Source organism: Papilio machaon, chromosome 10, assembly GCF_912999745.1.
Source record: "Papilio machaon chromosome 10, ilPapMach1.1, whole genome shotgun sequence".
Classification (NCBI taxonomy): Eukaryota; Metazoa; Arthropoda; class Insecta; order Lepidoptera; family Papilionidae; genus Papilio; species Papilio machaon.
In genome coordinates this window covers 5447450-5589350 of record NC_059995.1, presented here as the reverse complement: position 1 = coordinate 5589350, position 141901 = coordinate 5447450, and the positions used below count along the sequence as shown (strand labels likewise).

The 141901-nt window shown below is 33.1% G+C and overlaps 8 protein-coding genes across 9 annotated transcripts; 3 read left to right on the top strand and 5 right to left on the bottom strand.

Annotated features, from left to right (window-relative positions):
• Positions 1-2600: 2600 nt before the first annotated feature.
• On the top strand, positions 2601-11708 carry LOC106718211 (putative inorganic phosphate cotransporter). The gene is made up of 10 exons (XM_014512236.2): positions 2601-2824; positions 4205-4337; positions 5445-5641; positions 6742-6978; positions 7257-7466; positions 8137-8304; positions 9740-9956; positions 10173-10294; positions 10781-10897; positions 11203-11708. Exons 2-10 carry the CDS (start codon positions 4235-4237, stop codon positions 11419-11421), a joined length of 1590 nt encoding a protein of 529 aa, XP_014367722.2. The 5' UTR covers positions 2601-2824; positions 4205-4234; the 3' UTR covers positions 11422-11708.
• A 1175-nt stretch (positions 11709-12883) lies between these two features.
• On the bottom strand, positions 12884-16783 carry LOC106717989 (coiled-coil domain-containing protein 96). The gene is made up of 9 exons (XM_014511979.2): positions 16665-16783; positions 16251-16332; positions 15696-15873; positions 15225-15348; positions 14669-14815; positions 14182-14383; positions 13597-13772; positions 13255-13359; positions 12884-13024 (listed from the first exon to the last, which is right to left on the bottom strand). Exons 1-9 carry the CDS (start codon positions 16677-16679, stop codon positions 12884-12886), a joined length of 1170 nt encoding a protein of 389 aa, XP_014367465.2. The 5' UTR covers positions 16680-16783.
• A 3775-nt stretch (positions 16784-20558) lies between these two features.
• On the bottom strand, positions 20559-42695 carry LOC106718119. Its single transcript, XM_014512125.2, has 7 exons — positions 42342-42695; positions 29817-30017; positions 28718-28894; positions 22644-22721; positions 22019-22156; positions 21669-21765; positions 20559-20936 (listed from the first exon to the last, which is right to left on the bottom strand). Exons 2-7 carry the CDS (start codon positions 29995-29997, stop codon positions 20783-20785), a joined length of 825 nt encoding a protein of 274 aa, XP_014367611.2. The 5' UTR covers positions 29998-30017; positions 42342-42695; the 3' UTR covers positions 20559-20782.
• Positions 42696-43966: 1271 nt separating this feature from the next.
• On the top strand, positions 43967-48727 carry LOC106717988 (protein I'm not dead yet-like). The gene is made up of 12 exons (XM_045679802.1): positions 43967-43988; positions 44045-44277; positions 44572-44724; positions 45244-45359; positions 45559-45673; positions 45871-45973; positions 46408-46468; positions 47016-47141; positions 47209-47323; positions 47836-47948; positions 48026-48117; positions 48603-48727. Exons 1-12 carry the CDS (start codon positions 43967-43969, stop codon positions 48725-48727), a joined length of 1374 nt encoding a protein of 457 aa, XP_045535758.1.
• Positions 48728-52475: 3748 nt separating this feature from the next.
• LOC106717986 (protein I'm not dead yet-like) lies at positions 52476-60587 on the bottom strand. The gene is made up of 15 exons (XM_014511978.2): positions 60520-60587; positions 59925-60051; positions 59407-59559; positions 59201-59316; positions 58397-58511; positions 58004-58106; positions 55515-55575; positions 55306-55431; positions 55111-55225; positions 54899-55014; positions 54529-54620; positions 54198-54290; positions 53921-54120; positions 53600-53737; positions 52476-52589 (listed from the first exon to the last, which is right to left on the bottom strand). The coding sequence occupies exons 1-15, from the start codon at positions 60585-60587 to the stop codon at positions 52476-52478; spliced, it is 1737 nt and encodes a 578-aa protein (XP_014367464.2).
• Positions 60588-61709: 1122 nt separating this feature from the next.
• LOC123721323 (uncharacterized protein K02A2.6-like) lies at positions 61710-65807 on the top strand. Its single transcript, XM_045679801.1, has one exon. It carries the CDS (start codon positions 61710-61712, stop codon positions 65805-65807), a length of 4098 nt encoding a protein of 1365 aa, XP_045535757.1.
• A 621-nt stretch (positions 65808-66428) lies between these two features.
• Positions 66429-73704, bottom strand: LOC106717985 (protein I'm not dead yet). The gene is made up of 16 exons (XM_045679800.1): positions 73697-73704; positions 73585-73599; positions 73009-73141; positions 72485-72637; positions 72285-72409; positions 71682-71793; positions 71259-71337; positions 70749-70809; positions 70298-70423; positions 69977-70079; positions 69374-69489; positions 68468-68559; positions 68027-68119; positions 67366-67562; positions 67046-67201; positions 66429-66881 (listed from the first exon to the last, which is right to left on the bottom strand). Exons 1-16 carry the CDS (start codon positions 73702-73704, stop codon positions 66732-66734), a joined length of 1719 nt encoding a protein of 572 aa, XP_045535756.1. The 3' UTR covers positions 66429-66731.
• Positions 73705-73972: 268 nt separating this feature from the next.
• Positions 73973-125579, bottom strand: LOC106718110 (voltage-dependent calcium channel gamma-2 subunit). 2 transcript variants are annotated; one of them, XM_014512115.2, is made up of 7 exons: positions 125327-125579; positions 121927-121992; positions 77728-77848; positions 76704-76942; positions 75552-75644; positions 75106-75246; positions 73973-74956 (listed from the first exon to the last, which is right to left on the bottom strand). In XM_014512115.2, exons 1-7 carry the CDS (start codon positions 125403-125405, stop codon positions 74175-74177), a joined length of 1521 nt encoding a protein of 506 aa, XP_014367601.2. In that variant the 5' UTR covers positions 125406-125579; the 3' UTR covers positions 73973-74174. The 2 variants fall into 2 exon arrangements, with proteins under 2 accessions (XP_014367601.2, XP_014367602.1); XM_014512116.2 differs by lacking the exons at positions 121927-121992; positions 125327-125579 and adding an exon at positions 119356-119530.
• Positions 125580-141901: the final 16322 nt, after the last annotated feature.

Below are 141901 nucleotides of genomic sequence, written 5' to 3'. Positions count from 1 at the left end.
ATGAAATTTGGCATAGATGTAGAGCATTATCTGGAAGAACTCATAGACTACTAATAAAGTTTTTTTTAATTCTGCGTGGACGGTGTCGCGAGCGACAGCTAGTTTAATCATACAACTAAGTGTAGATAAATGTTAACAAAAAATCGGTAATGACTTGACAAACTGGCAACTTGTTAAATAGTACCTTTAACCTTGAGGAGGAACGTTTGAAACAAATGAAAAAAAAAAAACTAAAATCAGTACTGCGTATTTATCTAAACACCAGTTTGGTTTATCGTCTATGTTATTTTGTAAGCCGTATTTTACAAATGTTTTATACAATATACAAAGTTATTTCTAGTTACATTGAAGAATGAATATGCTTGACTTTAAAACAAGTTGATTGGACATTTCTATGAAAAATATATATCACGCGTTGGAGTTATAATTTAAAATCACTAGATTGAGTCCGAACGTCGTATCCACTGAGTTCTCTTGACGTTTGACCTTTAAAATAAATTGTTGAACAATTAAAATTCTAACGATACACAGTATCAGTGGCTTGTATTTACAGGCAGATCAAGTTTGTCCGCTGTTGCTGAGGTCATAGACCCCGTATATTAATCGAGATTCGCAACGTTTTGCAACAGAACAAATCATATTTAAACAATTGGATTCGGTACTTTTTTATTCCCTAGAAATCTCAAACAAGATACTTAATTACTTATTGGTCATTTAGCATAAAGTTTGCTCGAGTATCTAACTCATTCTCTCGTAAAAAGAAATATTTATAGTACATGATATCGAATAATTCCTACTATGGACCTCCATTTGGCGTGATTTTGGCACACCTTTTCCACATTCATACATACATAATATTAAAGTAGTTGAATTAATAATGCTTCATTATAAACAATACTAAAATCAGTCTGTAACTAATCTCAGTTCATGCCTGAGTGCGCATTGAGCTATCAAACTACAATAATAATGTGGTCAAACATTCGCTCATTGTTAATAATTAAATATTGACTAAAGCCAGCTACACACCTTCAGTTTAATGTAGGCAACTTTGTTACTGACTAAGCAGTTTTCAGTTTTACCTACACATGTACGTTTTAACTGACCAGTTTGACTGTGCAGTCAAAACTGAAGGTGTGTTGCTGGCTTAAAAGACTATCAATCTCAATTGCAATTGCCAAGCATTCGCGTACACGAACAATCTTTTTTGTTAACATTCCTAATTAAACGGTATGTTGAGACATACAGACAATATCAGCAATTTTGATAGTAATTATTACTTTTAAACGAATGAAAAACATATTTACTATAACATTTATGATGATGATAGATCGAAAACTAAGATATTTAGTTAATAATACAGATGTCAAAGTTACGTAAAAATAATTTTACCCTTCGAAATTACGCGGTCGCAACGACATGGAATTAGGTTTGGTTTTATGTATTACGTACCTTGTGCGTAGAAAAGAGTCGCATGGACTTCAATTTAGTAAATGGTAAATTGTATGTAATAAAACTGAATTTGTTTTTCAATATAATGTAATAAATTGATTTGCGAAATTCATAAAATGAAATGGATTAATTAATTAAGAAACGGCTTAACTCACGTTTGATCGTCCGGTGACGGCACCGACTAGTTTCGGACCCATCGGGGGTCCATCTTCAGGGCGAGTGTTTAATCCGAAGACACTAGTCGGTGCCGTCACCGGACGATCAAACGCGAGTTAAGCCGTTTCTTAATTAATTAATTATGATGTCTCACGAAAGTTTAAACAATTTAATGAAATGGATTTTCATTCAAATATAGTATTTCATATTCAGTCTCAAACCTGGCATAGATAGAGACGCTGCATGTGCCTTGTTAAGGCTTACCTCGGTAATGAAAACTTTACTTTCTATTAGTACTTTATTATGTAAATTGCAAATATAAGCTATGTGTACCTTAAATAATTCAAATTCTTAATGCAAACGTTAATCAGGACAGTGCAATACAAAAATGTGCCAGATATCGATAACAGACTTATTAATGCTTAGATCGTTTAACAGAATTCTTATTTACACATTAAAAGTTAAAATATGTTTTACTCTATGAAGCTCCATTTGTACTATGTACTATTTCTATATATTTACTGTTAAAGAACACACTGATAAATACATAATTAAATTTCCCATTTAATTGTATTGCTCAAGTAATTAAACAATGCTCACGTTTTTTATTATTTGTAAGTGACATAAGTTGACGATAATATTGTAGCGGAGAACGTTTTTTTAAATGAAAATGAAAACAATTTTTCAACTAAGATAATTAAAGACAACATTCCTTCTTTAGTTGGTAGGGGCGTATAAGGACGGGCTATACTTTAGCAACGGATTAGCGGTTGGTAGAGCAACGCAATATTTGAAAAACAGATACAATCATACATAAGTCAGTATAATTTTCCATTGATATCACAAAACCAACAACCTATACCCCCATATAGATTTCACACGAATGATTTCGCCGACTGCATAACAGGTATCACCAGTTCACACACGCCGGCTCTAAAGCCAATCCATTCAAGGCCGACAACCTCATGTTGGGCTTTGGCGCCTAACGTTACGGTCTATGACAATATTCGCCATGTGGCCAACGGCGACGCTCGTATAATGCGTACGAGCAAACATATGAATTAACGATAAAATTTATACCGTGTATTGGCTGTCGTTTGCGAATAGTGCCGCGCAATTGACGCGTGTGATTTAGTGATTTTTTTTTGTTTTTATTGCTATTTACAATATAACGAATAAAATAAAAATATAGTGTTTATTGACGGTTTTTTCGAATAAGGTAATTATGAAGATATTCTTATCGATTATCGGATACACTTGAAGTTGAGTGTCAAAATAGTGGAAGCGCATTTGCGCCTTTCATGTATGGTGACAGAAAATTGATATTATATTTAATGTTATTTCATTTATCATTCTACGTATGATAAGTATTTCAAACACTTTTAATTTTTATGTTTCAACTTCATCTGTCAAAACACAATTATATTTATTAAAAGAAAATTAGTACCTTGAAAAATTCTAGTATTTTAAAGAAACCTTTAATATTAGTAAAATATAGCAACCAAAAGCTTGGAACGCTATAGACTAAGCATTATAGGTATCGTAGGCGGTTCAATTCTCAGGCACCAAACAATTCGTTTAAATTAGTAAATAATTTTTTTGCATAAATAACAAAATTTAAAGCCGGCTGCGAACCAATTTGTACTTTACAAAATATTGTGCTGAAAAAACAACTAAAATAAATCACATTCTTATTTTAAATTTTAAATTATATATGTCTTATACTTATATAAAAAAAGAGTTCAACAATTTTGCAAAATGCTGTCATACCTACTTTAACACCATCAACATCAGCGTTCTTAAAGACGGGTATTACTTGTGATAATCCTTCAAATAATTCAATTGTTTATTCAAAAATTAACAAAGCTTTAGAATTTACATTTATACTGAGATTACGTCACGCAAAACGATGGCATCACTGACATAGATGGGTTCAACAAATGGTTTCATGGTTCGCATTAACATTTTATTGCTTTTGGGTATTGCTGCTTCATAAATTAGCAACTCTGTAATTAAGATCGTTGGTAGGGAGTTTATATAACTGTTTCATACATTTATTGGGTAAATTATAATTTATTTAAAGTTAAGTTAGATAGACCTTTACTTATTACTCGAATTTCACTATTCGAATCTTAACACTTTCAGTGACTATAATTTTCACTTATTAGTCGTTGGCACAGAAAGTGTTGAATAAACTCAACCTATTAATCAAACGTTAACCTATTAATATCATCCAACTAAATAGATGATTGTTTTAATCCTAAAACAACAATTTATTTCAGCAATTTACTTTGATGACTTGAACAGATACATTCAACATGATCAACTTCTGAATATGATAAGATAAATTGTTTATCATTTTATTTATATTGAGAAATAGTCACGAACATTCTAGAAATAGACTAGAGCTATAGATATCGTGTATTGTAAAGATGAACCATAAATAATGAACATAGCAACTACTCTATCTACAAAATTACTACCAAATTGTTTATGAAATCATTTTAAATGATCTTCCAACAGTGGCTAAATAAAACTAAATTTAAATATAATAATAAAATAAACTACAGAAAATGTTGTTTGTTATCTTTACTTTCAGGTACTAAATACAAAATAGTTTGAGTCAGAAATGGAAGATATGAATGTTGTGCAAGCGCACAACTTACTTGGACAGAAAACACAAATCCCAACGAAAACAAAAGACAACGCGTTAACGAAGACACTTCGATCATGTAAGTGTAATATTGGGATTACACACATCTACCTAATCCTCTATTAAAAATTGATTTTTGTAACGATTGTAAAAGCAGTATTATTAACTACTGGTAATGACTAATATATTATGATAAATATAATTATTCCAGTAAATAAATTTTAATAAACATGAATAACACAAATGTACAAAGCTGTACTAAAACGTGTTATTATAAATCATGAGCATGGTATAAAAAACAACATCAAAAAATAAATGTATGCTTGTTGTTGATGTAATAATTTTGGGTACATAAATCACAGAAAAGGATTTATTAATATCGGCATATGTATAAACTAAAAACAAAATCTCTAGTTAAAATTAAAAACATTTCATTGGATAATAATTATATTTATAATAATATATAACGAGGCAGACTCTTAAATTTTCTTAAGAACACTTCATTTGATATATCTGAAGATTTTGTTAAGGTACCTGTCTATCTATATATAAAAGAAAGTCGTGTTAGTTACACTATTTATAACTCAAGATCGCTTAGAACAAGGACTTAGAACAAGCTTAGAACAAGGAGACGGACATAAGAATTTTTTATCTTGTGTGCATTTTTTTTTATTCCGCGCGGACGGAGTCGCGGGTAAAAGCTAGTTTAAAATAGATGCCAGTGCACAGTTTTCAAACGAGACCATTATGTTATCTAACAAAATCTATGATAAGATAGCCTAATATTTTCATTCCCTTCAAGGCCCTTCAACCTTAATGATTACGTTATAAGGATGAAATTCGAATGGACAATAATATTAACACCAAAAATCACCTGGTACTTTCAAGTTCTTGATATTTGCATATTGCGTTGTAAAGGTGTCTGTCTCGTTATTATTCTACATTGGTTGCGTACACACAGATAAATGAGCGGCTTATTTTAAATCAATAGGAATGTAAGAATTTATAATCTGTTAGCGTTTACTTCCATGTTAACCATAGACATACTAATGACACAGATTATTTCTGGTGCGAATAATAGCACTATTGAAACTATTTATTAAACTTATCTTACAATTATAAATGCGAAAATTTGAAAAAATTCTATACGAGATATGTTCAAAGCGCAATCATTCTTTTTTTTCAGGTTGTGTGATACCACAAAGGTATATATTAGGTGTAATGGGACTCCTTGGTGTGTGCAATGCATACACGATGCGAGTTTGTCTAAATTTAGCAATAACACAGATGGTCAATCACACCAAAAGTGCTGGATCCCATTTCGATCCTGACGCATGTCCTGACGACGTAGTTGTTGGTAACGCGACAGCGGTTTTGCGACCGGTAAGATTTTTTATAGTTTTACTAGTTCATTAAATCAAAAGCTTTTAATAAATCCTATAAAATTAACTATGAATATTAAGCAAAAAATGGTAAATGCATAAATATTATAAATGTGTTATCTGAGGATACCTATTTTACTAACTTTTTCTTTTGCTCCATGTGGCGATATATTTGTCTAAACATTATTTTATCTGTAAAAATTTAACTTATTTTCTACACATTAGTGAATTTAATGGAATATAATACGGTTTACTAATTTTCCACATAATTTATAAACTTTTTGGATGACCACTATTAGCTTTTGGAAGAATGAAGTGTGTAGGCGGAGTTGTCACGTATCGTTCACACTTAATATGTATAACTGGAAATAGCTGTGAAGAAATAAATACGTTAACGTTTTGGTAAAATACAGTTTCTAGTTATTGTGTTAACTTACGTCTTAACCTTGCTAAATAACGTTGATGCGATGATAACCTTTATTCTCTCAATATGATGACCTTAAATTGAGAAGTCTTTGATTTTACTTTTTTTTTAATATTACTTGCTTACAGTTTCGTTTTATAAATTATCATGTATTGTAATAATTACCTAAGGAAAACAATTTAAATAAAAAAAACTAAAGAGGTTTAGTATATTGTACACGTTATTTCTATAGTTTCTAAGGCTCACTTTCAAATAACTCGGCATCTGTCACTACCTAATTAAGATGTTTTAAAGTAACTTCGAAGTAAATGGCTATTTGAATCAATTTTTATATATACTTGACATAATTTCTAAAACAGAAACAAGACCAACAAAACCTTTGGAAGTAAACTAAAAGCGCTGATGGCAAGTAAGAAATTTCTCAATTTAAATCTAAAATTACTGTATGTTTGGTGCCAGAAACTAACCTAATTTTATAACGGTGCTCAAATTAATCTTTGTCAATAGGATATTAGAAGAGGTACTTAGAAGAGATAACTATCTAAATGTATAAAACAATTTTACAATGCAATAACTTATTCATCTTAAACAAATTTCTATGCTTTCGCCATAAATGGATTACGATCGCTGAATACAAAGAAATTGCATAGCCATAAATTTTCTCTATTGCCTTTCAGTATGCCACATTCGAATGGGACGAGAAAACTCAAGGGCTTATTCTGAGTGGTTTCTACTACGGGTACGCGGCTACTCAGGTCCCCGGAGGTTACTTGGCTGAACGATTCGGTGGGAAATGGACCCTCGGCGTTGGTCTGTTGAGCACAGCCTTATTCACGTTCCTGACCCCAATAGTTATCAGAGCTGGTGGAGCAACGTGGCTCTTCATACTTCGTGTTCTACAAGGAATGGGAGAGGTATTTTACAAATATACGTGAATGAAAACATTTACATTAGGATTGACAAAAATATTTTGTTGCATTCAATGCAAATGTCGTACAAAACCAACATAACACCAATAGTGTTCATAGATACGACATAATAATGTAACTAAGTCACGAGTTTGCAGCGAGATACTTAAAAACCATCTAAAATGCTTGCGATCAGATATTTAGTACCAGAAAAAGGATTTATCTCATTAAAAAGATCGTAGACGTAATATTTTATATAACAATATTAAACATTTAATTCGCAGGGCCCGACGATGCCGGCTCTAATGATAATGTTAGCGCGATGGGTGCCTCCCCATGAGCGCTCGTTCCAAGGTGCATTGGTATTCGGTGGTGCGCAGATAGGCAATATATTCGGCTCTTTCATGTCCGGCATATTGCTTGCTGATGGCAAAGATTGGGCTTATGTCTTCTACTTCTTCGGTGGATTCGGTATATTTTGGTTCACGTTATGGGTAATTATTTCTCTTTATAAATAACTAGCTGTCGCCCGTGACTCCGTCCACGCGTAATTAAAAAAAAAACTTAATAAGGATCATATGTGTTTTTCCAGACTATGTTCTACATCTGTGCCAAATTTCTTAAAGATCCGTCGAGCCATTCCGGAGATACCTTCTAACAAAAATCCATCCATCCATCCATCTAAACATTCGCATTTATAATATTAGTAAGACTAATCAAGCTGCTTATTAGTAATCTAGTCATAACTAATTCAATTACATAATAAAATAATTGAACCAAAATTTTCGTAACAGGGAGAGTCCTTGATCTCATGTTAAAGTGGCTACTATATTACGTACTTCAATCAAATAATGTTTTATGGTGGTGTTTTAATAAAGCAAATGACTAATTCAAGAGTATGGACTAAGATATAATTATCTTAGTAATGTACTTTGATAAACAGTATTGCACGGTAACAATTAAGATACAACCTACGTCAATTCTCAAGTACATTTAAAGAAAATAAGATTACTTCAATCAATTCTTGTGTAACAGAATTTCTCAAGATAAACGAATAATATAGTATAGATAAACACCAACGAGCTCGCTAAGGTATTACCATCTTTAGAAATTGATCTTATTTGAGTACCATAAAATGTAAAAACGACGCTTTTACAATTTCAGAGTCTATTATGCTACAGCACGCCGAACACCCATCCGTACATATCTAAGAAGGAGTTAAATTACCTGAACAAGAACGTTACGACGGCTGAGAATAAGACCGCAAAGGATCCGGTTCCGTGGAAGGCGATATTGAGATCCGCGCCAGTCTGGGCGTTAGTGTGGGCGGCTGTGAGTTGTTCACTTTTATTGCTGCATACCATTTGCTTTTTAAGTTGCCGTTTAGTTTTATTATTATGCTCAGTTGTTAGAGTATCTTGTTATAACGCTAGACTTAGATTCGGATCCCAAAGACAGAAAGCAAACTTGTAAAAATGCAATGGATGATTTAAGGTGAAAGTTGAGTGGATTTTATACGCCTAGCTAACATTCTATTTTCACAACGATGTATTAATAGAATAATATTTAAGGATAGACTGAAGTACCAAGGCAAGTAGACAAGAAACTCTTTATAGTATTATTTTCTCTTCCTACCCACGTTCTTAACAAAATAATCGAAAACATGTTTACTTTACGCATACAATTAATATTACGACAAATTCAAGGCCTTCTGCTTCGTTGTACATTATCTAATCACCGTGAAGGAACTCTATGTAAATATTTATATGCAAATGCATAGTTAACAGTCCATTTAAATTTATTGTTTCGTATTACGACCTGATGATTTAAAAACACGTTTAGTTTCGTTTTAATATCAGTTCATCATTTTTAATTGTAAATGAAAGAGACACCAATTTGGCCGTGGAGGCGACGCATAGGGAGGGGAAAATCTTCTTTGTCGATCAAAATTAAGCAAAGTATCTGCAATTGCGGATGTCTATGGCCAGCGGTTGCTTCCCTATTTTGGTGAATTCAAGTGGCTGGTTACTCGCCTGCTACTTTATTATACAAAAAAAAAAACTGACAGACACGATAGAAATAATTCCGTAAATGAAATTAGTTTAATTAGTATGTTTAAAAGGCTTAAAATGTTTGTATATGTAGGTATATAACCGTCTAATCAATGTTACGTAAACAACATCCGACTCTGAGGCTCTGAGTCCTTGAGCAACACGTTGTATTCAACAAGATGGACGGCCCGACGGCAGACGCTGCGTAATGCGCTGTGGGCGTAGTTATTCAATTTCGCATACTTTTGTTAGAACGAATAATTTGTTACTGTTGAAACAAAAACAAAATCTGTTATTGAAATATTAATAATTTTTGCTAATTGATTTGCAGTTCTGATTAATAAAACAAATAAAAATTTAGTTTAATAAATCGTGTAATCAAAGAAAAAAAAAACAATCGCGTAACTCAAATGAACTCAGTCAAAAATCGAGGCCTTAAATAGGAGAATACACGAAAGACGTTCATTCTCACGCAGTTCTGTATATGTTTTTACTAGCTGTCGCCCGTGACTCCGTCCGCTCGGAATAAGTAACCTATGTGTTCTCCAGACTATGTTCTACATCTGTGCCAAATTTCATCAAGATCCATTGAACCGTTCCGGAGATATCTTCAAACAAACATCCATCTAAACATTCGCATTTATAATATTACTAAGATTTTACTTCTTTCTTTACGAATTATGATCAAGTACTTAACATATTGGATATGATTGCAGGTTGGTCATGACTGGGGTTATTATACAATGGTGACAGATTTGCCAAAATACTCTCACGACGTGCTGAAATTCAACATAGCGACTACTGGCACCTTGACAGCTCTACCGTACATTGCCATGTGGATCAGCTCCTTCTTATTCGGATTTATATGTGATTTATTCATCAAGAAGGGATGGCACACAATTAAAACTGGCAGAATTATTCATACGACCGTAGGTGAGTTAATACTACAGTTAGCTCTAAAACTCTTAACCGTATGCTATGACTCAAAAGTTCCCATTTTTGGTATTAAAGTCATAAAAACTGGCCAACGATGTCTAGGTGTAAGATCCACAATATCATATTTGTGCGTTTCAACGTATTTATAAAAATCATTTTTAGACTACGAATTTTCGTTACGTAGACCAATAATAACTTATATTTATTTTGTAGCCGCCACTGGTCCTGCGATTTGCATAATCTTAGCTTCGTACTCGGGATGCGATCGCACTGCTGCCATGGTTTACTTTATCTTATCAATGGCACTGATGGGTGGTTTCTACAGCGGTATGAAGGTAATAATATTTATCAATAAAATTTAACGTTCAATAATAGTTATTATCCGATAAAGAAATCTACCATAAAAGATTAGTACTGTTATACAAACTTGAGGTTCAAGGCGAAGAAATTTTTTTGGTTACTTTTTGGTTGACAAGTCAACTGATATGACTAAGGCAACAGCTAATGGAATTTGTATAATTCGTGTTGAACCTCATTTATCAATAGAAACAAGCAATAAATCTATATATATAAAAGAAAGTTGTGTTAGTTACACCACTTATAACTCAAGAACGGCTGAATCGATTTGACTGAAAATTGGTGAGCAGGTAGCTTAGAACCAGGAATAGGACATAGGATAATTTTTACCCCGTTTTCTTTTTTTTTTTTTTTTTTATTCCGCGCGGACGGAGTCGCGGGTAAAAGCTAGTAAATGATATAAAAACACCAAACTGTAAATATCTTCAGATTAAGTTAACATGTGAACATTTTGTTTTTATAAGGTAAATGCATTGGATTTGGCGCCAAATTATGCTGGAACTCTGACATCACTGGTAAACACGACGTCTACCTTTGCGGGTATTGTGACTCCGTATCTAATTGGATTGTTGACACCTGACGTGAGTATTGGTATTCATTAAAACATAAATGTATATAAGGAAGTAAAGATTCATAAATGGCTTTAGCTACTTATACGTTTTTATATTTATGGCTATTACATAAGGGAGATAAATACAAAAAAAAAAATGGATTATCAGACTTTGGCTATGTATACCATACACGTATATTACTTTTTAGAATGGAGTCTACGATGTATACAAAATGGTACTTGTTTGCTACCGACCTTTGCACTACTAACGATTATTAAAGCCATTTAAGGGATTTTTTTGAATGTGCTCTATAATATTAATCTTTTTGTTCACAGTCAACACTGGTGCAGTGGCGTACAGCATTTTGGGTATGTTTCGTGGTACTGGTGGGCACAAACGTCGTGTACTGCATCTGGGCAGACGGTCAACAGCAGTGGTGGGACGACGTGCGACAATACGGTTACCCTGAGGGTTGGAAACACGGCCCATTGATACGAGAAGAGAATCCTGAACAACCGGAATCCGTCAAATTAACCAGCAGAAATGATGGATGACAACGTTGCGATGTTTTGCCGAATCTGATCAACAAATACTTAATCGAATATTATTCCCGACGTTTGATTTGGCACGTTGAGAACAAGAGTACTCTTCTGTCCGAAGTGCCTACTCAGGCGCTGCTAATATACTCAAAAATTAATCACTTGAATCTTCCTTAACCCTCCGAATACACACCCAATACGAAAGCTTCTATATGAATTTAGAATACGCATATTGTGAATGTGATTCTGTAGAATGTAAGTAAAGTACATTTTTAAACAATGATTCTTAATTAAAGAATTACAGTGGCAAATATTTCTTTTATATATATTATTCGTTTAGAAATATAATTTTTTATATATTTGTAATGTTACAATTTATGTATATTTAAATGTTACATTCCATTTTATAAAATAGCCAGGGGCAATAATGTAACTCTGTAGCACTGAAACTTGCAGACTCAAATACGTAGCATTGTTGGTACGGCCCAAACTTTTAATTGAAAAAATTTTTGTTCGTATTTTGCCCCGCTATACAAAATTTGATATTCTTAAGAGTGTATGCATTTTAACACATACATACAGATTATATTAAATAACATAATATATGGAACTACATAGCAGAACTATATATCTAGGTTTACATCAGTATACCAGTGTAGCTAGTCAGTGTTTAAAATGCATAATACCTAAACGGTACAAAAGTTTACTTAAATATTCGTATATCATTGTTATTGTGTAAATAAGTTGTAAAATGTTTATAAACAATTTTATTTTAGTACAATAATAAATATATTTTTACTGAAAGATTTATTTTATTAAACTTTATCAGTCGTAGATATTACGAAGAATTGATAAAAAAACAAATGAATGATTACTTTTTTATTTATCTGCGAAGAAAGTTTATTCGAACTCAAACCTGTTTATTATAGTACTTCATTTATTCCTAAATGTCAACTAAAGATTGTAGATAATATAAAACGGGTCAGATTAATAATGTATGTAGTTCAAGATTGCTATTAAGTTATAATAACGGAGTAGACTAATCATTAGTACGATAAGCAAATCATGTTAAAGTTGTCGCAACTACAGAAATATCTGGAGCAAATAGATTTCGTAATGACTATAAAATATGTTCGATGCGCGAAGATACGTTATAGGCATTTATTTTTCAATTTAAACGAAAGAATTAGCTTTTATATTGTTGAGATTTTATATGGAGAAACCTCCTCTACCGTCCCCAGAACATGTTACAAACATATATTTATATAATATATTACAGCGTGATCAATTTTTACATGCGCTTTTTTTATAAAAACAGTTATAAATTCCAAACTATTTAATAATCATAAAGAAAACAATTACTGAATTAAAAAAAAGATTCAACTATAATATTGTTAACATTTAATAGAAATGTATAGAAATTTATATAAAATAACATGTAATATACAACGTTAATATATCTTTGTATAAATAGTTGTTAAGACAGATTGTCTAATTCCTCATCCTTCTCAGCCGCTATTGGCTGGAACTGATACTGACGACGAGATTCTCGTAATTTATGTCTTATTTTTGTTATTTGATTCATGAGATGGCATTTTCTCTCCTTTAAATTTACAACCTGGTATTATAATAAAAAAAATAAGTAACTGAGTGATGATAAAAATAACGGAAGATAGATCGATCGGAAGCACTAAAATCTGGTGCTCCAACACTACATGAGCGGGTCAAGGACAGGCAGATGACGAAAATTATTTGTGTGTGTTACTTTCCAATGTTTTAAATACTACATTAATAACTCTCTATTCTGTATTTTTACATTGAATTATAATTTATTTAGGTATACATTACCTCGTCAGTGGCGTCTTGGAAGTCACGCAACAAATCCCTTCTGGTAAGCAAACCTGCCTTCATTCGTTCCGATTCAAGCGACCAACGTAGTTTGTCTCGTTCTCCCTGTATTCAAAGTGAGTCTTAGTTTCAAATGTTATGACCAATTAGTAGTCATTTTCTTCGTCAATTATTATTTAATAATATTATGGAAGTGAGATAAGTATGTTAAGACATTTGTTGCGACACCAATAAGTTTAGAACTTTCTTTTTATTTTAACATCTAAGTGTTTAAAAGTGATAATTAAAATGCGGATACCAAAAACAATACACGTAGTAAGTATATTAATGATCTGTACTTACTTTTGCATGGCCTAGTCTTTCTCTGGCTTTCAAAAATTCTAAATCTGCATCGCCTAGATCACCTTCTGTAAAGTCAATAACTTCGTCGGTGTGATGCATTTTCTCGCGTATGTGCGCCAAAATCTGATTATGTTCAGTACATTTCGTACGGTTTTTTATCAGCTCGTCCTCACGTTCTGTTGACAATGATATCTTTGTCAAGCTAATAAAATTTCTCTTAATTTTTAAAATTATAAGTCAAAGAATTATTACACTAAGTATCAATGACGCGGATTCGATGTGTTTGAAAAAAAAATTTCTAACTACTTCCATCAAAATATAAATTTTACACAGACAGTAAATATCGGCAAATGGCATATGATAAAATATAAATAAAAAAGAACAAAAATGAAAATAAAAATAAAATCATTTTTTAAACTAAAAAAAAATAATACCAGTATTCTTAACACTGTCAGACTGACTGCATAATTTTCGTAATGAACATAACTAGGATTTTTTACTAATAGTAAGATACTAGTTATAAAATTGTGAAAATAATAAAAAAATACATAATTCTGGTTGTAATATCAATGTTAACTGTTTTACCTTCAATTTTATTCATATAGTTTTGTTTGTCGATGTACATTTGTTCGAAGTGTGCAACATGTAATCCCGGGCCTAGTGTTTCCAATTTGCGTATCACAACTTCAAGTTCAGCCACGGCATTCCTCACTCTGATGTATCGTAAACATAATTGTGCAGCTTGTTCTGCTTTGTGTCTTTGCAACGTCAGAAATCTTTCTATAGTCTGGAATATTACCTTGTTTAATTAATATTTGACCATTCGTTGCTGGACGCTCTCGCGAAATGGTTTATTCAGTAGGAGACTCTATATTTCCATTATGATTTATTATTTTTGGATATTAGCAAAATAGCAAATCGTGGTAACTTTTATCATTACAAATGTAATTTTTGAAGTAATAATTTTACAATCAATAATTCTAGATATTATAAATACACGACATAACTATAGTGTGTATAATTTAATATAAATGACATCGACATGATTGTAGAAAGTACGTAAAATTTATACCTTTTCACCCATGGGTTTTCCCGTTTTTGAGTATATCAATCCTGTGCCAGTGCTCCTTTCTAATTGTATAAGTTCGTCGCATTTCTGTTCAGCATTTTCCAAATTATGCTTGAATTGGTTTTCTACAGCTTGAATTTTGGTTTTTATCTTCCATATTCAAAAATTATAATTTATTAAATTAAAGATTAAAATCATTTAAGGAAAAAAAAAAGAAATTGTCGAGATAAATATTTCCCTATTTAAAAATTGTTAAAAAATTATTTTTGTAAACATAACACAATTTTAACAAGTGAGTAGTAAAAAATTGATCAATGCCTTAGTGATGAGAAATGCAGAAATAGGCAAATGTTTATTAGAACAGTGAGCATAGCAATTTGTGACAATCGCTTTCGTATCGTCATCGTCAACTGTTAAAGTCAATGTAAGAATTGTTATGAGATTTTTGGTCTACTTTACGCCCGATAGGGTACAAATTTTGTCGATCACGATATGATTGCGATTGTCACAAATATTCGTTCTAGGCGCACAGAAAAATAAATGTGTCATGTTCCCTTACATCGTGTATTTCTTTTTCTTCCTTATCTTTTAGTTCCGCGTATGTGAACAATTTTTGTTGATATTTTTCTTCTAAATCAGCAGAATTTTCCAATGGTTTTAATACATGTTCAAGTTTCCTTTTTCTAGAAAAGAAATACAGATATTTTTATATGGATTTGATAAATACAACGGTAAAATACAGTGCCACTGATTAACAATGTATTATTATTATTTTTTATATATCATAAGGTGGCCAACGAGCAAACGGCCACTTGAATACACCTAAAAAGTGAAGCGATCGCTGCCCATAGACATCCACAGTTGCAAATGCGTTGCCAACCTTGAATCGACAGAGGTGGGTATGCATAGGAAGAGGATATATGCTCTTTCTGTGCTTTCATCTCCTCCCGTCAAATTCACTTTCCATTCCCATCTTTTCCTGAAAAGGATGGGAAGAAAATCTGGTATATCTAGTTAATATGGTGTATACTTATAGTAATCAGCAAATCTCCGATGTAGCAGGTTGTTTTTCATTTTAAGCTGTTGGTAGTCGTGAGTTAGTTCTCTGTGTGCGTGTAAATACTCATCCCTGTTTATCGTCACCGAACCCTTTGAGATATGTTTTCCTATTTGCCCAACGTCACCTTCTGTCTCTTCTAAAACACTGCCTGCGGAATAAGGGGGAGGTTAAAAGTTTATTTGGAAACAAATAATTTTGTAACTAAAAATAAAAGTATGGATGCATAGATCAATAAGCAAAGATATTTTATATTGTACATTATTTTGGAGCAATATTATTTTCTTAAAAATCAGATTTTGTTACGTAAGCTAAGGTAAAAGGCATCAATATTCTTTCACCGTTCGTCAATATTGCACAAAGTTCTAAGGATAGTAGTAAATTAGTGGTTCTTCGTCTCCCTGGACTTACTTCACCCACGCGGAGTCGGCGCGCCAGGTTTTATAATCATAATGCTTGGGCTTAATTTTTCTAAGTTGAACGTAGTAACTAAGAGGTTCGTTCGAGGTATATATATATCATACTCACTATTAGATCCGGTAGATTGTCCATGCTCGGTACTAGATCGTAATGAACTTAATAAATTCGATTTAGTTTTCTTTGGAATAACCTGTTCCCATCAAAATATATTGTGAAAAATTTGTTATTGTTTTACGTTACTCAAGTAGCGACTCGTTTCTCAAGATGTCTGATCGATCAGAAAACTTATTTTTTACAAATATGGGTGTATAATAAAAACTTTCATATAATAAACAAAGACGAAATCGAGTAATCTAAATAACTAAAGTATGATTCACTGATATTTTGTCAAAGTCGAGTATTCCCTCGATGTTGAAACAACATAAAAAAGCACGCAACAAAGTTTGACATCCCAACCCTCGCTTGCATGTCCCTAAGCCACATTAATTAGATGGAAAGGAAGGTACGTAGGTCGGGTTTTACCTTTGTCTCGGACATATCGCGTGATCAGCTTGAATTACCCCGGCTTTATTGATCTGTTTAACGTTTCGTAGAAAATTATTTTATTCCATTATCTTTGGTAACGAAACATGCAAAGACGTTAGTACGGTTGCCATGGTGATTTGTCATCTTTCAAAGAACGATTTTAATTTTTCCCGTTTCTAATGGTTACCAGGGCTTTGTTACCAGTATAAAAAATGTAGTTTTATTTATTTTGATTTATCGATTTAAGTTTACTGATCGACCTGATGTTACGATTATCCCATGCATTACGTAATAATATAATTACTTTGTAAGGTATTGTCGGCTTTAAAATAGAAAAATAAGTCTTTCGGTCACGGATCTATAACGGACGGACGGACCTATAAATGGAATGGCTCTTAGACGCAGTATTTTTTCCTATTTGATTTTCGCCATCGTGGTAACGGTTGGTAGCGGTGCACGGTGGTGTGAATTCGAACTAATAATATCGATAGAATTAACTGTCGCGTAACATCAACAGGCGCGTTTAAATCGTAAGAAGCAAAAGCTGTCATTTCCAAGCAATCGCCTATCCATTTATAGAGATCAGTGCTTATGGTAGACACTGAAAGGTAAGTACCTCTTCTCGATGCTACTTTTATGTGACTGGATCATACTCAGTGCAGAGACAATTAGAGTGTCTTTCTTTCTTAAAACTTTTTAATTGTATACTTAATATTTATACAACATCGTATATAGACCACAAAAGTACACCGGTAACGACTTACCCGGTAGTTCGTTAGGATGATTGGCCTTTGCAACAGTTTTTTTAGGACACTAACCTCTGTTGATTTTGGCAGTGTCACAGTCCGGCTCTGGGCGACTGCCAGATTTTCGACAATACATGTCTTGAAATAGCTACCCGAAAAGTGTGTAAGACATTTTTCACCTACAGTATTTCTCCTAATTCAATTATTTCCGGTGTTTTTTTTTTTCATATTCTTTACAAAAAATTTGTGAACACTTTGATGTTTATTTTGATAATATTAAAGGCATTAAGAAATGATTTATACATCTTTTTATCAAAATATTTAACATACCATTATACTATTACTAAAATAAAATCTACAAAGGGGTTTCTGAATAATGTTTGATGGGTTAAATAAATAAATTAAACTATAAATTCAAATTATAAGAATTTTAATATACTTTTAAAATTGTATATTACAACATTACACACGACATTGCAAATAGCTTGGAATAAACAATGACACACACAATGTTTCATACAATTGAAACCAAGTAAACAAGAAAATATTTCTGTGACAACAACATAATAAAATTCAAAAGCACCAGGTACGTATTATTGGATCGAATAAACGAAAAAAATTTTTGCATACATTTTTTATTTAATTATTAACAAACATTTAAACAGAAGAAATCTCATAACTGGTTTTTTAACAATATTATTAACGAACAAATAAAAACAAGATGACAAACACAAATAAAAAGTAAAGGACCCAATTTTTACCCTCATTATTTTTGAAAAAAAAAACTGACGCACATTTTTTGTAATGAAATAGAACAGAGATCGCTTCAAGCTTTTTATTGTGCTTAATAAATGTCATAGAATATTCTTAATTGGTAGAAGCGAAGATAAAACTTTAATTAATTTAAAAAATGTATGGAGAAAGTATGGATTAAGTTTGATATAATTATAAAAAGCTTAGAAGATTACAGATCAAACAATGAGACCATAAGTCAAGTAATCAACGTTGCCCGACTCAACTGTGACTTGATATTTTCAAAATTGTTGTATGAAAAAAAGGAAAAGGTAAAAGTTATCCCTAGCATACTCTTTTAAAAAAAAAGAGACGAAAATATGTTTCAATATAATTGATTCGGCAGTGAAATTTCACGGCTACGTTGGATAGAAAAATATCGAATGTTGTTGAAGAATGACTGAATGAAAATATAATAGGAGGCTGAAATGAATAATAACTTGTCACTATACATTTGACTAGAATTAAGTTTTATAATACTAATAAATAGTCTTACGACAGCAAAGTGTAAACAAAAGTATACTCTATTCATTTTAATATTAGATTATTTGTAAACAAAACAGTGTTCTCAAACTTCTGTGAGAATTATGTAATAATTAAACGTAAACATATTTTCTACAACCGGCCCTTATATTAACAACGAATACCATAAGCACATTATAGTGCTTTTACGATACATATAATTTTGTTTTGACTAAGCTAAAAGACATACAAGACATTGATCGCATGGTATTTTATATACTTATTATAATATTATACAACTCTAGGAATATCAAATACAAACATTTATTACATGATTTACGCTCGATAAAAATATGGATAATAACAGGTTGTCCGATAAGTTCGTTCCGATTTTCGATAGGTAGCTTAAAAGAGACCTGAATCTTACTAATAATATAAATGCGAATGTTTGGATGGATGGTTGGATGATTGTTTGAAGGTATCTCTGGAACGGCATAACGGATATAGATCATAGTTTGGAAGAACACATAGGCTACTTATAATGGTTTTTTAATTCCGGGCGACGGAGTCGCGGGCAACAGCTAGTATAGTATAATTATTGAAAACACATATGTTTACATATTTTAAAAGATAATAAATCTTGCCGTATTTAGAATAAATGTTTGGTTAATATTTGTTCATTTTATCACTTTTATACGCCTTAGAGTATACAAATAAAGTATTAGGCATTTTTGCTATTCTTTTTCTAAAAGGGCAAAAATGCCACACCACGCTATGACGACAATGGTCTAAGCAAAATAAATGTGCTGAAATGAATTCACTTTCGGATTTCCACTATTTACATTCATTACAAAAATTCCCATCCTGGGAATAATTTCAATTCTTTGGTTGAGATAATTCCTGATTTAGACAAATTTTTTGCCGATAAACATAAGACCAGAGATTGGTGCGTTACAATTGTCCTTAAAATTCGGCACGAATTTATCGGACAACCCAATATTACTTTTAATGTATACTCTATAGGTCGATCCAACTGCATGTTAAGTGGTAATGTGGTCGAAAGATGGTACGCGTTAGTTAATAATCAATTATCAAACCTTTTAAAGAACGAAATGCTTGAACACAATCGTATAGTAGAAGACACAGGCACTGCGATGGTCCCTACTTGAACAATGCAACCTTGTAAGGTTAAACTTCATCATTAAGAAATAGTACAAAGTTATAGAAACAAAAACAATGTTAGAAAAATAACAAATACAGGTCCTAACCATAAAAACTTGAGAGTGTTTCAATTACATTTTAGCTTAAATATAAATCAAATATTAACCCTTTTATCGCACGCTGGTATTGACATTACCAGAAATCATGATTATGCGTAACTTTCCGAAATGCGACCTTGACAAATAAATAACCTAAATCGGATAAGTTATATCGGATGTAGTTTTGGTGATGCATACTTAAGGGTGGAATATACTCTTTTATGACCAAGTTGACGTCCATTGTATCAATCACCGGCGGCGGTCAGAGGGTTAAAACACGTGTTTACCTAAATAGCGTCTAATTATATTTTTTGTTTGCATGAAATTTGGCTATATCTGGATAAGTATACACATCAATAAGACCAAAAAAGTATATGTACTAAATAGCAACATTTTTTAAATATTGATTACAATAATCTTCAAGCTAAAATGAACAAAATATACTAACGCAAATACACCATATATTAAAGAATAAAGATACACAACAATAACACATTCTAACTTCGTTAATCTCATAAGTCCAAGGATAATATATCTTATTGCGGATTTTATATTATTTAAATAATATTTGAAGCGAATACTGAATACTTTTATACAAATATTTCAAATACTCATAAGATTAACAAGGCGAAGATAATAAACAATGCAAATTATTATTATTGTTATTTTTTATGGGATTTTTTACAAGATGCATTCGATGTAACTATAGATATATCTATGTTTCTATAAGTACAAACACATGGAAGACTTTTGAAATATTGATATAGCTATTGGTCATTTGAGCACTGTTCAGTAGAAGTTTGACGAAGATTCCAGGCGGTTTTAGAGAACGCTTGGATGTGGAACGCCCGTGGCGTCATCGGCCGATGATTGTCGGCTCATCGGCCATGGCGAGTTCATCTGTAGCCGCTTTATCACCTTTCCTTTTCCTTGAATACCAAAGAAACGACGCCGCAGCAAAGAGATTTACGAGAACCACGAACCAGGCGAGGAAGAAACTAATGTGATAGCTGTGGAAAACTACTTAGTTAGAACACTATTTGATAATTAAAAATCAAAAAACCCGACTGTATGGCACTTAGGGGAAGAATAGAAATCAAATGACTTTATCATACTAATCATAGTAATACTATAAATGCGAATGTTTACATGGATGGATGGATGGATTGATGTTTGTTTGAAGATATCTCCAGAACGGCTCAAAGGAGCTCGATGAAATTTGGCATAGATGTAGAACATAGTCTGGATGAACGCATAGGCGACTTAGTAAGTTCCTTTTTTAATTTCACGCGAACGGAGTCGCAGCCGAAAGCTTTATTGTATATTTGGAAAAAAAGGAATTTATTATTGTGCTAAACGAACAACTTTAAAAAAGAAGTTCATACTGAATCATAAAATTGATTACTTCGTTACACATTGGCAGACGTACTGTCGATACAATCACTTGAAGTCTGCCAATCTGTAATCGGGTCGCGTTGGCAGTCCATGGCCTAATCTTCTTTGCAAATATCAATGCCCATGTGTCTATTTTTCAATCAGCTTGTTGGGATGAAATGTGGTCGAAGGAGACCAACAAGTGATTACTCATCTAATTATTATATGGAAAATGTTTAATGCTAACTAAAGACTAAAAAAATATTTCCTTCGGCCTCTATGAGGTTTTTTATCGTGCTGATTGCAACGATCATTACTGTTTGTTTTTCTATCATTAACTTTAGACGTAGAGAGCAAGTGTAACTTACTAATGGTAGGCGCGCTCGGGATATACAACTCTGATGTTTTTCTTCATATGGTCTATGCAAGACATTGTAATTTGCACCACCACGAATGTGCAAGAAGCTGGAAATACATAACATTTGAAATAAAACACAGTTTAATAACATTTTGTTTGCGACACTCCACTAAATTAACTCTTTTACTAACTACTATTAAAACGATTTTGAGACGATTCTGAGAGTAGCAAGAAGACTAATATTACTTTGTGTTCCAAAATTTCAAAAGTCATCAAACTTAAATCTCATATATGTCACGTATATACATGTAGTATTTGAATTTAGAAAAATTATGGTATACTTGTCAACAAAAGACTTACTACTGATGAAGTGTATTCCCGCTGCAAGCCGCTTGAACATATAACGAGGATTGCGGAAGGTGTAGGTGGAGAAACCGCAACCCATGGCCATAACGAAAAGACTGATGATACCGAAAGACACCATTGTTCGTACATAATCTGTAAAAAATTAACGACATCAAAAAATGGTTCTGATACCTTGTCCATATTATTCTATACATCTTTTCGTAAATCTAATTATTGCAGTTTCAGCCAAGATAATTTATGATAATTGTTATTGTAATACAAATAACCGTTGTCAATCTAATTTACCTTTAAATAGAATCAAATTCATTTAGTGTGACCACAACTAAATCCAGGCAGGATAAGACTAGGTTAGTGTGTAAATTCATACATTATTATCTCAATTCACTGAACTTAATATTCTTTTAGACTATCTCAAGATTTTCTATTATTACTCTTGTCGATGGCCTCATGACGTCACGCGTTAACTGACGATACTGAGCAGACGAGCACGGTATTAGTGGATGAGGGAGTTATCGACTAACCTTCTGCGTGCGGCTAATAACAACAACAATGACAGTATTCATTCCTACATTATACAGACACACAAATTCTGCACATTTCTATAATATGAAAAACTTACTGGCAACATCTATATCATAGGCAGGGTCCTCAGGCTTTCCATTCTTCATGACTGGTTGCGCGAGATAATTGGTACAATCTGTAACAAATGAATCGTTGCATACAATTGACTATTTTTTATTTTTAGTAGCAATGAAATAACAATGAAGAATGAAATTAAAATCGAAACTGATGACAAATATTTGCTCTCTTGTTGTTTTATTGTTCGTCCTATAAATGAATTTTAGTGAACTGAACCAGACTGAAAACAATACATGAATGAATAAGAGACGCTCTAAATTTGTGAAGTGGTGAAATGAAATCTGTTCATGTTTTTATTACATTTGGCAATTACTTGGATATTCAGTTCTTCGGTTGTTTATGAAATTTTTAGTTTTACTTTTATTTTATTTGATACAAAGCCCGTTCTTGAGTTTACAAAAATCATGCTATGTATTGTTCAAAGAAATCGACGAATATACGATTTCTACTTCATCATCTTCCTGGTCTTTTCCCACTCACGTGGGGTCGGCACACAAGGTTTTATAAACCTTAAAGATTTGGCTTAAGTTTTTACGGCTGGCCATCTGCCTGTCGCCAACCCTAGTTGGAACGAATTTCTTAAAATTAGATGTAATATAAAATAAATCATTCAAAATACGCCAAAAATAAAAATGAGTAAGAAAACATTATATTTAGAATAACTTTAAGCTCTTGTCGTTAGTAGTTAGTGGTCACCATATATTTTAGTGTTACTATTATTCTTTACCACCTCTATATTCTTGATAATCGGTCTTGCATTGGTCTGTCAAAACTTTATTCACTGAGATATCAAACTTCTTCTTCATACAATTTCTAATTAACTTCAAAAAAGTCTTGTTACTAGTATTTTTCATCCTTTTTACATAACGATCGTTTAAAGTTATCGCGCATTGTTCCTCGTCCACCCAGCTTTTTCCTCGCCTTGCGATCACTGTAGCGGCGTTCATTCGCTGCCGTCTTGCCGTCGAGGGTACCGGGTGAGCGAGAAGTTGACGAGTCGGCGTTAACCCTTAATCCTTAAATTGTAATTACGATAAATTTTTGTTTAATTAGCTGTTGAACTTTTATAAAGTGTTACTATACTAAATATTTATTAGCAAATAATGTAGCAAACTGTTGCCAAGACGTTAAAAGTCTCTGCCAACGAGTAGCAATAATTTAATATCGTAATAGCGGTAAATATTCATGTACGTCGTGTGAAAATGCTAATTGACCACACAAATCTAGCCAATACCAGTCTTTCGGTATTGAAAGGGTTTGCTTAATCCAGTATCTTATATTAAAAGTTTAGAGCATACAAATTATTTGTTTGAAGGACTTTATAATACAAAAAGAAAATTTAGTTTTATTTTTGAGTGAAAAACTCCACATTTTATTATAGGACTTCACGTCACTACACGAACAGTAAATCATGTTATGATAAATCTTACCAATATTATCAATGCGGATGGATGGATGTTTTTTGAGAATTATTTTTTTTTAATTTCTCGCGTACGGAGTTGCGGGCGACAGGTAGAAGATAAATATAACATCGTACTCTCGCATATGTTTATCCACCTAATATCACAAATAGATGTAACTCAAGCATTTTTGTATTCCGACGCTGACGTTGACACGGTGTTGTAATTCTCTGACGAAAAGCATTTTTACAGCGACATAACAACTCAGCCGTGTCTGTCCTATCTTTTAACTCTTTAAACATTCTATTTAGGTTAATGGAACTGAAAACTAATACCAAATTGTATTTTTAACACAGCAATAGTCAAAAGTCAAAAACTATTGGATTAAATTCAAAATTCTTTGATACTATCTATTGATTGATCTATTTCGGCGAGTGCTCGTTTGCCACGTTATAATATAAAAAATAATGTCGCCTAAATTGTTTACGTCAGTAATTTTCCGAAAAATTTGTATAAGTTAATGTAATACCTACATAAAATCATAATTTACCAACAATGATAAAAAACTACATAATATGGGTATGTGTTGTCCTACATGTCCTCTTTCTGTGCGTCCCCTTCTCCGTTGATGTTGATAAAGGTAGGCAACGCATCAGCATTTGCAGATGTCTATGGGCAACGATCGCCTCGCTTTTTCGGCGAATCCAGATGGCCGTTTGCTCGTTTGCCTCCTTTTGATATATATAAAAAAAACACAAACCAAAGTTATCTGGTTATGAACAAAAGATGACGTAGCAATTTAATTTTGACACTCATTTTTATCTTGAAGATACCCTCGTCAAAATTGTATGGAAACACTGATGCTGAAAATTTGTTTGAAGATTCAAATCTCTTTGTTCAAAAGTGAGGTTCTTCTTTCACAAAAGAACGAAGCCAACAAGACTATTTCAAATATGAATAAATCTTATATATCAATAGGAATTCATTTATAGTCTACACTTTTTCTTAAAGCTTGCTAAAATTATTTAATTCAAAGAGAATCTAACAATCTTTAATGATTTCTTAATCAGTATTAACCCTTTGAAATCTTCTCCAGAATCTAAGTACATCGTCAGTTTTATTGTTCTCGCAATGGGAATTGGGTTAGTTGAGATAGCGTTCGTCACGAACACAAACGCTTTGTACTCTACGACACACTTTTTCGTTCTGTTTAATTGTTATTTGTAATCCACATTAATAATGACTCACTCCGGCTTTGTAGATATGTTTATCTTTAAAATTGAGTTTATTTGTAATTTATAAATAAACTAATAATTATTATAAATAAATAATTCAAAATCTTTTTAAAATTTGATAATCCTTTTTTTACTATTGCAATATTCCCATGATCGACGACGATATGATCGTATAGTAATATAGTTATTATATGTAAAGTGAAAGTTAAAGAGTTTAAACTAAAACATGAGTTTTAACTTAAAACTCATGTTATTTAAAATGCCATAATTTTAAAGAGAACTTCTTTGTTAAAACATAAAACCAAATAAACAATGATGTTATTTCTTATTTGGCTCATTTGGAAGTCAAACAGACGATCGTCTCGCAGTAATACCGTCCAGATGTTTCCCGAATGTCTTTGTTACATTTATTTCACATATTTTTTTATTGCGTGTCAAAAGAATCGAGCGAATTAATTGGATTAAAATGAACAGTAACAACTTTTTAATTCAATTTATACGATCCATTTACCCATTGTAATTTAACAGTTCAAATTTGTTTTACAATATTGATATGTAACTCGATCACAATCGCATCTGATATAAAACAAAAATGGATGATATGAACTAGGTTAGAATTAAATTATTCACGCTTTTACTTAAAAGTACATTTCAGAATTAAACGGAATTTGTTCCTGATTTTTGCTATCCCAAAGGTTTCAAAATCGCTACATTTAACAGCAAAAGTAACGATAATAATCAGCCGATAAGGTATCGATAAAAGTATCTATTATAGTTTAAATTCTACATTCAATTTTTATATTTATTTAACCACAAACCATAGCATTGGCGCCTAAACACATTCATAATATGTTAGCAGACTAAAGTGTCATTTCTTGGAAGTGCCCGTAATCACCCTGTGCCAAGTGAATTGGCTAGAGCAGTAGTTTCTGGTTTATGACAATGAATCATCTTAGCTAAATCTCTAATGATGTGTTTTATTTAGACTGTATGCATTAGTAAAGTGTAAACCTTTGACCTTTAAAATGTGAATGCCACCTTTTATGTGGTATGCATAACTGGACTGATTGCTTGCTTTCAGATCCCGAGGTAACAAAAGAAGTATTATAACAAAGGAACGTATAGAAAAGCAGTCGAATATCGTATTATCAAGCAATTAAGATTCGTTTGGCAAGCGTTATGAGATGAATAATTGGGTGATGAAGACTTTACGATGAAAAATAACAGAATGCAAATTGTCTTCAAGTAATGCATCAATTAATCGGTCTTAAACTAAAACTATCTTCCACGGTCTTTCTTTCCTGTATAAAATTTCAATGATTCAAACATTTTCTAAGTTTTTACGCCTAACTTCATTTAAAATATTTACCCTTGTTGAAAAAGCATTACAAAATTGTTAATCAATACTTTTTTGATTAAATTTCCTCGGATGCTTAATAAGGCAAAGCATCGTATAATTATTATTGTTACTGTGTTACATTATCTGACGACGCTCTGGGCAAAATCTGCCGATAGTTTTAAAAAGCGATGTTATTTCTGTAGTCATTTCTGTTTCCGCAACATTAACTATGCAATGTGTTCCTTTTGTTTATTTATTTGTCGAGTTACGTAACGTCGGGTTAGCGATATGGATATAGGCCAGTGGCGACTTGAAAAAACCACGTGGTATTTTTATCGGTGACTATAAATCTTATTGTGTGGGTCGAGCTGTATGAACTTTTTATTTCTCCGTGAAAATATTGCGGGCATCCCTGCACGTCGTTCTTAAATGACCTTGGTATCTAAAAATGATGGAATTTGGAAGATATGAATAATTAGTGAAATAAAATACTGCAATGTTGGCACACTGACTGAATTATAGAGAGAATTTTTTGGTCAGACTTAACTATCCAAAAGTAGTAAAACTGTTTCTATTTCTGTCGTTGGGTTGTAAAATTGCGGATTGCTTTTAAATCCCAGTTTTAAATATATACATTTTGCTGCAGATTGCAATAGGTACCTACATTGCAGTCGCTATCATCCTACGTTTAAACGAGCTCATTTTTTCAAATATAACGCAGCTTTTAATGTCCACTAATTTGTCACTAAAGTCGTTGGAAGAAACTTTATCTATAACGGTGGAAATATAAATATCACGAGATATTAAAACGTAGATTAAAAACTCGGAGAAGGTTTATCTTTTATTTTATATTTATAGCATCTAAAATTAAACTACTAAAGTCAGCGAATTAAAATTATATTTTAAAATTCAAGTCAATAAAAATTATTTGTTTTGCTTATATGTAGTTATATGCTTTTGGTTGGTTGATCTTACATATATCATTGAATTTCTTTTCAGATATATGCAGGTTGCAACACGATGTTTTCCTTCAGAGTAAGAACGTCGGTAAAATGTATATATGTGAATCGAAAATCGAAAAACACATTGGTACATTGCGGGAGTCGAACCCAGGACCTGCTGATTGCAAGTCAAGTGCTTTACCCCTGAACCATCGACGCTCGACTTTTAGCTATTGCTAATTAATTACCGCAGCAGTAACAAACTCAAACGGTATCCAATTATAAGTTCATAACAATGTCTTAGAAAATGCTTTAACGAACTGCCGAAGCTTTTCACCAAACGCACCACGCAAAGGGATAAAAATAAAGTAGCTACAAATACTCAATTTTCGGAAAAGTAAACAACTCTCTTCCAATCTTAAAAATGTTAGGGTAATCTATTTAACTCAATCACATACGCAAACGGACGTACTTATGATTAAAAAAAAGTTCAATTCAAATAAAGATACACTCTTGTTAATAGTGTGATATATGTATGAGTCCATTAGTGAGAATGTTGCGCAAAGGTTGGAGAATTTCATTTTATTTTTTCACAGCATTCTGCTTTATCTCACTCGGTTACTCCATTAACTCCCGCTGGTTTACTTTACCATCGAAGTTGTTTTCTCTGTTTCTTAGTAAAAATACCTTTTTCAAACAAACAAAGTCTACCGATCGGTTTGTTTATTTCTCAAGTCAGCTATCTTTTTTATGTAATCAGAAGCACGTCGTAGCTAAGATTGTAAGACATAAACTATTCAGCTATAAAGACTAGTTATGTTCAACAAGAATTACGATATTTAGGTAACAATTTACAAGCAATTTGTACACAGGCTGCCAGATAAATCAATTTCTTTGTAATGCTTTGGAGCTGAGATGTAATCATTGTCTATTTTTGAACGAAATTTTACAGACGGTTTCTATTTTACAACGGAGAAACTAAAATAACTAACCATTAGGCTAAGAGATTATCTCAATAGAAAAAATCCTCGTTTGTAAGCACGAAAAACTGATATAACCAAGATGTTATGAGAACCTTTAATAAAAGATTAAAACTGATTTAAATAATATAAAAATGCGTTAGTAATAAATATACTTACTTGTGAAGTATTCACCAACCATATCTTCAATATCGTACGGCCGAGGTGTTGTAGTGCCAACGGTGCCGTTGTATTTTACAGGCGAAGTAGGCGCGGGATGGAATAAATATCGGCAAATCTCCCACATGCCCGAGTTGCTCCACATCAAATAAACACCCATCGAAGGAAGATATACACCTGAAACAAATAATAAAAAACAATAGTGAAACTTTGTCGTATAGCATTTACTAAAGCTTCTAGCACACAGTCGCCAAAACTAACCACAATAGCAAATCATATTGCAGTTAAATCGTATTTGACGAGAAGCAAAATCTTCCTTTCATTTACGTTTCTATTTCGCTTTCGCGACATTGTGTACGAACCTAATTATAATTTTACCTACTACGTTTTCCGAAAATAAAATATCATATCATTATATCTATGTGCTGCAATCACTTACTCGATCTGCGTACGGTCTACAGAAATAGACCGACGGTCATCGACCCCACTGCCACACACCCGTAATTAATAATACGTTCCCGACTACGCCTTGGATCTCGCACACAACAGTTGACAACTTCCTCACACGATTATTATGTTCAACATGCGCACGTCCCGATGCGCACAATCCAAGTCATCGTCCATACATTCGCACGTGGAAAGATTTAATAATATTTACAAAAATTTTGTGCCAGAAAAGATTAATTTTATTTATACATCATTTAAACATTTTGTGTGGCAGATTGGTCGAGATGAAATGATCCCGCTTTTATGCGTGATTTTCTGAGTAAAGTAAACATTCGAGTTTGATTTACTTTACATGATTATGTTTTTGAAGATAATAATATTAATTCTGTTAGTTTAGTATTTTTTTTTATTGAGGAGTGACGATAAGATGATCTGATATCAAATAGTAGGAGAGTTATTTTATGAACTTTCCTTCCCTTCTCTGCCATTAACCTCGATGGACTTGGCATGGTTCATCATCATGAATCAGTGAACTACTTAAATAGACGTCACCAAATCTTCCGAATAGTTGACAATTGCCTTTGCAATTTGCACAATCTCAAAATTAGTAAAGAATATAGAAGTATTTAGAAATGTATATCTATAAGTATACCTTTGCCTCCTTCAATATGCACCCATTTCTCTGTACAGACAGCTGCTATCCAGACGAACGTGCAGAGGCCGACGAGTACGGTGCAGGCGAAGAGGATGCGGCGCTCGATGACCAAAGCCTGAAGTAGCGGTCGTCGTTCGGCGCCTGTCGACGACGCTGTTGACATTTTGTCAGTCTCCATTGTTGATATCTTTTAGGAACCTGTGACAAAACATCGACATTTTAATTCAGTACTATTATTTATAACGTGTATCAAGCGGCATTCGAATTCGTTTTTCACTAATTTAGAATTTTATTTCTTACATCTACTGTATATGATTTTTGACAGGAAAGAAAATAAATCGAATGATATCTCATACATCAAAATCAGCTCAATCGTTTAAGCTCCAGGCCGTCACTAAGGCTTTTTACGCACATACAAACTCACTAACATAAAAAGAAAAACATTGTGGTGTAAATAAGGGTATATAAATGTTACCCTGATGCAAAGTCATCTAATAAAAGGCAACGAACATAACGTTATCATTCTGTGGTATAACAAAACAAAAGAGTTAGGCAAATTTGACCTCTCAGCGCATGTGTTTACGCTTAGTGAATCGTTCGACCGTTGTCATATCGGTTGAAAAGGGTTATCACAAACCATAATCCCTAGCAATCAAGGAATTCCCTCTCCGGTCCGATTTAATAGAGTATAATCCCGCACAACCGTTTACCCTAGAATACAGGGTATTTTAGTAGACAGACAGACATGAGCGTCGGTGGCTCATGGGTTAAGCACTTGACTTGCAATCTGCAGGACCTGGGTTCGAATCCCGCCATGTAATAATGTGTTTTTCGACTTTCGATTTACATATGTACATTTATCCGACGTTCTTACGGTGAAGGAAAACATCGTGATGCAACCTGCACATATCTGAAAAGACATTCAATGACAAATGTATCAACCAATCCGCATTTGGCCAGCGTGGTTGACTATGACCTAGTCACCCCTAAGTTAGGGTAGGCTCCAAGCCCCACAATGGGGACGTATAGTGAGCTGATGATGATGAGACATACAAAAAGATTGTACACGTATATTATATACCTAACCTTTGTGTTATGAACTATACCTTTGTGTTATGCCTCGTTAGTTTAGTAATTTTATTAACCTTTAAATGGCGCCTTTTACGTTGGAGCGCAGTAAATTTTCTACTACTTAGCTATTAAAATAAGTGGCGTGTATTTCAATGTGATCTGGTAAATTCCTGACGCCTCGCAATCTTATTAAAATTTCGCTCGGTTTAGACAGACAAAGAATAGCGTAAAATTAAAAATAAAAGTTGAATAATGTATACTGAGTTTATCCAAAACACATTAACAATTTATTTCCCTTTACATTAGTGAGAGTTAAAAAATGTAAAATTTAAATGTAAAATATAATTCAAAAGTGTAAAATATTAAAAAAAATACAAACAAAATGGATTTATATTTATTTGTGTTGACTTGCCTTTTGTTGTTACAAACAACGTTCCAATCAACGATTGTTCACCTCTTCATATACAATTAATTCGTGAGTATTCGACGGACATCAGTAAAGTATACGAAATTAATTATTGTCGGTACCATGAAAAAGATTTACATAGCTTTTCTCTGTTCTTGTTTGTCGTGTCATGCGCCGTCAGAAGTTTGATGTAACATACAAAGCAAGCTTCTCGAACCATCGATGTACTCATTAACTAAAATATCGAATTTATGTACCGTCGCCGCGCCGACACTACATGAGTGGGATAAGGAAAGGGAATCGATGAAGATTAGTATGAGTTAAATAAATAAAATTTTGGTTACTTTGTAATAGCATTTGGCAAGTAGTAGAAATGTGTCATAGCATGTCGCCGCTCACCAGAAGCATATCAGTTCACATGTAGCAAAATAACAATTTTACATTAACGTTCCTTCCACATTTATCACAGTAATAAATGTCCCCAAGATATTATTGTCTGCGAAGTGATAAAACGTAAAAAAAAACAATCATTATAATTAAATTAACCACAACGTCACTCAGAAAAACTATTAATTCATTGTATTATTATTAAACGCCGGATAATTTATAGCAGAACGCTTTCAATTTTGTTGTCTTTGGCGCGAATTTGAGGCGGTTTTAATGCGTTCGAATGATTGAAGGTCATGTAAACGAAACAAGAAATGAGAAGATACAAGTAAACGATAATGAAATTAACTCGAATCTGATTTGTACTGTCTAAATAATAAAAATAACACATTTTTATTAAAATAATGTAACGCTTAGTTTAATATGTTATTTTAACTTGAACGTAAATAAATCATCACCATTAAGAACGACGTTATTTTTTTTAAAGCGGCACAACTTTTTGATTGAACAATTGACTATCGGATACATGTGTACTAATCAAAAATGTATACACATAACTACTTTAGTAATATTCAAGAAACATAAATACTGATTTAACTTAAAAAATGCAAATAAAACGTTCGTAAATTTTCTTACGTAGTCTCAAGCTTCAAACATTTAGGTACTCGGTGTCTCTAACAGGGGTATCCTTGAGATCGGAGCCATTGTGCCTGTTTGGTGACTGACGCAAGTGCTTGCATTGTTTCAAGCGAATGAAATACGCTACAGGACATTATATAAATATAGAACATTTGTTTTATTAACGTCTAAATACAGCTACAATAATGTATATGAAACATTAAAAGCTCGTATACCTGAAATTAAATTCGAATGAATTTGAACGGATTAATTGTTTTAAAATTGATCGATAAATACTTATAGGGAGACAGCAAACCATAACATCTTAAAAGAAAAAAAATAGTAAGAGATTGCAGTAGCTCAAAGAGTTTTATCTTTTTAATTGCCTACTTAAAGTTTTTATGTTGTTTTATTGTTTACCACTGAGATTCTCTTTAAGACGGATCAGATAAGATAAAGGCACTGGTTTATTGCCAGTGTAGTGGTTCTTAAACTGAGATCTCAGACGTCCTCCTTATGAAATGACGTCATTGAGCGTTTACGACCTGACAATAATAGGTACTAGAATGTCTCCCGTCTTAACAACCAAACATCTGTCGACGAATAAAGTTTGAGTTTATACAAAAAAGGAAACAACTTAATCTCAGAAGGCAAAACAAACTGTGTTTGGACTATTAAATGCAAGATTTATTATGTCCATTAAAGTCCTATTGACTTATTAGGACTTCTTAGTAACACTATTAACTGAAATTATTGTGCTGATTTACAAAATCATATATTTAAAAATATCCAGTTGAAATTTAACTCTCCAAAGACATTATTATAAATTAAAAAAAAAAAAACAAATTCAATGAATTTAAATAGATGTAATATAGATATTATTCCTTTCCTTATAGACAGACATGTGAATGGAATCTGGGTTTAGTATTCTAACTGAACTATTTCGTTATTCCTGGAATAAACTAAAAGGGAGCTCACTGGTAAATCCAGGAAGCGGCAGACAAATGAATGACGGTTGTCACTGTTGTTGAGTGAGTTTTCACTGAAAATATATATGTATAAAATATATATTATCACAACTCTCATTGAATAAATTGTAATAAAAATGGTTTCGTAAACATGCTTCGAAACTGATGCGGCATCATCAGTCTTAATCATGTCACTTTTCAAACAACATTAAAAATATCGTTTATTATATCAATTTTAAAGGTAGCTTAGAACCAGGAAAAGGACATAGGATAATTTTTACCCCGTTTTCTATTTTTTTATTCCGCGCGGACGGAGTCGCGGGTAAAAGCTAGTATATATATGAAAGAAAGTCGTGTTAGTTACACTATTTATAACTCAATATCGGTCAAATTGATTTAGCTGAAAATTGATTGGGAGATAGCTTAGAACTAGGAGACGGACATAGGAACTTTTTTATCTTGTGTGCATTTTTTTATTTCGCGCGGACAGAGTCGCGGGTAAAAGCTAGTTTATAATATTAGTAAGATTAATTAGTAAGTATTAAAATAATTCCAGGTATTGTGTCTAACGGATAAAATCCCACGTGTGTGCAGTAGACCGCTACGTCTATACGCACAGGAAATTGTTGAATGACGAAAGCTACGTTAGTATGGAACAGGGTTCATCTAATTATAAAACAGTTTTCGTAGACAAATCGCTGTACGTTGCACCAAATTAAAACTTAAACTGTAAAATTAACTCCATAATATGTAGAGCAACGAGCTTAATTAGGAAAGGGTAATTAACTGACGAAGCTAAAAGTCGATGCAAGGAGTAAATGAAACAGACTAGAAAAAATCGGGCAAAGTTTTGCAACGGGTGGTTAAATTTTAAATATCTTTTCAATTTAAACTATCTCCATAAGTCACCAAAAGTAAATAATTAAAAAGACGTATGTATTATTTAAGCTTAAGCTGATTACCGATGGCTTGATTTCTAAACTTGAAATTATTTTATCGTGCACCTTCATTTAGTTATTTTGAAAGATTATCATAATGTGGATTATATCTGTAAGAGATTGTGGAATCTTATTATAGTTGCAGCTTTATACAAACGAATTCTTGGCACCAAAATCTATCCATACTTTTAGTATTATTTAGTATAATATTTATGATTTGTTTTGACATAAAGAAAAAGAAGACATAATCCCTCTTGAGATTATAACAGAAAAAAATTCAAATTGTGTGAATTTAAAAATCTATTTTTCTTTTATGAATGTAATTTTTGTAGATGTTAAATGTTTATATTTTATGTAGTAAAATTTAAATTAAATCGTCCACAATACCGAATAAAAGGTATAAAAAATATAAATTAATTAAGTTCTTTTCTATCTCCTTCATTTTAATGTGTTCTTAATTCTTTCTCAAAGCTGACAAATAATAATGAAACTTAAGACTACAGATATTATATAATTTTCTACAACAATGTTTAAATTCATCTATCCGGGCGTATTTCATAAGTACAACTTTATATTTAACGGTTGCATCTCAGAAGATAATGTAAAATTCTTTTGGTAGAGCTCTGACAGGCGTTGGCGTGCAGTAATAGACATTGTGTTTTACATTCGATCAGATTGAATCTAACTCCAAGGTCTTGGTAAAGAAATTTCATTTAATTCACATTTCTTAAACTAAACCATGCTGTTGAAAAATTGCGAGGAAACCTTCAGTTTACTTGTTTAAATTCCACTTTAAGTTTTCAAAACCGTCGAATAAATTATAATCAATTAATAACAATATTTTACACACTTCTCTGCATTTTTATAAAATTTTACGATTTAATAAAGTAGACTAATGGGAATCGTTTAATTCTATTTAAAATTAATTCTGATATCTGTGATAAGTTTTGGACGACGGCCAAAAATATTTATTTTCTATAATTCTATAGCCTTAATTTAATAATGTTTTAATTAAATCATTAGTGAATTAAATAATATTTTAACAGTGAAACTAGAGACTAATTGATGAAGTTAAATATGTAGTTTGTTAGTTAGAAACATATTTATATTACTTAAATCTCAACAAGTTTTTGATTAATTTTTCAAATACATTTATTTTCTATCACATAGATATAGAGATTTAATAATAAAACGTAATCATAAGATTATTTGAACTAAAAACGCGTAATATCAAAGAGCAAGTAGTGGGCAGATATTACGTAATGAATATTAAGTTTCTCATTTTCATTTCATAAATGGAGAGACATTTTTGTCGATGAAGTCAACTCGCATTAGTGGAATGCATGACAGGCACTAACGCAAGGCGACAAGGGGCCGGCGTCTGAGACGACGAAGTGACGCCCGTCGCTGTTTACACACCACTTACTACGTTATCAACTCGTCCATATGAATACTTATTTGATATTAGCTTTTAAATACCCATTTTATTCAGTTATGAATTTCCTAGTATGTCTGAATAAAATTTTATTAAAAAAATAAGTTATAACTTTAAAAACAACAACAGCATAAGTCACGTCCAAAACCCAGAGAGATAGGCTGAGACCACGGACCTCCTTTGGCGCGGTAGAAAATAGATTTAATTAATAAGCAGCAATTATCTGCAGTTCCTTTGGTGTTGCGGATGTCCATGGGCGTCGATAATCACATCGGTGTTCCCGCCGCGCCGCTCGTTTGCCCCCTTCTCTTATAAAAAACTTGAGAGGTGTCAAGGGACACCCGGATGGAACGAAGTTCCTTTCAATTAATTAGTGAAGGAACCAATGTTTATTCTATGCATAAAAAACTTAAGTCTTCACAAGAAGTACATTTTATTTCTATGAATTTTCGTTTTATATTGTCACGTCGTTACCATGTTGATATAGCAAAAAGTGTCGTGACAACTTTTCGTAAGAATTTTTTCCGTCTAGCCCCCTTTCACAACGCGCGATAAGGAACTTCGTTCCAAAAACATGATCCAATACTGATCAAGTAACCATTAAGATTCCAGGACAAGACGTGTTGTCTGTTATATATATTATTCGTGTAATGCATGAGCGTGATATCGTATGGATTATATTCTATTAATAATTATTAATAGAATTTTTATTATATTAGAAATTATTATTAGAATTTTAATGTTCGCTTTGTTTTTCATGACAAGGTCGATGGTTCAATGCTACTGTACAGGGTTGGAATAATAGTTTTTACGTCATCTATATAGTTTTTATTAAAAGTCTAGCTGATGCTCGCGTCTTCGTCCGCATGGAGAATATGTCACAAATCCAAATCCAAAAAGTATTCAGTAAAATTTTAATTAAGAACTTGAAAAATTACTGCAACAAAAATAGCGAGAATCGTAGGAGTCACAAGTCAAATCATGATTACTGAAGAAGCTCTGGCTATTCAATAGAAATGAAACTTGTTAAATAACTGACAATATTGTATTCGTCGTAAAGTGTGTCGCTCCCGGTCTCGTCTGTTAAATTTGGCTCTTCTTTTTTTGTCTCATCTGTCAACGGGTAGTGTCGAACGTGAGAGGCCGTAACGTAAATAAGTGTAAGCCTGTACTCATTGCGAAGCTGACAATCACAATGGAGACAAGTGATCGATTTAACCCTTTTCACTCAGAAATATATACAGTATTTGTGGCTTTGAGTGTACGACAAACATTGCAGTTTGATGTCTGTTAAAATTTTTATTTTTTCGCAAAATGCTATATGTAAAAGACTCTGTATTTTGTTTTATTAAGAGGTAAATGATATCTGCAATAAATGTCTATTAATCTATAGATATAATTGACTAATAAAAGTAATTATTAATGTGAGTCTAGAAATTCTACATAAAAACCAAATCAAATGTCATTTAATGACGGTATTAATTCGATAACCAGCTCAATAACTTCATCAACCTAAATGTGGATTACAAAAATAAACTGTTCACTATTGTTTACCGATAAAAATAGATAGAGCTGTGTACGTGACGAATCTAAACTGGTCGGGATATTGCCGGGATAATCCATTTTACAATTAAATCCAATATATATTTTGCTACAGATCGGATAATCTGATAAATTTTTTAAATAAAATAGAGTTACGCAAAGTAAAATGAAGTAAAGTTTAATTTTTAATGTATGATATGATGGATGGATGGATGTTTGTTAGTAATACCTACATCGTATTAGGGAAATAGTCTAATGTCTAAAGGAGCTGATTCGTTAAATCAGGTGAAGTCTTGTTTCGCATCGCACTGTACTGGAGTACTTCTGCAAAGTTTGAGGCTAATCTTCAGTATTGAAGAAACGTTTAAAAAAACATACGACAATAAACCAGATGCGGTAGGTAAGTAGTTTAGTCTGGTGTTATTTAATGATCTATATGTTAATATAATAAGTACAATATGTTATGTCTGTTTTTCTGTCGAAAACAGTTGTGTTAAAATTAATCACCCGAGAAGATATATTGGTTAACATTAATAAAAGATAGTAATAACAAATATCTTGATCTGGCGCGCATATTGGCTGATATGTGGGCAGTGCTGCACACGCTTCAGCTTGTTTTGCTACCAAATTGTTTGTCTGCCAATCAATACCATTGTCCTGTCAGTGTGATTGATTCCGTTATTAGTGCAGTGTAGAATCTCGGAGCAGGTAAAGATATGTTATGCATCGCTAATATAGAAATTCAAAGATTGAATGCATCTCCTCTCCCGCCAAATCCACTTCCCCTTACTATCCTAATTGTAGGCCGTGAAAGAGGACTAGAATTGGCCTCCTATACACATACATCCGAAAACGTAATTCCATACTTCCATTTCACGCCTGTTTTCTGTGTGGCCGTGGTGTTGCAACGGTAGAGCGATTCATTCGTGAACAAGCTATTGCTTCTGTAGACTCTCCTATTACTTAACTTAACAGTTAACAGTTAACAGAGTAACTGAACTCTACAGATAAATAAACGCAAGCACAATATTAAAGTAAAAAATAAATATAAACAAAAGGTGTTCTAAAATCTAGCATGCAATCAGTGTCGCAGTGATATCGACAAGGTATTGCCTAATCAGACGCTTCCATCAGGTGATACGGTGCTGATATTGTTACAAGCTTTCAATATCTAGCCCTCCGAACATTGATATACACGCATCAATGATTTTAAGCTGTGTTGTTTGTTTCCACTAGCGAAACATGCTTATAACACATTCTTACAACACTCATGATTTTTGAAAAAATGAAGATAACAATATTTATACATATTAATAAAATTGGTGTGTCTGTATGTAACATCAAAAAATATATATTTCGTACACTTGATGTATTTGCGTTGTATATAATGATAAATAATTTTTAAAATGTTTGTCTGTCTATCTGTCAGCAAAGTTCTTGAACCGGACTTTGAGGGGAATTATTGGCTATTTTATTTTAATTCTGCCCGACGAAGTCGTGGATGAGCGCTAGTTTTTAATTACAATTACAAGTTTACGGCAGTCTTATCAGTCAGTTAGTATATGTTGTATATACTAATTAAATTAGATTGGCAATTCATCACTTTTATTTATTTATTTTAATATTGATTTTTAATTTGTATTGTTTTTGTCATTTGTTATATGTGTATTGAGTGATCGCCTCTAAATTAATTAAAATTACTTTTATATTTTGAAATTTATAGATGTCTGTCGCCCGCGAATTCGTTCGCGAGGAATTACAAAATTAGTAGCCTATGTGTTCATCGAGACTATGTTCTCATATATGCCAAATTTCAACAAGTTGCGTTTAGCTGTTCTGGAAATACGTAATAACAAACATCCATCCATCTAAACTTTCTTCTTTATAATATTAGGCTGGTTTTACAGTCACGCGTTTCGGCAGCGCCGTCGGAGCGCGCGCGCTCGGATATGTATTGGGGTATTAGTAGCGTTTCAAATTCGCGCGCTTGAGCAGCGCCGTTCGTTGAACGCGTCCTATTCGCGCGGCGCGGTCGAAGCGCGCGCCGCTCGTGCGCTTCTACGGCCATTGTGCGTTTTAGTCTCACGCCGTTGAGACGTGCCGTTAGGTACTGTTGTGTACAAAATGAATCACATCGATACGGGTCGAGTAATTGACGAAGTGCGAATTAGAAGATGTTTATGGGACCCGGCCGCACAACTCTAACTTGCACAGTAATTCGTCGAAACTGCTGGTTGATAGGCGAAAATATTTATAAAATTTATAACTATTTTCTCGTAAATCAGAGAAAGATGTTACGTGTTCGCCTCTCAGTAACCTTGTAGCGTTATAAGGATCAACACCTACTGTTCTTCGACGTTTTTGTTGCCTTTTTTTCCATAAAAAGTAAATAGCCAGTACTCTAACCGCATTGCCGTTCATTTTGTATCTGTTTGTACACGACTGTCTCACAGCAGCGAAACGCGCCGTACTAATGTCGTTTTTGGTGCACCGCTGTTCAAACGCGCGCTGTCCAACAGCGCGCTGTCCAACGGCGCGTCTAGCGGCGTGACTGTAAAACCAGCCTTAGTAAGCTAAGTAAGTTTTGTATACAATATGTAATAATGTTTTTACTTTCTTTCGAACATCATTGGTTATAAAAGACGTTAGAAAATTGGCAACAATATTAATTTCAATATCTGTATTACTAATGATCTCATAGTAAGACTTTTATGTAGGAAACAGACACATTAATTGAGTAATAACATTACCCGTAGCCCGTTGGTCATACGTTAATATTATTAGAAACATTCATAGGAAATTGAATGACGGATGTTATAAAAAATATAATAAACAACGTGTTTCTTAAAGTTACCGCATCTTTTTACAGAAGTTTTGTAACCAAAAAGATGTGGTTTAAAAACATTGCTAATTAAGATCATTGGACGTTGTTTTTGATTGATAATGTTTCAAAAGTTCATGAAATAGGCGTTTCAAATAAACTATCCATATGAAAGTACTACCGTATTTCGTTTTTGTTTTGTTCTGTTATAAAATTATTATTTAGATGTTGATAATGTTCATTTACTTGAACTTATATTTTTCTTCATTAAAATTACAATTGAATATTTTTAGTTTAATTAATGCCATTACAAAAAACACATTTTTCTAAATAGTACAAAACGTCGCAAGAAATCTTAGTAATATTATAAACGTGAAAGTTTAGATGGGTGAATGGATGGATGTTTTTTTGAAGGTATCTCTGAAACGGCTCAACGGATCTTGATGATATTTGTTGTCGAACTTAGTGCAAGAACACATAGACTACTTATTAAGTTTTTTTTTATGCCGCAGTATGATAAGTAGTTAAGTTATGTATTACCGTGGATTCTCACTACCGGAACATCTATATATATATATATATATATATATACATTGTCATCTCTCTTACTCTTCAATATAAAACAGACAACAAAATGTGTTACTACACGTGTTTCGCATATGAAAACTCACAGTACGAACAACCACGCTGAAATTTTAGGAACGTGTTGACGTAAATACTATTGATTATGTGGATACTTACTGTCAGCTCGTGTTGTAAAATACGAAATTAACTGTTTCTTCGAAAATTGGTAGAACCGCTGTATGTACTGTTTTAAAACTTAACTTTCCTAGATTCTTTTTACACACGCTAGAGTTAGATTTGCTCACGTAGATAGACTACAAAGTAAACGAATAAAAAAACACACCGATTTGAACAGTAAAACCAAAAGAAATTATAAAAAAGGGAAACAGATTTGAAAGTCACATTTAGAAAAGTAAATATAAAAAAGCTATCAAATGTGATAGTTGCACCAACAAACAGTTAATACCAAATTCATTTTGTTCAGCAAGATTACCCTTATAGCGAAATAAAACTTTTCATGAAGGTTGCTAGTCCATTAAGGTGACAAAATTGCTTGTCTAATACCATGTGTCACCCCGGAACTCCACTGCACTCACACTCGTATAAATACGGGTAGTCCATTATACCTGTATAGGCTATAAACCGTGGTGTTTGGTTACTATTTGATTTTCGCCATTTAAGCGCTGTCAGTTGCGGTAGACAGCGGTGGTGAGGGTTCGAACTATTTTTAGAGATAGAATTAAGTTGGAACGAACCAAAGCTGTCACTTCTAAGCAATTACTGATCCATTTATAGAGATCAGTGAGTCTATCCCTTACATTTTCTTAGAAATAACAGATACTAAAATATGTATAAACACAAGTGTCACTGCAGTCCGAACTCAGTCACAAAAACCCTTTAAGTTATTCAACGTATCGACTAGTAGATTACGTACACGACAGCTATTTTACAGCGAACACGAACATAACTTAAAACGTATAAAAAGTATTTTATTCTTTTTAAGTTATGACATATTATTATTTTTTTAAATAGAATATGGATAAAGCATAATATCCTTAAAAGTAATACAAGGTTTTTCTTTACTTCCTTTACTTTAAAATTGTGAGAAAACGTAATTTACTAAAACCCGCTTTACTTTTAACTAACCAGTCGAATTGTAAAGTTGAAACAAACATTAGCTGTCAGTTCTAATGCACAGTTCTCAGTTGAATATCTATACTCGTACAATTTAATTGTACATTTCAACTGTTCAGTTAAAACTGATGGTGTGTAGCGGGTAAGGCTACAAAAACTATGACTTACAATAAAAATATGTTTTACAAAAGAATATTATGAAATTTAACTTACTAGCTTTTGCTCGCGACATGGAACACGCACATACTTAAATAAATATTATTTTGTTGTAATGTTACTTTTTTTACATGATTTGACCATAAAATAAAATTAGAGAAACTATCTCACACTAGTTTTTTCTAATTTTCTTTGGTAGTTCTAATTTATTTACATGAAAACCATAGACTATATTCAAAAGTGTTTTCTTGATTGTTATCACAACATTAAGATTTTATATTGATTTGGATGGTTTCAAAGTTATATTGAATCGGTTGATACACGGTTATATGAGTACTTCTATCAAGTATTATAATTTTACCGGATATACTGTAGGTACTTAAACTTTTTCCATGACTTTTTTGTATTGTTTTATATAAATGAAAGTACACGAAAAAAACCAGGTGGTAGCCCTGTTTAAATATTAATGAATGACTTCTAACCTGTTGATCAAACCGTAGTGTTTCAGGTTCTCGGGAACTGTTGAGATGCTATCATGAATTTTTAATAACTTCATGCATTTTTCACGGCGATCTTATTAATAAACACATTATAACACAAACTATAACTACATTAACACATTCAATTTCGTGTATTTAATTTTAAAAACTTATAAAACTGCTGGGACATAGAATTTAGGAAGGAAATTTTTCCCGATTTTTGCGGTATTCACGCCGAAGGAACAATAGAGACGCGCGCTCGGGACGAATGAGCCGCCCAACTGACGGGCGGGCGGGAACAAAGTCTCACGTGGCCCGGCTCGCCAGGGCTGCGCAAACCCGCCTGTTGCCGGGCCTTAGCTGCGTCTGGTATGCTATCACTGAATCCAATTCACGCGTTTTTATTTTATGATAGTGTTGTAAAAACAATTCAATAGCGCTACAATTTTTGTTATTCAATAAAACAAAATTTTATTATTGTATTGTATCAATTTACATTAATTACACTTAAATAATTACATACTTAAAAACTGGGTGTGCTCAACAGAGCGAAGCAGTATTTCTAGCCGGGCCACCGACTTCAGCAGTATAAGGCGCAAGTTCGGCCCCCCCATGAAATACTGCTCGCATCTCTGGGCAGGAGCACCCCAATACTAGCTTCTTCCGTTTGAACGCATACAACGGAGAGCGTAAAGTAAGAGTTGTAAAGCTTAATGATGTAATACTCAACCTGAAGAAGGACTTTCGACGTGTCTGAATCAATTCTTATCTATCGCTAGTCGGTGCGTTACTGAAATAACTATACGTGAGTGCGGCCATTTTAAATTAGTTTATAATAATTTCTACCGAAAGTTTTATCTCTTCCTTGGAACAAAGCATTATATTTAAATTGTTTAAACTTTCCTGAACAAAGTATCATTGATTAAATTGTTAGTGATATTCAAATATGGTGATATTGGATAAAATCGGAATCGCAAATTCATTATCGATTCATGAAACTCGGAAAGAAATATAGTTGGTCGAAAAGGTTTTCGAACATTTTCAAATTTGAACTAATGAAATTTTCTTTCTATTCTTAAATCTGTCAGATAGAGATACATTTTAAAATAAGTAACAAAGATTTATTCTTATAATATCTTATTTAAAACATAGATAATTGATTAATTCATATTTTAGGCATATCTATTATTTTATAATTAATAAAGTAAGAGGACTGTCAGGATTATGTAAGTACATTTTTGAAAAAATAAGATATTCGGCACTTTAGCGACTTTTTGGAATTTGTTGAGACTTTTTTTTCAATTATCCGAAGCAAAAGTGGAAAGTCAAAATGACTTCTCGGTAGTCCAGTGAACTTTGGTATGTTAGCTATTAATAGAAAGTAAGAGTGCATTTCGCCGATCACGATTATCCAATCACAATGCTCGGAATCTTCAATTCGCCTTAGTTCTTGTTCATAGTTATCCATCCATCCATCCATCATGTAAGTAAGATATGAGAGAGTTCACATCTAACTAGCGGCGAAGCCGTACATTACTCGCGACGTCAAGTAAGTTTAAACGGCCGGATCAACCGGTCGATCGTTTAAACGCCTTGGGCATATTGTGAACACGTGCCCACGCCTAAATATGCCCAAGCACAAAGAAAGAGGTATTTTTCAATAAAACCGTTTAAATGAAGTAGAGCGGAGTTGAGGATATTTATAGAAAATAGAAGGACAATCCGATTCAATGGAAACGCGGCGTTCTGCTCTTCTCCTCTCATCTCAGCCCAGCTCAGTGATATAATGAATTTATCCATTAGGTTTGGATCAGCGGAAGAACCGCGTCTGACGGGGAAGGAGAAACTGAAATTTTTCTTGGCTGTTCATTGGAGAGGAATATGCTGCGTGGCAATCCCTGTCCTTGCACTTCCTATTTTATTACCACCGCCAACAGAGGTATATGAAAAAAAAATTGAAAAAGTATTTTAATGCTAAAAATCAAAACACGAACACTTTAACGTACAATGTAGTTCAAACTTGCTGTTATAACCCATATCGAGGAGTTGATAATTCCTTGCAATAACTGTTAAGTTATTACTCAAATAAAAATGTTTTTACTTATGCCAACGGTTTCTACTCTGAGCAGTATTTAAGTACTCGTATAATTGTAGAATAATTTTAATTTTATATAAACATGCTTTGGTCGGTCACACTTAAGGTTTACAAATTTGTTTTATTTGTTTTTTGTAGGCTTACCATTGGTGCGCATTCACCCTAGTCATTATGGCTTGCTTCTGGGTGACTGAGTGTATTCCATTGGCGGTGACGTCATTCTTACCAATCATCATATTTCCTTTAACAGGAATCACTAGCACAACTGCAACTTGTTCAGCATATATCAGTGTAAGTAAAATATACGAGTATATGCTCTCTATCAATGCATAGCTGTCGTCTGAAATTAGAAGCCTGTTCTTCCAGACTATGTTCTACATCTATGCCAAACAGCAAGATCTGTTTAGCAGTTCTCGAGATTCATCCATGAATCCATATAAACATTCGCATTTATATTATTTGTAAGACGTAATAAAAAATAAATAGAAGTTTTCCATCAAAATTGACGGGATTGATAGTCAATAATCATAACTATTAGTCTATTAGCACTTAGAAATTTAATAAACGCCTAAATACATAGTTTATCGCTTGTCGTTAATTCAATCTGGTGGTTTTCGTCATCCAGGTCTATTCCATTCTAGTCGTCGCTCCCTTAATCATGTCACCTTTCACGCAATCCAATCATGTCTTCCTTGGCCTGAACTCTAAACGGTGTACTCTAAATTTGTAATTTTATATGTATTCTTTCCACACCTTGACAAGCCAATGACTAAAATAAAATGTTTTTTTTTTCAAATTTCATGACTATAGGACAGTTTAATGATGTTCTTGGGGAGTCTTATATTAGCCGCTTGTGTTGAGCAGTCGGGACTTCACGTGCGTCTCGCTTACTTTGCGATTCGGACCATTGGCTTTACCCATATCAGGTAAAATCTCATATTTTCTAAAAAAGAAAAAAAAATCTGATGGCAACTTGAAGAATTAACATTAATCTTAATTTAGGGACAAACTCATGGACTTAGGAAAAGTATTTTGTGGTTACATTAGTAAAGGTCATATAATTTGTGGTATTATTTACTTTATGTAGAAAACATTTCCGTAATGTTATTAAAAATATCGTTTCAGGCTTCTTCTTTCAATGTCCCTCGTTACCATGTTTGTTTCGATGTGGTTAACGAACACTGCAGCAGTAACGATGATGGTACCCATTAATTTTGCCGTTTTAAAGGTTTTTGAAGAAGTAAGTTCTTCATTTTTTCTAGCAACCTAAGTGAAATATTTACTACTAAATGCTTTCGATTCTTTACATTTATGCTTAAAGGTGCAATTGTACAATTGTATTTTGTAATGTACAATTTGTACTAGCCATGTTTAAGTTATTATTAAATACTCAAATTATTAATTACTCAAATTTCTAGCCATTTATTTTGTTTGCAGCAAAAATTGATGACAATCTTTGAATATACTGCGGACGGTGAAAGAGTCGCATCTGACATAACTACTTGCTATTTTTGTGCCGCTACTTACTCAGCCACAATAGGTTAGCATTCGTTCAAATTTATGTTTGTTAGAATACCTTACATTTTCCGATAAACTTCAACACACAGATGGCAACGTTCAGTCCACAGGGTAGAAACTTTACAAATTGATTGCGTGACTTGCCCTAACAAAATCCTAGTAGGGTAGGTAATATGTATATTAGGTAACGTACCATGTTTCGACCAAAGCCAACTTAATATCAGGCGCGATAATTGGCAAGTGCTGGGTTATTCTATACACATATTGAAAATCAACAATTCACTATAAACAGATATCCTTGACCAGATATCCAGACCTTGTAGGATTTGGTTGCAAATAATTTTTACTATATTTTTCAAATAAGTTGTTTTTAGTATGAAGTATATGTTGTTTTTGGCATGACATCGTGCCTCTTTAATAAGCAAAAATTAGTTTGAATATTTTTATATTCCACAGGTGGTCTTGGCACGATAATTGGTACCGCAACTAATTTAGTCATGAAAGGACTTCTGGTGAAGTAAGAGATTTTCTGTTTAGTTTACTTTTAACATATTGTTTAAGAAGTATTTATCAGATATCAGTTATGTTGTAATACTTTGACATCAAATATCAAATCTATTGAAGTTAAACGTCACCCCGCATTACTTCACAAGCAAATGAAACTTCTTCATAGTCAATCATGAAAATAGCATACTCCATCCCTAAATGGTGGTAACTCACCAGCGACTACTTAAGAAAAAAGAATTCTCCAATAAGTGAAAAACTGCCTTTTGATCATTATAGATGACAGCTGAATCGAAAGTGACAGTAGCGCTAAATATCAGATAAATGAAAAACACTATGTTGTTTACAAAGTACAAGGTATTCTGTGGACTGTAGTTATATCAACTACGTTCGTCAAATTTCGCGGAAAAATTCAAAAAAATTATGATTTATACAAAAAGTAAAAAAGGAATACTTTTAAAAAAACTTTGATAGATGACAGGCCACTCAGCTCTAGCGCCGCCTACTTAGAACTAACAGATTTTATCCCCATTTAAAAATATATATATATTATTTTACAGATCGTTTCCATTGGTCCCGGAATATTTGTCTTTTCCGCAGTTCTCGGCATTTAGCATTCCAATGATGATTTGTTTGGAAGCTACCATGTTATTATCCTTGTGTGTAGTATTTCTCGGTTGGCTTAGGTAAGTAATACTTCAACGGAGGATTCTTTAAATAAGAATTCACTCAACAAATGTATTTTAATTATAGACCTAAAAGCACTGCCGCGAAACGATCATATGTAACCCCTCAGGGCCAAGCGGCTGCGAAGGCGGTTGTTGACGCTAGTTGGAAAGAATTGGGATCCATAACATTTTGGGAATATGTAAGCTAAATTCTGAAGTTTTTTTAGAAATTAGGTATTAGTTTAAAAGTTCAGCAGACTTAAGCAAACTTAAGATAAAACGACTGTATCGTGTGTCAATGTAACTAAAGATCACTATCTTAACAAGCTATAACGTGTCCTTCATAAGTTTGTGGGGGTGTTTTTTATGGTTTTAGGAGTAGCTGTTATCATTAGTTACATATAATATATGATATAGTACAGACTCAGTGTCAGTGAACATTTTTCATTGTATAATATATACAATAGCAGTGGTAAATGCAGTAGCTTCTGACGTTGTCACAGAACCATACGCGACTTAATAAATTGTAGAAGTAAAAAGCCACGATTATTTAGTTATTACTTTGTACATTATTCCGCAAAGATTTGTCCTGCGCTAGATCTAAAAGTTTTTTAGTAACTATTTATTTTTTCAAGTCAATCATTAAAATTCAACGCCATAACATTAGATAATAAACAAAATAGTGTATGGATTTATTTGCCTTAATTTTCAGATGGTTATTCTTTTATTTGGTGGCTCAATGGTTTTATTCTTTTGTCGTTCTCCTCAAATGTTTCCCGGATGGGGTGATATTTTAGAAGATATATTTGATAGACCGCACAAGTTGTAAGTTTTATTCGAATAAGTCAAATCTTATGCCCATTTACTATATTTGTGTCAAATAAATATATTATGTATTTCAGTATAAAAGATTCGGCTTTAGCATGTTTGGTGGGATTTTTAATGTTTGTTTCACCGTCAAACTTGTCGTTTTTCAAAAATTTTACAGTTAAATGTAAGTATTATGTAAATGCATGCAATAGAAATGATATCTCACTTTTTAATTGCATCAATTAATTACACAAGAACAATGACACGTCTTATATGTGAGAGAATTTAAAAAATAATAGGCAAACTTCATATTTTAATTACTATTAGTGAATTCTTTCAAATTTATAATCTTACTAATATTATAATTGCGAAAGTTGGACGGATTTCTGTTAGAAGGTATTTCCAGAACGGTTCAACGGATCTTAATGAGTTTTGGCACTGATGTAGAACATAGGCTAGAAGAACGCAACGCAGACGGATTCGCGGGTGACTGCTAGTTTTTGAATAAAAAATAGCTTTGTTTACTTCTTCTTATTAACCTTAAATGTGCCAAAACCGTTCATTCGTTTCAACAATACAATGTTTCGCTTCATTTAGAATAGAATAGAAAAGATTAAACGTTTTCGTACGGTTACGTTAACGTTTTATTAATATAATTGTTATTTTTAGATTACGAACAACTACCAAAAAAACCAGTTACTTCTGTACTTGACTGGAAAAAAATGGATGCTTCTTTACCATACAGCTTTATGTTTCTTCTAGGCAAGTTGGTTAATAATATCTGTCAAGTTTAATCCGTGGCGGGTCGCTAGTATTGTTTAATATAGTCTCTTTTTGTGCCACACACACACAACTCACGCATGTAACCCAGAGGGGTAGGCAGAGATCACAGACCTCTTTTTGCCGTGGTCAAACGAACCTCCGTAATCCACTTTTCGCGATTTCGGGATAGAGAAGGTGAGGGGTGGCGAGCCGCGTCGCTGCCTTTTTTCTCCCGGGAATTCGTACATGTCTTTGAAATGTATGATTGCTGATATGTCCAGTTTGCGTCACTGTTTCCTTCTCAGTAAGAATGGCGGATAAATGTACATATGTAAATCGAAGAACACATTGGTACGTGGCGGGATTCAAACCCAGGACCTGCAGATTACAAGTTAAGTGCCCTGAGCTACTGACTCCCTCTGTGATGGCAATATGTTTTGTAAAACAGGTGACAATGCTGAAGATCTTGTTTACATGACAATTCTTAATTCTATCTTTAGGAGGTGGCTTCGCACTCTCGGATGCAGCTAAAAAAAGTGGTTTGAATAACAAAATTGGAGAGTCACTGTCCCTTGTGAAAGAGTGGCCCAACGCTCTTATTCTTTTTTTTGTTATTCTTGTAGTAACATTTGTTACGAATTTTGCTTCAAACGTTGCTGTTTGCAATGTTTTTGTACCCCTTGTAATGGAGTTAGTGAGTATAAAAAATACTATTTAAACTATCTAGAAGTTCTTTACAGCAAAATAGTCCATATCATTTTTATAACCCTAAAAGTGACTACAGTCAAAATCTGTTATAACGACATCGAAGGGACTACTCATATTGAGTCGTAAAAACCGATAGTTGTAACAACCGGTGACAGGTATTAATAGGAAAGATATGTATATTCATGTAGGAAATTAAACCGCATTTTGTTTACTTCAATACAAACGTATAATATGAAAGAACAATATCATTTTTCCATCATTTTTGTATGCATAAAATCTGTAATTTTAGTTTGTTTGAAACACTTCTGTCGTGCATACACATTTTGTAATTCACGTTGGATTTTAATCAGCGTATCGTCACAATTTCCCTGCATGTGGAACTCTTCATTAAAAAGAACAATCTTTCGTAATACACTAACAGCATTAAGACCGTCAATCAAAGTTGGCACTGTAAATTGTTCTTCCGAGTCTTCCTGTTCATTTTCATTTTCCTCTTGAACTTCACGTACAATATCATCCTCCGTAGTTGGTGCAATTACAAAAGACCCTAAACTTTGTTTACTTTTACGATAATAGCCATTGACTATTATACTGTGCCAGATGTGGATACTGTTACCTATTCAAATTGTTTAAAATACAGCTGAGCCGGTCGTTCTACAGATATAATTCTCCGAAAAAATTAACCAAATGTGGTGGCTTAATGCGGTATGTCGTAGTAAACAATGTCGTAATAACCAATGTTTTCGATAAAGCGGTCATATAACATTCAGCCAGGACCTTTGATTTTGGTCTGTTTAACCGGTATGTTGTTCTAAACGATGTCGCCATAAACGGTTTTGACTGTAGTTATATATACTTGTTGTTTGGTGGATTATGGTAGGTGAGGTTACATCTATACATCATTTATAAATTGTCATCTAGTCTAAGAGTCGACGGGCGGTCGACTTTCACTCATCTGTTAACCAGTGGGTCGAGCAAACAATCGCCTTCGTATCGTCACCGTCCGATTTTCTATGTACTTAAGTCCTGATAGGGGCACAAATTTTAACACAATTTTAATTATTGATTAAAAACATGCCTTTTACAACTTTCTTATTGAGAAGTGTTCATGATATTTTTTAAATTAATTGATTTTAATCATTTTTCTTTTTTAATGGCGAGCCTTTACAACTGGTTTTGTCATTAAATTAACTTTTTAATAATTTGTATTGGTTATCGGATCGATGTGTAGTAACCTGCATTGACTTACCTGTTGGCATGTGCTTGCCTGGTAGCCATGAACAGAAATAAGTAGGATAGCATACCTAGGCATATTCTATCTGTGAGATGATTATCAGTTGAGATGAAATTCATTCAGTTATCAAAAGAGTGAAACTGATGAACAATGATAAGAATTCAAATAGGAATAACCACGAACACTTTTTGATGGGTAAGCTTTCATAGACATGTTAGTTAATCAATAATATTAAAAAAATATGTCTTATAAGATGAGTGAAAGTCTACAACCAACGGTCACATCTACTAACACATTCATGTTCTACCCGTAATGTGTTGACTCATATGTATGACATCCATACAAATCAAGAGACATACTATAATTGAAAATACTATCATCGAAATATGAGAGCTTTTCATAGCATTGTTACTTTTGTCTGTGTTTATTGCGGGCTCTGACCGTTTTTGTTTAATTACAGGCTAAACAAATAAAACTAAACCCTCTGTGGTATAATCTTGCGGGAGGTCTTTCTGCTTCGTACTGCTTTATGATGCCCGTGGGTACGCCTGGTAATCTAGTCGTGCAAAGTGCTGCAAGTATAGCCACTACGAAAATGGTATTGTTTTTTTTTACATGCATTTTTAAAATACATCGACACACATACAAATAGATTATAATGAATCTATGAATGTACATGTGGTCCTATATAAATGTTCTTCATGACCTTAAATATAGCCTGCCCCACCTTTACTTATTGAAGAAAGACTCATTTAATTTGTATAATAATAGGTAATATTTCTTTGCTTCCCAGATGATTGCTGGCGCGGGGCCTACAGTCTTTACTATTTTTCTGACATGGTTTTTCCTTTATTTTTGGGCACCAGTCATATGGCCGGACTTAACAACAATGCCGTCTTGGGCTAATTAAACAATGTGGATGAGATTTTAAATATTAGAAAGATTTATTGTTGTGTTTAGAAATTAATGTTAGATTAGTTTATTTAGAAATAAACTTATTTTGTAAATGTATGTGTTTTTCAAAGCAAAATTGATGCCTCGAAGACCGATTTTCGATAGTTCATTGTTCTTTACTGTGCTCGAGATTCATACGACACGTGTTAATTAAGTACGATATAAACTGTCATACCTAAATATTTCGATATTTGATATGCATTGGATGAGGGCGGCACAGGACCGGTCATTGTGGCAATCGTTGGGGGAGGGCCTACGTTCAGCAGTGGACAAACTCAGTCTGATAATGAATAAAAGCATCAACCCCCTACTCCAATTCAAATTCATTTGTTCCGAAGCGTTTCCATGACGAATTTCAAAAATGTATCGAATGTTATCTGCTCCATTTTTGAAGGTTGCAATGGAACAGCTGCGGAGCGAATGTACTTTGTCTAGGGAGGCTTTTTTTACTACGAATTAGTTACATAGTTGGCTTTTGCAAACTAATCATCGTGATATGGACAAATAGTTTGATTTCGTACACAAGGAAACCTACATCGTCGAAACTAATATTGTATGTTTGCGTCACGATAGCTCCGTACATACAACGCTGAATCGTCGACGCAAGTCGTTTATTCGATCAGTACAGGCGTAGCGACTACATGACAACTGTATAGATTTGTTCCGCCATTTTGAATTGCAGCGACTTCTCACGACGATCTTGATAAACTGGTTGCGAGCAACTGGTGATGGCGAAAAAAGAATAAAATGTTGACGTCGCGGCGCTGTGTTCGAATCTCTGAATAGCTAATTTTTATCCCTATCGCCGTAGCTTATTTAATAAAATGAAGTTTTTACAAGAACACCTTATAATTACAACATAAATGCATAAAATTTTTATTACTTTACAACCACGAAGGCAAAATGTGTAAATCGGGCCAGATTATCGGTGCCCAAAAGCAGATTAAAATCCAAGTCACAATTATTGTTGCCAGCGATGGTGCAAGGCCAGCTTTGATCTGTAAAATTAATCATTTGTTATTCACTTACAACACTGACCTCTATAGATATGGACTGGTAGCTGCTTGTAAATGACAGCTACTGCTTCGTTCGAAAACGCGTCCATTAATGTTACTGGCATTTAATCAGGGGACCTAGCACGATTCGTAAAAAGTTTCATAACGTCAACGCATAAATTTACCAAAAATTGTATGAGATTTGTAGTTGTACTTTGCGCCCGATATGGGACGCAGTACAATTTTTTTTATATATTGAAAAAGCTAGCACTTTACCACGATCCCACCCGATGAAGTGATGATGTGGTCTAAAGATGGCACGCGCTGGTTTTGTAAATGCCTATTCACTCTACTCTTGAAGGCCCCCACGTCGTACTTGGACGAAAAAACTGACGCTGGCAATTTATTCAATCCTTGCAGTACGCACAAGGAACAATGATTCAAACCTGACTGATTAAATTTAGGTCTTGGTCACCGACCTACTTTTTGGCTCGGCTCTCCACCGAATCTAGTATCAACTTTGCTGCGCCTGCCCAGATATGACAGCAGTACTTCACACACGGCCGGATCTGTGCTTTGTACAGGGTCAAAAGCTGTCCCGGTGTAAAGTACCGCCGTACCTTCGAAAGGACTCCATGTTTCCTTTCCTAAATTTGTGGATAACGTTACGGACATTTTTTCGAAAATATTCGTATTAGGCCCTGGGCGGGCGAAGCTAGCCCTATACTATCACTTTTATATACACATTTATATAATTATTCCATTTTAATAATCTTTAAAAGATATAATTTATTAAATTATATTTTACAAATTAGAAACCTTCGCGAACCCTCCCAAAACCACCGCGTTTTGAAAGTTCGGGAAAATCAAATACATATTGAAATATGAGTAGATTGAAATCTACTCAAGGAAATAACAATATGTTATTTATCATAATACCTTTTGTATAGTGGATTTGATTGTCAATAGTACTATAGCTAAAATATCGTTCGTATTTTTAACTTTTAACTTACCATTTTTAAAGTAGGTATGTTGGCAGCGCTTTGTACCACAAGATTTCCTGGCGTGCCCACAGGGAGAATAAAACAAAACGAAGAAGTGAATCCAACCGCGATATTGTACCAAAGTGGATTCACGCCAATTTCTTGGGCCTTAATGAAGAAATTGTAATTAAAAATTATCACTGTGAAATTATTGTTACAAATTTTCCATTTTTCTAAATTATTCTATATAGGTCGTGGTATTTCATCGGAGCCTACTCATTCGTGCACAGATACTGATGTTACTGGCGTCTACAACTGTAACATAAAAAACAGGCAACGATATTTTCTTACCAGTTGCATGGCTATCGGTGTTATAACATTGCACACTGCGACGTTGGAGGCGAAGTTCGTTATAAACGTTGTAAATATTATTATTAAAAGAATTATAAGAAAATTTGGTAAATAGCTTAAGTTTTTTAAAATATGTCCAATTTTTCCATTTAAATCCGAATATTCTTTTTTTGCAGCTTCAGAAAGGGCGAAACCTCCTCCTTTAAAAAGCAAAACAAATAAAATTATTTCGCAAAACTTGTTTTCTTTTAGTATTGTTTAAAGATATATGTTTTACCTAAGAGAAACATAAAACTATAAGGCATTGTTTTATCCATTAATTTCCAATTAAGAACAGATGGTATGGGCCCCGTTGGCTGATTCATAGTTTCTGAAATTGCAAAAAATAAACCATTTTAATCAAGAGGAAGTGTAATCTTACTAACGTTATAAATGTGAATGTTTAGATGGATCGAATGGTTTGTTATTAGGCATCTCCATAAAAGCTAACCGGATAACAATGAAATTTGCTATAGATATAGAACATAGTCTGGTAGAACATTCCGTGCGTACGTATTCTCGGACGACAGCTATTTCAACTATAATTTTAAAATTGAAAACATAAATACCTTTTGATTTAAAATATTCCATGAATTGTGTCGTGGATGGTATAATGAGCATTAGGAAACATACCATTGCGGCTGCAGCTGAATCCAACACACTGAAACAATCACTAGTCATTTAAATCACAGACACCTAATTTCTTATAGGTAAGTCTATGCTTCGGCCACTCCATCGAATATAGTGACATCTTATATGAAGGTTCCATATAAGATGTAACCTCAAGGTCAATTTTTGCGTATTCCTAAAATATAACTCTATTCGTCGCAGGAATTGAATTGATTATTTTTTATAATGTTACTGTGACCAGCGTGAGTGTGATTGACTGCCACAGTTTGAGTTCTAAACTGTTTACCAATTTTCAAATAAAAAACTTACAATTTACGGTCCGCTAAGTCAAAAATTTGAACAATCTTGTCTCCCCAGCCAAGAAATATTTCTGGTGAACGACTGAAGAACAGTAAAATTGCAAGACTAAATAAAATAATGACCATCTGCAAACATACGATAGTTTAATATGTTGGAATAAAATGTTTCGTTTTCAAGTATTGGAAATTAAAAATAATAATATATATTATATAATTCCTTACTATTTCCCAAAAAGTGATACGTCCTAATTTCCTCCATTCATTTTCAACCGAGTTTTTGGCAGATTCTACGCCATCAGGTGTAATTTTTGAACTCTTATACGCAGCACTGTTTGGCCTTAGCATAAAACAAATTCTTATAAATTTTAAAGAATTAAAAAACTCGAATTATTGTAGCTCATTTTTCTTTTTCCTTACCTTAAAAAACCAAAGTAAATAATCACCATATTTAAATACATTAATATTTCTAATAGTAACATCAACGGAATTGCAAATGCAGAAAATTTGGGGAAAGATAAATACTCAGGTGCATCTGGATACCTCCTTGAAAAATAATGTAACACTAATTCAATGTAACATTTCAATGAGACCATTATCTTATAAAAAATTATACTTCGTATACTTACTTATTGAATAATCCTTTAAATACTAAATTGGTTGCTGTACCAACCAATGTGCCAATTCCACCTAAATTAAAAGTTAATACATTGATTTTGACGATAAACTCAATATAGATTTTTAAACCTTCCTGGTTGTCATTTCTGTGAAGTTTGAAACTAATGGATCTTACATAAAATTATGTTGTTGGATATATTCAGAAATAGTTAAGACTGTGCCAAATTAGTAATTACTATTAATTTCTTGAATACATACAATTATGGAAGTACTTCGTATGTTCTCTGTGTAAAATGATTCTAAAAAGTACAATAATAGACAACTTCTATCTACGTGTAACTATTTCCAATTAGATCCTGATGCGATAAAAATAGTTTTTTTTTTTTTTTTTTATTTATTTATATTAAACAGGGTACAAAATACAAAGTTATATTAAAAGTGTCTATAAACCCATCGTGGGTTTGTCCAGACACTTTGGTACTACGCTATGAAATATAACTGAAGGTAAGTTTAGATTAATTTTTTAAACAGCAACTAAGTGAGATCGCTCATACCGTCATATACAGGGTGCACAACGGGTAATAATTATATAACGCTCAGGATTTAAGATAGTAGTCTTTAAGTATGTTTTTGAAATTTTTGTAGTTTATGTTATTTTTAATTTCAGAAGGTAAATTATTTATTAATGTTGGAATTATATATTCTGATGTACGCATACCATAGACATTGACATGTTCTGGAATTGACAATTTTTTATTTGTTATACTCCTAGTTGTAAGTTTATGATTAATTGGAAGCTGAATTTCATTCCGAAAATATTGTTCTACTAACAAGTTATATTCTACTTTTTTATGTACAGGAATTACTTTACAATGTTTAAATAGTTTTATAGGGTCTTTAGAATAATTCTGTTTTATTTTCGCTGGTGTTATTAGTTTTAAAATTTTATATTGTATATTATATATTTGATTTAGGTATGTTTTATAAGTTCGTCCGTAGCTACTTAATCCGTATGATATTATACTTTCTACAAACGCCATATACATAGTTATTAGAACATTGTAAGGTATTCTATCTTTTATTATATAAAATTTAGCCATGATTGCCCTTAGCTTATCACATGTCTTATTTATATGTCGCGACCAACTAAACCTATCATCTATAACCAGGCCAAGATATTTATGCTCATGGACCTGCTCAAGAGGCACACAATTAGATGTGCACTTTCCACTGTGGAGACACGTGTGACTGTGTGCTAAAATTTTAATAATTTTATTCGGAGAGCACCGATTGTGGCTCGAATGCACATGCATAAATTTAGTTTTGTCAGCATTGAGTACTAAACCAGCATCATGCGACCATTTACAAAGCGCTTCAAAATCCGATTGTATCTGGCGTTCAGCCACCGCGATGTCTCTGTCAGCAGCCATCAGACATGTATCATCCGCAAACTGGTACACAGTGCATTGTTTAATGACCATGGTGATGTCGTTGACGTAGGTCAGATAATGAAGCGGACCGATAACAGAACCTTGTGCTGTTCCTAACGTAACAGGTACACTATCGCTGTACGACGTTCCGACTTTTACTTGGTAGCTGCGATCATTAAGATAATTTTTACACCACTGTAGCAGTTTTCCTCTTATGCCATTATTATCTAGCTTCTCAATTAACAGATCATGTTTAAGCATATCGAAGGCTTTGCTATAGTCAATAAATATTAATATGACATGTTTTTTTGAATTAAGGCAAGCATTAATATCATCGGTGAATTTAGATAATAAGAGAGTAGTACTTTTTCCAGCTTGAAACCCATATTGCTTCTCCGATAAAACTTTGTGAGATCTGTAGAACTGTTGGATTGTTCCGGTTATATGCTTTTCAACGATTTTATCAACTACTGGTAATATGGTAATGGGACGATATTTATCGTAATGCAGAGTACTGCCTCCTTTGTGGATAGGTCGTACGATACCAGTTTTTAATTCTTTGGGATAAACCCCCGTTTGGATACTGACGTTAACCAATCGCGTTATCACGTGTACAATTTTATCCGACAAATTCATGATGTCGACTGCTCGAAGTCCGTCCACTCCTGGGGCTTTTCTAGGGTTAAGATTTTTAATTATGTTCCTAATATCTCCGACCTTAGCTTTCTTAAAGAAGATTGATTTGTCAAGAGGCCTTACATACTCGGATTCGTTTAAGATTTTAATATTACATTTTGGAATTAACCCTTGTACATTATTTTTAAACTCTTGGGCGAATTTATCAGCGATATTTTTATTCGTACCATCTTTTCTAAATGCTTTAGTTATTACGTCATCAACTGTATTGTTTATTTTTCCAGTCATATTGTTTATTATTTCCCATAATTTACGAGTATTTGATTTACAGTTACATCTTACAGTTTTACAGTCGTACAGTCTTACAGTTATAGTTACATCTCATAAAAGGTGTAATAACTTATTTCATGGGATGTGTAAATTTATCTACTGACCAATAGTAGCAGAGAATGTGGAAGCACAAAAGTAACAAGTTGTTATATCAGATGCTATGTTTTCTCCATCTGGACCAATGTCATAAATTTTAAGAATGTTTTGCTGGAAATAAAAATCCAAATTAATATTTTATGAGCTATATTAACCTCTGAATTTTTAAAATAATTTAACATGAATAGCATTTTAAACCACAATCTGTCAGATTATGTCCCATCAGTTTTGTTGATTAATTAGAGGAATGGTTTGTTAACCCTAGAACTAGAACTGAACTGCAGTGACTGTTGTATTAAGCTATTGTCATCCTTGTTATTCTCTTTGACAAAACAGAGACAACAAAATGTATTTAAACCCACGGTTACTATTCGTAAGATCTTTTCTATTCAGTGACTTACTTCCTCAAATACTTGGAGTAGAGCGAAGTTAATAGGAACCATCATGGTGGCCGCCGCTGTGTTTGTGATCCACATCGATATGAACATCGTGATGAATGACATGGCGAAGAGTAATCTAAAGGTGTGTTCAAAACATTAAAATAGACAACAGAGACAAGATTTTGTTTTAATACAATTATTATGTCAGTCGTTTTTCACGGTAATGAATTCAGTGTGCCTATCACGAATATTTGTGACAATTGCCATCATATCATCGCCAATTAGGATGATATGTTTGGTGTACTTTACGCGCGATAGGGACGTTGCACAAATTTTAATGCAAATTTGTCGTTAACGATACGATAGTGACTGTCACAAATATTCGTGCTAGGCCCGCAGTAAGTAGTTAACATTTACGAAATTTGATGATGTTATTTTCTAGCCATATACTGGCGACGAATTGTGAAATTAAAAAAATACATTAAAAGCTAGATTTTGGACAATGAAGGAACTATCGATTGGTCATGGCACATTAATCTAGCTTTTAATCTAATCTAAATCCAAAACCGTATGCTAGTATCTTTATTGGTTGCAGGTAATCTTAGGATGTCCTTTCTTTAAATGGTCAATATAAGTTCGTGTTAACAATTTAACTATGTATAAATACTAGCACAAATGATTGTAACTCGTTCGTTACTCATCATTCATCTATCGAAAATGCCCGAAGCCCAAAAACTTGTCTTCCTCTTTGTAACAACGTCCTTGTACTAAATATTTTATTGATTTTTAATGAAAAATATATGTCTATTATAACGCCTTTCTTACTTATAATGTGAGTATCCAATTGTTCTTACAGCACAGAGCGCGAGTCGTTTATGTAGCCCGGATTGCTCCACAGCATAGGCTAGAAACATGCTTCCCAAAAACATAACAATCGTGTCCTATTAAGATTAAATGTTTATTACATTTTTAATACATACGATGTAAAATATTCAACATTTCTTACTTATTATATAGTTTAATTAACTTACGTTAATATAACATTTACAAGTCGTCGTTGTATTCATAACTCCACTCATAGGAAATATTATAATGGGTATAATGGAGGTAACTGGCAAGGGAATACATTCCGTTACCCAGAATAAGGCCATCAGTACTAAAGTGTAAGCGCACCACTGATATTTCTGTAATTTATTACAATTTTAACAAAAGACTGGGGAAATATTCATTAATTGAAAAACCAATTGACCCGATTGACCCCTACAACCCTTCAATAAATGCGTCAAACAATAAGCACAGTCATTAAAGCGAAACGAAACCCAAGCGAAGCGTAACGTGAAAGAAGTGAAAACGAAACGAATAAAGAATGCAGAGTTTGCACTACTTGACACTCTGCTTTGTGCTGTCACAGCTACTTAATAGTTTTCTGGAACAATGGAAATATAATGCCCAGTTCCATGGAATGGAATAATTCATTGCAGGTAATCTGTAGGATCAAAATTTAATGTCAAATATGGTACTTTCATTAGAATAAAAATATTGAACTTACTTCTGTGGGAAATGTGAAGTGAACTGGTATCAAAAGCAAAGGCACCAGAAAACATAACAATCCACGCCAGTGGATACAAAGAAACAATTTAATCTTCATTCTTATATTAACACTGTCATTATCATCTCTACAATTAACATATTTTAAATTTATTTCATATTAATATTATAATTGTCCTAAGTCCTAAGATACGTTTTCTCAAAAGACAATTTCATACAAGCCTAAACCGCCATACGCACGGGCGCTTTTTTTACCGCACATTAAAAAGCCTCCAAATAGAACAAATATATTTCCATGTTCCATCTGTTCATATGGCAGTGTTTTTAAAAAGCGACGCCTTTTAGGCGCGCAGTATTGCATTTTGAGCGCTGGACAAACGGAACAAGTGTGATTATAAAGCGTTGTTTGATCATGAGCCGCTTACGATGAGTTTCAACGCGGCGTTAAAAAAGCGCCCGTGCGAAGGATAGATAAGTAAAATAACTATCATCACATTTTTGTAAAATTATTTGATAGTAAGTATACAGCTTTGTGTGGTCATCGCGATTATGTCTTCAATTAAAAACTTAAATTTAACCTATAATTATTTACTTACGATACATCGGATGGAACGGAAGTAGGTGATCGATCAGTGTTTTCAGGAACATTTACTACCGGCTCCATTCCCAAGAATTAACACCGTTAATATTTGTCGCTTAAGTCTTCGCGTCTAACTCCGTTGCCTTCAATAGTTTAAAAAATTCTCATTTCATATACTCACGATGGCTATGCAATTGTTTTGTTTTTTACATTTACAGTTGAGAACGAAATGAAAAGGAAATTCTCACAATGCAACTAGATCGAAAACTTGTAGAATAAAATTTGAGTGTCTGTATGTAATATAAAAAAAAAATGTGTGCAATGCCATTAAGTGCAAATAGTACATGTGTAAAGGGATTAACTGAAAACCAGCAGAGAAACGACCTTGGCTGTCACTGCATCCAGCTAATGCAGGTACGGCCAAGCTCGTTCCTTTTACCACATTCCTCTCTTTTCTGATTGTTATATGTTTTATATTAGTTTTTACGTACACTGAGTGGCAATAAAATATTATTCTTAACGATATTTGCAATTATTTTTTACTACAAATGAATTTGCCATTTGTGTAATAGTTAGTAGTATAATAGTTAACAGTGGTACAAAACTAAAAAAAAAACTAGCTTGCGAAAAACTCTCCCACTAATTTCGCCATAAAACAAAGTATCGCTTATAATATTTTGAAGGTGACGGAAAGAAAACAAACCTTAATCTATTAATAACATTTATTATAAATAGATTTGAAATTTGGGAAACAAATCTTACTTTAATTAATTCTAAATAAAACTAGAAACAAATATCAATATCTCCACGAACTTATATATAAACGTATTAAAGAATATTCAATTTGATAACAAATTAGATGAATATTTTTATTCATGCAGACGTGCTTAATACTTCTTAAATCCGCTTATTATCATAACACATAGTAAAAATATTTTTTATACTCAAATAAATACAAGTAATTCTCAAGTGAATATTATTAATTAAACCAGTCATCTTGTCGTTGGTTTCTGAGATCATAATCTGTGTGTAAATAACATTATCTTTATTCTGTCAAAGATGATTGTAAGGTATTTGTCGGGTATGCGCTTGCACTGAATAAATTAGTTCGTTACCTACCGCGTGGTTTTATTGACGTCTCACTGGCGACGAGTACGGGATTAATATATATTTTTTTTCTTCTGTTGTTATAAGTTTGTGTGCAAAATGCCGATAGGTGAAATTGAAGCATTTTCGTTAAGTTCAAAACAGTGGCCGGCATATATACGCCGCGTTAATCAATATATTTTGCTGTATGAAATACGCGACGAGTTGAAGGTGCCTACTTTAATAACGGTTGTTGGTGAAGAAACTTATGCTTTAATGTGCGATTTGTGTGCGCCGGCTTTCCCAGAAGACAAGACGTACGAGCAATTAGTACGGCTAGTGACAGAGCACTTGGAGCCGCAGCGCTCGGAGATCGCGGAGCGACACGTGTTCCGGCTGCGACGTCAACGGCCCGGCGAGTCGCTCACCGACTATTTACAAGCGCTGAAACATCTCGCGGCCACCTGCAATTTCGGCAAGTGCAACACATGCTCGACCATCGAGGAGAACTTACGCGACCAGTTCGTATCAGGTCTGGCTAGTGATGCGATGCGTGCAAGAATATTTGCTGAAAAGAAGATTCAGTACAAGGAGGCGGTGGAGCTCGCACTGGCACTCGAGGCAGCAGAACGGCATGCTGAGGTCAGTGGCAGCACAGGAGCTTCGGTGACGGACTCATCTCCAGCAGCGGCCGATGGGAGCTCGGCCGAGGGGCTGCATTACACGCGCCCGGGCAGCGGGGGACGCGGCGTGCGGGGCACGCAATCTCTGCGGTCGGCCCGGGCGGGGAGTACGGCGGGAGGCTCGGCGAACGACGCGCCGAGCGGAACGGCAACAGGACCGAGCGGAGCGGCAACGGGGCCGAGCGGAGCGGCAACGAGTGTCCGCGCGTGTTGGCGTTGCGGGAAAGCTCACGCGGCGGCTGGGTGCCGATTCAAAACATACACTTGTGATAAGTGCGGCCAGCGAGGCCATATTAAAGTGATGTGTAAAGTGCGGGGCAGTGTTGGCCTACAGAATTACGTGAGTGAGGAGTCGGACGACGGTCTATATGAGATCGACGAAGACGAGGGTTTGTACGAGGTAGCAGCGAAAGGTACCAAACCATACTTTATTAATTTATTGATCGATAACAAGATTTTGAAATGTGAAATAGACACCGGTAGTCGTATCTCGGCGATCGCGGAGGAGTGCTACCGTAGCATGTTTTCGCATAAAAAAATTAATAAAGATAATATTTGTCTACGTTCGTACTCTGGTTCACGGATTGAGTCTCTCGGTTACATCGAGGTGAATGTTAAGTTAGGGAATAAGCATTGTGACTCATTGCATTTGTATGTTATAAAAGGCGGCGCACGGCCGTTATTAGGTCGAGAGTGGATGCAGGCTTTAAATTTAAAACAAATAACACTCAATGTAATCCGAGACGACGATTTTGTGAATCAGTTATGTAAAGAATTTCCGGAAGTATTTAGTGATAAGCTAGGCACATGCAAGCGGACCATTCGATTACAGCTCGTTGACAAGGAACCGGTTTATTTGCGCGCGCGGCCACTACCGCTTGCGCTGCGGGCGCGGGTTGAGCGGGAGCTCGCTCGTCTTGAGGCGGACGGCGCCATCTATCGCGTCGAATATTCAGACTACGGCACGCCCATTGTGCCGGTCGTTAAGAGTAACGGGGACATAAGAATTTGTGGGGATTATAAAATGACAATTAACCCCAAATTAAAAAGAGATTTTTATCCGTTACCTCGTATTGAGGAATTGTTTGCGAGTCTGAGGGGAGGTGAAAAATTTACAAAAATTGATTTAAGGCACGCTTATGAGCAGTGTCTTCTTTCCGAGGACTCGCAGCCATGCACCGCCATCACCACGCACATGGGGACTTTTGCGTATCGACGCACTCCGTATGGTCTGTCCTGTATACCTGAGAAGTTTCAAAAATTAATGGAGGAGACATTACGCGGGGTGGCGGGGTGTGTTGTATTTTTAGATGACATATGTGTAACGGGGTCGAATCAAAGTGAACACATAAGAAATGTAAGAGCTGTACTCGAACGGTTACGCGACATGGGACTTACAGTGGAGTTTGACAAATGTAAATTCTTGCAGGACAGTGTAAAATATTTGGGCTTTATTATTAACAAGGATGGGCTGCCCGGGCCCGATCCGGAGAAATTGGAAGCCATTTCCAGCGCACCCACACCGGAGAACGTCACTCAATTAAAAAGTTTCTTAGGGTTATTAAATTATTATGGACGATTTATTTCGAATTTAAGTACAATTTTACATCCTTTGCATAATCTGCTAAAAAAGGGGGTCGGCTGGAAGTGGGATTCCGAATGTAAAAAAGCCTTCAACGAGGCGAAGCGATCACTTCTTAGCGAACGGGTACTGGCGCATTACGAGGAGGGGCGGGAACTTGTAATATCGGTGGACAGCAGTGCGTATGGGTTGGGCGCTGTGCTCGCGCACCGCTACGACGACGGCAGCGAGCGCCCCGTTAGCTGCGCCTCGCGCACGCTTAACGCGGCCGAGCGCAACTACAGCCAGCTCGATAAAGAGGCGTTAGCTATTTTATTTGGCATCACCAAACACCATCAGTACCTTTTCGGGAGACGGTTCACGTTGCGCACCGATCACCAGCCCCTAACATACATTTTTGGAGGCAAGGGTAGTATCCCCCAGACGGCCGCGAGTCGGCTGCAGCGTTGGGCGGCACGCTTGGCCGCATACGATTTTAAAGTCGAATTCGTTCGATCGGCGGACAACGGTCCGGCCGATGCATTGTCTCGCCTACCCTTGGCTAAGGAGGGTCGCTCCGTGGACTCGGTCGATTATTTAGACTTAGTAGAGGATTCGGTACCCGTTGGTTATAAGGACGTCGCTAGGGAGACCGAACGCGACGCGTTATTATGTAAAATTAAGCGTTATGTTATGTTCGGCTGGCCGACGGCCCCGAGTTGCGATGAGGAAAGACCTTATTTTGCTAGGAAACAGGATTTCGCAATTGAACACGGCTGTTTGATTTATAAATATAGGATTGTAATTCCTACTGTCTTACAACAAAAAGTTTTGGAGGAAATTCATGATGGCCACCTTGGTATGAATAAAATGAAATGCTTGTCTAGAAGTTATGTGTACTGGGCCACCATGGATAGAGACATAGAGGAGACGTGCAGGGCGTGCGCGGCGTGCCGCACCGTGCGGGACGCGCCGCCGCGTGCGCCGCTGCACCCCTGGGAGTTCCCGCTGCACCCGTGGTTGCGCATCCACGCTGACTTCGCTGAGTGCGGCGGTAAGCGCTATCTAATTATTATAGACGCACATTCGAAATGGTTAGAGGCGATCCCGATGCGCAACACGAGTGCAGAGAGTACTATAAAAGTTTTTAGAAGTGTGTTTTCACGTTTCGGGCTCCCATCGCAGCTCGTGACCGATAACGGGCCACCATTCTTCTCGCAGGATTTTAAAGTCTTTTGTGAAAACAATTGCATAAAGCACACCACCTCGGCCCCTTACCGACCTCAGGCGAACGGTGCCGCGGAGAATGCCGTTAAAACAATTAAAAAAGCAATTAAAAAAGCACTACACGAGGGCAATGATGTGAACACGGCACTGACTAAATTTTTGTTTAAATACCGCAACTGTGAACACGCCACGACGGGCGTGTCGCCGGCCGTGGCGCTGCTGGGTCGGCGGATGCGCAGCCGGCTAGACGCGCTGCGGCCGGACACCGCAGCGGCTGTGCGCGACAAGCAGGAGCGGCAGGCGGCCCGCGCCGCCGGCCATCTCAGAGAGTTTAGCGTGGGGGAGACTGTACTCGCGCGCGACTATGCATCGAAGGGGAACAAATGGGCCGAAGCCACGGTGGTCAAAAGGACCGGGCCGGTTTCCTATAAGGTAGCCTTGGGCAATGGTGTGGAATGGCGTAGACACGCGGACCAGGTGGTCCCAGCCAAGGGACGGTTTTCGTTGTCCCGTACCAGCCACACGTCTACGGGTAACGGGTTAGAGTTACAGACCGAGGAGTCCGAGGTCGGTGCGGAGTCGGGAGGACAGCCTATGGATGAGGCATCCAGCGGTGGCGAGTCCCCGGCGGCGTCGCCCCGCGCAGCGACCGAGTTATCTCCGAGGCAGCCGGGGGCTACGCCACCCCAGATGTCTGCCCGCGCACTGCGTGCTTTAAAGCGGGCCAAATTTAATGTATTAGCTTAGTGGGGAGAGATGTAAGGTATTTGTCGGGTATGCGCTTGCACTGAATAAATTAGTTCGTTACCTACCGCGTGGTTTTATTGACGTCTCAATGATGAGAGGCATAATACGTTTTGTACATGGGTTTTGTTTTCAGAAATCAACGATTAAAAAAAATAAGGTAAGAATCTCCGAATTTGATATACCCAGCTATAAACTAGTATATACTTGTGTTTTGGCATCCTAGAAGTCTCAAAACCTATATATTATACAGGAACGCGATTACTAAAATCCAATGTTTTTCATGCCGTTGAAAAAGCCATATTTTTCAATGGCGATTGCGACTTCGCCCATGTGAGACTTTATTTTATAAAAGAGGATACTCATTTTTTTGTATTGTAACGAAATGTTTTTGTAAATTGTCAAACATTTTTGGTGAAGGAATATAATCTTCATTCATAGCAGCTTTTATACCCTATGTGTTCTTCTAGACTATGTTCTACATGTATTTCAAATTTCGATCCAATGAGTCGTTCCGGAGATACCATTCAAAACGAGGAAATTTATAACATTAGTAAACTATAATAGTTGTGTACACCCACTGTATAGATTTTAAGATATCTTTCAGACATCAAACAGCTGTCAAAATACAAGTATATACGAGTTTTTAGCTGGGTATTAATTAAGATGACTGGATTAACTATACATATATATGCTTTAGCATCATATACTAGGCCTGCCTTAAATTTTTTAGCCCATATCTCATGTTAATAATATTGCCGCGCTAATAACCCTAACAACACCGGCTTTAACTTCGTACCCCGCAGTTTTCTCTTAAAAAAAGTAGTGAGTAAACTTCACAAATTGAATCAAATAAAAAAAGAACTACAATACAATACTTTACTCGAAACGCATAACAGTTTTGCGGCTGGGCCTTCCTTTTATTGTCTACAGCAGCAATGTGGTATTGTTACCAGATGGACTAATTACGGGCGAAATTCCCTCACCAGTAGGATCCCAAACTATAGGCGCCCAATAGCATAAAGACAACCAAATAATAATACCACAAATAATCACACTAAGTATGGAGTATTTTGCCTGGAAAAAATGACAAATCAATTATTTAATCATTTAAATTTGACTTATTATCGATATCGCGTTGTTATTTTGTTTTAAAAAATAAGAAGATTATGGCAGTTTCCAGTGTGATTATATGAAAGAAAAAAATCTTTAAAGTTGATATACTTGAAATTTTAACGTACCATAATTCCCCTGGGAACTTTTCCAGTTGTATTGCAAAAATATGCAGGTGTATTTAAAAATGGAAACATAAAGGTCATGGAACTGGCTACGCCAACGCCGAGAGCACCAATGTAAACTCTCTTTGGCCACGGTACCGGCGCGTCTGGTTCTTCGGCCTGTGATAAAACGTACATTATTTAAACTGGAAAATTAAAAATAGTGATAGAAAAGAAAGAATAGGGGTAGAAACCGCAGTAATATTAGCTGCTGCATACTCAGAACATGATAAGAGTATGTTAAAAAAAATATTTCAATACTATGAGTAAAAATCGCTACTTACCATGTTAACAACAAAGGGTAAAAATATGCAACAAGCAGCGACCCCGGGCATTATATTGGCTAGGAAAATTGCGATGAACACAACCAGAAAAAGTGACAAACACCAGATATAGTCTGTTAAATATTTTCCTGAACCCGCCGATATCGATGCGCATAAATCTGTACTTCGTACTGCTACATTCAAGGAAACGCCGCCACCTTAAAATAATGGGAAATTGTATAAACATTACTTAATTATTGATTTAATATAATTAGAAAGAATCGTGCATCTAAGTATTTGTAGATTGAAGTATTTTCATCTCACGAAGCAACGCGCGTTTTACTTTTTTTTCATATATCATAAGGAGGCAAACGAGGAAACGGCCATCTGGATTCGCCACAATAACGAGGCGACCGTTGCCCATAGACATCCGCAAATGCAGGTGCGTTACTTGTCGTAATCATGAGTTAGAACACGCTAAGAATATATTTGAAGACGAGTAATCTTGTTCTTTCCCTCCTACTCATTCACAAGTTTTATGCCATGAATAATTTTTTTTTTTTTTGGAAAGAGTGGAAACTATACAACACGTGAATCGTAAATACCCACATCTCGAATGTGACAGAGCTCCTAAACTTATACTCACAACACTAAAAAATTAAATAAGTAATCAAAGTATTACCAAGCAAAAAGAAATATCCATAGTTTGTGTGCTTATTAACAAAACGCCAAAATAGTATTGCAGATTCTGGTTTCATTGTCAATTGACTTTTTCCTGAAACAAGTTTAGCGAAAACATTCCATGTAACTATTTTTCATTCATCTAACGCACTACGAATGTTCACTTTGATTAAAATTAAATTTTTGAAAAAAAAAGTAATAATATACGTTAGGCTAACTGATATAAAATTTATTTAGAGCCAAAGTCATTGATAATTGTTTTTTTTTATGAAATGCAGTCACTGACCCACTCAGGTCGGGACTCAGGTCAATAAAGCAATGTTTAATAATACTGTTCGTAAGTATCCACGATTAGCTCAAAAGCTTAACCGTGGTAAGAAACCACAAAAGTTTAAACGGACTGACTCCTGTACTACGTAGACATAACAATAGACTATCTTACTTTTAGCAGTCAGAAATCTCGTGAATCCTAATGTTCTTGGTAGTAAATGTAGTACCATAATAAATATCGCTGCAACTGTAGCATCTTTGATACTGCGAAATAAAATTAAATTATGATTAGAAATACCATAATTTACCACTATTTTTATATTAATAACAATTGCAATCTGATCTCTTTTCTGTTATACCAGTAATACCCTCCCCGGTGATTTCCCGTCTATTAGTAAAAATGTCGTAAAAACGGCTGCGCCCGGACCGCGAGCTGATTTTTGTATTGCCCTTATTATTGTGATCGTGATATTTTTCAAACGAATCGTATACAATCAAAGGCAACTTTAATCAACATAAAATGCTTCTCATAACGAATACAGTTATAGCTTTTTCTAAAGCTGAAGTGGTTATTGTAAGAAAACCATAAATGGGTATATTCTGTCGGAAACTTTTTTGTAACATATTTTTAGCCCACGTAAGCCAAGAGGAAAATTTTAAGAGGTTCATAAGTTCCCTGTTTATTCATCTTACTAATATCAGAAATGCGAAAGTTTGGATATATGGATGTCTGTATGTTTGTCTGAAGGTATCTGCGTAACGGTTCAACGGATCTCGCTGAACTGAATTGGGAACAGATGTAGAACATAGTCTGGAAGAACACATAGGCACGATTTTTTAATACCACGCGAACAGAGTCGCGGGCGAAAGGTAGTATATACTAAGCTTAAATTTGAATTAAGTATGTGCCTAACCAAGACATCCGGAATGAATTATTATCTACATGATGGTAAAAATAAAAACCGTATTTAAAGCCGTTTCGTAGCTTAGCAGAACACAAAGCCCAGAGTTCACGAAAAGCGACTGTTTTATAAAGTTTATTATTAATTAACTTTATTAAAAATAATGAAACACCAACCCAGGTATCGATGGTGATATAGCTTCTCTTCGAAATGTTGCCCAGCCCATATTCAACCAAACACACCAGCGGAAAATAAAAGCAAGCATTGCTATTGTTGCAAAGATTAGAGTTAGCTATAAAAATAAAAAACATATTACTTAAAATTGTTTTGCTGTCAAACTGCACCAAAACAAAAATTCATTCCAATAAAGATGTAAAAATCACTTTCATAGTATTATGATGACTAGGTTTGGGTAGGAATTATAAAGGCACCTTTTCCACGGTGCGTGATTCTGCAGCCGGGCCCACTCACACAAACCACCGTGAAACAGTTTTTCGTGTCGTTATAGCCAGCGGTTAGGTATGATCGGATCGTAAAATTGATGTATACCATAAAAATTGATCTACCTAAACCGTTCACAGAATAACACACCACGAAAACACGCCCTAATACAGATTAGTTAAGGTAAATTGTCATATTTAAAATTGAGAAGTAGTAGTAATTTTACATTATACTAAAGTAAGGACTTATACTTTAACAAAAGTAGCTGTTGCGCATTGATCCACTTGTTAATGACGTTAAAATAGTACTACACGTAAATAAAAGAGAAAAAAAGTTGCCTTTTCATGCGAGCCCATTTTTTCCGGCAAAACTTTCTTTTGTTCGTGCAATAATTTCTTAACTTCTACCATATCACTATCACTGAAAGGTGCACGAGTAATCCTGGTGAAGAAAAAATTAAACACATATAAAATGTAGCTATATCATAAAATTTTTGATTTTAGAATTATAAATTTCAAACTATCAATTGGAGCTGTCATACAGTTCATAAAACATCATTAACGGCATTACAACTGATTAAGTAAATACCAAACTAATCGAATCATTTCACAAAACATCTAGTATGCCGGGTTATGTTAGTAAAATTATCACATTTTTACCTGATGATAAGTGCCATGTGATAAAATACGTTACATAAGAACATGACCAAAGCAGTGGGAATGGCGTAGCAACAGTATTGCAAATAGTTGAAAATGTCCGGGTACTCCATTCCCTCGGGAGCACTCCTGCAAGTTAATGGCGATGGATATATTGTTATATGCAATTAAAAAAAGTATTTTAAGCTTTGTTTCAATTTAATAAATAATTAGAAACATATTAAGTTCGAGCCAATTAATCCAAATTACTGTACATCTGTGACATTCCTTTACGATGGTAATTCTTTAAGTTTGTAATTTAGGTTTAATTTAGATAATATTACTGTAATAAAAATCTAACAAAAGACAAAACTAAAATAATATTGTTACTCTCTCCGGCCATTGATTACCTTAACGTAAGTATATCTTACTGATAGTAATATGATAAACAAACTTGTAACAATGAAATACTTACACAAACCAGATGCCTCGGAAAAATAATGTAGCATACGACGCATGAATGATACAAATGCTACCTTTAAAAGATCAATAATTGAAATAAATGTTAACGTCGAGCAAAAAGCAAATCCTAAAACTTGTTTTTAAAGTTTTGTTTCAATATTGTAATGATTGAAAGACACGAAATTCTATGTTACGGTTGGCATCTCAAAAAGCCTAATCGTCGTTAGCACATAAATGTGCAATTGAGGAACTCGAGCCTATTCTGTGGGGTAACTAGGTTTTAGGCTACCACATTGGCCTGGTGGCATTAATGTACGTATGAAACTAGGTACAAAATAGAACATTTTAGGTAATTTTTTTTGATACTTGGTACAATTTAATTCGCCATTGATGTATGGCAGAGATTTAAAACGTATCTGTAGATTACAATTCCGGTGCTTAGCCACTTTGCCACTCCCGTCGCTTTTACAAAAAGCTTTGCTTTCGAACTTTATAACTTGAAGTTCGTTACAAGTCAACTTACCAATTGAAGAGGCTGTTTGAATCGCGTTGTTTATAATATATTTTAGTTTTTTAAAATCCGTGCGGCTTTTTGATTTTCCCTGAAAATACAATTGGTATGCAAATGTGCCAGGAAATGTAGCAGAAAAATCAATTCTACTTTTAATATTCATAACTAGTCTTATAACAGATTTCTAAATGAAAATTAGTCTTGTTAACGTTGATATCATTTTATTTACATATAGTCATCATAGTTATTGCACAAAAAGACTACAGACTGAGCTTCAAAATAATCCCAATTTAATACGAAGTAAAGTGGCATAGTATTTACACATTTACTGTAATATTTTTGCTATTAAATTCTCGTGTCCTAAAACGTCCATGTCCTCTATTGTTTGACAGCTTAAGAAAAATAATAAGAAATAGGTAACGTAAAGATACAAACCTGTAGACTTGTTAGCACCACTGTCATGATGTCTATAATATTAGATGTCACAATAAATTTATTACAAACTGCTGACAGTAAAAATGCAGCCATACTAGCTTTGTAGACGAGTCTGTAAAAATATTTGGCTTACAAAATTATTTGCTGGAATTGATGCAACTGTTACTATTCATAAAGTATCAGCATAAAGATTGCATCTGGTTCGCTTTTATGCGTATAACTGAGGTTGACCGCTGGGAAACTTTACAATTTTGCGGCAGCTGATTAGCAATGACGACTAAATAACGCCAGCAACTAATGGTGTTGCCGCACTGAGGGTGTACGCTCTACGCTGGTGCGGCAACGACGTGGAAGGGATGTCACTGTATTTTACTTGGCACATGGATAATCTATGCCATTTCCTGCTCTTCTCCCTTCGGGGAGTCGGCGCAGTATTCACTTTGCCTCTGTCTTTCACACAATCAAATCCATACTTTCTATAACCTCTACCTTTTTACATGAAAATTATCAGTAAATGTGGCACTATAGTTATGTGTCCTTGTTGTAGAAAACTGACAATGCCTTTATTAAAGCGTTTTAATACTAAAAATTAGGCAACATTACCTGATTCCTGAAAATTGACTTGAGTTACCGGCACAAAGGAACCAGAGCGCAATTCGGCGATCCACCCCAGAGTTGTTTAAAAGTAAATGAACCATAGTGCCCATCAGAAGAAGGGCTGCGATATCCTGAAACATTTCAATATTCACCGTAAAAGGCTGATGAATTATTGAAATGAAATAAAATAAAACTTGTTTACATACATTAAAATAACATTGACAAACACGAGAACTAGAAAGCACACCGCACATTGGGAGCATGAACATCGGTATAAGTCCACAGGCTTGAATACTCGTCGGTTGCCAAAAGAACATCCATATCATAGTGACCCACATGAGTATCACTGTTCTGTCGTGCTAAAACACATACAATAATTGCATTTATACGATTAAACGACTATATGAGATTCAATTTCTGTTCCTTAAAAACCTGTAGTTACTGTAGTACATCGCTATAATAAAGTGACCCCCGCCCATGGAATGTATATAGCATAGGATGTTGCAGATATCTTGCCTTCCTATAAAAGGCAAAGGAAGAGAATAAATAGAAAAAGGATATTTCCCTTTCTTGCTCATCCATCTCCTCTTCCCATTCTTTGCTTTTATAAATACAGGGTGGTGCTGCTAATTATATAATTCCATTTGTTGCTTTAAACACAAAATAGTCAAATTGTTGTTACAATGACCTTTATTTTTTTTATTACAAACAAAAGATAATTCCTATTTACCTGACCCATTTCGAAAAACCAAGGTAAAATAAGAACTGGCGGAATGAATCCAATGATGCCTCGGAAATTATTATATAAAGCATTTTTTACTCGATCCGCGTATTCGACTATTGGCGTTTGAGCCGTCGATCTCCTGAAATGGCAATGTATTGTGTTAAATTGTTAATAAATATTTTTGTTTCCTTCTTTCTGAGTTAGTTCCTTATTTCTGAGGATCCTTGTTAGCATGTGTAAGTAAGCATGTGGAGCGTATGATATGCGTCCACCGGTTTCTTTCCAGCGCGTAACTCACAGCTGTGTCCAATTTTGTGGACGATATCTTCTTGACTTGGTCGGTCCATCTTGTTGATGAGCGGCCGCGTGGACTTTTTCTTTCAATGTTACCGACAACAATCAGTTTTTCTAGACTTTCGTTTCCTCTGCGCATTGTGTGGCCAAAGTATGACAGATTGCGTTGTTGGTATATAATGGACAGGTTTTTTTTCTATATATTTTATAAAACTATAAACCCATATTAGCGACTGCAGACGGAAAATTAAATTAGAACATTACATAAATTATTATGAATATACTAACCTCCAAGAGAGAAATCTGAAATTATAAAAATGTTAAATTTAGTTGAATAAATTATAAGTTTTGATTTTATCTTTATTGTTTTATAATTTCGATAAGAAATATATTTACTTACCCACCCATTGCCAAAATCTTATTTATCCAATGACATTTAACCGTCAAATTGATTTAATATTTTGATCCTAAAAAATATGAGACCTTTTTAAAATTAGAATGGTTTAATTTTAAACTGTAAGGCATTACACCTTCATGTAGGTCTCCACCTTCTAATTGTAACTACATACATTTACAGGTGACCATAAAATTAAAAGTAAAAATTAAAAGAAAGGTACTTTTTTAATTAAAAATGTTATTCAAATTTTATTAAAACAACATTTACATAAATGGCAGTGTTTATTTAAGGAATTTAACAATTAAAATTTTTATAACGTAGTTCACTTCTGTTTGTCCATAAATTCGGAAATCACTTTGCAGTCCACTCCTATCTATACATACAAATTATTATCTAGGGCTGTAGACAATTGTACGACCGCTGGTACAGTCGCGGTATCACTTAACGATATGCTTCCATGTTTATGACACCACATTTAAAATCAAACAGGTGTCGTTCGGCGATAGGGGTCAGTGCCGACGGCACGATCGTGGCGCGGCGGCTTGTCACCTGCGTTTGCTCGGGCGCCTGCCCCAAACGTCACCAACTCCTCTTCCCTCGAAGGTGGCGGCTCCACGGCCGAAGTATCGAGAAATCTGCCGCTAGCTATTGACGCTTGCGATTGGAATATCGATGCACTTCTCAAACCGCTCAAAGTGTTCGCACTTTGAGGTACTTCTTTAAATTCTTCAAAATAATTGTCACAAGCCGTCGGCCTCGGTGCGGCTGGAAAACCGTATAAAGTCGACGATGACAAATCTTTTAGTGATGCCGAGCTCAAATTGATTCTTCTATTTTTATGTATGGAACAGTGTGGTATTTCGTCACCGTCAAAAACAAAACGTCTTCGTTCGTGAGGAGTCGCTGCAGACGATCCCGTCGGTGGGTACGTATCTCTCTTCATCATGCGTCGTTCGAGTAACGACGAATCTCTTTCCCTGAAATCTGAGAAGGCGTATTCACGATCCCAAGCCCGGCAATCTGCTTTCGCTTTCTCACATAGCTCTGTTATCCAATCTTTTTGATACCATTGCAGGAAAAGAAAAATTGCCGAAGTACCCGCTAGCTCGGCTGCCACGAAACCACTCAAATATAATCCAAAAGAATAACCGTAGCTGTAGGACATTCTCGGCGTATCGAAAACTGTCATGTACCGCAGCTTGTGGCCCACTTGTGATTTGAATACAGATATGTACATTACGATACCAGTCAGCATAATTAAACCTGGAAAAATAAAAAAAGAGTGGTGTGAATAAGAAGTCGTATATTTGTCACCAGGACATAAAAGATGACGTCTCGGAAAATCAATTATTCTCTTATTTAATTTTTACATTATATACAAATTAAAAGTTAAATAGGATGTGACCACTTACCGGACACTATGAACAATACGCCCGCTATAAATGTGCATAATCTTCGTCCTTTAACGCAGTGTCCCAAGACACAGCACAGCGCTCCCACAGCTTGCGCGAACACAGCCAGGAGCAGTGGAACAGCGGAGCGCGTTACCACGTCTGGAAATTTATACAATAGCTCTTTATACTAATTCGTCTTTGTATGTCTATTCCGAATTAATTGCCGATTTAACCCTTTTATTAATTATATAGCAATAATATTGCTGCGAAATCATATAATAGATTCGTACTAGACTGTACAAAATTTTCCTAAACATATGTTATTGTGTGTTGTTTGAAGAACCCCTGACTATTGTTTTATTACTAAATACTAATGATAGTAAATATATGGTTATGTTTTTATCATAACATTTTTAGTCAAATATTTTTTTATGAATAAAAGTAAAAATATAAATAAATCTTACATGGTATCGCATTAGTAGAATCACTGGGATCTGGAGTGTACTGAGACAAAGGAAAGTATGGTATATCCAGACATTCATACACCGTGCTGCCCGCTGAAATAGAAAAATCATACTAATATAATAAATGCAAAAGTATGTATAGATGGATGTTTGTCACTACTTATCTCTAAAATGGCTTAACGGATTTAAACGAATTTGGCACGTATGTTGAACATAGTCTGATATTTATTTGTTGATTTCGATAGAGATATTTTTATATTAATGTGATTGAATGAATGAAGAATTGTTAGTTTGAGAAAGGCCTAAAAAAATTATCGATGCATTGTCTGAACAAGGATATGCGTAAGAAGGAAGGGAAGTGAATTCAAATATGACGGCTGATAGAGATATATGGGAGAATAATATAAGCTGTGTCAACCCTCCATTGGGAAAAGGATACAATGATGATGATGAATTATAGAGGCAAGAAAATTTTTATACAAAAATAGACGACAAAACTACATAATTATCACGTTTAACGTAATAAATAGAATGGCGCCAATGTACTGACAATGAATGCGGCTAGGGACTTTGTAATGTGAAAAGTGGGCCGGAGTGGACGGTGCCACTGTGCGACTATGCGATGTGCAGCACAATGCATTTCCTGTCTCGAATGACGGAAACGGCGACGCATTGTAGGACTGCGTCACACTAGGAACTTTCATCCTCCATTGTATCACCACCATATATGTATTCAACTTTTTAAACGTATAAAGTACAATTGAAAACATAATGCTATTTACTAACTGCAGTAAAAGTTAAACCAATATGGAAAAAACGCTACAGTCGATATTACTAATTTATACTGGACCAGACTAGTTAGCCTTTACAGCATAAACTATGTGTATTAATGAGATATTTAGGCATAGAAATATTTGTATGTATAAAGTACAGCAGGAGTCAAACTTAATGGCCATTCGTAATTTCACAAGATGCTGTACACGATATAATTTTAGTTATCGGCGAGAAATAAAGGGATGCGGAGGCGGGGCCACTGCATTTCTTTACGCATACGCTTTTCTCTAATCGTATTGGTCCATCTGACATCTGAGCAACTAGAACATGCAGCCACGAGCGGATATAAAGTTTGAATCTTATAATAGCAGTACTCACGTTCGGTATGACATATTCTCCAAAGTCCTGACACGGTGTGTTTAGCTACGAGCGCGTGTTTCCCAGTACCATTGTATAGAGGATTGAGCATGTTCTCTTGTGTGTGTAGCCAGTTGTTTGTTGACACTGCCACTAGCACGGCGACCACCGCGGTGCCCGCTGACAACGGCGTAAGAAGCCAGAGACACGCCACTGACGAATCAATCTTAGCGACTAACGTAGGAGAAGGAGGCGTTGGTCTGAAATATTAGAATGATAAAAATTACAGCACTCTTCGAAGAATTTAATGTGATATTGTGTGTAGAAATGTTTAAAGCTTCACTAGTCGCTGTTAAAGTTGTGAAGACTTTACTAAATATAAAGTTTTAAATTCGATTCCTCTACTTTTAGGAAAAAAAAATATCTGTACGTCAAGATTGAGGTAAAAAGATATTTAACTATTATTAAGATGATTTCCCGAGAATTTTCTACCATTTGTTGTCAATTAGATTTCTTCCAATTCAGCGATCTTCAAACGTATCTCCAACCATGCGATTTGGGAACGTAATCACAATAATGTACTAGGCCTTTGAGGTTTGCTTTTCTCCAAATCTTTTTCAAAATTAGTTACTACTTTACTGAAAGTCTACTCATTAATTTCATAGAAGTTTTGAATCATTTCTTTCGATTAAAATTGCTTAATGTTATGAAATATCTTAATTATTAATTCACTATTTTAACAACATATTACTATGCAAGAAGTAAGTAATATTACTTATAATCGAATAGGTGACTAATGGGACAGATCGTGTAATACTTATAATCTATATCGTATGAAAAACAATAAAAATTAATTATTTGCCGCCTTAAAGATTTTTAATTATCACTTTAGATGAGATTTAATAATATAAACATACATTAAGGGTCACACTTAGTTACCGACTAACAACTGAGTTTAGCAGTAACTCATCACAGTAATATCAACATGGCTGTTATGATTAATGTTGCTATAATTTTTTTACTTAAAGAACTAAGCATAACCTACCTGGGCGGGCGGCGGCTGGCTATGGCTCCGCTGAGCGTGGGCGCGGGAGCGCGGGCGCCGCGCGGCAGCGACGCATGCACGCACTGCGCGCCGCCGCCCCACATGCCTTGCTGTCGCTTCACTGGAAACATACGATTTGACTACTCAATAACACTTAAATTTATGAAAATATTGATAATTTGCCTTGGCGCTGAAGATGACTGATAACTGCTTGAGCAACCATCAAATAGCGCATACTATCTTCGACCACACTATCAGTAACATCAGGTGGATCGTGGACAATTTCTTCTTATAGAAAAGCAGTTTTTGTTTGATGCAGTAATTAGAAGACGAGAATTCCAATGAAACTGTGCATTTATTAATAAAAATAAATCTTTCATAGAGAACGACGAACTTCAAAATCATTGTACTAAATATAGCTTTTTTCCTCGCTCTTAGTTATTTAAAACCGTGGAGTTTTATTTCATTAAATTACAACTGACATTGTTTTAAATTATCCTAGACTAGATAGCAGTGTTGTGAAGTCAAGACGTATTCACAATGACAAACGCATTGAATTCTTGGCACACGGTGCATCTGCAAGTTGATAAAGTTAGTTCGGAACGTGAGGTGCATGAAAATCTAACGATTCTTCATTATTCCTATCCATTTCTACAGCGATATTGGTTTATTTATTAAACATTATCATTTAAAAGTTGTATTACAATTAAGAACCCTAATGCACCATTTAATATCAAGTAAAAAGTGACACTTTCAATTCCTCAGTCTGTGATTAAAATTTCATGATGTCTTTTTTTGTGACAAGTCAAAAAATAAATAAAAATAGGTATGAATAATAAATACCAATACTTAAAAATTCTCCTTTAATAATATCATACATAAAATATAATTGCATTCATAGTAATCAAATGTGATACAAAGTTTAAAAAGAATGGAGTATAAAACAGAAGAGCGAGTAGTGCTTTAAGTTCAAAACCTTGTACTGAATATCATTTTAGATAAGAAACTACATTTTATACTGAGTGAGCAATTCTAATTTAAAATACTGTCTTATTCTAGAAAACCACTGCCTTGAGATTTGTGTTAATACATCTTGTCATCCCTTCCTTTCCCTTTGAAATAACAGAGACAGTAATTTGTGCCAATACAAGTATCACACCCACAGTCGCAATATAACGTATTACGTATACGATAACGTTAAGTGTAAAACCGATTAATTTAAAAACATAAAAGCTATGGACAGTAAAAGAGATCAAACGTACTGAACATTATGTTGAATTTCTGTCGAATCATTCTGCATAAAAACTAGTTTTCCAAACAGAGGGATGGCGTTTTTTAAATTATTTCGGCTTTGGAATTTTAATGTTATGGACATTTAATTCTGTCTTCTTTTTCATGCTTGTAACTTGCAGATCTATTGAGCCACGTTTAAAGCCCTAAGGCATTAGGGTAGTGAAGCACAGAAATTAGAATGTTCCATCCAATTTATGTAGACAAGACAAACTGCGAATGGTGTTCCCTTGGGATCGAGTGACCGGCGAAAGTCTTCGAATTTATGACCACTCTGCGATTTGCTCTATGTTCTTGTTAAAACTATTGTGCAGAAAGCAAAACAATGATTTTGGATGTTATGATGTGAAATAGTATATTTTTGGCATAATAGTAAAATATTACTGTTTTGGTTCATATATATTATTTATGTATTAGAAAATGCAATAGTAATTATTATCAAATAGACCTTGCACAAAGTTTTTTAGCACATAAAGCAAGAAAAAAAGCCGGCAGCGCATCTGCAGATCTTCTGGTATTGCAGATGTCTATAGGCATCGACGATCACATCGGTGTTCCCGCTGCCCATTTGCTGTTTCTTTTATTAAAAAATAAAAGTGAATAAGTGAAAATCGGAATACATCTTTTTAAAGATTTGAGCATTATTGTTTATCGTTTTTTATATACTCTTACTAACCAACTAAACTCAAATGAAAACCACTAAGTTGAAAACTTCAAGTGGTTTAACTTATTTAACTTTAAGGTGATCATCTAAAGCTGTTTCTTTAGAGGAACTCAAAATAAATAAAAATTAAAGGAATAAAATTCGATAAAGAAATAACTGCCTTGTTCGCGCTTCGTGTATTTTAGTTTATTCGGGTAGAAGGGTACGAAACGAATCGGCAACATTAAAGAGCTTTATTGGATTTAACTCATCAGCTTTATATAAAAAAAAATGTACAAAGTATTAAAATGTAACGGTCTCAATTAATATAAATCACTTTGGTGCGTCTGCTTAAAACATCTTTGTTTTTATTAAAGTGAAATAAAAAATGTTTTTTTTTATTTTATTTTTTTCAAAATGCATTTTTAAAGTTATTCTTCATTTGCTTGAAACTAGCTTGATATGTTTTACACGTCTTAACAAATCTTCCCTCTGGGAAACGGTAAAATAGTCGTTCTCAAAGCTTTGTATTGGAACACACGCAAATTGAACTACTGATTTATTCACGATACTACATTTTAATCAGTAAAATCGTCCTTAATCTTCTTGAATTATAAATAGTATTGAATAATGCTATCATTTTTATGCCTCACGAATTAAATATTAATTTACTATTTCGATGTTCCTTTTCCAAGATATATTAATGAATAAATAATGTGGGGCTTTATGTGAGTTTTCTATAACCTTTAGTATTCACTGTAATATCTCACAAATTCTACTCGAAAAAAAAAAAAGACTGTCTGTTTCAGGAATGTAAATGCACAGCTACAAAGGTGAACCAAAATATTTTTTAAATAAGGTCAAAAAAAATATTTTTAAAGGAAGAAGGTCTGAAACATTGTAAGCATCTTATTAAAAATATTTACACAGAAAGCGATGTCCTTCAAAAGAAAACGTAAAGTCATTTGATTGCGGAAGTAAACTACAAAAGTTTAAAAACTCATTTTCCCAGCTCTGCATAAGCTTCTGTGAAGAAAAATGATCACGTTTTAAAAACTACCCGATAAAACATGTAACACACTAAGTATAGTCAGTAATAAGAACTAATGCTCAGTGTGTCACATATTTTATTGATTTTTTAAAAGATGGGACATTTCGGTCAGTCTGTAATAAAAACTAAAATAAGTCCATAAAAATGATTATTTTATAGTTTTTACATATACAAAGTATAAATGAAAATATATGAGCTTTGTTCTTAAATTCGTTGTAATAAATATTATTTCACTCAATTCGTAATTATCATATAAATAGGACACTTACTCGTGAGTAAAGCATGAATCTAACTTTAAACATAATGTCGCTTGTAACACCCACAACGGGCTTTGTTCAACTGCTTCTTATTATGTTTACAAAGCTACTTTCACTGTGTGTTTTGCGTTAAATTTTAAAGGATTAATGTGAAAATAAAGCAACCATCACAGAACTGTTTTTTGGGACAACGATTATTTTAGTGTTATAAAACAATGCTTTAATTTCTTTAAGATTTTACTTAAGTCAAATAAAATGTATTTTAAATAACATGAAATTGAAATAATTCGTGACATAAATAAGAATTAAACTCTTTAAATATCTAAATAAACAATAAATTCAAGGGACACATAATTTTAAATATTAAATAGCCAAATAAAAAAAATATTAACAAGATATTTTGTTCATGATCCTCATAATAAAATTAAAAATCCTCGTAAAAATTTAGGTACATGTGCTTAACATGAATACAATGTGATTCGTGAAAATCTCTGAATTAATCAGCATCATAGCAACAATCATTTTGTACTTAAATTCTCTGGGCGCGTCTTCTCGTCTGCTCGTCATTGTTATTGGCGAAGTTTCGGAAGCGAGCTTGATTGATGAGAACGCCGGCTGCGAAGCGTCTTACAGCGGTGACACAAAAATCACTGTTCCCCGACTTAATTGCTTGATTAAACTTGATAAGACGCCATGATGATACTCAAATTTATTGCTGTGTTACCTTTTATATAGATTTACTAATTTATATGTGTGAAAATTAAACGTGAATTTCTGATGCATTGAAAGACGCCCACAGAGAAACAGATTACGCAGAAAAATAAAATGATAATGTATAAAAAATTTTGCAAGAAACTTATCAAGAGTAATTGAGTTTGGCATCCTAATTGCTACTAATTCCTCTTTGTGAGAATAAGGTAGTTGGGTCTCAATGGTTCCATTTCTTTAACTTGAATTTTTGGTTTGACTTTTTATTTTATATCTTCAAAACATACGTTATTAAAGTAAATTTTTCTGAGCAAAGTTGAAAGTTAATAAGCACAATAACTTGTTTGTAAGATAGTTTTCAACGCAAAAAATACGAGCAGTAAAGTGCATCACGAAAATGTACATTGAAATACACAATGAGAGAACAGAGATCGATGAGAGAAATTGCTTGCTTCTTCGTTTTATTGGGCGCATAAGAAACTTAGTTACCAGCTTTCGCTTCTCCAACTTCATCTATACCCTTTTCCTCTCTGGAATTTATTCCTTTATTTCTCATTGCACTTGTTTAATTTAAGATGTACATTTGAAGATTTTTTTGTCAGTTGATACTGTAACCAAATAGAAAAAGAAATTCAAAATGAATAGAGTTACACTAAATTAATATAAACTAGATTTGGTCGCGACTCCATCCGCACGGAATTAAAAAAAATCTTTTTATGTCAATGCATTAAAAAGTGTCCTTTGTCTGTCTTCTAGTTCTTAGCTACCTCCCAACCAAATAGTGTAACCAACACGACTTTCTTTTATATATACAGATTAATATAGAGATGTTATTAGTATATATTTTAACGAATTATTGCTTGTAAATCCATTAATAACTTTATTGATTAAATAATTTTAAAATAGACCTTGTATATAAATGATTTCAATTTTCAATATTAACTAATTATCACGAATTGTTTAAAGTAAAAGCTTATAGAAATTTATTTGAAGGTATGAAATACAAACACCATTCAATCATCTTTACAACATTCACATCTATATATATAAAAGAAAGTCGTGTTAGTTACACCATTTATAACTCAAGAACGGCTGAATCGATTTGACTGAAAATTGGTGGGCAGGTAGCTTAGAACCAGGAATAGGACATAGGATAATTTTTACCCCGTTTTCTTTTTTTTTTTTTATTCTGCGCGGATGGAGTCGCGGGAAAAAGCTAGTTTTCAATATTTCATAAATCAGTATAAACATAAGACCTGGAAGTTATATTGTAATGTGATTTTTAAAAACAGAGCAGCGTACTCATATTCAAAGATGCAACTGATTTTCGAGACTTGTAAGCCTACCGCGTTATTCAATAACATCTAAAATATCCCACGTTTGAAACATTACTATCATTTTAATTATTAAACTTTGCATTTTGCTCTACAAATCTAATCACATCCACAATTCACAAAGAACAATATCGATATTGATATCAACTTTATTGCGAATGTCGGCAAACTGTTTACTTACTGTGGAGAGGTCGGCAAAGTTTCTTTGCGCCCACATAACTTTTCTTGTTCGTTGAGGCAAAAAAAAGTCAAGCTCCACTCTTTGTTTTGCAGATCCATTTTGTTTCAATAAAACCTCTCTTATTTCATGACCGTGTATAATATACGTACAGTCAATGAATCACATTTGTAACCTTCTGAAGGTTGATTATCGCACAGCAAACTGCCACAATAAAATCTTTTATAAATATTTATAAACTTAAATGAGACTGACAGAAAGAGGATATATCATTTTTCTGTGCCATCTTATGATTAAAAAATAACACTAATACAGGAATAACAACTTATTATCCTTATTAATTCAAAAATGTCATTAGGAATTACAAAGTGGGTCGGAAATTAACGTACTCAACTATATCGAAACTTAAATGAAAAACATTTCTTTGCAGAAAACCCACGCAGTAGTAACGAATAAATGCAAACAATGTTAAGTAAATCGTTAGAAATGACGCAAAAAGTTCAACAGATGCAGAGAAAAACGCCAATAAATTAGCATTCATTGTGAATAACGCTTCGGATCAAGCGGTCTGTTTAAGCCAGAATCGCTAAAGCAACATTACCTGCAACTCTAAAAAGGCAAAGAACAACCACTTTGTTTTGCATTCGTTTCGGAAATTATGCTAACTCGCAATTTCATTCACGAACTAGTTATTCGCTCCGGATTCGCATTCACATTTTTACATTTACATATTGGTTAGAGTTTTATTTGTGAAAGCTTTTTATATCGCGTATGATTGATTAGTGTAGCGGGGTGCCCGGGATCAGTATTGGTAATCTTTTCAAAACTGTGAGTGATGCTCAACCACATCGTGGAAAGGATATTGCTTTGTGTTTATAACACGCATTGCTAAATTCAACATTTGGTTCTTTCTCTCATTTTCTCTATTTGTTGAAAGAACTAAAATAACATAAAATTATATATTTTTAAAAGAAAGATAAAAAAAAAGAAAACCATTTGAAACTCTTGAGAGTATATTATAAATATTTATAGCAAGAATATAATATTAGGTTATGAAAAGTAACATGGCGTGTAACATGAACATTATGTACTAGTGAAGACGCAATAATGCAGAGTATGAGGTGTAACATGTCTCGGGGAAGTCGGGGATAAAGGGTGTATTACCTCGAAAATATATTCGTGTAATACTTATTTTACCTTCATTTATCTACTTATAAAAGTATACAGATAAGGTTTAATTGACTAAATAAGTTTTTGTGATATAAAAATGTTATATTTAATAATAATTAAATTACTGTAGTAGACGCCAGAAACAACAACATATGTTGTACGAATAAGCCGGGTCGTTCGGTGAAATACCACGACCACTCTGAAGACAGATATGAAGTGGAAGAAATTCCGCGTTTCGTCCGTTTAATGTGGTGCTGGAGGCTTTATTTTAGTCCTCTTCCCCTTCCCACACTTTTTTTATAAAGGAAAGGATGGGAATGGGAAGTGGATTTGTCAGAGGAGTTGACGCACAGAAAGAAAATATTTGTAATGTAAATATTTAATAATTTATAAATTATTTCATGCGTCCCCTCCTCCGTCGATTATAGGTAGGCAACGCATCTGCAATTGCCAATTCTTATATCAAATGCGAATAAGGTGGTCGCTTGCTCGTTTGCCAACCATGATATAAAAAAAATTCTGAGAAATATAAAACGCTTTGTATAAAGTCTAAGCAGGTTTACACAATACAGAGTAAAAAGAAACAGTAATTTCATTTCAAGCTACACGCGTCCCACACAATTTCGTGACCCCAATGGGTCCGTAGAATTGAGTATATTGTCTCGATCTTATTTTTCTTTATAATATAACAAATTAGATTCCACGTAACATGTCAATCAATCGCTCTAGCAATAAAGGTCATGATAATTTTGGCCTCCTTACTTTTGACAAAGCAATTATTTGATTTTTAAATTCAAATTAAATCTTAATTATTCTGCAGATATTCTGCAGAATCACGGTCAAGTGTCTAAACATTTATTTAGTTTGTTTCATACTTTTCCTTGATTTCTTTTAGGACATAATGTTACGGCAACAACCGGTTGCGTAACCAGTGTCGCGCGTCATTGTTAAACTTTTTTTCGTTTATTTTTTTACTTTTTGCTTTTATTTGTTCATTTTATTCACAAGTCTTGTCATTGTCATAAAAAATCATCAACAATCATCAAAAGCAAAAATATTTTATTAACAGGAGATTCGCTGCCATCTTTAGAACATCTTTCCAGTTATTTAAAAACGCATATGAACAAATAAACAAGCGATAGAACATAGAAGATATATAGATAAATTAATTTTAAATAAAAACTTTTTAAAAGAGATAATATCAATTAACTGTATAAAAATTGTAAGGATCTGCAATCATGGAAATGCACAAATAGCACCTCAGGATAACGCCGTACGTGCTTCATCTATCAAGTGGCTTGTCGACGCTGCCGCGAAAGCAATGGTCTGATCACTCTAATGGAATTGTCGCAAATACACACGTAAGAAATAAGATACCATTTAGAAAGTGTATAGTCTTAAAGAAGGTAAACTTATTTCTAAACAAGCTATGAGTTATTAAGAGATTTGTGTGAAAATATGTTTCCGGGATAAACGCAGAATGTACTAAGTATAAAACTTCGTAACAGTCTCAATGTTGATATCGAATTTTGAAAATAGTATTAATCGTACGGTGTCAGGGCGCTACACTAGTTTGACTTTATATTGTTTGAGTTAAACTACCAACAACTACGTATATCATTATGAGCCTGTGTTTGCCTTCTGCTGGACATAGGCCTTCCCGAGTACCTTCGCATATGCGGCGCAATACCACACGCTCCGCCATATGTATGGTGAATGGTAAAATAATTAAGATAAATGTAAACAATACAAAATTGTGTACATTTCTCTTCATTTCAATTGTGTTAAGTACACAAGGTCTTAATGTGTAGTTTCAAAAGGCTTTATAAAACAAAAATGATTAAGGGCCCTCTGCCGGCATTACGTGCCATCTCATCTCGACATGAGACTAACGACTATAATCTAGCAAATGAAGAGGTTTTACGTCGCTGTGAACAGATGATGTTTTGCGTAACTTCGAGTATGACGTTTATCAAGTGAAGTATGGGAGGATTCGACCAATTTGTCGGTTTTAATGCTTCAACCTATAACCCACAAATATGGTTCGATAACTGCTACTCAGATTAGTTTAAATTTTGTTAGAATGCATTAATTAATGTTTTAATGTCTTAATTTATATATGCTTTTAGTTAGCTTACAGACTTATGAATTTTCAACGACGTGTAGACTGAGTACATAGATCCCTCTGCTTACATATTTATGCAACAAAATGCAAACGCTATGCAAATGCGGAGTTACAAATAAATCGGCAAGTCTTATGTCCTCACAGCCGCGGCGGAGACGAAATAATTAAAGTTACATAACATGCAAATGCTGCAGTAACATACCGTCTGCCTCAGGCTACATTTTATTATTACTCCCACATCATTATACATGTTAAGGTTGTTCAGTGTTCTCTGTTATTTTCAACGAAATAAAATGTAATATTTTTAAGCAATGATAAATATAATTCTATTCCGTGTTCTGTTTCTTTATTGTTAATGCTTTCATATTTAACAAAACACGAGTCAAATGCTCTTAATCTGAGTGATAATAGTATACAATGGGCAAATCACAAATATTTGTGACAATTGCAACCGTATCGACAAAACTTGTGCATCGCGTCTAAAGGACAACAAAAATCTTATACTAATTTTAACATTATTAACAATGGCAGTAGGAAGTCAAATGTCAAAAATATTCGTGCTAGGCTCACTGTAGTGGCTTTCTTATCTATATATATATATATATATATATATATATATATATATATATATATATAAAAGAAAGTCGTGTTAGTTACACTTTTTATAACTCAAGAACGGCTGAATCGAGTTGACTGAAAATTGGTGGGCAGGTAGCTTAGTACCAGGAAACGGACAAGGGTAATTTTTACCCCGTTTTCTATTTTTTGTTCCGCGCGGACGGAGTCGCGGGTAAAAGCTAGTTACTTATATTTAAGCAAGCCTCTATTGTGAACATCTGTCATACATAATGAAGCGATTTGCGCCGTCAAATTTACATCGCTAGAATTAGATCAATTTTTGTGTTATTTTAGATGGTACGATGTTTTACGCCCCGCGGTATAATCCATCAGCGCTGTAGAAACTTTGGCAATAACAATGACAAGCGAACTCTTGAGAAAAATATGAAGCATAAAATGAATGTACGCATATATAAATAATAGTATCCATGGTTTCTGGCTTCCAAATTGTGCACACATTGTGCACATGTGTAAAAATTATTCAAATTTCATGAAGAGAAACGGAAAAGAAACAAATGAAAAATTGTATACAATGTTATTTACATAACATTATATACAATTCTTTATTATGTAACTGTAAATAAATGTTGATAAGTAAGCATTGTGGATTTAAATTTTTTAGCATCAAAATAAAAGTGAAATTCGCGGCACTAAAAGAATAGTAAAACAATGCTGCAGCCCGGACTTGTTTGAACTTTATATCTTAAGAAACACTTGTTATACAGTTTGTATTTATAATAATTAGCATCCCATAATTATTATACTTTAAAAAGTCCAAAGTTAGTCGTAGATCATTAGAAAAGTTAAATACTAAATTCTGTTAAAAGTAAGTACGATTAATAATAATTGCCACTTTTTCGTTCTAGTTATTATGTAACATAACATAATAAAATAACATATTTATTATATTTAACCATCAAAAAAAGAAATAAGAATACAGTAAATCCTGTCAGAATATGAAAAAGTAGTAATATTTAAATATTACTACTTTTATAAATTAAATAAAATTTCCAACAGAGTTAACGCACTTTACGCAAAAAAAGTCCTCTTCGTTTCAATTTGGTAAGTAGAGTGAAATGCGTGCAATTTGAAAGAGCCATATAAAACAAGTAAGATAAAAGAGCCGTTGCTGGCGTTAGGTACCATCCCATCTTGGTGAGAGATTAACGACTATAATCAAGCAATTGAAGAGGATTACAGCGATTTTTATGTCGCTATAGAGCACAAAGTGCTTCCGAGCCGGCTTTTTTATCTGTCAAGTGTGTCGTTGAAACTTCACTAATAACAATTTGTGGATTATTCTCACAGCTTTAGATATTTATTATGTTACAACCAAATTTTAATTTTAATAACTTATTTCTTTATTTTAATATAATGGCCGATGACTTGAGTACTATACTTACAATCCACTTTCTATGGCGTAATGTGTGAAAGATTATCATTGCGTCACGGAATATCGCCTTGTGTTTGCTGTTCTCGTACGACAAAGGGTAACACATCCGTGTGTTTCCACTACCGCCGAAACATTGTATCATTAAAATGTTTTTATCTAATATTTCTGCCGTGGAAACCTACGACTTGATTGGTAGTATGGTTTGTCGGTTTCTGTTTTTATTCAAAGTAATGTTTAGTAAGCTGTATTCATGGTACATAAATTGGTCAGTTTGAAAGTTTGACAAAAACAATACTGGCATACTATTAAAGTAATCTTGAAACGCGTTATCTTATGTATATTTTACCGAGAACCGATGGTGATGGCATGCTTCGGTTGATTGCCGCCTTTTTTAATTATCACTCGCCGAGAGACGAAGCCGTATATAAATACAAAGCAAAAGCAATTTTCTAGCGTCTTGAACGCCATATCCGTTCACTATGCAATAATACTTTTGTTCTAAATTACCAACCCATTATCTATGATTAAGGCATTCAATTTGTGATACTTATACTTTGGCTATTATTTTAATAGCATTACTTGATATTTCTGATGTAATATTATTGACGACAATTTTACGTAAAAAAAAATTCTCACAATTTCTATAGTGACACTTTTGCAACATCGCACAATGTAACGCTAGTACGGATTTAATATAATGATTTAGTGAAATGGGCTCCTTTCCAAAATCAAAATCGTTGGAGGTAATGTACTAAGATGACTTTGATCGATGGTCTTTAATTTTCTCGAGTGAAGGACGCACGTATAACGCGTATAATTTCATACCCTTACTCTTATATTTCATATCATGGAGTTTTTTTGATATAAGAGCTTCGGGTTTTAAAAGTTTTTTTTTTTAATTTCATAAAGATATAAAAAGTTAAGGAATTTATGAAGTTTAATACTTTTTTATTAGTAGTATATACGAGAAGGCAATAATGGTGATAAAATGCCAAAGCAAATTGTTTAACGGTAAAGTATTAAGTCATATGGTGCAGTAAATTGTTTTTTTTATGAGAGTAGATGATAAGTAAAAATGCTGTTCATGCTTCTATTTATTGTCTTTGCCTTCAAATCCACTACCTCCTGCCTTTTTTTCCATACCAGAAAATAAAATGTGTTGAGAGAGGACTAAAATTGGGCCTCTGCCACACTCATTGTGTGTACTAGTATTATCTTAAAATATTAACTTGTCTAATTAATTAAGAATGATATACCTATATTAGAACAATGTTATCCGCTAACCGCATTGTATAACATTGAACCTATTGAAAGCCGCAACCCAAAGTATGCTAACATTTTGTTGGTAATAAATATAATCCTAAGTAAAGCTTTTAATTAATAAAGTTATGAAAATGTTTTTTTATATCATAAAGAGGCAAACAAGCAAACGGCCACTTGGATTCGCCGCAATAGCGAGGCGACCGTTGCCCATAGACATCCTCAAATGCAGATGCGTTGCCTACCTTTAATCAACGGAGAAGGGGACGCACAGGAAGAGGACATTTCGCCCTCCTGTGCGTCCCCTCTTCCGTCAAATCGACTTCCCCTTTCCATCCCTTCCTAATAAGAAAAGGATGGGAATGGAAAGAGGACTAAAATTAGGCCTCCGGTACCACACTCATCAGACGAACAAATGCTTCCACTTCACGCCTGTCGTGTATTATAAAGACGAAAGATTTGATTGTTTGTCCTGAATAGGCTCCGAAACTACAATTAAAAAGATTCAAATAAAATACTAATCATAGAGTGAACATAACTAGCTCTTTCTTATAATTCAAATCAATTCAATTCCCAAGATGTGTCTTTTATGCGCCAACTGGTCACAAATTGTTTCGCCAGTGTCGCATTGATGGGGCTCTTTCTTTTAAATATTATGTTTAAGCATAATAATCATAATTTTCCCGTCGTCCATCATAATTGTACTGCTATTTGTTGCAAGTGTCAAACTAGACAACCAAAACTACCAGTAGTGGAGTTTTTTGAGCGTATAGTTCGGACCAAAATTTCCCATCTGTATGTATGTGTTTTTCTTTGGTTAAAATTAAGTAACAATGTAAATAATAGATAAGGATTAAGGGATTAAGGGCCCGATATATAAGGCAGTTATTTTAGAAACTGCGCGCATAGTGAGGAGATTCTTGTCTTTGCAGCCCTCACCACTTGCTAGAGTCATGGGATTCCGCAGCCGGTGGTATACTTTTTTATAAAATGTATTATATAGATAATAGGTTTACAAATGAACATGAAAATTTAAATAATAGAAAGAATGCTATAAATAAACATTGCAAAACAAAAACAATTACGTTGCTTTTACTCAAGGAAAAATCAAGTCTAGCGAAACGTTTATAAAAATGTTTGCATATCTCTTGGTGTTTTTCAATTTGTCGACGAAACTACAACTGCGAAGTTGAATTCGCACGATTAGCAAAGTAAATAGTCGTCTATTTAGTATTCATAGTACTCAGCTTATTTTGTATTCTAGGGACGGATGAAAATGAAATATGAACTATTCGTCGTGTATTTAAGAAGAGGACTGCGCGTTATCAGATTTGCTTGTTTCATTCTATTCAATATTATGTACTTTGAGTTTTAATTGATATCAAAGTTAAAAGAAAGCCTTTAGTAATACAGAAAAAAAAAATTAAAACATTTATTTCTGATCTTTATCTGTCTAATCTATATATATATATATATATACTAGCTGTCGCCCGCGACTCCGTCCGCGCGCAGTTAAAAAAAAATGAAAAATAGATGTTGGCCGATTCTCAGACCTACTGAATATGTTCACAAAATTTCATGACAATCGGTCAAGCCGTTTCGGAGGAGTACGGTGACGAAAACTGTGACACGAAAATTTTATATATATATATATATATATATATATATATATATGAATGTAAATATAAACGTACGCTTTACCTCTAAATATTTATGAAGTAAAATGCAAAAGTATGCAAGTTTTAGGTTACGCACAAATCATAGTAACTCGTGTTCTCACATCTCGCAACACGACTAAATTATTAAGAAAGTATTACGTTATATGTAAATACCAGAAACAGACAGCTCAGCGAGAACCGCATTTGCCTAATACTGTTAGATATAACGTGCGAAGGAAAAGCATTTATAGCAGTTCATTGTCAATTTTTTCAAATAGCCGTGGGTTTTTATTTTTCCCATTCTATTTAGTTACTTTAATTTTAATAATATAATTTTCATTCTTTTCCGAATTATGTTAAATTATCGCTCGTACTTTTTCTACCTCTACAATATTGGTGTCAGAAGTGAGATGTTTGAGGAGACCGTTTCCATTGGTGCCGGCCGCACGACAGGCGCAGCTGCAAGCCGGCTACGACCAAGGAGCCGCATGGAAGGTGCCGCTAAGGGCGCTGGCAAAGACCATCGATAAAGGAGGACCCTGCCAGAGGGAGCGTCTATGTGACGCCTAACTCTTGGATGGCACTTATAAAACATGCGCACGAAGACATTTTCAATTTTATATTTTTTTCTGGGAAAATGCTTGTAGAATCGTTTATAGTTTTTATAAACTACTAAGCAGTTGACAACGACTTATTCCTGGTGACATAGCATATATAAACATATGCTACGAGAATGTCACCCGTGGATACTGTAGCTTCCAAATAGTGTAAGAACTTTTTAAATCGGTTCAGTAGTTTCAGAGCTTATTGAATGCAAACCAACAATCAAAACTTTCCTTTTTATAACTTTAAAATAAATTTACATAATTGTGAAAAATATATTTTTCATAAGAATTACCTCACTTCAAAGGATCAGGATCATCAGGGCCAATATCCTTTATTTAATTTATTGCTCTAATCAATACGTTTACTATTCCATTTCGATAATGGTTTTGATAATAATACAAAGAAACGATCAAACAGTATTATTCACACTTTATATACCTGTTCATTGGCTTTTTTTTTTTTTATATTATAAGGTGGCAAACGAGCAAACGGCCACCTTGATTCGCCGCAATAGCGAGGCGACCGTTGCCCATAGACATCCGCAAATGCAGATGCGTTGCCTACCTTTAATTAACGGAGAAGGGGACGCACAGAAAGAGGATATTTCTCCTTCCTATGCGTCCCATCTTCCGCCAAATTCACTTCCCCTTCCCATCCTTTTCTATAAAGAAAAGGATGGGAAGGAAAAGAGGACAAAAATTAGGCCTCCGGAACCACACTCATCAGACGAAACGCGGAATTGCTTCCACTTCACGCCTGTCTTCTGTGTGGTCGTGGTATTGCACCGGTCGACCCGGCCCATTCGTGCACCCAACAAATATTGTTGTTGCGGGATCTACCACTGTTAAACTTATACTTATACCCAAATAACTTACACTGCGCTAATGTGTGCTCACAAAATTGCTATGTAAGATGATTCCACATCAAAAGCAAATGCGGAGTAATAATATTAACAATGAACTTAAGTACTCCAGATATATCTAGTTAAAGTTTTCTCATCCAGAAATATGCTTTGATACATATTAAATATACGGAAATAATAATAATAGATGTACTCGTAAACCATTAATTACTAACTTTTAATTACATAAAAAAATGGTTCTCTGTCTTCGCCAATTAGTAACCAAATACGAATATAACGCGAAACATTATATTTTCTTATTGTTATAATTTTTCGACAAAATTACCGGATTACATTGCTCGCAATAAAAATAGGCTCTGTTTCTACTTTACCTTACAAAAGCTTCGTGAAATTAAACCAAATGAGCTTTTCGGACCTATCGTAAAATGTGCTTAATGAGAAATTGCTACAGTACACACACAACAATCGGGGACATATCTTTTGTTACATGCTGTATGAAAAGCGTACAGTGATTTACGGTAATGGGGCATCTGTTTTCCCTCAATTATTTTTGAAATGTGTCCTTTGTTTTGCAGACTTTTTGAAGAAATGAAATTCTAAGCTATACAAAAACATATTAATCCAATATTTGTAACTAATAGAAAAATCATCCCAAAGTTCATTATACTTTTTTGAGTTAGTTTTGATAAATATACAAGTACTTCAAACAAGTTATTATAACATTTTTAAATATGGTTTTACGATAAGTTACACTACGATTTAGAAGTACAATACACTTGTTAAATTTCGTAAATTTAAAAGCACGATGGTAAATAACTTTGTAAAACGAGTCTGCGAAACGATTCAATCAAGAACGACTGGGGTTCGTTTCCGGCTGCCAAATCTGATATCGGTCGCACAAATACGTTCATACGTTTCATCTACCACTACTTACTCTCAAATATTACTGTATGATAGACAGGTTGACAGGGGTGAAATTTATTTTCTTGGGCTTTTGCCACGAAAACACGTGTTTCCATTCGTCGTAGACAGAGTGTTCTCGAAGGATTTATATTTGAACATTGATATCACCACACTTACATTTTAAATCATAAAAATTTGAATATTGGCACATTTTTCATAAAAATAATGTTTTGGCAATAATATGGATATCACTAGTTCATATAATACTATAATATTTATTATTATTCAGTATCGATTATACTTGTATGTAGTCTTAACATATATAAGTATATAAAGAATTACATACTATGACTTATATTATATTTATGTGCAAGTATTTTTTATAGGGGAGAGACCTTCATTAAATAGTTACTATTCTTTAAATTTTCCATGTTTCATTGTTGCTATGATTTTTTTCACATTATACAAGCATTCTGCACGATTTCTTTCGATGTAATAAAGTTTTATTACGTTGTAATTTTCCATGTAAAAGTATATAAAGAGTTACAGGATAACGTTACATAATTTTAGATAAGGTGTCAAATTCCCAGCGGTGTGTTGGGTAAACAGAGTAAGGCTGATTAGTAATTTATAGCGAAAATTTATTCTTCTTTTCGTAATAAGGACTTATTACAGGCGTACAGATATATTGTTATAAACGTTACCCTAAAATCGAAGTAAGCATAAGAAAAATAAGGAAAGATTAAGGATAATGATATATTAACCCTTAGTTATTAGACACCATTGCATCATATATTAGATCATTTGTGTTGTTAGATAAATAACAGTAAGTTAATTAAAATCGATATTTATAACCTCAAAATGGTTGTAATTTTTGCTTTGAGCAGAGGGCCAAGCACGAATGTTTATGAGAAAGTATTCGTAGCGTCATCGAAAAATTTTGTATTAGATTTGTACAGCGATCCTATCAAGCATAAAGTACAACGAGAGATCTCATAACAAGTTTGACAAATTTTATCGATGACTCCATACAATGAGATATGAACTAAAACAAAATAGTTCGTCCAACATTTGATTGCTATTTTAACATAATATTGACATTTATAACAAACTGCTTGACCAATTTTAAAGTATGATCAGATATTCAATTCGAGTTCTCCTTCTGTACGTTATGGGTTAAAGTAAATAAGGCTACTTGGTTTTGTAAATTATTCAAAGGAAACTTAGACAATACATTTTCCCTGGTTTATCAGCCACATATGGTCGCGTTCTACATTTGAGTAATATTAATATGATAAGTTTAACATGAAAAGCATCGTATTGCAAACCATACGGACCTTTGATCCCTTGTTAAAACAAAGTGGCCATCCTGACCCAACTTCAAAGTTCAAAACTAAGAGAAGTTTTACCCGTCGCTTCATTTATGTTTTGTGTGAACGTTGTTGTTAAATTGGAAATAACCTTTCATATCTAAGAGATAGGCTTATGTATATTTATATGCTGGATAGTATACTTTTAGTTGGAAAATCGTTTATTTCAGACCTTTGCCCAGATATTACAATGCATATTTAATTTTGTCGGTACATATTTTCCCAGAACATAAGGAAATAAAAAAATGCCTAAAACAAAGCTCATTGCAATTCAACTTGTGCAAGATAAACCGGATACAGTGGCCCCTCGGGGCAAAGCGATTGCTGAAAGTTTTCGAATTTTATAATAATGACGCTTTCATAAAAGTTACCGTTTGTTACAAACCGTTGCGATCACTAACATCAGCTATGTAAGAGTATTAAAGAGAGCAAATAATTAAATACTGTTAAGCCATAATTATCTTCACCGGACGTTCACACGTGAGTTAAGAAGTTCTTAAATAATTTATTATTATGTCTTACGAAAGTTTAAACAATTTAATCATTATCTTCTTAATTTATTCGACTTATCATTTTTCAACATACAAAACATAAAAAATCATCATTTTATTAGAGCCGGTGAACAGCGTAGGCCCTAAGAAACATCATGTTGCATATTACCAATTTGAAGAATATGAATTGTTTGCACCCTGCCTCTTGCTATAATATGGTTAATTATGCAAGGTTTTTCCATGAATCACTTTAAAGACATACCTAGTACGAAAACATAAAGACTTATTCAGTAACGAATAGAAGCTTCCATCCTTCAGGCGAAGAGAAAATTTTGAGACGAAGTCGTACGTCCCTTTCATATTTCCTCAAAGAAATCTTCGCAAAAGACAACAAGCGCTTCGTTATGAAACATTCAGTCTTGTTAAAAACAGCAAAGTTTTGATTTGGATATTCACAGTACGAATTGAGGAAGTCCTCATTAGTGTATTATTGCAAGAGGGCAAATTGTGGATTAAGTAATATATACATTTAGATTATTATCATTGCTTATATTCCAATATGATCTTGACTACAGTTAAGATGATCTCGATATAATGTTTTGTAATATTTAAAAGACGGCAAAAGAGAAAGCGTGCAAATTAGACGTTAAATGACCATTATATATAGACATCTACAAAAACTTATTATGTTTCAGGCGCATTGCCTACCTTTATACAACAGAAGAGGTGTTTAACTGAAAAATAATATTAATATGTATATGAATTAAAATCAAGGTATGATTAAGTCAGTAATAGATGTTTGATTAACATTGAAAAGCACTTAACATATTGATTTAGAGAATCCATCAGTCCATTTCATGTCATGTTATGTTAATTGATCGTAGAACGGATGGCGGTTCTCGTCCAGGTTAATAAAATCTTGATGCGACTGGCGATTCGCCAAGCATGTGTGCTCTTGCATTGCAATCGTAGATTATGATGTAATGGTTCTACTGCAATAGAAATTCGTTAATGTATTGACGTTTTTATTGATATAAAAATATGTAAGTAGCACTTGGAATAAATAAAAACAGAAAGATTATACTGATCATATTATCTATCAAATAACGAATGAATTAATTAGTACAAAGTTCTGTAGAGGAACCATTCTATCACGATGAATCGTAGCGTGCGGATGTGCTATGTTACTCTATTTTACTTGATTTGCTTATTATTTTTAAAAAGAAGAATTAGTACAGCTGTTCTAGTAAATCTTCTCAATCTTAGATATTTTACAAAGAAAAAGTACATTTAACGCTGGCCAGATAAAATCCAAGAGAAAAATCTACTTTGTTAGAAAATTCTTGTACAATTTGTAAGATGAAAATTATTTCATCTTTCAAATTGCAGAAGTCTCAGAGTTGGCCACTTGACACCTCTTACATATTTCAACAAAGCGCGCGGACGGGATAGCTTGGTCCTGCGATTTCCCCGCTCTCAGACAAAAGGGTAAATTGGACTTGCGATTTGTCCTTTATGCTTGCTATCTTTTGACATAAATTGTCGTGTAATCCACAAACATTGCATGTACATAACGATAAATTCTAAAATAATTTTTATTTAATAACTTTTCGATAACGCAATGACATTTATATTAAAAACAATTAATTCAATTTTAAAATCAACAATCCGTGTTCCAAACTATCCTTGATGCGTGAAGTCACTGAACGAAATAGACCCGCAAAATGACGATTATTATTTGAACGATTTTTTTATCATCGTAACACAAAATTTTACGTACTAGAATATTTTTCAGTAACACGATTTACCAAACAACACGAGCTGGATGAAAGCTAATGGTACAAAAATTGGAGCTAAAGTAATTCAGATTCAAAATGTGTCCGCACGATGCCGCGTCCAGTTGGCGCACCGGCACGTACCGCCACAAAAATAGAATTTGCACAACAATGTAACAATACCACATTCATAAAAATACAAAATATAAACCCAAATTTTAATATAAAATATTTAAATATTTATGTAAAACAAAACCTTAAGCGAAACCAACAAACAGGTTTGAGTTTCGAAAACTTTTATACAAAGCCTATTTGGAATTACTGTAGGAACTAAACCACAACTGTGTGGTTGAATAAGTTGGCAACGCATCTGCAATACATCTGCATCTGAACTTGTTATCTATTCTTTTGTTGGTTGATTTTAGTTCGAAAATTGTTAATACCCTAAGAACATAAGTAGAGTGAATAGGCATCTTATATTGATTTTTTAATGTGTGAGATTCCGAAGATTTTCGAGTTTTTATTTCCTTTACTAGAACGTATTAGACTGAAAGGATTTTTAATTAATTTAGTACTCAATTTTAGATAACACAATACCGTTAATGGAATTGATATTAGCATACTTCAAAATTGCTTCGCTCTGGTAATTTTAGAGCGAAGTAAATTAATCAAATTAAGTGTTTGGAAACTGTGAAATTTAATTAGGCAACTATTCCTTGCCGTCTTGTAAACAAAGTTATGTTCTGTGGGCTTGATAGTGTACGGAACCGGTGTTCATGATATATAAACAACCGCTTGCATATTTATGTACTGTGATACTAATATTAAATAATATTAGCAATTCGGCTATTTAATTTTGTCACGTATTTATGGTAATACAATAAAAATACTACACTTTAAATTATAATCATTCTATTAGATTATTTTACCATTTAATTGCTAAAAAACCATCATCAGCTCACTATACATCCCCACTAAGAGGCTTGGAGCCTATCTGTGTTAGGAATTACTAGGCCATAATCAAATATGCTGGCGAAGTACAAGATGGTTAACTTCACGCATATCTTTGAATTCTTTCGCAAATATGTTGTTAGAAGTAGAATACATTTTATACGGAAATTACAAGAGTGCTCTAATATGCTCCATATGGCAAGACAAATTGTGAATTATATGCGACGAGAGCAAGCGCTATGAAACTCCAAACATAGCCTTTGTACAAACTGACCGCTGTCGGTTTATGTGCTACGATTAATTTTGGCTACATTTTTTGTACTTTTAATACTAATACCACAGAATTTGTACACTACATTGAAGTAAATTTTCTATGTTATAAAAGAATACGTATTTCACTTGATCGAATTTATATCAAACGTATATGTAATATTTACTGTGATTTAAATATTCATAGATTAAAGAAAGTCAGAGACTAATATGAGAATATTACTAAAAACATAGGTTGTCATCGAAGATTATCTTCAATACGAAACGAATGATTTTCTATGTTAGCCGTAAAATTTAAATTATACTGTATTCCGTCAAAAAATATGTTAGACGCTGTTCAGTTAAACACGTGTTTTAATCTTTTGACCGCCGCTGGTTGATATTATTGCTGTCAACGTAATAATATGTTTCACCATAAATATTTATCACCACAATGCTTTCGGTATAATACTCTCTCTACTAATATACCTCATTATTTATTGGTAAAGAATTTATTTCACAATGCTACGCATTATATAATATAACCATGATTTGTGAAAAAACCGCGTGGAGCACTATAGACACTGTATAAAACGGTTGAAGTGTGTTTCAGCTACAATCTATTTGAACACTGTCTAAGTTTTTTATGGTAAGGCCCATTGTGTCTATAAAGCCTTAAAAACGTATTGTCTAGTGATAAGGCTAGTTTTTATGTGTACTATTCGGTATTTTCTTGGTTACTATATTTTTATTGTCTTCTACTAAATACAAATAATTCGAAGAGATAGAGAAATATCTGCTTTTTCGTTATACTATGCAATTAATTAAAAAGTAATAAGATAAATTAGATGTTTGAACGCAAACAATTTGATTGAACAGTACTATGAAAGTTCAACAACAGGTACTTGGGGGTAAATAAGCCGGAGGAATGTCCACAAACTTTAGCAATAAATGGAACTTAGTATTGGAATTCTAACTTTAATTAGAAAGTACGTCATTCTCATAAACTGCGACGATATCTACACAGAAGCAAAGTACATAATTAACTCCCACTCATGTTCCATATTAACAACTTTCAAGTCAAATAGGAGTTGTGGAATCAGTTTTTAAAACCACAATGCGATGCGAATTTGCGATGATAATGATGATGATATTTGTTCATTTCGTTTCTGTTCATTGTGGTAATATAATTATAATTTACCCGTAGTTAATAAGGTGGAAAAACTCCGGTTTTTAAAATACGTTAGTTTATGTGTTTTTTTTTTTGTGATAAGTTTCAAAGCTTTAACTGGTATACGAGGTTAGTCTCCAATACGAGCAATTTTAACATACTTCTTTTTTAACAAATACTAGGAAAATTTTGATGAAAGACGGGAATTTGTTATTTTAAACACACATGTCACATAAATAAAGGAAGCCACCAAGTGTAACGATGGGGTTTCTCAATGCCTTTCATGATAAACAGTTAGATAGAATATTAATAGAAAAGATTTTTTCTTCAAATCATCCTTTTCTTCACAATAACGCTGTTTATCTTTTGTATTGGTCGAGGACAGCAATAACTCTTCTGCCGGAATCAGCTGTCAATTTTATAAGAAAAACGAGCCTCGTCGAAAACCAAAATCAATGTATAAATCGCGTAATAAGCATGTTTTTCTTTGTTAAACCGCACCTACACAAGACATTCATATTTTGTAAACATAGACCGACAAGCTGAACCGGTGGGCATAAGCCACATAGATAATACACTATATATGATAAGCCAAACTAAATTACGGCTGCTCACTAGCGCGACTCTGTCAATGTCGAAGACTGTTATGAGATCCTTTTTGTACTTTAGCTGTCATATTTTTTCTTTTATGTCATTTTCTTTGTCTAAAGATGTTTTACATACATATACTCTGACAGAACCAACCGCGATAGCACCACTTCTCTCACCGGTTCAGATATCCTTGTTTGAAAATAAGTTGGTTTATGACATCACAGATTATTATTAGGTTAAAGAAAAAAGTAATAGGACCCTGGGTGTCCATTGCTGACGCACTGGCAGTAAAACACATATAAATTCCTCTCCTTCACATGAAAAAGAGGAAAAAGAACTTTTTAAACAAAAAACTCAAAGTACTATTACGCATATGAAAAATAATCGTTACTTCTAATTGGAATTGGAAAGATAGGACTTTATTTTATTCTTGAATTAAAAATACTGATAAGTTTAAATGGGACCTTACATAAAGTAAGCATTTGTTACTTTGGCAGTACATCGTTTCAACTTCGCCGTCAAACGACCAAAGTTAGTTATAGACAATCGTTGTCAGCCTATTATCGCGCAATCTAACTTGGCAGGATTTAAAAGTTCCTCGAATGGCTTTATTATGGAATAATTCGGCTTTGGGAAATGTCACAACCGCAAATTGTTCTGTACTTTACCGATTGACTTCTATGTCAATACGAAAAAAGTTAAGATCTACGAATAAAATTAACTAATCAACCGGTTAACCGGTTCTTTAAATGGTTAATATGTCTAAAAAAATCACCATTACTTAAAAATACAGAGTACTAACGGTGAAAGAATGTGATTGTCGATGCTTTCTAATTTATCTAAACATTTAAGGGGTAAACGCAATTTTATACGTTATTGATCTCCTTCAACCAATAAAGAAGTTTTTTTAAAGGATTGAAATTATTATATAATAAGAAAAGGGGGGGTTAACTGCACATAACAGTGATTTATCGTGAATTGTGAGTCAACGATAAGATTTATGTCGGCTATCATTGAGTCTCTAATTACGTATCGATCAGGGATAATCCACACAACTAACAATGGGAGACAAACGATCTGTCTTTATGATATATTGACGCTAAGTGTCGGGAACCATCATCTTGTCTAACAATAAAACATATACTGAATCTGTGTTCTGCTTTTGACGTTCAGTTTACACTATTCATTAAATTATTATTATTAATTAGAAGACAAAGGTGAAGTGCAAGCAATTCCGCGTTTCGTCTGATGAGTGTGGTGCCGGAGGTTACATTTTAGTCCTCTTTCCCTTCCCATCACTTCCTTATATTAAAAGAGGATTTAACGGAGGAGGGAATGCATAGGAAGGGGAAATGTTCACTTTCTGTGCGTCTCCTCCTCCGTCGATTAGAGGTAGGCAATGCATCTGAAATTGCGGGTGTCTATGGGCAGCGGTCGCTTCGCTATTTCGGCGAATTCAGGTGGCCGTTTGCTCGTTTGCCACCTTTCGATATTAAAAAGTACTTTTGCTGCACTCAGAATTTAATAGATATAGCCTAACCACGAACATAAAAACATCATCAACTCAAAACTACATTAAGAGCTTTCTTTAGTAACGATTAAACGATTCAAAATGTGGTAGTTTAATGTCAAATTCAAATAATAAATGTTTTCGGCTTTATTTATATAAAGCCATACTAGCTTTTACCCGCGACTCCGTCTGCGCGGAATAAAAAATAGAAAGCGGGGTAAAAACTATCCTATGTCCGTTTCCTGGTTCTAAGCTACCTGCCCACCAATTTTCAGTCAAATCGATTCAGCCGTTCTTGAGTTATAAATAGTGTAACTAACACGACTTTCTTTTATATATATAGATTAACATATAAGTATACTAATCGGTAATTCTTCTTAAAAAAAGACGTTGATATACCTTAACCTTCGAATATCAAAAATATGTAATAAAATTCTCTCTTTGTTAGATAATAAAACATTTCAAAGGTATTGGTAAATGAAACCAATTTAATATTGGTCGTATCGATCACAAAGAGAGGTTTGGATGGGTTACTTTGATCGGGGCCGTATCATGTAAAATATATAGAGTAAACAACTACAGTAGCACGGATATCCTGATTTATACAATTAATATACGAGAGTCTATATGTTTAGTGTATTTTTTTGAGTAATCTATATGAGTATTTTTGCATGTGTTGACAGAAGATGAAACAAACTTCTATTGACCAAAAATGATATAAGAAGGTATAGATAGATATTTATTTAAAAATAACCTTCTTGGTATCTTAAAATATATTGAATATAATAAGTGCTAAGAGTACGCTAATGACAAAACTAAAAAATTTGCTCTTTAGAAGCACGGTGTTGAAAGGTGATTTTTTTGTAATACACACTAACGTTTTGCTTAATAAATAAATTCATATAACCTTGTTTGGAATAACTAAAAAAATTGGTTATATTTACCTACAAAGAATTTTAACAATCTAAATGATGTAAGAAATAGGTCAGATAAAACAGCGAATATGTTCGCAAGCTCTTACAGCCTGAGGCAAATTTACTACAATTTGGAAGCGAAATAGTTTTAAGCAGATCTACTCTCAGATTAGTAATAATTACATCTGCATCTAAAGTATAAATTCATTTCAGCTCAGCTATATGATTTTATAACATTCTTAAAAGCTTATTAGCAGTATTGGTCTGAACCCATTATTTATAGATATAGTTGTCACATTGTCTATTTTATTATCGTTATTTATAATTCAAAATCTTATATTACTATTTAGATTACCAAAACATTTATTATAATTCTTATATTTCTATCAGGAAGATATTATACTCTATATTTTCTATGGATAGTGTTTGAAATAATATGATGACATTCTTTTCAATTTACGGTGTAATATATACAATGCCATTGATTGTAACTTATTTGAAGCCAGTATAGCTATATTTCATAAATAATATTTCTAATTTTATCACAAGGGAGTAATAATTTAGAAGTTTCTAATACCCGCAGGACGTCCTCATCTCGTTTACCCTATATTGTAGAGGTATAGTGAAACGTATACGTAAGGTATATAAGTTACATTAATACTTAAATTTGTATTAATTAATAGTGCATAGATATATATTTTAAAACATCTATTAAAGAGTAATCTCACTTAGAGGTATTCAGTAAATGGTTCAGTAAAAAATTTTATAACCACGATATGCATTGTCAGATTATTCTATTATTATATTCACCTTAACTTAAAAAGTAAATACCAGAAGAAATATGTTTAATAATATTTCTTGTTTGATTACTCTTGTATCTTTCTACGAATATTATGTAAATTTTGTACGAGAACAAACTTTTCAATTTCCAGTGCACTGCTTGTTCGTGATATCTAGAATCTTGCAGCGGTAATTATTTTATTACAATAACAATTAGCATGAGTTGTATTTATTATTCTTTGTGAATTTACATGTATACTAGCTGTCGCCCGCGACTCCGTCCGCGCGCAGTTAAAAAAAAAAAAACTAAATGGGGGGGGGGGGGGTTATGAAAAATAGATTGTTATTAACCCTTCGTACTATTTCCAAATAGAACTATTGAACTCTTATACATATTTACTCTTATTAGTATACATTTTTATCTAAACAGCGAGGCCTCGAAAATCCTTTGATACGCGGCATGCGGCCACAGCCTGTCACTACAAGCCAATATATTTAATCAAAGGAATTCCTAAAGACATGCCAATAAATCAAAATGACGGATCATGAGATAGGGCGCAAAGTTCACAATCGATAACTTAACTTGTGTTAAGTTACAAATATGTCCTTAGATTCGATGTATACATGGACCATCGGATCTTACAGAAGTTAGCGTTGCTATGGGTATTCACTGCTGAAAAACTTTAATAAAAACCGTATCTCTTGATTTCTCACTGAAATCATTTTTCGAACAGGTGTTTTGGACATGGAAACTCAAAGTAACAGTTACAAATTTCTTTAAACATTCCATGATATACAGCAGTTATCCAAGCGTGACTAAAGCCGTTTGCTTAACATCCCAGAGGGGAATTTTTTATGAAGTGACAGAGCTTTACAACTTCCCCGTAACGTTTGCGTTGCCATTTTTATTGTATGTTCATAATTTATGATTCAGAAATTCATAATTGAGTTTGAATGTGTACGCAATTTATAACGTAGTGGTAACTCAATTTTTCGACGGTTGATTTAAATAAATTCAAAAAGGTGGACTGTGTTTAACATTTTTAAAGTAACTTTTCCTACTCCATTTTGATTTTTTAGCGCAAATGAATAGGTCTAAGATAGACCAGAGGCAGCAATAAATAAATGGACAGTGTACAGTGGGCAAATTTTTTTAGCGACTGCAGTTGCGCAATACTGACAGCTTGAAGCTGTGGTTACTGCTAGAATTAGTCCGCATATGGCAACCGTAAGAAAGCTACGCAAACTGGCGGCTATTAAAGTTTCAGTAACTAAATGACTAAGCTAAAACAGATATATAATAATAATGAGGCGACCATACTGGATGGATAATCCCGCTTTTATAACCAAACCGCTTGCAATCTTCCAAGGCCAAGCAAAGCGTTTTCTCGCGTTTGTTGTATTAGGACCTTCGTCTCTTTTGTTTGATGACGCCGAAGACTTTCGAATCGTTGGGCAATTCAACTTAAGAGAGTATTAAGTTTTATCTTATGACTAAAGAATAGATGAATTAAATTTCGATGAATTCTCTTAAAATGAACTGTAGATGAAACAATGACAATTGATGTCATAACGAATAATTAATAGGCTCTTATTAAAGGTGATTGCTTGGATACAGGGTGTTTCTATACACCTTTGATCAATTAATTAAATCTGAATATTCGCGTGTAATGTACAATATTACCACAATAGTAATCAGTATTGTACGCAATATCAATCTAGTCGCAGATTTTAGATTAATTCAAATTTCCCACCATGTGAAACACATGAACACCTTGGTGTTCCCGCTGCTCGTTTGCCCCCTTCTCTTATAAAAAAAAAAATGTTTCAAGAACGATTACTGAATTTTGTTTAAATACTGAATATTAGGAGAACTATACCTAAAAATACGATAGAAACTTCGTAAAAAAATTACGTAAAAATAACATTAAGAAACATGCTTTAGATATATGCCCCATTTCTAACACGTTACAATATATATATAAATAACATCTCGACTCGTTAGGTATTCTATTTAACCAGTTATTTTTAAAATACTTATTGAATAATTTCTTAATACTCTAAGAGATGATATACAATTGCCAATTAGGAGTTTCTTTGTCTTTGTTTCGTCTTAGTCTAAACAATTTACCCTTCAATCATTATTAATTACAATACATTTAGAATATGGTTCTAAGAATTTGGTCCAATTATAATGTTCAGTCCAACGCCTAGCGGTCTAATAACAAGGATTGTTTACGAGAATCCGTGCGTTAATAATAACTTTGTCGGAGAACGACTGAACTTCAAACAAAGCCCAGCAAGAGATCCGGCTACGCTTCAACCGACCCCTTATTATTCTGTTTGCAAAGTTTTTTCAGCTCACATTATTTAGCGATGGTTAAATAAGTCGTAGTAAAGTTTTGCGGAATAACGTTAAATTTATATTTTTATGTGTCCTCCGTCCAGGTGGACAGACGACATAGTTCGCGGGAAGTCGTTGGATGCGAAAGGCGGAGGACCGCGTACTGTGGAAGGCATTGGGAAAGGCCTATGTCCAGCAGTGGGAAGATAAAGGATGTTGATGATGATGATATTTTTTTTTTTATTAAAGCTCCAAGGAAATAATAAACATTAACTAAGGTTGATCTATAGACATAAAAAGTAATGTTTGTAATTTTTTTTCTGTACCTTCTTACTTAGTGACCATTTCGAACGGCAGTAGGTAATTAAAATATAGAAAACAAATCAATGTTTCCCTTAACATAAAATTTAGCTATAAAATTATTTTTATTTAGCAAATAATAGATAAACAAAACTTCACTAACAAGGGAACTCAGGACAGAAATTTCCTTTGAAGAAAAATGTCTTTTTAGTTTAATTTTTAGTTCTATTTTAATTCTGGCATAAGCAAATATTTTAAATAATACACAAACCATTAGATTGAGAAATTGAAATGAACCTCTACTTTTTATGCAAAATAAATAATTAAATAAAATAACAAAAACAATACTTTTAATATGTTATTGTTAAAAGGATTTTAAACGTTGTTTTAACAGATGTGATAATATATTAAAAAAATATATTATCACATCTGTTGACATTTTCACTGTATACAAAAGTTGTCATCTAACATTGTCTTTCTCCGAAAAAGTGTATTAAATACAAAAAAAGGCTCCGAATACTCGAAGTCGTAAAAGAAGCACTCAGCGGTAAGGAGTAGAACATACAATGTGCTTTTAACACATTTCCTTGGGTACTTTATGATATGTAAAGTACGCTTACCTTACGTTGCCGGAGGCTGAAATATTTACCCTTTATAAGTGGCAGTGAAGGTTTTTTTTATAATTAAGTACATTAACATTAATTTACGTCACATAGCAACAGACTTCCGTCATGCGTTTTCTTCCGCACGGAATTTAAAAAAAATCAAGTAATAAATATGGCCTATGTTACCGGGAGATAGTGTAGCTTCCTAACAGTGAAAAAATTTTTCAAATTCAGATTCAGTAGTTTCGATATCTATTCAATGCAAACAAACAAATTTCTTCAAACAAAGAAATTTTTAAATTATTGGTATTTTTAAAATGTATTTTTGGAACGAATTGGAACGAAGTTCCTTATCGCGCGTTGTGAAAGGAGGGCTAGACGGAAAAAATTCTTACGAAAAGTTGTCACGACACTTTTTTTGCTATAGTAACCATGGCAACGACGTGACAATATATATCAAAAATTCATAGAAATAAAATGTACTTCTTGTGAAGACTTGAGTTTTTTATTCATAGAATAAACATTGGTTCCTTCACTAATTAATCGAAACGAACTTCGTTCCATCCGGGTGTCCCTTGACACCTCTCAAGTTTTTTTTTTTATAAGAGAAGGGAGCAAACGAACTGCAGAAACACCGAAATGATCAACAACAACCATGGACATCCGCAATACCACAGGAATTGCAGATTCGTTGCCGAATATAAATATTATTTTAATTGAACTATACACACGAACTTACAGTTAGTAAGATTTCTAAGACGTGTAATATTATTTTTTAAAGAAGAAGAAAAAGAAGATATTTTAAAGTAAGTAAAGTTTATAACTAATTAAAAATCATATCATCAAAGGAAATATATGATACGAAATGTCATTTTTTTATACTTCTCCGTACATTTCACGTCCGACCAATGTACTAATACTAACTGTATTAATACTTACAAACCAATACTTTTTTCTATAATATTTTTTTTTATCACAGATCATCACACAATAGCTCTCATAGTAGATTTAATATAAAGAACCCTTTTAACATGTGTCATGAAAGAGTTAAGATTGAACGTTCCGTTATAAAAGTAACAATAATAAAGTTTGCAAGTCGACACCCCCATTACGTGAAGTTGTTGGCGCCAGCAATTTATTTTATGCGGCCCTTCCACTACTTTATACATTTTTTTATTAAGGTACGGAAAGTTGGTATGCTTATTTCAATAACGAGGAAACATTTTTGATCAATTATTTTACTTTTTCAATTAACCGATACTTGTTTCATTGTATTTCATATATTTATTCATAAATATAAAACACATTTAAAATGTTTATTTGAAATAAAAAAGTTGTGACAAAAGTTACGTTTCTTGAACGGCGTAGAAATATACGTAAAACGTGTACTGTCTCTTGAATTTCGGTAAAGTGAAGTGTGTCAAATTATTATCATTGTTTTCTTTTACAAAAAACAACCACGTAGGCGGCAACACGACAAGCGAGCACTCAGAAGCGAGGAACGAAAATACGATATGTCGCCATCACATTTCCATACATTTATTGCCATCCGCAAAGTAACTAAGTTTTTGAGTGACGCCAAAAGAAATGTTTACCTTTTACGTCTTTGTTTTATCCTGTCGTCAACCAAGGATAAAAGCTCTTAAAATTCTTCCGTAATAGACACACAGAGGGTGTTGCTATTTTGAAAGGAAGCAAAATAATACTAAAACATTGTATGATAATAAACACTGATTTCCATTTTTTTATTACAAGATGGCAAACGAGCAAGCAGCCGCTTGAATTCGCCGAAATAGCGAAGCATTGCCTACATTTAATCGACAGATGAGAGGACGCACAGAAAGAGGAAATTTTCCCTTCCTATGCGTCCCCTCCTCCGCCTAATCTACTTCCCTTCCCATCATTTCCTTATAAAAATATAAAAAACTAAAATTAGGCCTCCGGCACGCAAACTCACCAGACGAAACGAGGAATTACTTCCACTTGACGCTTGTCTTCTGTATGTTCGTGGTATTTAATCGGTCGATACGGCTCATTCGTACACCCAACAAATATTTTTGTAGCGGGATGTACCATTGTAAATTTGGAATTTATTAGGAGTTATTTTTTTCATATATATTTATTGGTACAAATAAACACAACTCTAAATTAATAAAATACTGAGTTTTGATCAATTTAATAGTTTATATTTCTTTTTGTGGAGTATTTTTCAACATAATAACATATATATTTGCTAGTTAATTTTTAAATCTATGAAGAAAGGGCTGAATGAAATTTTATGCAGAGTTTTTGTCGGCTAAGAAAAAAGTAAATATTCAAGTGCGTATTTATGTAATGTAGGCGATGAGCTTGCAAACTTCCAACGTTTATACTCAAAGACATCGTTTTAAATCCTTTCTTCCAAGAATTTTTTTCATAACTATGTATAATGCGTATTAAGTTTTTTTACTACGTTACGTCGTTATAACAAAGAATATTCATAGAATGTTATAAGATGTTTACATTGTGAAATACATTGTGAAGTCTGTGTGTGTACTGAGGAATGTCTGCCTATAACTGTGACCGCTGCTCATTGGCCCTGTTCCAAATTACACACATTCTTAAATTTTATACATTGCAAACACATGAAAATGTCGAGGTATAATTACCCTATTCATGCTTAAAACAATGTTTAATATTTCAACAATAACCTACTCATACTATTTTTTTGTTCAGTATTGACAATATAAACTTATTGATTTAACTGATGCTTGATTGTACGAGTAACCTGAGCTATATTTTTATCCATATAGAGCAGAGCCCTTGAATGATTTTGAGACTTCTGTATTCATAATATCTTAAAATTTTAAATACAATTTATCTTTTTACAGTGGTAGAACTAACATAAGCAACTTTACGCTAATGGGGTAGCTGATATAATCCACTCATAGTATATTTAAACAAATTTGAACAGTCATTTTTTTATTCATATATATTTAAATTACAAAATAACCAGCCTGTAATTTTTAACGATGTAATTAAAGGTATTCTACGTTCTCTGTTACATCGGAATCATCAAGTATTTCTCATATATTTCGCAATAAAGCGCCAGATCAATTAAAGTAAAGGTCTCCGAGACCTGTATAATGTAATTACGGAATAACTGCCTACATGTGAGCTCCTCTATTACTCATGAATATTGTGAACCTACGTTTGTAAATATACAAAGTGTACCTTGTAACGTTGATGTAATTAATATTGTTGTTCTATCGATCCTAATTTGTTACTACACTAGCTTGTGCCCGCGACTTCGTCCGCGGGGGATTTAAATTATCAAACTAAGTGTAAGTATTAATTTCGTAAGTGTATAACTTTTTATGTGTCATTGGAAGAAATATTCAATAGAAGAATGTTCTTATTCATTACATTTAAGACTATCGATTTTAGATGGCTACACAGAATTTTGCCCTTTAACGGTTTTAGACTTTGCGACTTGTAACATAATTTATATGCTGGGTAAAGTCCTTCTTAAAAATAATTAGTTAGATTTGGTTCCATAATAACTACTACAATAACCATAGAAAAATAGATGGCGATAAAATATAAAATTAATTAAACCATAATAACATCAGAATACTGATACAGACAGAAATATCAGGTGCTGTTGAAGGTTCCCAGAACCGAAACACTAACAATTTGCCATCTCTTTCATTATCATTGAAAATATTGAGATAACGGTTCGGTTAAAACAACTTGAAACATATGAATCTATATTGAATTAATGATGCGAACTTTTGTAAGCTTTAATAAATTAGGTAAAGTATAATAAGGGCCTTGTAAAACTTATTACGAACGCCAAAGTCATTCAGCTTGTGTAATAAGCGCACGCAAACAGCAAATGCCTGAAATTACAACTCTCTCCATTATTGCATCAATAAAGCGGCACTACCAAATTGAAATCGGATTCGATACCGACGAGGTAGTTAATGAAAAACACATTAAGTACTACCTCACAAAATTAATCTACAAAGCCAATAAAAAACGGCTTACAAATTAAAATTCACTTATGTAATTTTATGTTGGTAATTAATTAGATATTCTTTTAATGTTTTAAATTGATTTACGTTGGAGATTTTTTTTTCAATTCAATCATTAACTTATTTCATTCGTAATCATTTTAGACGGAGTTAATTGTAATTCATTTTGTATTATAAATTCTCAATAATATAGAATAAATTTAGGACGTGAAAGGGAAACTTGGAAAATCTTATTTAGTAAAAAATTAAAAGTATATTTTTACGAAGAGAAAATTTACTGTAGTCTTATGTATAAAAATATTCTAACTAATAAAGCAGACGTCTGTTATATTTTAAATTAATTTAAAAACTGAAAGCTGGAGCGACGGGGTAAGACTACCCGGAACAATTTTCTAGAAAAATTCCTTAACAAGGCGTCGTGTTAGGATGTAACAAGACAAAAGTCATTTAGCGAAATGACTTTACTAAATGGATGCTGTCTCGACATGGTCGATGCGAAGCAAGACTGAACAAACTATTCCATCTTAGTATTCTTTCACCAATGTTCACAACAAGAAAAGTTGTCAATATTGGAGTAACGATTCAAATTATCATTTTACATTAGCGTCGCGCTTAACGTAAGTTAACCAAGACTATGTTTTTGTTAACTGCGAACCGAAATAATAGATCGTCTTTTTCTGGCTTTCATTTTCCTCCTACAAATAAGCTACGGGAACACTGAAGTGATCATCGACGCCCATGAACATCTTCAACACCAGAGGAACGTAGATGCGTTACCGGCCTTTAAGAAAAAGCTGTTGTTCAATACAAATGTTTTGTCTAAATAAAATAATTTACATTATTTAACCTTATTTACTTACACATAAATATTCATCCCAAATATCGATTTATGATTTATTATCTGTTACTTAGAAGTTTCATGTAATTTACAACAAAACGGGCTAAAAGTTGTTGTTTACACGATTAAGCGTCTACTTAGTATTCATGGTAGTCGACTCATTGTATATTCAGACGGCGGATGAAAATGAAATATGGACTATTCTCTACGCATTTTGAACAAAAGATGATTCCGCGCGATGATATCCACACAACTTATTATTGACATTAACTTTGCTTATTAAAATTAACATTTTATTCCACTTTACAACTTTTTACTGTGTTATAAAATACTTAATCTTACTACCATTGCTATTACAATCTTTGAATAACACAGACAAAATAATATGTATTATAAAGATCATTTGTTTGTATTTTTTACACAAGCAATCGCTCTTTTCTTTATTATACGAAGTAAGTATTTTTGAAAATTCATGAAATCTCGAACGAATAAGATTATAGAAAAAAGTATTCTTTGCACTCAACGTTAATATTAAAATATAAATCGAATAGCAATTTATATAACGATAATGACATCAATAAAAGCACTCATTAACCATAATAACGTGAAAGTCGACGCTTCGCTTAAGCCGTAGCCGTCTTATCGAGGACGCAAATTATAAAAGTTATAACACCCATTTGGAAGGCGGCGAACTTTGTGCTCATTTAAACTAAAATTGTATTTCGGTTAAACTTACAATATTGTTAGTTTGCAGATCGTAGACAGAGATAGCGTTTACTAACCGCTAGGCATTTAGTTTATGAAGTTAATTTATCAATAAATATGTTGATGAGACTGAGAAAAGTCTTATACGTGCCTGCTACGAGTCTTCTATCTGTCTGCCATGACCCTGCTACGAACGTGCTACGAGCTATTATGAACATGATCTGAGCCAGCTACATACCTGATACGAGGCCTTTGAACTATTTTTAGTAGTTTTCAATCTATAAATTTATGTTTAATTGAATTTGTTAGAAATGTTCTTAAAGAAAAAAAAAAGACCTAAGCTTCAAAAGAAACTAAAGCAAAGTGTAAAAAAGTGTAACAAAAGCAAAGAAATCATTGCCTGCGTCACATTACAAAGAAGGCACCAGCTCAACGCAGCTGTCGGCGGCCAGCAGATGCCTGTAATTTATTTAATGCGACTCCGCCCACATTTTACGATATTTTTTCACTCTTAGAAAATGACACGGTCTCATCTTATATTGCCGTTAACTTAAAGTCTGAAGGCCTTTATTAAGTGACGACTTTGCAATTTCTTACAGCAATGTGTTGGTTAACTTTATTTGAGAAGCTACGCGATTTTTTGTCATTTAGCAGGGCTGGCTATTTAAATTTTTTTTTTTAAGGAGTAAAACATATTTATATTACAATCAATGTAAACACTTTTCAAGCTACGGGTAAATTCAATTACTGTGTAATGTACATAATGATGTCTTGAATTGTGTACTTACACTTCGTCATTTAAATTAGTGTTTTTTTTTATAAGAGAAGGGGACAAACGAGCAGCGGGAACACTAAGGTGTTCATCGACGCCCATGGACATCTGCAATACCAGAGGAATCGCAAATGCGTTGCCGACCTTTGAGATGGTGATACGCTCGCTTCTTGAAGGACCCTAAGTCGTACTGGTTTGGAAATACCGCCGAGGACAGAGCATTCCACAACGCGGCCGTGTTGAAAAAAATTGACAATATTTCTGAATTTGAGTACATAGAATCAAAAAACCTGACATTTTTTATGTAGCTTAAATGAGACATCATAGGTTAAAGACTATATCATATAGAGTATTGAAACATTAGTAAAGTACATTAATCCTGTCCACAATTTATGCAGACGAAATATATTTTTTACGAAAAATTCATCAAATTATTGTGTAACCTAGTCGGTGAAAGTTTCTTTTTACAGTAAATAGTAATTAACAAACGTGTTCAGCTTACTTTAAGCTTCTAGCACATAATCGCAAGCAGCGAGGCGAAGTGTATTATAAATCTGAAATAAATTTGATTCATTCCCGTAAACTATTTAGCACCAAAGTTTATTGCTCGAAAAATAACCTAAACTGGTGTAAACCCTACATTTCATTTTATCTTCTGGCGTCTCATGCGTTACGCTCCGATTTTTTTTTGTTTCGCAATCACAGCTGTGTGCAATACACTTTATGTGAGATGAAACGCTCATCGCGGCTTCATACCTCTTAATTACTCGTGTAATTACTTTCATCTAACAGCGGTTTAGGTGTAGAGTTAATCAGATTTCACATAAACTGAAAGTATACCCTAAAATGAACATAATCGAAGCCTACGATGTGTTTATTCCATTGCGTTTATATATTTTTTCTATAAATTTATTATTTTACATTTATAATACGCAACATGGTTTTAATGACATTCATTACGTTACAGAATGTTATTTATTTTATTTTATTAGAAAAAACTATTTGCATATAAAGTCAGAATTTAAAATGAAACAAAAGTGAATAGAGTTCAAACGGAATTTCTAAAGGCATATGGACGGTTTAAAACAATGTTCTTTTTTATTTTGTTTGCGAGTGCACTGATATTTTGATAGCGAAATAGTCGGAAAATATCTGTACCATTTTAGACCGCGTCTAAAATTTTTTTTTTATTTTTTTTTTTCATCCTTTCACTGGTACCAAACTAAAAATGAAATGAAGGTTGATATTAATATTAAAAAAAAAAACTGACTGTGCCTTATCTTTGAACTAACGATACATCAAATCTTATTTTCTCTGTAGGGTGTTAATCTACATGTGTTCTCAATAGCAGCGCGAATGCAAAATAGTTTATCCAATGCGCGTGGTAAATTTTAGTATCGCGGACAAACAAAATCTATAAATTTGTCATAAAAGCCTTATAATTTATTTAATTTTACTATATACAAATATCCGTATAAAAAAACTAATCCCTATAAAATCATATGTTATGATTTAACCATAGGATTATATATATTTAATCTAAATGATTTGAAATTAATCTAAATTTAACTATTTAATTAAAATAATTGTATAGTAAAAATTATCAAAACAATACATTTTTATGTTTTTGTAATTGTCTTAGTAGGCTTTCTATAACATGTTAACTTTAAGCTGTTCATTCTAAATTTAAATTATGCCTGCTTATGTGATATCGACACTACTTTAATATTCCTGTAACAAGTCTGTTGTTAAAGAAATCGTAAAGTATAGTAGATTGTATCAGAAAGAAAAACTTATCCGTAAATAAGTGTTTCTGAAGTGTAAATCTTTTCATGACACAACGTTATCCTTCTCTTTGAAATGTTTTGATAAAGAAATCCCATTAGATAAAAGTTCCATTACCAAAAGTACGGTATGATCTGATAACTATTTCCGGATATCGAGGCTTTTGTGACACTTCAACTCAAACAAAAAATTATAGTAGGGATTATATTGATATAATAAATATTTACAATAGTGTAATATTAATATTATATTAAGCAATTCAAATTACTTTCTTCAATTTTAATTATATTATACCATATTAATATTTTAAACTTTAGAGAGATTCAGAAGATCCGACAGAGACAAAAAAAGGGAGAGAGATAGGGATAGTGACAGAGAGAGAAAATTTTAGGAAATGGAAAATTATATTATTATGTGCATGAAACTACGATTTTACGTTAAAAATATTCCATGATTTGTTATTCTTCTCTGTGATAGTGGTCGTTTGAAATACAGTCGGTTTCAACTTCATTGTGTAATTTTAAATCAGTGCTAAGAGCGCGTAATTTGGCGCCAAGCCAGTTGCCACTGGTGAACGAACTGCGGCCGTAGCATTCGTCACTTCGCGTTAAATTGATCGCTATTGTCGTAAACATTCTGTTTTCTTAATAGACTGCAATTTTAAATAGCTCAAGTTGTATTGTAAATAAAATAAATTCAATAATATACTAATGGAAAACGTAGATTAATCTATCCAGAGCTAATGTCATTTAAATCTTTTTCAACTTAGCGTGCGAAAAAATGTCTTTTAACATTTTAATGAACGACAATCGCGACTATAGTATATACACCGACTAATTTAAAAAATGTATTACTAAAGTTTCAGCATCATCATCATCATCATTATCAGCCTTTATCTGCCCACTGCTGGGCATAGACCTTTCCCAATGCCTTCCACAGTACGCGGTCCTCCGCCTTTCGCATCCAACAACTTCCCGCCGTGTGGATTATGTCGTCGGTCCACCTGGAAGGAGGACGCCCCATGCTTCTGGTCCCGTGCCGTGGACGTCCATTCTAAGACCTTCCTTCCCCACCTGGCGTCGTTGGCCTGACAGATGTGACCGGCCCATTGCCATTTCAGCCTACTGAATTGGAGAATTATGTCGTTTACATTGGTTCTCCGTCGAACTAAAACTAAGCTAAATTTTAATGAGTTTAAATTAATAAATTTTGCATATATGAACATATTTTAATGCCTTTAGCATCCACAATCATAATCTATGATAGAGTCACTTTTTACATATTTCGTTTAAGAAATAAATCTTGTATTTTTAAAGTTGAAATAGGACTTTTTGTTAAATAAAACCTAAATAGTTCTCTATGAAAACAAAAACAATAAATGATATGAGATTACAATGAGTAATCTTTCATATTTTAATTTATTATTCGCCGGCAGTCGCTGTAATAAATAGTACAAGCTACCGTACCACTAATAAATATATATGAGGTATAAGGCCTCAGGAAGGCAGTGGATAAACATTGTACGTCACGTCTTATATTGTTATTTACTAGCACGTATTACTTTGCTTCTTTCATATAAACGGACAGCTCTGGATAGTAGCTTCACAGCTTTTTAAATGAAATGGGATCGCATGGACAGTAACGTGGCAACTTATAAACTCATGAATAAAATTAATATGTGACAAATAATCAAAACGTAACGGAACCTTGCCTTAAAAGACTCCTTTTAATGGTGTATTTTAGTTACTACATTATATTTTTTAAGATTTTTAGTTTTAGCTTCCTTATTCCTACTTTAAATCCACATTTTATCAAAACGTTATCTTAAATAATGTCCCAATGTTAAATGCAAGGGTTATTGGTTTATAATAAACTAGCTGTCGCTCGCGACTCCGACCGCGTAGAAGTAAAAAAAAAAACTTAGTAGCCTATGTGTTCTTCCAAGCTATAGTCTACATCTACGCCAAATTTCAACGAGATCCATGCAACCATTCTGGAGATACCTTCAAACAAACGTCCATCCATCCATCCATCCAAACATTCGCTGTATAATATTAGTAAGATTGTGGAACTCATTTGGCAAATCAATTGTGGATAAAAATCAAAATAGAAGAAACTTCAAAACTATATAAAATTTATATTAAAACTTTAATTTGTTAGCTATCTCACTATGATAATGTTTTTATAATCCTCGTAATAGTTTTTATGCTAGTAGTAAATAAGAATAACACAATTCAGAAAATAATTGTATTTTCAATTAAAACAAAAATCTATTAAAAAAAATTAAAAACCAACTGTAATTTTGTTACTCGGAAAAATCTTAATTTTTTGTAATTATATTACTGCAGATATTTTTAACGTAAAACGACACTAACACTTCAGAACGACTTTATTAAAATTTTGGTGAAATTTTCTTTCCTAACTTTTTGTGTACTTATTCCGTGAAAGCAACTTGCCGAGAGAAAATATAAAAGGCGCAACCAACAAAAACCCATCGCATAATATAACCTTAGTTTAATTAAAGCGAGAAAGCGACCGGCTTTTCACTGCGTACTAAATAATAACTTAGAGAAAATTAAATTGTAGAAGCCAATTTTTACACAGGCTTCGCTTTTATGTTTTGAATTGTGGATACTCCAGGTCTGTCTAACGAGTGCTTGTTAAAAGAGTCTAAGTCGAATACAGTAGCCGAGAGCAGAGTTCAACTTTGTATTTGAGATACACATTATGATTTTAAAGTTCAAATATAATTTGTTTTAAATCATTAAAGTGATTAGTTATGCTCAAAATATTGCTAAGATGATTTAAAGTTCAGCATTTTTTGTGTTTGACAAAACATTTTGGACTTTAATCATTTGTTATTACATGTATGAAAGAAGAATTATACAATGTATGGACGAGGCATTTGTTTTTTTATATAGTTTCTTATCGTCATTCGATAAATTGGTACATCGTAAATATATTGTTAAATAACATTTCGTATACTTAAATTATACAGTTCCAGCTATAATTGTAATTATTTGTTACAAAAAGTTTAATTTAAATATTATCATATTAATGAGTCAACCCACCTTTCAGTAGGGGATTCATTATAAGAGCGAATTAAAGCGTAGCTCACAACGCGACTTCACTCAACGTTTGCGGACTTTACATACCTTTGATCATTATTATCTTGGAAATGCGGTCTCTCCTTATTGCGTACCTCACCGTTATGACGGCAAGGGCTATCATTTATAGTTATCCATTCATATTCTACTTAAGTTTTCAATTTCTATTATAACGCGAGATATTACATTTTACAGGGTTACCAACCATAAGCACACACAATTGTTACCTAATTTTATAAAGTGAATCAAACGATATTCGAACACTTTGAACAATAAACTCTAAAGCATTAACTCTTGCTGTTATAATTCTTGTAAAAGTTATTGGAACGAATAAAATTACTCGCTTTTTCACCAAACGTTAGCCTCTGAGGCCAAAATCTCTCTATAAAATATATCGTATACTTTCTCATTATATTTAACAAAACCGAGATAACTATGTTTTAACTGAATATTTTGTTTCAGAAACCAACGATTCAAAGAATAATTTTAATTAAAGTATTTTTTGTTCATAATATTAATAGAGCATATTATATATGTCAAAAAGATAGACAAAGATATACAGAATCTCGTATGAATATATTTCCATTTATGAGCGGTTCTTTTTGCTTCCAATTTTATTGGAATATTTGGAATAACTCTCTGAATGTGGCCGGTCAGTTGACGCCGAAATATGTGCCCCGACGAAGAGTTGTTGCTTTGAATACGCACATATATTATGTAGGAATATGCCTACATTTAAATACCAAATATATTTAACCAGCCTTTGTTATCTCCTCTTTTTATTTATCCAACTTTTGGTAAATTGCCTACTGTTTTAAAATATAATAGAAAAGTAGTTTAAAAATAAATTCTGAAATTGACATAAAAACATTACTGAAATAATATTTTAACGTGTGATATGATTTTTTGTAAATGTAGTTCAGTCTTATCGAAATAGAAATATTTACTAATTATCAAAAGACTATAATTCAAAAATTAATAAGACTATACTATACACCAAACCATAATTTTTAACCAAACCAGCTTCATAGCTTTAATTTATAGTTAAAATAAATTTAAACATTTTATAAACTGTCATTAAAAATAAATTAAAATTAAATAGTTGTCGTAGTAAATTGTAGACCAAAGAAAAATATTTCATTAATTATTTCTCCTTATTTATTGCTTATTGGTAATTTAAAACACAATTATGAGCGACCGTAACCTTTTAACAGTTGTAAAGCAACTGTAAATATATTGCAACAAAATATTAAAACTCAGTAGTTTTATCTTTTTTTAATTATTTAATTTCTACTTACCATATAACTCAACACTTTCAAGTCTATGGAATCCTACGTTTTTTTTCACTAAAACACGCCAAAACTTCACAAAAACATTTCATATACTGGACTGATAAACTTCATCTTAAATTGAATGTGATACGTTCGGAACCTCTACGACCCGTAGAGCTACGCCACACGTGCGACTCTCGTAGGCGCGTACATACACTGAAGTACAACCGCTACGAACGAATTGACCGAAACCGGCCGAGTTTACCCGAAACATCCCGAGATGTAAGCCGTGATTGATGTCAAATGAAATATGAAGAATAGTTACAGGACGGTTTTTTTGTTTCTAGGATTACGCCTATCTCAAAAACCTTTGAGCAAAATAAAGATATACGATATAATCCACACAAAGCTTAATGTGTACTCACGTTGACAACTTCTTATTTTCTTTATATTTCGCGATGACAAATATTTTGTTATATATGCATTGTGTGTCTTTAAATATGAAAAAATTATGGCACAAATTTACGTACACAATTTTTTTAAGAGTTATAAGTTTAGTGTACAAAAATAGTAGCGCTTAAAGTTAGTCTCAATATTATTTCAAAACAAACTTTTAAAATCACTTTTGTAGTTAATTCTGAGATTCCTGAAAATCATACATCACATTAAAATACGGGAATTAATTAAAGTTATTAAACTATATCTAACGGAATGAATGTGTGCAGTTTGTATTCTCGACTAACGCCAATGGTATCTGTTTCCTTTTTCACATTTTTGTCATATAAATGTGCGATGTATTATTTAAAATTTCAAATCATACATAAAATTGAATTTGAAATATAACGTTATTTAATATAAGTTGTAATAATACATAAATATATGTAAATAAATCTACCATTTATACCAAATCTGTCATATAAAAATGTTAGATTTATTTGATTGGATTAATTAAGCTTCGACATTATACCGGAGAACGGATCGGTAAAGGGCTTTCATGTCATTTGTGTTCATTAGATAGTGTCCAATAATGGAAATGGCTATGGGGTATTGGAATAGCTGCCGAAATGGCTCGCCGCTCTCTATTGCACAACGTGTAAGATAAATTTCATTTCATATGTAATTTTATATGAAATATTGCTCGAAGTAGATTTATTATAATATTGACTATTAACATGTTATAAATTCAGTGATATGTCAAATTGACAACAGTTCTTTTTTTTAATTCTTAATCCATAAAAAATCAAATACGGGCAGATTCATTTGAATGACATCGATCATGTTATTCATTTGTTTAATTACTTATTGATTTTTGAACCTACTCTTGAAGGTTCGAAATATAAAAATCCAGACAGAAGTCGGTAACATTTTGATATATTTCCGCTTGCAGTCCTTTTGTAATCCACCGAGTAAATTAACATATAAGTACTTTAGATATAACTATTAAAAAGATTTATTTCTATTGGACATAATGCTGAAGAGCGCACCTAACGACATAAACCTGAATCGGGGACGACAGATAATATCCAAGTCTCTGCACATCTAACAATTATGGCCTCAGAATACGGCGCACCGCAATCGAACAGACATTTTATTGCATTCAATTTTATTTTATATCCTTTTCATTCCCGTATCGATTATACGAATAGATCTATTTTAATGTATCAAATAAATCGACTACATCAAAAGTCAGTTAAAGAACTATTGTCGACGAAGTTTCTGAAATGTTATGTCTTTTTGTTTTTGGTCTTTGGTTTTCATTGCTACTATTAGATAATTTTATATTGTAATAGTAGTCACAAGCCTCTATATACAATACTATAAAGATTCCATGGAAAAAGTTAAAAAACATAATTTTATTGTATTTATTTATTGAATAGAATTAGGTAGTTATGTTGATGATGATTATAGACAATTAGTACTTTATATCCTTTAACTTTAAAATTAAATGAGTTCCATGAAATGTAAATATCTAATAAATATCGCCCTGAATATAAAAGATAATATAGAAGTTCGTAGCTTATTTACATTTACATAAAATGGAAACATTAGCTTAAGGAAATCTTTAATTTTATCAAAACTTAATGACTTGTTGGCAAAATGCCAAAGAAAACTTTGCAGCCTTCATTGCAACAATTTTATGTTCATCAAATAGAACACTTCGTAATAAAATAAGAAATCTTCAAAATCTTAAATTAGTTGACAATTATTCAAGCACTATCTTTATTGGATCTTGCACATCATTGTGTCGTATAAGAAGACAACAACGTTGTTATGTACTTTTAAAAGTACGTACACAAATCCGTAAATCAATTCTCGAGTATTTGTATCCTAAACTAGCTTTTACCCGCGACTCCGTCCGCGCGGAATAAAAAATAGAAAACGGGGTAAAAATATCCTTAGGCGTTTCCTGGTTCTACCTGCCCACCAATTTTCAGACAAATCGATTCAGCCGTTCTTGAGTTATAAATAGTGTAACTAACACGACTTTCTTTTACATATATAGATTAAATTTTTCATTAGTCATAAGTTAAATTAATCACAAAATAATAATGTAAAACGAAGTAATAATATATGCTATAAAAATTGAACTTAACTTACCATTCTGAGGTTTATTGTAACGTCTTGTGTAGCCTGTACTGGTGCTGCCATCTCTAAACGAACTACCTGCGTGGTGAAACATTTACACTATTTATCTATACACTCCACAAATTGATCTTACACTATGAAAATAATAAAATTTTGCTTTAATTTTTACATTTAAAAACATATCGCGAACATTCCTATCCAACGACTGTGTCGACGAAATGTTCGTAGCGAGCTTTGCCTAGGTGCGTTATTTTTGTGTCAGCTTTGCTCACTGTTTATACAGATTAATATCAATATTTCACGATGTGGATTTGAACACTTGTGTAATGTTTTAAAAATAAATTGTGGATTTACAATTGATTTACTTAGATCGAAAGTTTATTCGGTAGTTAGTTTATTGCTCTCGATTTATTTGGTTTACGTCATATGAGTAATATTTTTATAAAAAGAAAGAAGTGTTATGTTATAGTATCAATATCCACGGTAAACAATTTCAAATTTTTTTTTATAATAGTTAATATTAGTTTAAATTTTAATTTAACGTCATCTTGAAAAGTAATTAAAAAACTATTGAAATGTAGAATCTCTTATTCATCATTAGCTCACTATGCGTCCCCATTGAGGGACTCGGTACCTATCTAAGTTAGGAGTGACTAGGCCAATAATCAACCACGCTGGCCAAGTGTGAGTTGACTTCACACATATCTTTGAATTTCTTCTTAGATATGTACATGCACGATGATTTCCTTAATCGTAAGAACGTTGGATAAATTTAAATATGTAAATCGATAATCGAAAAACACATTAGTACATGGCGAGATTTGAACCCAGGACATGCACATTACAGATTAAGTATTTTACCCCTGAACCACCGACTCTCCTTAGTGGAATCTCTACTATTGTAATTATCTCGTTTAACACATCAATAATTTTACTCATAAATATATATCGTTTTACGACGACAAATCTCAATTTCATGTGACCTTAAAATTTCTTATCATAATCCAATCGCAATAACTTCTAAGCTTCGTCGTTTTATCATTTTAATACTCAGTTGACGTTTTCAATAATTGGATCGTATTTCATTACTTCAGAGCCGAATTGAGTATACAATATATCCGAATAAAGTAGAATTGAGTATGTTAATGAATATCAATTCTGGTTACATTTTGTAACATTGATAAAAGAACGACATTTTTCAAATACTTTTTCGTTGTTTTCTTAAGAAGTAGGAAATGAATCCTAAATAAATGTAAAATATAGGCAACTACACACAATACATCATATGACACGTAGTAGGGATTTTCTAGTGAAATGATTAATGACACTTTGATTTTAACCTGTTACTTCTTAAGTGCCGAGTTATTTTATCTATTCCGTATAGACTAGTATAATATAATTAAAAATTAAGGGCCTGACTATAAAAATCTTAAACAATGTTTCAATTATATTTTAGGTTAAACAATACGACAATCCTTTTATCGCACATGATTTTGGGCATAACCAGAAATCATGATTATTGAAATATGATTATGCATCTTCCTGTATGCGATCTTGCCAATAAATTAAAAAGTGCTAATACCGGAACAGTTTTGGTATTTAAGTGCACTCTTTTAATACCACGCTGACGTCCATTATATCAGTCATCTGCATGCAGTAAACGTTTATTTTTTTACATTCAAGAAACCTTATTTGAAATCTAGAAACATTATTGAATCTTAAACCTAAGATGTTATTTAATTAATTTTATAAGCAAATCTGAGTAGAAACGTAACTAAGTTAAGTGATAGAATTCACTCAGAACTCAATTTGACGTCCAAGCGGTTGCCGACGAAACTTTGTATTTACATACGAGTATGTCTATAGCTACGCAATATAAAGTTTTTGAATTATTTATTGTATATTCATACATATATGTAGAATTAAATGCTTACAATAAAAAAAAACAGTTCCTAGAAACAAATTACGGCCTTGAACTGCTTTACGCATAACAAGAGAAACAATAACTTTTTTTTCTGGTGTTCGTACGAGTAAAAACGCATCTTTATTCTGAAATCAAAATAAATGGTAGAAATTTTCTTTAAAATCACAAATATTTTTGTTCTTTCAGTTTTTAATTTAAAGTTCAAACATAAATGCTGACTTATCTAAACAACGCAAACTTTTCTTACCTTGAATTGAGGTGGAATTTGTAAAATACAGTAATTTTTCTGGACAAAGAAAGTCGACTCTCTCGTAAAAAAGATAACAATGTTATTACAATAACTGTAATCTTACTTAAGGTAACAAAGATAGACAGTCTGTTTGTTTTTAAGATTTACTTTTTTCTTCAAAGGTTAGAATATAGACATTATTTTTAATATAAATATTTATTTTTCGTCATGTACTCATAACGAAATATAAATTGTGTGTAAAAAACGATAATCTGACGTGACTTATTCAGTGACGTCGTATCGTAGGATAGAATCATGTCTCTGTGGTACTGAATTCTGAACTAAGAAAATATCAGCAATGACAATGGCGCCTTACACTGGGTGACATCACGTTTTCTGATTAGTGTTTCGTGTCACGTTCATCATCATCAGCTCACTATACGTCCCCACTGAGGGGCTCGAAGCCTACCCCAAGTTTTTTTTTTTTTTTTCACGTGTCACGTTACTGAATATCAAATTTGGTAGATGTTCATTTCTCAAAAGATTATTAATCTTCATTTATTTTACTAGTTATTGTTGTTATTGTTGTTTTTGCTATCTTTGTTATACAGTCATCGGAAACTAAATTTCATTAGAGCCACTTTAATCCAGATTAAATTAGTAACATTACTATTATAGATTAAGACAATTTTGTAAAGTAAGAGAGAATGGAGGTGATAATATGATGATAAGTTTTAATTTAATTACGTGTGCAAATCCTCGGGCGGGGGATGAAGTAAGTTAGTCGGTAAATGTGAGGATAAAATCCAACGCCACCTTAAGACTTTACACTCGCAACTCCGGTAGGGACTTAGTTAATTTTATGCCGTTCACGGCTACTTTAATTTCTCGCTCGGCTGCTAATTTTCTGGCGCACAGAGCCCATGCACAAAATCCGGATAAAAGTTTTGTCTACAATCAACTTAAATATTGATCTAACAAACACACATAATGTAATTTGGTACGTGATTTCAATATTTATAATCATTACACATGATTAGTAAAAGCTTCCACGTATTAGAATTTCAAAGTGTTAAATCACTCGTGCGACATTATTTTAAAAAACAATCTGTTTGATTTTATTTATGTACAAAAAAACTTAAATTTTAATCATTCAATAAGAAAAATTGAGTGCATCCTTTCGTTTTAAATTACCAATAATCTAAACAGTTTATCAATAAAAATATAACGATGTTAGATATAAAACGCCCAAGACTTACTGTGTTTCTTTTTCTTTTTCTCCGGCTTTGATCTGTATCCGGAATGTGCGGAAAACGACGTACCCGTGTGGCTGAACATTTTTATAGCACGATGTAAAAAACTCAATAACTAACGACCTTGAAGTAACACTGGATAACTAATTAAAGGAGACGTTTAGACAAAGCAACCGCGCTTTCAACCGACTTTTTTAACATCTAAACGACATCTTTTAGTTTCACATCCACAAATAGTTTTACTGTCGATCACGTCAGATTTGCGTAAAACGAGTGTTCCAAAATGAGTCGCGCCTGCCCGACCCAGATGCGTTATTTTTGTTACTGCATCGCCGTTCGCGCGTTAATTAAAAATTTAAAACGCTAAAAGCATTTTGGTACCGTAGAGTTGAACTGACAAATAGCTTTATGATAAATATATGCTTCATATTTCATTAATGTACAAATATTAATACACACATTTTATGGACATCGCAAACAAACTGTACATTTTTCATAATAATTTATAATCGTCTGTTTCATATTTACAGTAAGGTCTAATCACTAATCTAGTAATATATCATTTCCGCCTCTGTATAATAAGTACAAAGTTAGTAACAAGTAATACAAGTTATTTTGGCTACTGTATATTAAAATTGAATAAATTCGTGAAATAAATATTCATGCTTAAGTAGAAAACTTCGTATTTCTTTAGTGTTGAGGAAGATAGCACCTCTAGTGAAAGGTTTGTAGCACCAAAAAGCAAGTAAATACAAAGAAATATTAATCCATAATAGGCCTGTTGCGTGTAAAATGTTGGATTTTTTACAGATTTTAGTATTTTGGTTTAGACATCGCTAAATTCGTTTATTTATACAATAAAAGGTGACGTTAATTACAGTAACAACATTTGTGCTATTATTTTAATAACCTAGTTGCTTGTTCACACCGAATGAATTAGTGAAGCAGTATCAAGTAATGGGAATAGGCTTTTCATATCCATTTATTTCTACAAAAAGAGGTCAGGGGAGGAAAAGAGGTCAACATAGTCGAACGATCAGAATTTTTCATATCATTAACTGTGGGCCTAGCACGAACATTTGTGACAATCGCCTTGGTACAGTCACCGTCAATTATGTCCAAATTAGTATGAAACTTTTGTTGTATTTTACGCCCGATGCACAAATTTTAAAATAAAAGTTTTCACAAATATTCATGCTAGGCCCACAGCAAGTAGTGTAGTCCTCGTTTGTACTTAACACATTTTTAACTTCATTGCCCTTTGGTTACTGCCGATATTTGAAGGCACCATTATTGCTGAGTAATTTATTTAATAGAAAACAATAAATTTGTAAACTTATCATAGAAGTTGTGAAGGTATCTTAAATGTTAATACTTTGTACTTATATACAAGTTTGTTATTATTTTTTAAAACTTAACTATGTTGAACATTCTTTACCTACATTACAAATTGTCTCTTGTTTTCACTAGAAATAAGACAATGATTAAATCTCTTTCTTTTTGTTTAATTCATTATGCTTTTTATTTTCTTTTTAAATTCTTGTCGTGTTTTGTTTTCTTATTTTAATGTACTTACTTATTTTAATGTACTTACTTATGTTAATTACTTAATAGAAGAGTTTTAAAACCAATAGAAATACAGAATAAAAAAATCACATCTTTGCCTTTAAAACTAATCTGATTAATAATTAAATGTTTTTAAAACGTACTTATTCTAGATGAAATATAACGACAAACATCTAAATTGCGGTTTAAAGTAAATTATGTCAAATGCAAGCGAATGATTTTCGCGATTTGCGGAAAGCGAGTGCAGTTGAATTTAATTTGAATGTTATAAACGTTTATCTCTGTACGCTCTTCGGCGTAATAATGTATTTACCTTTTGAAGTAGTTAGATTAGTGTTAATGTAAAAAAATAAATTACTTTTACTTACTTTTTATTGTTTTATTTCACTGACCACTAAACATAAAAGACACAACATTTTAAATGAGTCTAAATAAATTTTAAAGTATATAATTAGTATATTCTTAGGAGAGCAAAATAATTCATATTTTTATGCTAGTTTCACATAAGGTAAGACAGTGAGGCAATGCAGTATACAGTACAATATTCTGACTCGGCGTGTGCGAAAAAGTAAAGCTTATTGCTACAACTAGTAAAGTTTAGAAGACCGATGTATGAATGTATGTTTGTAAGAAGGTACAGGTACAAGGTGATGAATCTCGATGAAATTCCCCATAGATGTAGAACATAGTCTGGAAGAACTAGAGGCTATATATACATACTTAGTTTTTTTTTAACTCCGCGCAGACGGAGTCGTGGGCAAAAGCTAGATTATCATACGTGTTTAATCGTATTTTATGTCACTTTATTTCTGTCACACTTCATACACACTTTATAAAACCGCAACGGAAGCTCAAGGGTGCGAAAGGGGTCAGCACAGTTGAACGATCATAATTTCTCAACTCATTTGCTACGGCCGGTGCCATCGCTTACACTGGTTGAGCTTTAAGCTTCATTAGTCGTTCTCTTCTAAAGCTATTTGTATAAAGCTAAAATTAAAACTGGACGTAATTAAATTAAATGAAAGCTGCCTTATATCACGCCGTGCATAAGCCCAGCAAAATCTCCTCTATATTAGAGCTTAGACGCATCACGTTATTTTAGCGAAGATTGGGGGATATTTTTGTAAATTCTATGACTGGTCAGTATTAGCATAAGGTTGACGTAAATCTTAATAGTCCTTATTTAAATGTCCTTAACAGTATTAGTAAATTTACACAAACATTAACGTGTTCAATATCTCATGAAGAAAGCAGCTTTAGTAATCAGGCATTGTTGAATTTTTTGATTAATTCTTGTAAGTAGTAGTAGTAATACTCGTCACAAAAAGTCTTGACTCATATGATTTCAACGGTGTGTAAATTACTACCGAAGGTATAAAATAACTATTTCAAATAACTGCAAGAACAAAGTAATAATATTAAGGATGTGAACCTACAAAGCGTTTAATATCGCAGAAATTATTATCGAAAATTGGTCGAATTTTACAAAACGAATTTATTTAGACAGGGTTGTGGTTGCGTCAGTAACTAACCGCTTGGATCTTAGCCAGACCCAGTGTCGGTCCAATCTCGTATTTTTTTTTAATTAAAATCATATTGAAAGTAAGCATATATCGTAACTCTTTCTATAGGGTGGCAACGCGTCTGTAGTTCTTTTGGCGTTGAGGATATACATGGGCGTCGATGGTCACCTCGATGCTCCAACCGATCGTTTGCTCACTCATCTTAAAAAAATATATATGCAAGAGATTTTTATATGGCAAAAAAAAATTGTAGGTATTACTTGTTATCACAAGATTAATTTCCAATAAAATCTAGTCTGACTTATTCTCATATCTTCTAGATTTTAAGGCAGAACTTTATCTCGAATTTTTTATTCCAAGTCAAATTTTTCGCACTGTTTTAAAAAAACTTATACCGATGAATTCTTACTTAAAGCAACTCGTATAAAATGTATTAATCACCTGTAACTATTAAAGGCCGTGTAAAAAAAGGAGTAGATCAACATAAAATTAAATCTATAAAGGGGAAAATCAGTGTAGTGAGCACATTAGGGATACGCTTGGTATCATTTTCACTCATCGTAGTAGGTTTCAAGCTTCATTAGCTGACTGATGTTATAACCGTCCGGGTGTCACTAACGACTATGACGACCAAAGGTGTTAGCATCAATATAAAACTTAATGAACGCACTCATAGATGAATAATCTTAAATAGTTATCTGAATAAAATTGAAAAAAATAATTATATTAAATTTGATAAAGTTATTAAAATGCTTTATAACCTTTATTGAAATGAAAGTGAAATTTTTGTAACCAAAAACTTTAAGATAACAGGATTGCTGTGATATTTGTGAAAAATGTTACTTCATGATTTATTTTCTTCTTTAATAAAAAAACCATTTAATGTGAATGTAAGTATATATGATATAATTTAATCTCATTGTATGCTTCGTATTTGTATTGTATGCAGGAATTGCAATAACATTAATCATGGTACGCTTGCGCACCATGCTGCTAATTTCCCAATGAATAACAATGTATCTATTGAAAGCTTGCAGCCGCAAATGGTTTAAATTTCGAGTTAAATCTGTGGTTCAAAACTTAATACTTGCATTGTAATTATGTCATCTAACCAAATATATTCAAATATATAATCTTTCCAATATTTTAACTGCCAATGTTTGGATGTACAGATGGATTTTTATTAAAAGGTATCTCTAAAACCGCTAAACAGATCTCGCTGAAATTTGGCATAAATCTAGAACACTTTCTGGTATAACAAATAAGGAACTAATTAAGTTTCTTTTCTACTTATTTAATAATTGTTTTGTTTATTTATTTTTAATATAGCTAGCAATTTGTTCCCCTCCTAGTGAATTTAACATCTTAATATTATAATAAATGCGAATGTTTAGATGGACGAATGGATGGATGTTTGTTAGAAGGTATCTGCAGAACGGCTGCACTGTAATCAATACTGTAGCTTGAGTATTTAAACTAAACATTTTTTTATAATCAATGTTGTTAAACTTAGATGTATGTGTTCTATTATTTACAAGACCATAACTAAATAAGAAACAGAAAATACGACTGAAAAAGTAACTGAAGGAAAAATCCATAAACTTACTATCGCATAACTTTCTAAGTATATCTCCGCGTATTTTCTTTTGACATATTGTCGTAGATAATTTCTCACATTTGGTCTTTGGCAGCCATCCAAGAAAATGGGTGTCAAATCTAACAATTTACTAATGCAAGATAACATCAAAGATATGCCTTTATATTTAGTGAAATAACTTCTCTAATCTTTGATTTATAAAATTACTTATTACCCTCGATAAGGTCACACCGTCTTATAAATGATTTTTTTTATAAATAAAAAATAAAATTGTAGTGCCAGTGGATATATATAATATATATACGATATTTCGTACGCGTCGTATTTACGTTACTAATAACGAAAAAAGCATTTGTTTTTATTTTTTTCTGCATGCCTGTCCGCAAAGCCGCATTTTTTCTGGCTAATTTCCAGAATGACTGGACCAATTTTAACATTACTTTGACGGGAAGATAGCTGATGCACGCAGGCATATTTTTAATTTTGCGCTGATGAAGTTGCGGGCGACCGCTAGTCTAAAATAAAGTTTCCATTCATGTTTTGTTAATTATGTAGTTGGTACTTCAACTCACAACTCACGACTGTAACCCAGAGGGGTAGGCAGAGATTAGGGAATTCCATTTGGTGTGGGAAAATGAACCTTTGCAATCCACTTTTCGCCATTTCGGGACCGAACGTGACGGGTGGCGAACCGCGTCGCCGTCTTTTTCTCACGGGAATTCACACATATGTGCGGGTTGCATCACGATGTTTTCCTTCACCGTTCGAACGTCGAATAAATGTACATATGTAAATCGAAAATCGAAAAACCCATTTGAAGTCGAGATTCGAACCCATGACCTGCAGATTGCCAGTCAAGTGCTTAACCCCTAAGCCACCGACGCTCTTCAATATGCAATTAATCTTATATAGATACAAAATAGATGAACGTTCACTACTTATATGATTGATTTCAATTTATGTCTGCTGCTCAGATCACGTAACACGTAGACGAGAATATTCATGAACCAAATAAATGATGAATGAATTTAGTGCTCGTGTTCCTTCATAGTATTTATCGATCAAATATTTACAAACATGGTTGCAATTTGTCAAGTGATATTACTATTACACTATTTATATGGTTCGAAAAAGTCGTTTTAAAATAATAACTCAATTTAAAAGTAAGATTAACATTTATATACAGAGATTTATTTAAATAAATGTATCGAAGTCCTTACGTCTTACTATATTAATCTTACTAATAATAAATGCGAATGTTTAGATGGATGGTTGGATGTATGGATGTTTGTCTGAAGGTATCTTCGAAACGGCTCAACGAATCTTGATGAAATTTGGCACACATGCAGAACATAGTCTGGAAGAACACAAAAGCTACTTATTAAGTTTTCTTTTTAAACTCAGCACGGACGGAGTCGTGTGCGACAGCTAGTAATATTAAAAATCCGATTTTTTTTATTTATGTATGTATCTGCAGAACGACGATGAACAAACGATGAAATTTAGCATAGACGTACAACACATAAGCTACTAATTAATATTTTTTCTATATTCAGCGTGGAAAGAATCGCGGACAAAAGTTTTAATTAATAAGAAAAACTTAAACCAACTTATAATAATAATATGGTAAGTATTGGTATAAAAGTTAATGTTAATATTAACATAAATCCAAGGCTCGTACGAACAAGTCGCGGGCACAACTTGTTGGTAATATTCCATCAATGTCGGACACACCGGTAAAATTACATTATCATTAGCGAAACATATCAATCATTGTTGCGTAAGTTTTATACGGGAAAATAAATTTTTTAGGCTGTGATAAAATCTCAGAAAATTATATTATAACTTAAACACGAGGACAAAAAAAATATTATAAAAATAAAAAAACTTGAGAGATGTCAAGGGACACCCGGATGAAACGAAGTTCCTTTCGATTAATTAGTGAAGGAACCAATGTTTTTTCTATGAATAAAAAACTTAAGTCTTCACAAGAAGTACATTTTATTTCTATGAATTTTCGTTATATATTGTCACGTCGTTGCCATGGTGAAGTAGCGCTAATTCGTCGTTAACATACTATAGCAAAAAGTGTCGTGACAACTTTTCGTAAGATTTTTTTCCGTCTAGCCCCCTTTCACAACGCGCGATAAGGAACTTCGTTCCAATCGTTCCAATATCAAAAAGTCAGTGTGGTGGATTCGATTGTTAATTTAACAGGAGAATTGACAAATTGAAATAAAAATAAACTACAAACAACGTTTTTTTTAAATTGATATTTCAGTAATTTTTAATTTTCAATTAAAGTAAAATCATGATGAATTTATTATACGGCGTTAACAACATATATCTAACACAAGGTCTTAAATATGTTTTAGTCTTATTTCTAAAAGAAAATTGCGTTGTTTGCCAATACTCTCTAATACTTAATTTGTACACGGTTCTCGTTTATACCCAACGTACGTTTCTTGCCAAGATACCGCTGTAATGGAACGCTTTGGTGTACCCTTACAACATATTAGGGCGCGTCGTGTTTAACGCTAGTAATTAACATATGTTAAAAGTATCTAATAATTACTAACCAGCTTTTTTATGTGTAACAAAAAATAGATTATCCTGGTAATACACATTTTTTGGTTGTGGATATTTAAGTAAATAGTAAAATTCATTGAAACAACAAAAGATTCTCTATGGACGGAAACTTTATATTATTTTGTCCACTGCTGACAACTGTAAATAAAAATCTCGTACGAATTTATTGAGTTTCTTAACGTTATGTTTTCTTTCCAGTTGTATAGTAAACCTTAGCTGAATCTTATTATTTAACTCGAAAAGCTCTTTTAAGTCACTTAGTTTGAGGTAATGCGATTTCTATCGCTCAGAGTGGTTTCCATTACTTACGACATGTTGCTAATATTGAAAATTACTTGTGAAAGCTGCGACGTATTAGTGAATTTTCTGTCTCAAGTTTTTTGACCATGAAATAAAAGTTTTCGTAGAAACGACTAACATCGTTAGTAACATAGGTTCCAAAAATTTGTAAACCTTTATGGAATTTTATTTTTGCAATTTTATATATTTCGATATGTTATTTAAAAATATAAGGAATAGTTTTTATGTTGTAGTAGTTGCTTATGAGTACTTTGTAAGATTTTTTCAACATGTTTTTTTTAAACTGTTAGATTTCACTAATATGCATTCATCCGTGTTATTATCTTCAACGACCTTTATTCTCATCTGCATTATACCAAAATTATCAGTCGAAAAAAAGATTTCTCTCGATCGAAGATTTATAGCATCATAAATTTGAAGTTATCGCAAATAACTGTCTCGCAAAATGTTAAACATAGAGGTAATGGTGTGAGCTTACGAGAGATACTCCACGAAAACTTCAACATTAAATAATCGATATTTTTGTATAAGACAAAATCTTATAATTTAAAACAATTTATAATAAAGAAAAATTACTATTTTCCAAATGTTCTAAAAAAAGTTTTTGCTTTAAAAGTTCTGATGAAATTGTTAGTGTTCAGTATTAATGTGCCACAATCCAATAACATATATAGAAAGTCTTGTAGTGTTTTTCCTTATCATTAATTTAAATTATTAATTATAATTTTTTTCCCAATTCCTCAATCAAAATTTTACAAAGTTCATATTATTCACTACAGACTCTCGTATCTCTTAAATATTACTATAATATCACCATCTCAAACCAATAATATCTAAGAGGCGACAGATTACATTATGTATTTGTATTAAACGCAACACGGTTTTAGTAAAGCTTAAACTTGGCTGTTAAACATTTCGGGGACAGGACCTATTAAGATTAATGCATACGGATGGACGCACTCAAGAAACTAAGAGACAGCTTAGAACTTTGGTTTGGGATAACTTAACATGTATGTACATAAAGAGCTATGATATATGAGAAACCCATTGGAACATTTATAATAAAGCTTTTCGATTAATTTATTTAAAAAAATCCTTTACAATTGTACAAAAACATCTATCATCTCTGTATTATTAAGAATAATGGATGGCAATATTTTTATATTCAGGTGTTTCGGCAGTTGAAACTCAAGGTAATGTAAACAACACCTCGCTGTTTGCTCCACACGGGACACTTTAAATATTTGAATTCAATTTGTGGGCAAAATTCCAACAAGACTGGCCACAAACTAAACTGAGCAAATTGTTTTAGCGGCTATTTGCAAGTAAGGATTTACAAGGATACAAATATCAAGTTGTTTCACCTACCACTAGGGATAGATATTAAATTGTATTCCATTCAGAGAATTTTATTTCATTACGATAAGTCAAAAAAAAAAATCTTTTTCTTTTAATTTATGTCCTGTTAGCAGTTAGTTATTACGCTAATAATTCTGTAATTGATTCTTAAAAAAAAAACATTTTACTAAGTATTCTTATGATACCAATAGATCTAGGTAGAGCTACTTATATTGTAGAGAAACTCATACCTTTTTTCATCTTAATAAATAATACAATTCCACTCAATACATTATAAAGTAAATGAAATCAACAAAATAAATATAAATGAATATTACAACAATAATCCAAAGTCTAATTCAATGTGCAAAAATTATTCTTAACAAAGTATAATATTTTTTTAGCAAAGGGGCAGGTTAAATATTTGTATGAGGGATATGAAAAGAAGTCTCTCGACTACGGCCTGACGAATGTAGCGCGAAGTGAAGAGCTCGTCATACACTCGACGGTGCTTCAAATACAATTGTTTGTATAAATAATGTAATACGTTTTATTCGCAACTGGAAATGTTTTGAAAAAATTAACTTTTCACTTTGCTTTTCATCGTGATTATATTCAGAGTTCTTTTTTAATTCTCTTTCTACTTTAGTGATTTTTATATAGTCAAGGCCATAAAATGTTCTCCTAATCATTAAAATAAATAATTTTAAAATATAACATCACTTTACTCAAAATTAGTTTGGACATAAGAAAGGAAATTCATTAACTATTCGGTTGATAGATCGTATTGTAGACTTAAATATAAAAAAGCAATGATAATCTTAATTTAATTCCCTCAAAATATAAAATATAATTATGTCAATTTGTTTTTATTTCACAAATATTAAGAAAATATGATGTTTATTAAAGAAAAACATTTCTAATTTTTCAACAGCGGAGTTGAATGGTAAAAATTTGGCGAGCGATTCTAAAGGAGCAATTCGAATGCAAATAACGAAGCAGCTTCCGCTATGGGCGCTGTGAGAGAAACTTTTCCAAAAGCTAGTTTCATACGAGGCCAGAACAGTAAGCAGAGCAGTAAGACAGTGCCGTACTATCCCGATACCAGACGTAAAGATCCCTGGTCCCTCGCAGCTGTACTATGACCAATAAGGGGATTATAGTGATGAAATCATCCCTTACCTTGTCTTTCCCCCAAATGGTAATATTTTGAATATTTATCCCTTGATATGAATATAAAATACAGTGCAGTATGTACTACTGTTTTTGCACACACACAGAAAAACAGAACTGTGAACTGAACCTAGCACGAATATTTGTAACAATCGATATTGCATCGTCATCAACAGAATTTGTACTAAAATTTGCACAAATTCAGGCATAAACTACGTCAAAAATCTCATACTCATTTTTGCCTCACTGTTCTGTTCTTGTGTAAAACTAGCAAAAAGCAGACTCGCCTACTGCTACTCTATACATTTTTTTTAAATATTTCATTATTCATTTGCATGTAACTTCAGTAAAGTATGTTGTGTGATATTTGAACGGAATGAATACGATTAATTCATGTGCTTTTATTTAACTTAATTTGCAACTTTAATAACAAGGTTATAATTATTTGTAAATAACAAATTTTTCTGTTGCGTAAATGGTATGTCTAGTACCATTTATAAATACTCGGTGTTAATACTTTAACTATTAACAATTATTATTAATAAAATTGCATCACCACTATAAAACGTTGTTATATTGTTGCTTTCGCATCTCGCACTGTTTCCCACCTAATATACTGTGGTTGTTTTCTTTTTTATTTTTTGTCTATTGCATTCTAGGTGGCCAGTACCTCATTTAAAATTCATCCACATTAATAACAACTTAAATAATTATTATTTTACAATTTTCTATCTTATTAAATACATTACTTTTAATATAAATGTGCTTTTATGTTTTTAATTAATATAAATTAATGACAATTACGCTCAGCGCCATCTAGTGTTTGAAAAGTACTAACCATATGTATAGATATTGATATTGATATAGCGTTTTGGTAGTAGCCATCGTGAAATACGACGATTGGATTGACGGCAAAAATTGTAGATAAGATCAATTAGAGTTTATGTTACCAGCAACATAAAAGTAACTTAAACTGTTGGAGTTAATAAATGCATTTATTTATATTGAACTAAATAACACATAACGTTTTTTGAGTTAACTTTTTGAATTGATAATTTATATAATATAATGTTCGTAAGAAACGGGATTCTTACCACGATTAGGCTGTTTGAGCTCCCGATATTTCGGCACAGTTGCATGCGCCATGTTCACGGGTTGACTGAGCTCAAACAGCCTAATCGTGGTAAGAATCCCGTTTCTTACGAACATTATATTAGTAAAAACCACGAAAGTTTGAAGTGATAATTTATATGTTGGCAAAGAATAATGAAACGCGGATATTTAAATACAAATCTTACAAATCTGATAAGCTTATTCAATATTTATTACAAATAAACGTTTTTAAATGTGGTTTTTAAAATGCCTTATAAGACGTTTTTTTTTTTCTTTTTTTGTTTGAATCAAAAGAATTTATCGTATGAGAAAGGCGATGGCGGTAGCAGTGGCTGATGCAACCGGCTATTTGGAGCACGGCCAGCCGTTGTCGCCTCGATCTTGTAATTTTCTCATGTGGAATGCGATTAACACGACATCTGGACTTTATTAGTGAATTTGTTCCTCGCCGCATTACAACTATTTTAAACTTAAAAAATGCACAAACAAATTCGAAAAGCTTTTTTTATTAATTTATGAATTTGATAGCTAAGATTGGTGATTAACGTGAATGCAAAATCACAAATGCTAAAACGTTTTCTATCTATTACTTTATCAAAGATTATTGGAGAGCGAGTATAACCTGGCGGTATTACATTGTATTTGTTTACGTCGTTCACTCAATTCTTTTTTAATTCTTAAGTATTAAAAAAATGTATAAATTAATTTTACTTTAGTTCTTTAGAGAACGGAATATAAAATGTAACGAAAATTGCAGTAACATTACAGAGCGATACAAAGAATGCTTTAACAGCGATCTGTAAAGCAATTTGCGCAAAACGCCTACTAGCTTCAGTTAGTTAGTAGAAATTTTGTCATTCTTCTAAAGGTAGTTTGAAATCATTGAATTTAGCAACAGTTATTTTTAACAATATAGAGAATTAGTACAACTAGTTTTTTTTTCTTTCTCGTGGATCAGAAAAAATGTTTAAATCAAAAGTATCTTAATTTTTTCCCATATTTTCCAATTTCAACTAACATACTGTATGTACGAAAGTTTTCGTATTTGTTTCCATTAAAATTATTTCATATAAAACAGCATAGGAAAGGTATTTTAATGCGGACGGCAACGAATGAACAGCAATACATCTTGCACAAAGTTAATTCCAACTTCGTTGACGGCCAAAAGTTTCTCAACTTTGGCGTTTATAAATAATAGGTTCTTAGGAAAGGTAAAAAGCACTTACACGACTTTGAAAAATTTTACGATTAAATTACAAGATAGAAAATAAATATGTATCAAATTCAGCTTACACTTTAAAAAGAATACTTCTTCCATTTTCACTAAATAATGTGATGGAAAAACTTAGGCCTATGAACTGATGGATGGATTTCGTGTAAGGTGATATGATGAAGAAGGTAACGGAAGATAGATCTTTTTGGAGCACGAACACATGGTGCGTCAACTTTACGTGAATGTGATAAATACAGGAAGATGATAAAAAGATTTCTACGGACCAAAATTAAGAGGCTCTCTTATTAACCATTTCATGACTCTGAGTGTGGCGTATGCGGTAGTGTAATATTATATCATAAATAACATATGTACATAGTTATAAGGCTCTATATCGTACATTTGTCAGAATATACACAAATACAGTTGCAAGTAACATAACTGCGGATTCATTTATCAGGAAATACTAGCATCCTGTGCTGCTAATATATCATTGTATAACGACTTATTTATTGCAGATGGCAACCGCAACGTAGTTTTACGGAAGACCGAATAACTAAGAACGAATGAATAATATACACACATTTTGAGAGTTCCCTCTTCATATTTATACCATATTTATTTTCTTTTATATACTTATAATATTTAAACTGAAAATACGTAATGATTCCTTTCGATAATCTTAGGAAGAACATAGTGATAACTAATTCTTTAGAATCGTTTAGGCTACAGAAGATCATAACAGAAAGGTCATAACATCACCATCCTTCACACCACTGCCACAGTCAGGCAAAAATCTTTGTCGTTAATAATGGTTTTTTACCTAATCTTACTAGTCTTACTAATATTATAAATGCGAATCTTTAGATGGATGGACAGATGGATGGATTGAAGGATGTTTGTTTGTAGGTATCTCCTAAACGGCTCAACGAATCTTAATGAAATTCGGCACAGTTGTAGAACATAGTTTGGAAGAACGCATTATTACGTTTTCTTTAATTCCGCGCGGATGTAGTCGCTAACAACATGGCAATATACATTCGATTATAATTACAAGTAAGTTAAGCGGCGTTTAACTTAAATTTGTTAGCACATTGTTTAGAGCACGTAAGTGAACGTGCAAGGACACTTCATTTATAACTTTGTGTTTTGAACAGCGGATTTAAGTTGCAAAGTTTGTTGTTTATAACATCAGATTTGATAGTACCTACTTATAACTTGAAGAGCGTCGGTGGCTCAGGCGTTAAGCACTTGACTTGTAATCTGTAGATCCTGAGTTCGATGTACCAATGCATTTTTCGTTTCTCAATTTATTTTTATACATTTATTATCCGACCTTCTAATGGTGAAGAAAAATGCAATGCAACCTGAACATATCTGCGAAGAAATTTAAAGGTATGTGTGAAGTAAACCAAACCCGCACTGGGCCGGCGTGGTTTACTAAGGCCTAATCATCAGTATCTTAGGGTAAGCTTCGAGCCGCTCGGTGGGACGCATAATGAGCTGATCATGATAACTTATAACTCTAAAATGCATTTTATGAAGATTATTTTTTAAATATGAAAATAGATTCGTTGTTAAGACATGAAATAATAGTATTGATATTAATATTATTACTTATCCTACTTTCGCTCTGCTAATAAGCAAACATTAATATTTTTTTGAACCTCTACATAATAACGTAGAAACGTAATGTGATATCCTGTTAAACTGTTTATTTCCGTAGACTATTTTCTCGTGCAAGAATCAGTAAATAATATAAATATCAGAAATAATACGTAAACAATACTTGGGTAAGGTATTATTCTCCCTGATTGAACAGATCCTCTTAGTTCTTGAGCGCTAATCGACTTTACTGAAAGTGTCTGTTAAGTCGATTGGATCCAAACAGGCTCCAGTTCAATGTGATTACACAAATTGTCTACAACCTTGTACCCTTGTTTGTTTATTTTCAAGCGAATGTTACATTTAATTTGCTTGTATTAATTCACTGATTTGAGAAATAATAAGGGAATTGAATATTCTATTCGTAATTATAATTATTTATTAGTTTTTGATTAAAATAAAAAATAATGGGAATATGAATGGTCCTAAGTAGGTGAATTTTGAACTTTAATACATATTTATAACAGAGCAGAGGATGCTTTCGAATTTCCATTAAATTCTCGCTAAGTTCGTGAGGCCGTTGAAGTTATCTAGGTTAATGGTGCATTTGATAATGCGTTTACTTCCACACTTATTTCTTACGTTTATATATATTTAAGTTTTATTGTCTTCTATAAACTAATTGATGTGCAAAATTTTATTTGACTTTGATTTATACTTTTACAATTTAAATTTACAGAATTTTATTGGATTGTACATTTTATTCCTTGGCCATATGTAGTCAACAACGCACATTTAGTTACTTTGTTCTTTTAAATACTTAGACAGTCACATAACCGTGAGTTTTTACAGCCCAATGAACTGAACAAGAAAATAATATAGTTGTATGTCTTATTCACAACAAAAAAGGCACAACATTTTTTTTTTGTATCAGTTTTTCGACAATGGAAACCCAGCATTATTATGTTAAATTGTTATATTTAATTTGTACCGTCATATGTTAATTTTTTTTGATAGTGGCGCAAAATAAAATTGTATTCGAAATAATATAAATTTGTACGCCATGCCGCTATGCGGTACTTTGCCGCTCATGACTGCGAATCGGTAGCTCAAAGGATTGTGTAAGCAAAGCACGTATGACGTTGGCAACGTTATCCTCTAAACACACGCCGTCACGAACCTAATTGCTCTAATTACAAAATGTTTGTTCCTTTACTTACATTTTTCACGTATAAAATAATTGCATTCCGATAAAAGTAATACGCCTAACGAATTTGGAAATTACAGTAAAAGGTCTTTTGCACACCAAGCTACATAAATCTTCGAAACCCGGCGATTTTAGTCGTTAAGTGACTCACACGTCGCCGCAATTTTGTTCTTTACTCGTCAAAAAAGTCGCTCGGAACCTGTTTGACTAGATCGTCTGGAGAAAAATCGCTGTGATTTTCAAAATGTCGGAACAAATTTATACAGTTGGCATGTAGTCGCTATGGCTGTACTGACCGAATAGACGACTTGCGTCCATAATTCAACGTTGTGTGTACGAAGCGAGCGCAACGCGATACTCGCGATGCAATGATACAATGTTAGCAGAGCTGGGCATTAACTCGTTAATCCGTTAATCGTTAATTAACGAAGTTAACATTTTGCTTAACGGATTAACTTTTAAGTTAACTTCAAAAAGTGTTAACGCTTTTGTTAACTTCCGTTAAACTCAACTTCCGTTAATAAAAGTCCGTTAATCGTTAAATTGGAAACTTGGAGACGTGCTGTCATTTTGTTTAAATTAAGCGCCACGCCACGCCCGTAAGTTCAGCTATGTTGGGCGACTATCGGCGACTCGAATGGTGAACGAACGAGTTGATAATTGATATATGTGAAGTTCGCGTGCAAGTGTGATGCATCAGAGCGTCCGGGAAAGACGTGACCAACAGGACAAAATCAAAAGAAGGTTCGAAGTAGTATATTTCATTACGAGTATATAAAAGCACGAGTATGTAATAGCCCACATTTCGAACGCTCTTCGTCCCTGTAATACGCCACTCTTTGAGCAACTGTATTAAAACACTTTTTTACTCGTGTTTTTTCTTTAGCTTTTCCAAACTCGTGCGTTCTCTTTCCCAACTGTCAAAATAATGTCTATTAAAAAGAAAAACCAACCACGAAGTTTTTACAAAAAAAAAAAAAATCATTGAAGTTTTTATGATACATGCAAATATTTCTAAAAAGAAGTTACTAATTTGTTGCAATATCAGATTTAATGACTTGATTCAATTAATTAGGTTAGGTTTAATTTTATTTCATCTCATTAAATTTCATTTTCATTTCATATCAATAAAAATAATCTACTGAAGACTTGGCCATTTGGGCATAGTTCCCTTTGCCTACCCAGAATGGGTGAAGAAAACAAAAAAAAATCTCTGTTTGTAATCTTTTACGGTTGGCGCCATTTTTCACACATTTTAGTTAGTTGAGTTTATTGTGTTTTTATTATTCTATTAAATTGCTTTATTTTTTGCAACTGTATTAAAAATAGTTGTTTAGTATACGTGCGGAACTGTTAT

Bases quoted from the DNA above. Each gene is read 5' to 3' on its own strand.
- LOC106718119 (XM_014512125.2), bottom strand. From the start codon at position 29,997: ATGGAGACTGACAAAATGTCAACAGCGTCGTCGACAGGCGCCGAACGA. The intron at 28,895-29,816 runs GTATACTTATAG...TATTTGTTTCAG, and splicing joins GCATATTGAAGGAGGCAAAG to GTGTATATCTTCCTTCGATG. The intron at 20,937-21,668 runs GTAAGTTACACT...AGTTTTCCACAG, and splicing joins CCCGAGCGCGCCTACCATTA to CTATCACATTAGTTTCTTCC.
- LOC106717986 (XM_014511978.2), bottom strand. From the start codon at position 60,587: ATGGAGCCGGTAGTAAATGTTCCTGAAAACACTGATCGATCACCTACT. The intron at 54,291-54,528 runs GTATTTATGTTT...TTGCAATTTCAG, and splicing joins GGAATATTTTAAATCAAAAG to AAACTATGAATCAGCCAACG. The intron at 53,738-53,920 runs GTAAGAAAATAT...TTCTTCATTAAG, and splicing joins CACCGATAGCCATGCAACTG to GCCCAAGAAATTGGCGTGAA.
- LOC106718211 (XM_014512236.2), top strand. From the start codon at position 4,235: ATGGAAGATATGAATGTTGTGCAAGCGCACAACTTACTTGGACAGAAA. The intron at 8,305-9,739 runs GTGAGTTGTTCA...ATATGATTGCAG, and splicing joins GGGCGTTAGTGTGGGCGGCT to GTTGGTCATGACTGGGGTTA. The intron at 10,295-10,780 runs GTAATAATATTT...TGTTTTTATAAG, and splicing joins GTTTCTACAGCGGTATGAAG to GTAAATGCATTGGATTTGGC.
- LOC106717988 (XM_045679802.1), top strand. From the start codon at position 43,967: ATGCCCAAGCACAAAGAAAGAG. The intron at 44,278-44,571 runs GTATATGAAAAA...TGTTTTTTGTAG, and splicing joins TATTACCACCGCCAACAGAG to GCTTACCATTGGTGCGCATT. The intron at 47,142-47,208 runs GTAAGTAATACT...TTTTAATTATAG, and splicing joins GTATTTCTCGGTTGGCTTAG to ACCTAAAAGCACTGCCGCGA.
- LOC106717989 (XM_014511979.2), bottom strand. The intron at 13,773-14,181 runs GTAAAACAGTTA...CATTGTCAACAG, and splicing joins CTATATGAATAAAATTGAAG to AACGTGAGGACGAGCTGATA. The intron at 13,360-13,596 runs GTAAGTACAGAT...CTTTGAATACAG, and splicing joins AAAGACTAGGCCATGCAAAA to GGAGAACGAGACAAACTACG.
- LOC106718110 (XM_014512115.2), bottom strand. From the start codon at position 125,405: ATGTTCAGCCACACGGGTACGTCGTTTTCCGCACATTCCGGATACAGA. The intron at 75,645-76,703 runs GTGAGTACTGCT...TTTCTATTTCAG, and splicing joins GAGAATATGTCATACCGAAC to CGGGCAGCACGGTGTATGAA. The intron at 75,247-75,551 runs GTAAGATTTATT...ATAAATTTCCAG, and splicing joins TTCTACTAATGCGATACCAT to ACGTGGTAACGCGCTCCGCT.
- LOC106717985 (XM_045679800.1), bottom strand. The intron at 67,563-68,026 runs GTAATACTTTGA...CATTATTTTAAG, and splicing joins TGGATATTTCTTTTTGCTTG to GTGGCGGCGTTTCCTTGAAT. The intron at 67,202-67,365 runs GTAAGTAGCGAT...GTTTTATCACAG, and splicing joins TACCCTTTGTTGTTAACATG to GCCGAAGAACCAGACGCGCC.
- LOC123721323 (XM_045679801.1), top strand. From the start codon at position 61,710: ATGCCGATAGGTGAAATTGAAGCATTTTCGTTAAGTTCAAAACAGTGG.